At 41.7% G+C, this 144,179-nt stretch overlaps 4 protein-coding genes and 1 long non-coding RNA gene across 7 annotated transcripts; 3 read left to right on the forward strand and 2 right to left on the reverse strand.

Moving 5' to 3' along the window:
• The first annotated feature begins 1,822 nt into the window (after positions 1-1,822).
• Positions 1,823-3,437, forward strand: LOC111610349. The gene is made up of 3 exons (XR_002753618.1): positions 1,823-2,202; positions 2,742-2,901; positions 3,314-3,437. It is a non-coding gene; the product is annotated as an uncharacterized LOC111610349 (long non-coding RNA).
• A 6,207-nt stretch (positions 3,438-9,644) lies between these two features.
• LOC102238010 (leukocyte surface antigen CD53-like) lies at positions 9,645-18,388 on the reverse strand. 2 transcript variants are annotated; one of them, XM_023343103.1, is made up of 8 exons: positions 18,305-18,388; positions 17,847-17,923; positions 16,331-16,519; positions 16,155-16,229; positions 14,244-14,354; positions 13,092-13,199; positions 11,818-11,901; positions 9,645-11,189 (listed from the first exon to the last, which is right to left on the reverse strand). In XM_023343103.1, the coding sequence occupies exons 2-8, from the start codon at positions 17,907-17,909 to the stop codon at positions 11,121-11,123; spliced, it is 699 nt and encodes a 232-aa protein (XP_023198871.1). In that variant the 5' UTR covers positions 17,910-17,923; positions 18,305-18,388; the 3' UTR covers positions 9,645-11,120. The 2 variants fall into 2 exon arrangements, with proteins under 2 accessions (XP_023198871.1, XP_014330923.1); XM_014475437.2 differs by lacking the exon at positions 18,305-18,388 and having other exon boundaries at positions 17,847-17,994.
• Positions 18,389-20,556: 2,168 nt separating this feature from the next.
• On the reverse strand, positions 20,557-51,631 carry LOC102238270 (VIP36-like protein). Its single transcript, XM_023343641.1, has 8 exons — positions 51,403-51,631; positions 50,089-50,207; positions 49,764-49,881; positions 26,066-26,148; positions 24,911-25,072; positions 24,362-24,476; positions 23,591-23,707; positions 20,557-23,510 (listed from the first exon to the last, which is right to left on the reverse strand). Exons 1-8 carry the CDS (start codon positions 51,590-51,592, stop codon positions 23,368-23,370), a joined length of 1,047 nt encoding a protein of 348 aa, XP_023199409.1. The 5' UTR covers positions 51,593-51,631; the 3' UTR covers positions 20,557-23,367.
• Positions 51,632-61,209: 9,578 nt separating this feature from the next.
• On the forward strand, positions 61,210-67,215 carry LOC102221328 (T-box transcription factor TBX2-like). Of its 2 annotated transcripts, XM_005806611.2 has the most exons (8): positions 61,210-61,470; positions 61,589-61,924; positions 62,008-62,275; positions 62,847-62,993; positions 63,347-63,423; positions 64,100-64,188; positions 64,252-64,658; positions 66,253-67,215. In XM_005806611.2, exons 2-8 carry the CDS (start codon positions 61,653-61,655, stop codon positions 66,487-66,489), a joined length of 1,497 nt encoding a protein of 498 aa, XP_005806668.2. In that variant the 5' UTR covers positions 61,210-61,470; positions 61,589-61,652; the 3' UTR covers positions 66,490-67,215. The 2 variants fall into 2 exon arrangements, with proteins under 2 accessions (XP_005806668.2, XP_023198750.1); XM_023342982.1 differs by having other exon boundaries at positions 64,100-64,658.
• Positions 67,216-67,364: 149 nt separating this feature from the next.
• On the forward strand, positions 67,365-70,158 carry tm2d2 (TM2 domain containing 2). The gene is made up of 4 exons (XM_005806601.2): positions 67,365-67,731; positions 68,366-68,453; positions 68,526-68,641; positions 69,379-70,158. Exons 1-4 carry the CDS (start codon positions 67,466-67,468, stop codon positions 69,590-69,592), a joined length of 684 nt encoding a protein of 227 aa, XP_005806658.1. The 5' UTR covers positions 67,365-67,465; the 3' UTR covers positions 69,593-70,158.
• Positions 70,159-144,179: the final 74,021 nt, after the last annotated feature.

The raw sequence follows: 144,179 nt of genomic DNA on the forward strand, positions 1-144,179 counted from the left end.
TACCATTTCAATTATTTCTAATCACTTGAAATCAGTGAGAGATCACCTTCCTAGAAATGTTTCTAGAAAACCACGTTCACTGATGGAGTACAGTCAATGGAAGGCAACAGAATTCAGACAATTTCTGTTGTACACTGGCCCAGTGGTTCTTCAAGGACGACTATCAGCACAAATGTACAACAACTTTATGTTGCTCTCAATAGCAATGACAATTCTTCTCAGTCCTGTTTTGTGCTGTAAATACTGTGGCTATGCTGGAAAACTGTTGAAGTGTTATGTTACCAATTTTGCGAAGTTGTATGGAACAGAACACTTGGTCTACAACACCCACTGTCTCATACATTTAGCTGATGATGCCAGAAAATATGGTGCCTTGGATAATATTTCATGTTTTCCCTTTGAAAATTATCTTGGGACATTGAAGCGACTTGTACGAAGACCCCAAAACCGTCTCCAGCAAGTCGTCCGGCGTTTAGCTGAAAAACCCATTCTGGGAGAAGATGGAAGACAGAGTAAAGCTCAAATTCCACATTCATGTGGTCCAACTCTCCCAGACTTTCCTGCTCACATGCAGTTCAGGCAGTACAGACATGAGGGAACCGTCATATCATGTTGTGTAGGAGATAACTGTTTTGATGTTGAGGGCAGAGTTGCTGTAATAAGGAATATAATACAGTTGTTATCTGAAGCCATGTACACTGTGTGTCAATTTTATGAACAACAAAACTGTTTCTGCAGATACCCTATTGATTCATCTTGTCTAGGAATCAGAACTATGACAACTTTCTGACCATCTTTATGGTGTACCGGTGACAAGCCTGACAAAAAAACTGGTAGTCCTTCCTTTGCGGAACGGTCATGTTGTTTGTCCTCAGTTACATGACCACTAATTTACTTAATATGAACTTCCAGCATGTCCTTCAGCGTCGTGGAATTCATTGAAGAATCAACAGAGGGAACGAAGTTGGTGGATATTATCCCATCATGTTGGTTTACTGATGCAAACAAGGTTCAGTGCTTCTGGCCAGCAGGCCTTGGTATAAATGTCACTAAAGCAGTAAAGCAACAACTACAGCCAGATGCTTCATGGAAGATATGCTGTGTGTGTGTTCTTGGAAATGCAGGCGACAAACATTCACTTGTATGAAAAATTTGAAAACGTGAGCTTTAGATTTACAAATGTGTTAATCCTTTTTTTTTTATTTTATTCTTTTCTAAAGACAGCTATGGAGAAGCACGACGAAAGCTTGCAAGGGCAGAAGCAACATCAGATCTTCAAACGGATAATGATATCCCAGAAAAGCGACGTAGAAGGTAGTGTGGAACAGGGACTTATGTAACACACAACTCTAAATCTTCTGTCTTCCTAGTTGTCATTTGAGCCGCTCTCAATTCCTTTACCCGTTTGGTTCTCTTTGCTTTACTTTTTTTCTCATCCTTCAGGACTTAAAGGAACAACATATTTGTAAGAATGGAAAATTACACAGGAAAAAATGCTAATACTTGTGAGCTTTACTATAGATTTTGCCACATTCCTACTTTAAATGAACTAGATTACTGTTTTTTTTAACCATATTGGTTGTCATAGGTTCAACTGTAACGTTTTATCTTTTGGACCTTATTTCTGTATCTCTCACAGTTAACTTGAAATAAAATAGTTAAATTGCTCACTAGACTGTAGCCTTTTTGGGTTTTTTTTGTTTTTTTTTTTTACCAACTTTTACCACTTGTTAAATTCTGATTTATCATTTCAGATCCTCCCACAAATGGGGCACATTTTCTTCAAGTGAAGACGGTGTGGACTCCTCAGAGAATGAAGTTCCACCTTCTCCTCCCTTGGAACCTACCACAGTTGGATCTGCCTCAGAAGTGTGTAGTCTCGGTGTGTCCAGAAAGAGAAGCCCCAGCACAACTCCAAATCTGAGAAGCGCAACTGCAAGTCTTTCTATGAGTCCTGGGACTTCTTTGAGCAGGAGCAGCTCCAGCTTGGGAGAGGCTATGTTTACTAGGCTGGTTACACTTCTTGAGGAGGTTAGAGAAACACAAAAACTACACGGACAGTTGTTGAGTACCTTGCTGAGACAGAAATCTGCTTCACCACCGGTTGAACCACCTGAAGGAGCTGTTTTTCCAATGTGTACAATCAATGATGTACTGGGCATGAATGAGAAGCTGGGTGACTCAGACTTCATGTCTGGAGTTGTAAGTTAAAATTTTGTTCCTTGAAAATTAACATTAAATTAGCCCCATTGCAGTAAGCAATTAACTAATGGCGTGATAAATTAAAACAAATTCCCATAATTTATAATTTTTCTGTTTCTACTAAAAACTGCTTGACAAGTATTCAGTCTGGTGTTTAGGTCTCAACTTGCCATTTTTTGAAGTACACATTTGTTTACAAAGACTTCATAATTGGATATTTAAATTGTCTTCCAGTTGCAGTGCTCATTGTTCATTAGAATTCAAAGTTTATCAATCTTTGAGAATGTGTTCTTACTATTATATTATTTGAAAATGGTTGTAAAACGTTTAATCACAGTAACTTCTTGGAATTTATTGTCCAGAAAAATGTATTGTGACAGGCCTCCCTTAAATTGATGCATAAATTAATTGGCATTTTGTCCATGTGTAAAATTAAGCATATAAGCTATATATGTGTGAAACAATAACAAATCAATTAATAAAAACTAAATTGCATCCCGATTTTCAAATGTTGTCTTGCAATTGTCATTATATTTAAGGTTGCCATGGTTGCAGAAATTGGAGGAGCATCCTTGGATGACGCAATACGACGGGCTATGCGATTCCTGATGTCCCATGAATTAGCAGTCCAGTTCAACCTGTTTGGCCGACATGGGAAACACCAGTTCCGGAACCTGCGTCTCTTTGATGTTGTGTATGGTAAATATCAGTTTTTATGGTCAGAGTAACTTTTCTTTTCACTTTTTTTCCTTAAACATTTGTTAATTTATTTTGTTTGTCATATGCCTTTTGTTTATTTGTAGTAATCTTTTGGTTTTATTCACATAGTGTTCTTTCACTCAAGAACTTTTAAATGATATTTGTATTTCAAACAATACAAAATAACTATAGAACCCTTCTTATATCAGTATAAGAAAGATATAGATGGACATTTTCAATTTGAACTAAGAATCTAGTGTGTGTTCATAATAATAAAGACTCGAGTGCTTTTATTTTGGCAGATCTTTGCAAGCATTTTTGCCCCATGAGGGGGGAGAGGCAAATGTCATGAATGTTACATTGTACTAAAGTAAAACGCTAATACAGTTTCTACCTTTGCTTGTTATTTTAGGGGCACTTAAAAGAAATGGTTCCATCGTTGGACTCACACATAAAGATGTGGAAAAGGCACTCTTAAAGTGGTTCACTGGAGCCTGTGACAGGGGTGGGAATAGTAGAGTTGGAGCAAGTAGGGAGTAGGCCTGTCACGATAGCAAATTTTGCTGAGCGATTAATTGTCTCAAAAAATTCTTGCGATAAACGATAATATTGTCTGAAGACCTTTTTACACTGATTTAATGGAAATGACGTAATAATGCATGCGATTTCCTGCCTAAGATAGATGCACTTTATTTTCAAAAGAATATTTAACACTGGAACTGATAAACAAAACAACCAAAATCAAAAATAAAATGGATTCTCAGTCTCCATTAACAAAAAATGTACTTGAATAAAAACTAAACAACATAAAGCCAAAGTGGAAATAAATACTGCATTCAACCAAAAGAGTGCAGATTATGAAGTCTGTATATTATGTTGCCCTTCAGTAATAATTAGATTTAAATAGAGAAAATGGGCACATCCACTACCTGATACAATAGTTCACACTACATGATTTTTTGCTCCTATTTTTCCCCTTATGACAATCTTAAAACGTTGGTCTTTCTAAGATTGTGTGGTGTGTTACGGTAGATCGTCGTTGCCGCTCCGATCTAAATCAGGGGTTTTCCCGACTGGGAGCTTTAACTACACCTGTTGAATGTGACAGGTAGCCAATCAGAAAGCTCGGATTCTCCTCGTGCTTTCTGAGGGGAAATCACGGAGGGGAATCCCAAACAGCTGATACGGCAACCCAAGTCCAGCCGACGTGGAAACAACATTAATGTTTATTCAACATTTTGTTCAAAGAATATAGAAATGACAAGAGGAGGAGTTGGAGCGAAATTGCTACCGCAGTTGATAAACCCGGTAACTTTTCAGCTGTTCTTCGTTAACGTGACATAAATAGGTTCTAATGATTTTCATTCAGTCAGGACTTTACGCTGACACTAGCCACATGCATTGCAGGTAGACTGTAGTAAAGCATTGATTAATACCTGGTTTTAAAATTAGTTAACTGGACTTGTAGCCATTATTTTGTGCCCATTGTGGACACCACACGGCAGGAACGAACCCGACGAACCGTTATACCTAGGATTTCTGTCGGCTAATGTGTGGTCTGTCAGGTTTTGAAAATGGGCCGACAGCTCTAAGATCGTGTCGTCTGCGCTGGGCTTTACACTAAGGAAATGAGAAAGGAGGGTCAGTGGAGAGCACCGGAGTTGAGCCTTTTTTCATTCGGTGTCATTAACAGAAAGAGAAAAAGGCCGGAAGAGACGATAATGCTGATAATTGAAATGACGTCGATAGTTTTAATTTATCGTACGATTAATCGATTTATCGTTTATCGCGACAGGCCTAGTAGGGAGGCTGCCAATTCTCACTCTGGTGGGCAGGTCTTCCAAGAAGGACAGTTACAATAATATGCGAGCTTTCAAGTGTAAGCATGCATGTAGGTTATTCTAAAAGGTTTTGTGAAAGGTGTGTGTATGTACCAGTAAACAAGTTTGTTGTTCAAAAATGCCATGTGAACAATTTTGTAGATTTTTAATTTTTTTTGTTGTTGTTGTTGTTTAAGAGCGCCATTTGTGCTTGTGGCACCGTTTGCTTTGTTAATTAAGTTCTAATAATTGCTGAGGTATAAAATAACTTCTGATTACAAAATAAAAAGCCTTGACCAAAGGAAATTTCTTTTTTTCTCTAAACAAATTTTGTGATAAAGCGTTTTAGGACTTTGGTTTGTTTAAGACTGCATATCTATGAATGTTATTCATTTCAAGGTTAGGTGAGAACAACCCCATTGTTCCTATAAGGATTAAGGCATCTGGCTCCCACTGAAAACCCAGTCAGGGCGTGTGTGTGTGTGTATAGGATGACTTCCTTACATTTAAGAGGCATGTACAAATGAGCTCGGTATATTTGTCTGTTTATATTGCTTCCCTTTTTGTATCCTTTGTAATTGTACATGTCACGTTGTATGCTAAGAGAGAGCGCAAAATAAAGAGACGCGGGTGACAGCGGAGCACACAGTGAAGGTTGAGTCCTGCTCAGCCGCCTCAGCTCTCTACTCTGTCCCTGTATGTATTTCAATTTATTCATTTTGTTTTTATTTTATTCCTTTCTTAGCAAGAACTCTGTACATTTTAACATAAAATGGAAATAAATTATGTTGAGCCACTCACGTTTCTTTCCTGATGAAGGCGCTCGTCGCCTGGGAGGATTTTTAGGCTCGGTTCGTTCCACGTAAAGTGAACTCACAACGAGCTTTCTTATGTTTTAGGTCGGTTTGAATAACCAAAATGATTTCTTTTTGCTAAATACCTCTGCTGTGATGTCAGAGATGAATTCATTAATGTCTTCACAATCGGAAGTGTCCGTACAGATTGATTACCGTCTCTTTAAGCAATGAGGGGAAATCCCAGACGATGGTGATATGGCTTTGGAAACCTGATAAACGACACATTTGAGTTAATTGGAGGCACTCTAAATAAATAACTTTTCTTTGTTGAAAATTAGGCCAAGATATCAGAGAGTTGTGCAGCAGCACAAGCTTGATTCACCCTTTTGAGCAATTTACCAATGCTTGAAGGTGCCTTGCTCATCTTTTCAATTTTATGCCAGTACAGACATGACGTAAATGTCCAGTCATCGTACCGCTCTGGAAGGAGACGGATGTCCCAAAGATAAACGTGTTTTGGTCAGAATTTTGCAAATTGACCCCAGAACAAAAAAACCCCAAAGACCTTGTGAAGACGCCGGCTGAAGCTGGTAAGACCGAATCATTGTCCACAGTCAAATGTGTCCAGATTGCAGTTTGCCAGTGTACACGAGGACAAAGACCTTCACCAGTGGTCCAATGAAACCAAACTGTTAAAACCATCATTACATTTGGGAGGAAGAGGCAGAAAAACCATTCCTAAGTGAAGCATGGTGGTAGCGTCATCTTTGTGGGGCTGTTTTGCTGCAGGAGGAGCTGGTGCACTTTGTAAAATAGACGGCGTCATTCCTAATGATGTTATGAAGCAACATCTACAGACATAAGCCAGGAAGTCAAAGTCCAGGTGCAAGTGGCTTCCAGACAACAAAGTCAATTCTTGGTTTGTCCAACCAAGTCCCTGATCTCCGTCCTGTAGAGAATTTGTGGGTAGAATGTGTGGGCAGGGCAGATTACAAATCTGACTCTGATCCACTGGTTCTGTTAGGAGTAATGGACCAGAACTCCTGCAAGCTATTGTGACAAGGCTGTGGGCCCAAAACATTTGACCCAAGTCACACAGTTCAAATTCTGAGGAAATGCATGTAGACCTCTGCTTTTGGAACTGCAGCCAGAAAAGACCTAAATCCTTAACAAGTTTAAAATGAACTAACTACTAACTAAGTTTAAAAAGACCTAACTATTTACCACAAGTTTAAAAAGACCTAACTACTTAACACAAGTTTAAAATGAACTAACTACTTAACAAGTTTAAAAAGACCTAACTACTTACCACAAGTTTAAAAAGACCTAACTACTTAACACAAGTTTAAAATGAACTAACTACTAACTAAGTATAAAAAGACCTAAGTACTTAACACAAACAAGTTTAAAATGACCTAACTAGTAACCAAGTATGAAAAGACCTAACTATTACGTTTAAATTGAACTAACTACTAAAAAGAACTACCTTTACTAATTTTTCCTCGGTTTTTGGCTTTTCAAAAGGCTGCCATTCATTTAGATCCAAATATAAAGCCTGTGCTGGTTTTCTCTCAGGTTTTCTGTTGCTTCTTCAAAAGCCTCTTTAATCAAACTCAGCGAATTCCACCGAGTCTGAAGACGGTTTCTGATAGTCGAGAGGATATTTTTCTCAAATATCGGCGTCTGTGACTCCAGGAGGAGCAGGATGTTCTCTGCTTTGCTGCACTCCCTTATCAGGTCCTTGAAAATGGCCTTGCCCTGTCTTGCGATCCTTTCTGGGCTCATGCTGAGGACTTTGTCTTCAGTCTCAATCCAGAGTTTCTCAAACAGACAATCAACGATGGTATTACGTTTTTCTGGAGGGTAACCGCTCCGTCCCGATTTCTCGATAATCCTCTGGATCAGATCGCTCACTAAGCTTCTCATGGCCATTTTTCTGATGCTTACCTCCTCGGTCTCGCTTTGGTTTTCCTCCGGTTCGCTGATGGCCTCTGGTTCCAACTCCTGCACCTGAGAATCTTCAGTTATCTGGATCGGTGGGTCAAAGTTGTCCAGATCTGCGTTGTCTGACGGATCTTCAAGAGGAACAAAGGCCTCAACAGGCGACACTTCGTCAACCTGGACGCTCAGCGTCGGCTTACCTTCATCTGGAGAGGTTTCCGGTAGGTTCACTGGAGTAACCTTGGAAGAATATTTGGGAGCAAACTTGCTGAAAAACCTCTTCATCTTCCCTGTCAACAGATCTGGGCTCTGCGGCGAACAAGTGCAAAGTGACGGACAGAGAAAAAGAAGGAGCAAATAAAGACCCTGCCTATGACGTCCGTCCACACGTCATAGGCATCAAACAGTCTGATGTCAGTCTGACGTCCTCACGTTGCGTCAGCAGCCACTCTACTGCGCATGTCGCCTTCAGACTATCTATCCATTTCTATGTACAGTTGGGCTGCGGCGTCTGCAGCCATCAGGTTTCAGCTCAAACCTGCTGCTTGTTCATTTCTGACGGCTTATAGTTTGTCTACATGGATGCAGCTGCATCTTCATTTTTGCCCTGGTTGTGACCAAAACAGGAAGAATTTATTTTTATTTGTCCTTTGCACGCCAATAAACCGCAACTTCGAGTTGCGGTTTATTGATTTTCATGAAGACGGACATTTTAGGAAAATCCCGTTCCGGTGTCCTTCTTGTTCACCACGTCCGTCTCATTTAGAGAAACTCTGCTCATCTCACGGAGAGCTGATGATTTTACCGGGAATAAAATCGCCTTATTGTTGCTAGTTAGTAATATCGATGTTTCGGGGATTTTTCTCTCACCTGCATTTAATCCTTTCGGCTCATCAAGGCGGTGAGAGATGCGAGTTAGAATCACTTATTTTATCAGGCTGTAAACTGACTGACGTCATGCTAGCTAATGCTAAACTTGTTCGTTTTTTTTTGTTTTTTTTTTAACTTTATTTACAGATAAAGAATATACAATTACAGACAGCAGTATGCTCGAGGTGCTGGGGTAACAAATCCATAGGATTCCATGAGAAAAAAGGAAAAGAAAAAAATAAAATAACATTTTACAAATCAAATTCATCGCTTAAGGTTATAAGTTTCGTAGCTTTAGAGTTGGTGCACAATCTTAAAGAGTCCAATAAAACATCTTACATGAGCTCTAGAAACAGTGAGGTTGGGTTTGTTTTTATCAAATTTACAGGCACTGAGCCAACAGAATAAGAAAGTTCAGAATATATTCTTTCCCAGACATACTGTTATTGGGAATACCAAAGAAAACATGTTTAACATTCAAAGGAATAAGTATATTACATTTCTGACTGAAGAAAGTATTGAAGTCACACCAAAATGTTTTACTGAAAGAGCATTTCCTAAAAAGGTGGGTTAATGTTTCCTGTTTGATGTGACAAAAGGAACAAAGAGGATCAATATTTGGAATATATTTAGTCAGAGCTGAATTTACAGGGAAAAGCCTGTGTAGAATTTTAAGAGACGCCTCTCGTACTTTATTTGAGACAAAAGACTTTCTTGGCAATAACCACGTTTGTTCCCAATCAATATCTGTATAGAGATTGTTCCAAAAAAAGATTGAAGCAGGTTTGCTAATAGTATTCTTCTGGATTATTTCTCTAATATGTTTACTTCCAGTTTTAATACCACGGAAAGGATCTGAATTACCAATAAATAACTCTGGAAATCTGGGATATTGGACATGGGCTGCGCCTGAGGTTGATGTGAGAAATTTCAAACCTGCTGGACTAGCATCGGAAACAACAGCAAATTCTTTAGGGGTCACAGGGAATTTATATTTACAAAGAAATTCACCATAATTAAATAACCAATTGTTCGTTCAACAGTGTCCCCATTAATACAAACCTGTGTGTGAGTGTGTGTGATGGTCCATCCTGCTCCTCTCAGTGATCAATTTGAGGAAAAAAATAATAAAATTCAAATGTTACTAACAGAGTGATGAGTGTTGGTCCTCTGTGCACAAACACAAACAGAAACCCAACGTCCATGTTGGATTCAGTTGTGCTACAATAGCCACTTAGTGTGTGTGTGTGTGTGTTTTGACTTGGCAAGGCAACTTTATTTATGTAGCACCTTTCAGAAAAAGACAATTCAAAGTGCTTGTACAAGAAAATTAAAAACAGAAGAAAAAAAAATCAAGCAGATTAGAAATAAACAAAATAAACATTACAATTTTGAATATAAGAAATGAATAGAACAAAAAAATTAAACAAAATTTAAGAGTAGGCAATGTCTAATAAGAAGGTTTTTAACCTTGCTTTAAATAAACTCACGGTGGGGGCAGCCTTACAGAGAGCAGGAAGATTATTCCAGAGTGTTGGAGCATAAAAACTCAAAGCTGTTTAGTTCTGATTCTCGGAATAGTTAGTAGGTTTGATTCTGATGATCTTAAAGGTCTGAGTGGTATACAGGGTTGAAGAAGATCCGAAATGTAGTCTGGGTTTCTATTATGAAGTGCTTTGTAAACCATTAAGGAGATTTTAAGTTCTATTCTTTGAGCAACAGCCAGTGCAGGGATCTTAGAACTGGACTGATGTGCTGATCTCTTTTTGTTTTAGTTAGGACTCTTGCAGCAGCATTCTGGAGAAGCTGGAGCTCTCTTATTGCTTTTTTTTGATAATCCAGTAAAAATGCCATTGCAGTAATCGAGCCTACTAAAAACAAAGGCATGAACTAATTTTTCAGAATCTTGTGGGGACATGAGTCGTGTAATTTTAGCAATATTTTTTAGATGGTATTATGATGTTTTTATGATAAATTTGATGTGGTTATTAAAGTTCAGATCAGGATCCATGATCACCCCCAGATTCTTGGCTTTGTCAGAGCATTTTAATCCAACAGACTGAAGGTGGGTGATTATATTTAATCTATGCTCTGTTGGTCCAAACACTAATATTTCAGTTTTGTTTTTATTTAGTTGGAGAAAATTTTGGCCCATCCAGACATTAATCTGCTCAATACATTTAGTGAGTATTTGAACCTGACTGTAATCTCCCGGTGAAAGACTAATGTATAGCTGTGTGTCATCGGCATAATTGTGGTATTCTATCTTATTATTTCGTATAATTTGAATTAATGGAAGCATATAGATATTGAAAAGAAGCGGGCCCAGGATGGATCCTTGGGGAACTCCATAGGTAATTTTGTTCAGTTTGGATTTAATCATGTTGACTCTAATCAGGATTTGCCTATGGCCTCTGAAAAGCTTAATACCAAGTAAATGCTTAATATATAAAGCATATTAAGCATTTACTTGGTGAGAACTGATTAGAAAATTCCAGATTCAAAGTCGCCTTAGCAACGTCTCTGTTGCAGAGAGACGGCATATTCATGCATATTCATTTTGTGCTTCAGCATTAAGAGGTGCTACATGTCAGAGGAGCTTTTAAAATCAGCAAAGTGATGACATTTGGAATATGGACCATACTGGAAACTCAAAACCCATAATTAGAACTACTGTACACTACCATCCCTCCCGTGTGTTATTTTTCTGGGGGACAGGCAGCACTTTAATAGACTCCAGATGACCTTGTTGGCGTGAACGATGTCCTAAGTTGGTCCACGGAGTGTTTTCTCACTTGTAGCCCAGTCCTCTTCGCCTGAAGTGGCAGAACAGAGGGACGGTGACGCTCAGGCACACGAACTGGAAACAAAGACGACGAGGACGCTGATGAAGCTGCACCCAATCACGGCTCGCATCATTTCAAAGCATGAGGTGAAAACTAGACAGCAATTTCTAGAAATTCATTTAGCTAGACTGTACAATTAATACAAGGTGCACTTTCTTTCTAGCAACAGCAAAAGACGACAACCAAGGTCAGCGAACAGGATCTTCTAACTCAACACCTGGGTGTGTCTTTGTGATGTTCATCATAACTTTGGTGCCATAAACAAGGATTTCTCTGACCTCATGGTTACTTTAGACACCTGGTGACTGAAGTTAGCTAAGATCGAGTGGAGGCTGAGAAATAGAAAGTTGCATTTCCTCATAGATATGGTAAGGGCTGTTGTAGAGTTTCTGCACATTGCAGGTTGCATGTGGACAGTTGGGATTGATTGTTTGCTTTTCCTTTGATTAAACTGAGAAAAACACACCCTGTAGTTGCTACATTCAAGGCATCCGACAGGGATGCGTATATTTTGATTAGTCCATGTGGTTTTCACGGTTACAAACAGGACCAGTGACCTGGACACTGGCATCAATACGCTTCTATGTGCATTCATAAAGCCAACGCATGATTATGGAAACGGGGACGCTGAATGAACCGTACCTGAATCATGAACATGGCGACCACTCCTGACGCAGTGCTGAGGTAGTTTGTAGCAAACCAGTTCCTGAGTTTCACCAGGCAGCCCTGCAGGTCCAAGCACACAGGAGGCTTTATTCCTGCAGACCTGCAGCTTTACCAGTGAAACGGAGGGAGCTGCCTCTGAAAGCTACACAAAGTCACTAGATACACCAAACAAAGTTAGTTGTGTTTTTTTTCCCTATATGATCTTAGGATCGGGTTTTAAGCTCCTACAAGTTTCAAGGTTTCTCTTTTTTTTTTTTTTCCCCTCCAGTTTTGTCTGCAGGGATACTTTAGTGAACACAGTTCCTGATTCGAACACTGCAGCTCACTTTGCTTTTATTTACTTCTGCTGTGACTTTCGTCCCGCTACGTTCACATCCAAATACAGAACTGAAAGGTTGCAGACTTTTGTGTTTTTGATTTGAGTTAAAATGCTACAGAGGTTTAGATGATAAACACCTTTTTCACATCATAGATACAGAAAAAAAAAAAAAAAAAAAATTGGACCAAATACAAAAAGCAGCTTTAAACTAATTATTCATTCCCTCCTGCCTGGCAGCTCTTTATTGAGCACATTTGGACCAAAATACCCCAACCCTTCCTCTGTCAATCAGAACTACCCTGTTGTCTGCAATAAATCTGCTTAGTGACAACCTACGCTGCTTTACAAAAAGCATAAAGACCTCCTGAACTTTTCCCTTCGTCTCATTTCATCCACAAACGTCAGAGGAGTTTATTGTGGTCTGTGTGGAAAAACCAACACAGAGCAAAACCTGATGATGAAGCGGAAAAAAAAAAAAAAAGAGACGAAAATGTTTGGCAAATAAACATTTGAAAATGATTTTTGTGCATTTGTATTTTCTTCTTCTCTTTTTGCTCGTCACAGTGAATCATCTGTCTCTGTTTGTAAAAAAATAAAATAAAAAATTAAACAGTGTGTACACATTTTTAGCCGTTGTGCATTATGCATAATAGCAGTGCGGTTTCTTTTCTTTTTTGACTACTCTCATGTTTTTCCTACCCTGCTTGGTTTCTCCAATTGCTTTGTTAAATAACAATCTTTAAAATGTTTTTTTTTAAAAAAACCAAAAAGTGGTGAACTGGAGCTGGGCCTCGCTAGTATTGTCCTCGTCTCAAATGTATGTTCAGCAAAACTCTCTGCAGAATGTCTTCATGAGACGTAATGAAGACATTTCAGACTGATCTCCTGACCCACATCCCGCTCATGTTAGTGAGTTCGTGCCGTGAATCACCTCCTGCCAGTTGGGCTGGTCAGCAATGTTGCAGGGATCCTTGGTGCAGCAGGACAGCGGCGCTTTCCCCTTCCAGTCATCTGGGCCGTGAACTCCACAGCACTTAAACTGGAGAGAGGAGGAGTTAATGTCGCCACGGGAACCACAGTAGAAGCTGCTGCCTTTAAGCTGCAAAACACGACTGACATTCAGTCAAAGTTTTAAAAAAAAAAGAAAGAAAGAAAGAAAGGAAAAAGAAAGTTGGCCCCCCTCAATACCTCTGGGCTCTTTCTGGTTTTCATACATCAAGTGTTTCTCAGGTCTCTTCATTTTATAGCACACAGAAAGGTGAGCTGTTCAGGGACGTTGTTCTACGCAGTCATGAGAGAAGGTTGAAGACATTTTTAGAAGTCGGCGAAGGCCAGAAAACGTATCAATTAATCTCTAAAATTGACAGAAGGTGGATTTTCACCATGACTGCGGCCATGCAATTTCTTTGGTGATAAGTTTCAGAAAAGCGTTGCTAGAGTTGACCAGAATTTAACTTTAGCCGGAGACAGATTTCTGATTTCTCCTGTTTTCATATAAAGACGTAGAATATTTAAAAGAAAATTTCAATTGATCTAAAATATCTATACGATGAGTGAATTATTGGCGTTCATTCTATATTACGTACCAAAGCACCCGACGACTACATTACTGCTTTCACATTTTAGCATCACACAAAAATCACATTTATTTCATCATAACCCACCAAAGTCCATTTTCTGGATTGAATATTTTATTAACAATTTCATTAATAAACTGAACTTGACTGCATTGATTTCTCATTAGGATCAGGTTGGAATGGAGGAGAGTTCGACTGAATTGACTTTGGGGTTTTTTTTTGTAAAATGCCTTGAGGCAACCTGTTGTTAACTGGCTCTATATTAATAAGATTGAATTAAAGTGAACCGGGTGTTATTACAGTGATAAAGAAACCTTTTTAGTACAGCTTTTTAATCAATGTGCTAAAAAGGTGCACTCCATAAAATGGTTGTTAAGGGTCTATTACTGTCACTTAGTCAAAATTTGTGACAACCGATGCAGCGTCAAGAAACGCTGTTGCAGTCGGACCTTCCAGATATGTATTTTCATAAACAGAGACATTAAAATGAGTGGTTTATCATTTACCAGGTACTGGACGGCATCAAAATCCTTCTTAATGGTTTTGTTCCCCTCTGGGCCGGACTCCATGTAGACGTCCAAGCTGCGGGTCAGGTCCTTCTCAAAGTATGTGTCGATCTGTTCAAGACAAAGGCCAACATGGCAGTCAGGACAACATGCTGCATGTAGGAAAGGTGAAGGGAGCCTTCACTTGCGTCTGTGGTCACAGTGATGGACAACCATTTTTTCGGGGGGGGGGGGAATGTGCATGCAGTGGTGGTTTTGATATGGGCAGTTGCCCAGGGCACCTTCCGAAAGGGTTGAGGCACAAAGTCACAATTTCTTGAGTGATTTCCAAAAGTTTCTGCAATAATAAACAAAATGTGTCTCAAGTTCCCATCACTTTCCTTAGCAATTAAATTCAATGTATGCAGTAAGACTAGCCGGGTGTTACTAGTGCTGACCATTGTCTTTGTAGCGTGTAACCCTGACCGGTTCTGGTCGCTAGTCTTTGTAGAATTGTTGTAATTCAGCTGCACTGGAGGGCTTTCCAGCATCAACAGCCTTCTTTTAAGGTCATATCACTGCATTTAAATAGTATTCAGGTCAGGACTTTGACTAGGCCACTTCAAAGTCTTCATCTTGTTTTTCTTTAGGTGCACTTGCTACTGTGTTTTGGATCAAGGTCCTGCTGAAGAACCCAAGCTGGTCTCAGCTCCAGGTCAACCACAGATAGCCGGCTGCAATATTCTTCACCTTGGTTTCCTGCACATTTTGATGAGATTATGTTTTTTTTTTTGTTGTTTTGTTTTTAAATAAAAACATTGATTTTGAACAAATGCAAACCTCTTATTGCAACCAGTCTGCTAATGAGGTCGACAGAGATGGAGTGACATCAGCTGGAGTCTGTCACGCCGTCTGATCTTATGACTGAAGTCCGGTCAGTGCTGCTCGTTTTCAGGGAGCAGTACTTAAATTCCTTCCTATCTTGTCGGCCTCTTCACAGCCAGGTACGGAGCTGCTAGTGAGACTGGATCCAAATCAACCATTTATTGCATCGTCTCCATAGAACTTCATGGAGATCGGCTCAACTCCTCAGGTTGTTGCGTTGAGGGGTAAAAAAAAAAAAAGTTTTTATTCCTGTTGCTATGAATACGTATGTGGAAGATTCTACAGGTCAGGACAGGATGACTGGGTCAGCCTCTGATGTGGTAATCACTGTCTGAGCCGGCACCGATAACACACTCAGCTGGAGCGCAAACAACCCCTGGACACACACACACACACACACACACTAAATACACGGAGAGCAGAATTCTCTCCAGGCATTTCTCAGTCAATCTCAATGATAATGATAATGAAGTGTGTCAAAGGAGTAGCTATTACAGAAAACCTACTGAGGACTGACCCGCCGTTGTAATGTCACTGACACATTATTTGTCTTGTATGAAACCGAGTCTGATTGTTTTAGTTGTTTTTTTTAAGGAGGAAAACGGTGGATTTCTCAAACATGCATGAAAGAATCAGAGCAACACTCCCAAGTTTCTGACGAGGGAATAAAATAACGTCATGCGAAGCTCAAACAAGTCAATTTTACATGACATTAGAGCTGTAAAATTGGCAAAAACTATATTCCCATCAGTCTCAAAACTGTCCACAATGGCAATGGGTTTTTGGCAGTCAATGAATATTTTGATGCGACTCCAGCCTTTTCGTTGAATCCATGCACATCTGATCTGTGCACCAACCTAAAGGAGATGGGGATGATCATAAAAGCAAAAGTATTCAAGTTTAAAAAATCATAACATTTGTTTTAGATCACAAAAAATGTATAGTTTTGGTGGCGACAGTAATCTTAAGGCTGTTTCAGCACACTTGATCAGAAAAGACATCAGAGCAGATTCCCTACCAGACATATGAATACCAGAAGTCTCCCACCTCTCTGTTGTAGACGAAGAACACACAGGCCATGGCCAGCTCCACCAGCATCAGGACGAACAGTAGAACATAAAACTGGGACACAGAAAGTCAGGTCGTTTTTTGAAGCGTCTCATTTGGCCATTCAGTGAATTCAGCCCACTCAGACAGTAAACGCCACGTCTCCTCCCACTCACAGTGATGAGCATGCAGCGGTTCTCCCTCATGCCTCCCAGCACTCCCAGGTAACAAACGCAGGTGACGATGGCACCGGTCACCACGAGCGCGTTGGCCGGGTAGATGGGCCAGAAGGTGGTGACCAGAGAGGCGAACTTGGAGTGCGTCGTCTGGAATTCCCCGAACGCCACCACCAAGGCTCCACACAGCTCCAGGGGAGGCAAGAGAGACGAGGCAAAGCTCACATTATGAGAGTCGGACGTTCAGCTGTGTGAGACTGGGCCTCAATCTGTCTAACAACCTTTATGGACACCAGCAAAGACAACCTCTCCACTTAATAGAAGATGCACAAAACAAGCATGCAGAGTCCTGGACAGGCTACACAACACAGACCTGGATTTTCATCTCCAACCTTAATTCCAATGAAGTTGGGACGTTGGGGAAAAAAGAACATAAACAAACAGAGAATATAATGGTTTGCAAATCCCCGCTCAGTGGAATTCACTACAAAGAGAAGATGTTCAGTGTTCAAAGGGATGAGCTTCATATTATCCATTTAATGACGCCTGCAACACGTTGTAATGTCACTCCGGGTCGCCAGGTGGAGCTGCCGATGAAAATTCAGATTGGAACTGGGATACGTTCCAAAACTTGCACGTGTTCATACATTCATTTTTGTAGTAGATGATAAACTTTCCTTAATGTTTCATATGAACTATTTAAAAAAATATATAAATTATGTGGGTTAGCTGGAGATAGGCACCAGCACCTCCTGACCCCACTAGGGACAAGGGTGCAAGAAAATGGATGGATGGATAAATGATGTGGTTGAGAAGTAAACTGGTCCCTCTGGTGACATACTTATGAGATATTTTTATTCAATTAATTTCAGGCTTGTAGGCATTTATTTAATGAATAACTCAGAAGTTGGTGCCCAAGATAAGAAAAATAACTAAACTAATTAAGTATGCATAGAAAAAGAAAACTAGAAATCTGCATTATTAAACACCAAGAAACATGAGAAGAAAATACTTTAATACTGATTTGGAGTTCAGTGAGTTAGACTTTAATGGATTCATGACACAATGATGGAAAGTTTGCTACTTACATTTCAAAACGTGTATAAAATATATTAAAGCTGCACCCAGCCACAGTCTAGTTCACTTCCTTAGTTTGCCAGTTTGTATTTAATTTCTTTTTCCTTAATATTTTGTACATAACTATTTCCTAAAGCCGCTGATATCAGTTTATCGTTTCATGAATTACTTTAAGTCTGAAAAACACCAACATCTTATTTATATTTCATAGCACTTGTCTTTTTGACAACAGGATCACACAGCACAGCAACCCATGTTAGGACTACAAAGTCACGATCTTTGAAGCAAAAAAAAGACACGACAATCCTAATATAGTCAGAAATACAAATTTACGTGCGTGTGTATCTGTGTCACTCTGTGACAGAGAGGACGACCGGATCTAACCAGCCGGCGTGTGTGTGTGTGTGTGTGTGTGTGTGTGGTGCCCTCACCACCTTACCCAGCAGAGGAAGTGGAGAGACACCACCAGACTTTTCAGACAGCCGACGCAGGAGCTATTCATCCTTCTTCTTCTAGCTGTGAGGAGGAAAAAATACAACACACACACACTTGTCTTTAAGATCTGTATAGGTGGAGCTGTGGCCCCATTCAGCCGAGTGTTTACAGGACTCTGCTGTTTGATATGGCAACACTGAGCCATGAGCCACAATGGACCCCCTTGTTGGCCGTGTTAATCATTATTATCTGCTCTTATCGCCAGATGAACTTTTTGTCACAAGTTTCAGACTCGGTTAGCTGGAAGCAGCTTCAGCTTCCCGATTCTCAGCAGCCTGAAAATGTAATCAAGACTTTTCCCGCAGGGATTATTTGAAACGTGCCCGTCAGTTCTTCAGTTTTCATAATAACTGAAAATATAGTAAATCAGAAGTCATAGGAAAACTTATGTAAAAAGCTTACCTTAATTACAGGGAAATATCCAGTAATGTCCAAGCGACTGGGAAGTTAATTTGACGTTCCCAGCATTCCAAAGAATAACTGAGATCAGGCAGGAACGGCAGGAGTTAAAGCAGGAGGAGCGGAGGGGAGGGGGGGGGGGCATGGCTGAGTTTTATCAACTAATATTTACAGAAGCAACAATAAAGAGAAGGAGGTGGAAGGAGAGTGGGAGGGCAGCACATAGTTACACTGCTAACCTCCAGCAGGGCTGAATGAAGGCTTCTGTTGCTGTGTGTGTGTTGATGTGTTCAGAGATGCTGAGTTAAGCTAGGGGTCAGGGGTCACTGATCAGTCTGAAGTAAACAGAATGAATGATCTGCAACTAGACCAGATCATTGCTCTAGAATCTGATTCTAGAGCAACAAGAGTTTTTCCTGATCTGGACTCCTCCAGCTTCATCAGACACATGGTTCTCAGGAACAGCGTGGATATTTGGAGATACATGTACATGCATAACAACAACATGATAAACACTGGATTTAAAGGGACAGTAAAATCAACTTTTTTGAACTCTCCATCATGTTCCCTCATTCCTTCATCATAAACATTCCTAAAGGTTGTCTTGTATGTTGCATTCTCCCACTCCTCTCCCTTTTGCATTATCTGCTGTCATTTCGACTATTAACTGTTTTGTATTTTGGTTCACACACACCAAATAAAAACAGCGCAAGTTTCGCCAATATCCATACCGATACCAATACTTGTTATAATTCCGGTTTGATATATCAAACTTCTGACATTTAGACATGATGTTAATATTTTGTTAAAACCTAAGCAAGAAATTGAACAAAGTTGGTAGGTGTGTAGAAAATACGTTTACGCTCAGCACAATAGAAAATCAAAAATAAATGTGCGGACATTCTTCCTAAATAAATAAAGTAATACAAATTTTATTTCACATCAGATCAAGACATCTTATTTTAGTTAAAGTTGAGAAACTACAAAACCAAAATGAAATCTTAAACTAATGCATGGATCCGATGCTGACCTGGTATAGAAACTTTCAATATTTTTGGATCAATCTGCCCACATTTACTCTGTGGTGTGGAGTTGAGGCACAAATGGTCCTGGGGCCTCACTTTGGCCCCCCTGACCTAAGGAGTAAGGACAGTAGGTCTTCAGCCAATTCCAAAAAGCCAGTTAAAGCCCAGCACTCTACCGCTGATGTGCAGATGTACCGCAGTCATCCTGCTGCTTCCTCCCTGACGATGGAGGCTCATCAGGACCCGGAGGCTGCAGGTCGGTTTGCCCCCGGACCAATACGTCCCCTTCTTACTTCCTGCTCATCTCCGGTTTGGTTCAGTCTGATTCTCTTTGTGCTTAAGAGTGAGCTAATAATAAACGAACGATTTCAATGGAAACATGAAGCAAACAAAAATGGGGACCAGATTAAGGGAAGAGTAGAAACTTTAATGGAAAGATCAGCGTCAGCATTGATTTCTTCACTGACATTTAAAACTACAGAAATAATTGGTTCACACTGAAATGAATGATTGAGGTAAATGGCTCAAAGATGCAAAAAATTTGTATCTGCATTAAAAAAATGAAAACATGACGATCTGACGGACGGAGAGTCACTGGATCTCCAGGTCCTCCCAAGAAGGTTTCGTGGACAGAACTGTAGTCATGTTGGGTGATAAATGGCATTGCTTGGATCCTCACAGGAAAAAAACTGGTTTCAAAACGATACAGTAGAGAGGAAGGTCTCTGTCGAATCGCATAAACCAGGGGCGTCCAAACATTTTGCAACATAGGGCAAAAAAATAAAATAAAAATGGTTTTAAAAGTAAAATCAAGTTTGGAGATTTTTTTCAAGAATAAACTAAGCACTAAATATTTAAATTAAATAAGAGTCAGATTTGTTGTATGACACGAATGTGGTCGTCATTTAAAAGGGTTTCTCAAGTTTTCTTTGTTGAAGGAAACTGAAAGAAAGATTTAGCCAATTCTCAGCAATAAAAAACATGATAGAGGTCCCTGTTTATTTTTTAAAACGCTTGATAAATTTGGCCAAGTTTTAATAGTGTAATTAAAAGCAGCTTTTGGTGCACCAAACTCTGCTGTAGTGTACCAGTCAGTGGGTAGATGTGGTCCAGAAAGTTTGGTTAGGAAAAGATGAATACTTTGTGGGGTAATTTAATTTTTTAATTTGCGGGTCAATAAAAAAAATGAAAAAAAAAAATTAAAAAACTAATTGATTTTTTCATTTCAATTAGTTTTTTTTTTCCTAATTAAAAAAAAAAAAAAAAAGTCACATTTGTATCATTTAGAAACTGCAAATGGCCCCCAGGCCACAGTTTGGACGCCCCTGTGTCTAGAAACAACGGCTTAAAGCTGCAGACGGACAGGACCGTCTTTACTGGTCCTAATGAGGCACTTCAACGAGACTCCAGCAACAATCCACAGCTTGGCTGTTTGGTCATAGCAGCTACATTTCAGATTGAAGTGGAGGTCAAAGTTAAACGGGCGGCAGGTTGAAATGAAGACTGCTGGTTTGGTTGGATTAGCAAAACAAGGACTGGAGGACAGGAGAGTGGATAATCTCAAACAAACGGTTACCTGATGGGACCTGTTCCCGTCTGTGGATGTGTCTGCTTCAGTGCGTCACAGGGAACCAGTGAAAAATATGCTTTTTCTTTTTTTTTTTTATGGGTCTCATTACTTAGCAGCGATAAGGTCACTAGCTTGTACATCAACTTTTTCATAGGCAGCAGCTGGAAAGTCAGCCGGTTTCCTGAATATGATGCCAGTGTGGAAAAGAGTTGAGATCTGCAATGACAAAAAATATCTGAACTAAAGAGAAAACTACGGAACCCGCTAGGGGACATTTTGTTCTGTGCGTTAAGTCACAAAGATATTGCATTCCCTCGCAATAAATGAGCAAATACACCCTGGTCTCATTTGTATGCAGTCATAATTACCGTATTTTTCGGACTATAAGCCGCTACTTTCCCCCCACGTTTTGAACCATGCGGCTTGTAGCCCGGTGCGGCTTTTCTGTGAAAGGTTTTTCAACCGCCACAGGCTCTTTAGCAGGAAATGAGTCATTGGAAATAGAGGAAGAAAGAGCAAATTTTCATTTAGAACAAGCACATGCTAGCAGCAGGCACGATGGAGAAATTTCTTCAAACTCATACCCCCTCATCACGGAAACCACACAAAGGGAAAGATGCCTCTTTTAAGTTGAGGGCTATCGATCTGGCAGTACGGGAGGGAAACAGAGCGGCTGCACGTAAGCTCGACGTGAACGGATCTATGGTTCGCTGTTGGAGGCGCAGGGCTGCGTCCTTGTGAAAAACCGAGAGCGGCGGAGATACCAGCGGCTTATAGCCCGGTGAGGCTTATATGTGTACGCTTCCAGTGTGTCAAAAAATTTGTAGGTGTGGCGTATAGTAAGGCGCACTCTATAGTCTGGAAAATATGGTATAACAAATGTCAATTTAAAATTTTAACATGCAATATGCATGTTAAAAGAGCCTCAGTGAAAACCTGTTTCTACATCCTTAACTCATTGGTGCAGAAACTGGTTGTTTGTGTTTGAGATGGGACTGCACATGAAAACGGCCCTATATTAACCACACTGCCACCACCAACAAGACATAATGTAGGATGAATTCATTACCCCATGAAAATAACTCAAAAATAGTTCAAATACTTTGGATGTAGTTTTTCTTTCTTAAAGAAAGTTTCTGTTTTGAATGAAAGCCCATCTTCATTTGTATCTTAAAGAAAAAGGTTTAAAAGTTGAGATATCTCAGAAATGAGATATTAACATACATGGAAGAACCTTACAAAACCCTTATATTGTAGTAGAAAAACTTTCAGTATTCAAGATTCAACATGAACTGATTCGCGCATTATTGCGAGAGAACGCAAAAAATTTGTGAGGGAACCTAATACTTTTGCTAGGTATCGTTAAAAAAAAAAGAAAAGAAATCCCTTCATGTCCCTGGGGAGTTTCAGAGGAACTAAAACTCGAGTTTTAGTGAAACTCGAGAAAACTTTTTTTTTTTTTCCCCCCCAGGAATCACATTGTCTGGAACTCCTGCGCTCTGAATACTTCTGATGTTTTCACACCTCAAACTGATTGGACAGCCTGGACTTAATGCCAAACCTAGTTGTCCAATCAAAGGACAGCCATTGCTTACAGAATTATTTAGATCACTGAGGCAGAGTCAATCTGTCCACTGATTGGATAATTAGATTTGTGATGTCACCGATATAAAAATTGGAGCTAAATTTACACTCATAACAGAACAAAGGAACTTAAAGAGATAGTTCAGATTTTTTTTGTGACTTTGCTTCACCAATGATTTTCCTGTTGAAACTGGCAGTGAGAACAGAGGATGTAAAGACACTGTCTGATTAAAAACACAGGCAGTAAGTAAACATTTGTTGGCATGTCCATTTAGATAAACCCAGATGAGTTGTTCCAGGAGCCTGAAGATGGCGGTTGGAACCATCTCATTATTACAACCCTTTCACTTTCAGAGCTACTGACTGAGAAACCAATGGCTAGACAGGAAGTAGAGGTGGTGCGTCCCCAATAAATGTCCTGCTGAGAACGGAACTTGTTTAGGGTCAAACTTCCTGCCTGGTGTAACAGCAAAGCAGTGCTTATATTTACACCGCTTTACTTTCCTACCAGACATTTGTCCGTGTTTCCCACAGGGAGATGATTGGTGGTGCGCTGCCTTAAACTTCAGCATTAGCTCCCGTATCATGATGTCAGTGAAGTCCACACAGCAATTTGATTCTGGACACTTGATTCTTTTGTTGCCTCCTGTTGGTGAGGACAGAGTCTCACTCAGCAGATAACCTGCTGAGACCTTCACATCCTCCAGAGAACTTAAAGAAAAAAAAAAGATATTAAAACACTATCCACCTGACTTATCTGTCCATCCCGCTCGTGTTCTCTCCACGTTCGACCCAGAAGGTCGTCAGTCTCAGTTCCAGTCACAGCATGGCGGTCTCTAGTTGATCTAATGTGCACCGAGGACCTGTGTTCTGAGAAGCAGCGCCTCTCAGTAGAAGCGTTTGCGCTTGTTTTCCTTCCAGCGGCCGTAAAGCACCAGTCCCACCACGGCCAGCACGGCCAGGCCCAGGACGGAGAACAGCAGGGTGAAGAACAGCTGCAGCCCACTCATCCCCTCCTCCTCCACGTCCACTGGGAAGCCCAACATTAAACCACCATGAAGCCTCAGCTTTGAAGGATCACTTTCAGCCACTTGATAGAAATGTTTCTACCTTGAAACTGGTACATGTCGTCCACCCGCGGGATGGTGACCACCTCTTCCTCCTCTTCCTCTGGAGTCCTCTCTACCGTCAGCTGGTACACTTTCATTGAGATGATGTCGTGGTTATCTGTCGGACAAGCCGGTGGGCAACATTAGAACATGAGACTTAGCAAGATTTCTGTACTTCATCTACTTTGAACAAAAAAAAAAACACACAACATAATCTTATGTTTTATAACATAAGATTTATCTACCGTACTTGTCTGAAAAGGAGTGAGAAGTTTACAGTTTTTTAATCCCCACCTAATTATGCTATTCTTCAATATACACTTATGTTACATGTGACAGTATAGGACATAGCAATGTCTTCTATAGATTTTTAAATAAGATAAAAAATCTTAGAAGTTCTGTTCTCAGTGCGTGTTTCTACATCTCCATGTCTCGATATCAATAGTTATACTTTCCTCCAAGTGATAACATTTGGAAATATGTCATAATTGAACTAAAATAATCTGCCAGTAGAACTACTGCTTTTACATAATCAATATTAAAGATTTGTTGACCTAAAACAAGCTCCTATATCTTGCTGGAAAGTGACTTGCTTGCTAGATTTTTCTTCTTTCAAAGTATGCCAAGATATTTGCACTAGAAGCCAGATCAAAAATACTTAAGATTTTGTGTCAATAATTTTACATAAATTTGTATCATTCTTAAACTGCAGCTGGACGCCACACAAAATCACTTAGGACAACCTGCTATAGGCTGTTTGAATGCTGGATACCTGACAAGTCTCCAGTAACAGAGGAGGCACCCAGGTAGTATCCAGTGGGAAGCCTCAGCCCACTGACTTCAGCACAGTCTCTCCATTCCTGTTTCCCGTCCACATCCACCATGAGCTGCAGACACACACACCAGCAGTTTGATACACTCGGCGTTTATTAATGGATTTACAGCAGAGGAAAGTCAAAGTCATTTTGTTTCACATCGGTGGTGTCCAAACATTTTAAGTTAAAGTAAGTCACGGGCGACAAGACCCTTGGAACACTGAATTAATTTTATGCTTTACCTGCTCAACCATCGACTAAGTTTGAATTTTTTCAAGTTAGTTTCTCAGGAACTGCAGTGGAAGGAAACTTAAAATCATTTCAAGGGCCAAAAATGGCCCCTGAGCTGCACGCTGAACCCCCAGTATGTAAGATTTCATACGACTTAAAGTTAGTAGCTGAATCCCCCCGTCTACAGAACAGCTCTAAACATTTATCAATTCTTTCATGGTGTTCAGATGAGCAGTTTCACCCCCATCCCACTAGATAAAAAACCGTTGCCATACCGTTAACTTGTTCTTTGAGTATCTGACCAGCAGGAAGGTGTCATAAATGGAATTGCGCGTCATGGCCGTGCATCCTCCGAGCTCGGTGGTCCGCCCGTCATGGTCGTGGTCGTACGTCAGGGTTCCGTTTCCCAGCATTACCGAGACGTACGGAAAGGTCCTCTGCAACAGAGGAGCCAACCGGAGTTAAACTCTCCCTCAGAGTGGAGCTCGTCTCACCCACGGCCGGCCGCAGGACCCCGGAGCGAAGGCGGCCATGTTGTTGGGTCGTGTCTGAGCAGCAGGTACGTTTCCTGTCCTGCAGAGACGCCGACTCACTTCCGGTCCCTGCTGGAGCCGCCTCACTCACAGAGAGCGCGGCTGAGCCCCAGCAGAGACAGGGAGACGTTGCGCTGCGGCAGGTTAGCATGCTAAGCTCCGCCTACACCTGTCTGCATGTTCAGCAAAACACATCTGAAACAGAGCGTCTTAAAAAGAATGAGAAGCAGAGCGGAAATAAGACATGTGAGCTTTTATATTTTTTTAACAAATCTAAAAAAGTGTGGAGTGCTCTGGTATTCAGCTCCTTGAATCAAAACGCTGCAGAAACACCTTTAACTGTAGCTACAGTTGTTTCTTCAGGTGTTTTCATAGATTCTAAACTGGACTTTGACTAGGTCATTCTAACATGAGTGCGTTTTCCTGGTGGAAAGTGAAGTCAACACTTCAGCAGCTTCTGGTTTGCTGTCAGAGTTCTGTTGTATTACCTAGATCCATTTTCTGACCAAATGAGCAGATTTGTTGTCTTGTCTGAGAAAAAGCATCCCCACAGAATGATACTGACACCACTATGTTTTTCACTGAGTTGATGTGCAGCATTAGTTTTACAACACAGAAGCTACAGCAATACAAACAAAAAGGTTACATTTTGGTTTGTTAAAGAGGTTAAAGAAAAAAAAAAAATCTCGATGGCTGCTGTTGCCACTGTTACCAGCTGATACAACTGAAACTACGGTAATTAAGATGAGTAATAAACCATTAATAATCATTAACAAAACACTGAATCCCAGAACCACAAGAAATCATCAATAACAACAATTATTCTGACTTGATCATTTAAACTAAAAACTTCAGGCTGAGAACAGGATGGAGAGAGATGTCGGAGGTTTTACTCACATCGTGGGTTTTATCTGCGTTTGGGTAAGTGTCCACAAATAGTCCAAGTCCAACAAACTGGTTCATGTTGCCGAAAACGGGACCTGGAGACGTCGAGGCGGAGCAGAGCGTGGTGAGGGAGGGACACACAGGAATTCAATCAAGTTCAGTTTATCTCTATAGAGCCAATTCAGAATAAATATCCTCTTGAGGCGATTTGCAAAAAAATCATTTCAATTCAATCAGACATGCACTCTAAATGACCCCAGCTACAGCAGGCTCAGTTTATTAGTCAAAGTAGTTTCAAGCGTTTCTGACTAAGGCAGTGGTTCCCAAAGATTTTCTGGGCCCCCTATGAAATACAATTAAATTCCCCCCCCCAAAAAATATCAAATAGGCACACACATCGTTCAACCAGACAAAACCTAAACACATATTTTGTTTTCAAACTCCACTGAAGTTTTTTTTTTTTTTTTATACTCTTTATTTAACATTTTTCATTACAATAAAACATACAACACACACACACAGAACTAGGGGCACTGATACTTAGATAAGTAGAAAGACAGAAACAAAATAATACATTACAAGATGATACACCTTGTTATGCTTCCTTGCTCTTGTACGTCAGCCATTTAGACCAGCGTTTGTTGTAAGAATGTCCTTTCATACGTAAAAGATATGTCAGTTTTTCCATGGAGTGAATCTCCTCCACGACATCTCGCCAGTGGTTCAGCTGTGGTGGGAGTTTCTTTAGCCAAGACCGTGTAATTGCTTTTTTGCTTGCAATTGACAGAACTTTAAAAAGGTACTGATCTTCTTTTTGAAACACCTTTTCGGACATCAACCCCAGCAGAAAAATTCTAGGGTCCTTGGGGATGACATACCCCAAAATTATCCCAGTAGTCTGACAGATTTCATCCCAATAAGTTGCCAACTTTGGGCAGGACCAAAATACATGAGTGGTTGGCGTTCTGATGGCCACACTGTCTCCAACATTGCTGTTCTTCTCCTCTATGTCTACTAGTAATTTGAGGTGTAATAAAGTATCTGATTAAGCACTTCCATCCGAATTCCTTCCATCTTTTGGAGCTAGTAGATGTCTGTTGTGTCACACACATTGAAAGCCAATCATCCTCTGTAATTATTACTCCCAATTCTCTTTCCCATTTAGACTTAATGTTCAAGGTGTTATTTCCATTATGTTTCTGCAACCCTTTATATAGTTTGGAAACAATTTTACAAGGGAGGCGAGTATAAGCTTTCGTAAAAATGTTCACAACAGCATTACCTTCTGGAGGAACACCTTTTTTTATTTTTGTATTGTAAAAATGTCTTACCTGGAAATATTTAAATAAATCTCTGTTCTCAAGATTATAATCCCTTTTCAGTTGCTCAAACGTTTTAAAGGTGTTACCTTCTACAAACTGGCACAAAGCCACAAGTCCTCTATCTTTCCAGCCTAAAAAAGAAGAATCTAATTCTCCTGGCCGAAAGTCAGAGTTACAGGAGGGCCACATCAGGAGTCCAGTGACATCCGCCAATCTGTATCTATCAACCACTTCCTTCCAGATTAACAATGTGCCTTCAACTATACCATTCCCATTTTTGTCTGTGACTATTTTACCTCCCAGACGTGTTTGGGGTTGGGCCCCACCCTGCCTTAGTTCTATCTGTTTCCATCCGGTCTCCATTTCTGGTGAGCACCAGCAGACCATGAATCTCATCTGAGATGCATAATAGTATTCCCTCAAATTTGGAAGGCCCAGACCCCCCTGGTCCCTGTTAATTTGGAGTATTTTAAATTTTATTCTTGGTCTGGTCCCGGACCAAATAAATCTGGAGATCAACCTGTCCCAGGTATGGAACTGTGCGCTAGATATTCTAATAGGCAATGACATGAAAAGATATAAAAATCTAGGAAGCAGATTCATCCTGTCAAGAAAACTGGCATAGGGTGTGAGATCTTTCCGGGTGCATGCAGAAAAGGTGCATAGAGGCCTGAGAGAAAATAAGTAATCTTGTAGTTTGATTAAAAGCTAATTAAATTGAATATGAAGGAATAGTAAAATGAATACAAGTAATCACATAATAACCTTCTGAAATGTATTATCTGAAATGTGATCTGTAATGATTTCTGTAATGAATTAACTGTGGAAAGATTATGGTTGATGAATTATAATAAGTAAGAGATGTGATTGATTGTTAACTAAGGATCAAACTTGTGATGATGTGAAGTTGTAATCATTTGAAATTAATTCAAACAGGTTTAACAACAGATTTAATGTGTTTAATGAGCTATAATACATAATAGTGGGTTATAGAAAAAGAGAGGAATACAGCACAGTCCTGAAACAGGAAATGTCGCAAGCAATTCTGAACAGATGGTCAGAGCGCACAGGATGGTTGGAGTGTTGAGTTTGGCTGAAGCAACGGAGAAAGGGGAAGTACGGGACTTTCCACCATGGTCAGCAGAAATAGATTGGGCAATGTGAGGACTTTTTCATGAGATACAGCAGATGTGGAGAAAGTCACGTAGGCCAAACCTCCCCATACACACACATGGTGGAGAGATGCATAAAAAGGGGCTGAAAAGAGGAACCAGCCGTTCCCAGTCCGACGGCGCAGAAGGAGAGACAACTTGCTGAAGCAGATTGAGCCACGGACCGCACTTCAGAACCACGGGGGAGCTCGGACTTCACACCGCCAAGAAAGGACTGGGTTCCATCGCCCCATCCCTGGTTCTTCATTCGATCGTCGGTCTCGTCTCAGCCCAGCAATTACAAACTCTGCAACAAGACTTGAAGGAAGGACAAAGCTCCCTTAGGGATGAGGAACTGGGTTTTGCAAAAGGATTCGGACTCGTTCTGCTTTGTTTCCTTTCTAAAGAGGGTTTTTTCTACACAAGGCAAAGACCTCAACCAAGGATGCTAGAAATTCCTGTTGCCAAAGATCCACCATCGTCTGGGTATGAGTTGAGTCTGCTCATTGAAATTCCATTTCAGAACTTGCGACTTTAGTCAGGGAAAAGAGGACAGGGTAGTATGATTGTACATGTAAATTTTATTACACTGTTTTTGAATTATTTACGATTGATTATTGATTTGTATGTCGCATATCCCTGCTTAAGCTTGCTTAATAAATTTATACTATAAAATTCTAAAGAGGTTGGTGGACATTGGAATTAATAGAGTCATTTAATCTTCGTTCAGTTCTTTTAATTAAGGTAAAACTAATGTACATGATTCCAGTAAATAGGAGGCTTCATAATTTCCTTTGGTGAGATTAAATAATGACCCTGGGACTTACATCTAAGTCACTAAACATAATCTAGCCGGTTCCAAGTGCAAGTTATGATTTAGAAAGTGGGCTACCGTTAACAGAAGTGGTTATTGGAATTATGCAGCTGTGAGGGCTACTCAGCTGATTGTTTCTTAACTGTAAAGGGTCATAACTTCTGGATTGGAGGTAGTTAGAGCTAGACGAATCACTTTCGCCACCAGTTTAAATAGATCATCTCTTATAGAGTACTTTTAGGGTAATACCCAGGTCTCAGAGATTTTCCGGACCTGTTAGACAGAGAACTGGTCAGTAGGCAGCCCTGTGAAGTAGTGAGGAGTGGGCGGGGCTGACTATTGCAGGATAACCTTCATGGCGCCCAACGTGGGGCGGCGCACAACTGAGTAGGCGGGCCCCAAAGACACCAAGTCAGTGAAAACAGATGCGAGACTCTGAATAGCTCACTTGGGTTTCTAACTCTTAGGGAAGAGAGTTAGTGGTGACTGATAAGGCCATCAGTCACAACCCTCGCAGTAACTGTATAGCATACAGGTGAGGGAAAGCTTCTACTGAGGATAGAATGACCAGATCCAGACAGTGAAGCCAGTAGCCAACACAGCCTGGACCCATCCCTACTCGAAAGCGCAAAGAGAGGCTTTGGGGGATAGGCGACTCGAAAGACAAAGACAACTATGAGTGAAGAAGAAGAAAGAGGGGAACTGGAGCCCCTACAAAAGCCAGCAATGGAACAAGAGGCAAGCAACAACAGCCGGGATGGGAAGAATCATCAATCCCATCTTTCCAAATCTACATTATCGCAATTTCCTGTAATGTTGATATTACTTGGTGATGGATTGGAATCCTGGACTGAGATAAATAAAAAGATGTTCTTTGATTCTCACTTCACCATGAGCAGGGACGTGGCTCGGAGCCCAATGGAAATCATAGTGCAAAAACGGATATACTATTGCACCCAGCTTAGACACGGCCACCGACTGGGAGTCGTCAGATGCCCAGTGAAAGTGGCTAGGAAGTCGGAGGTTAGAGGATGGCTGGAATGGTTCGCTGACCTCCTTGAAGGATGGGTGGATGGTGAGCTACGAATTGTCCACAGCCCCTCCGAAAAGTATGACCGCGTAGTAAAAACAGCTACCTTGGCGGCGGGCATCGATGGAATCCTGGTGGACCCAAACGTCAAGGGGGTGAGCCAGTACAAAGACTACACCGAGGCCATGCAGAGACTTTCAACCTACAAAGAAGGCAAAGAAAAGGAACAAGCCCTCGAAGAGGCAAGGTCGGAGGTGGCTGAGCCTCCGTCCCGACTGCCCAGCAGAGCCCCGACACCGACTCGCCCGCAGAAGCAACCTCCGAGGGATCTGATAGACCTGACGGCCGGCAGCAACGACAACGATGGCGGTGACAGCGGCGACGACAGCAACAACGATGACGACGGAGGCATCCCTGCTCAACCGGGTCCATCGCGGAACGAGGACATCCCACCTGCACCGGCCAATGAGGAAGACCCCGAGGGACAGCTCGTCGGCAGTCTCACCGAGGAGCAGTGGGAGCAAGCGGTCAGGGATTGGTCCACTGAACGGGGTCGGGAGCTCGGGTTTCATCCCCGAGTCCACAGCACGGAGAAGAAGCATCCACTGCAACCTACGGAGACCCCAGCAGCCAGCAGTTCCGACGAGGACGAGGAGGAATCGGACGAGGAGCAGCGGGACCCCGGTCGCCCTAAGAAGAAGACTCAGAAATCGGACACCTGGAGGATGGCCCGAGAATTAGCCGAAATACCACCGGGGGCCAGCAACTTTAGACTGCAGACCGGCCTCCGGATTTATCAGGTTATTGGAAGAATATGGGATCTTGAGGGTGACGGACTGATTGTGTTCACCAATGACAGATACAAGATCCACAATCGAAAGTTCAGACGCAGCCTTGAGGACCAAGCAGGGCAATATTACCAAGCGGATTCAAAATTGCTAGAAGCCACCTGTAGCCCAAAGACAAGGGGAGAAGTAGTCTTGATGAACGGCTATAGTCTCCCTTATGGAGCTGTAATCCTAGTCCCGATTGACGTCTACCGAAAAGGAGAGAGTTTGGAGGAATATCGGAAGAAGATGTGGCATGGACTCGAGCGGGGCCTGACAGCAGCCAGCAACGAATGCATGAGAAGAGTGATAGTGAGTGTACAAGGACTGAGATCGCCAGATCTGCCAAGGGACACCGCCAGATCAATCGCGGAGAACGGAGTGGTGAATATAGCCAGGACCAACAGTCATTTCTTTGTGTTCAAAGAAGTGGTGGTGGTGATTGACCCCCGTCTGCATCGACTCCGCACTGAGCAAGGGGTGAAATTGGCAGCTGAGATGGAGGAGCAATGCCGCATTAGCCATCCATCGCAAGAAATCAAGAAATATCCCTTAAAAATTCCACAGAGTGAGGTTTCAAACACCACCCAGATCGGTAAAGCCAAAGCCGTGCAGCCACCCAGGATAAAGATAAAGGAGGCACCTGTTGAACCAGAGTTCTCCGCAGCAAGGTACGTTAAGGAGTTCTCGTTTGAAGAGAGCCGCAGTGAACTGAAAAAACCCAATGCGGGAAAAGTTAAGAATAAGCAGCCGACGGTCCCGAAAGAAGAAGGACCGATGAAACCAGCTAAGATTCGACCGCTGAACTCCCCCAGGAGAGAACCTCTTCGACAACAGCAGTATGAGGACATCAGCGACTCGGAGGACGAAGAGGAGCAACCGGAGATCGAACATCCTGGAGAAGAAGAAGAGGAGAGCGATCACGGCAGCGTCTTCTCCGACCCAAAGCAACTACCGGCCGAGCATAAGACACTCCGAACAGGACAGCATCGGGGTAAGAAGAAAGAAATAGAAACCTTTGACATCGAAGGATCTTCTGAGAGACTGGCAAGAGACGTGACCTGGGGTCCCGTGCAGGCTAAGGACGGACGGTGTACGTATGTACCAGAGGTCGGCCAAACCGAGTACCAGATCCCGGCAGAATGGGCCAGCAGATTGGGAGACCGGGTGCGGCTCGAGGTGGAAGCGACAATCGGAGAATGGGCTAACATCCTGATGACACCATCCTGCTCCACTCTGACAGCACACTATTCCCTGACTACCAACTTCAGGAATGCATACATTGGAATAATGTATGATGTGATGCTGCGACGACTGAAGAAAGCCGCCTTCAAATACTCCAGGGAGGCTCGACAGAAGCTGGACGAAGTGTCGGCTGATGAAGAGGAACCTCAGGCGACGTCTTCGGAGCCAGGACCACAGATCCCAGTGAGACCACCAGGGGCGTTGGCTCAGCTACCTGCCGCTAATACGGGACAGGACGCTTACGCCGAGCTGAAGAATCTAAGGCTGGTGATTAGGAGTAAAAACGCAGACGAAAACAATGAGGAGTATCTGAAAGATGTTTGGCCAACCGTGTTGTCTACCACCAACCACGAGGGAGCCAAAAAGTTGTGGCTGACCAGCGTGACCTCGGACCCGATGGTTGGAACAGATTCAGCACAGAGCAACTATGAAAGGCTGGTGTTGGAGGACATGGATGATGAAGAGTCCCAGGTGAAGAGAGCTAGAGGACGACTGGACAAGGGAAGCCGGTTGGAACCGCTGTGGCACACACTTAAACAGACCGTTTCCCCTGCGAGATATGTGAAAGTACTGCGTGAGGTGACAAAAGGACGCAGAGGGGAGATCGTGTTCGTGAAGTTGCCAGTGAGAAGCACGACGGTCGCTCAGATGGATGTAGCGGTGCAGGGATTCGACCTGGAACAACAGTACTACGAGGACAAAAGGAAGAAGGAGGCTAGCCAACCGGCAAAGCCACCTGGAAGGGTTAACATCAGACAACCAGCCAACTTCCAGGGTAGACCGTTCCAGCAAGGAGCACCGCCATCCAACTTCCAGAGCAGACCGTTTCAACAAGGAACACCGCCATCCAACTTCCGGAACCGGCCGTTCCAGCAGAAACCACCAGGACCGCAAGGGAAACCGACCAACCCTCCGGCTTCATCAAACCAGCCAGGAAAAGGTCAGTTCCTGACAGATGAGGAGTATAGGAAATTGAGCCAAGAAGAGAGGACGGCCCTCCGTGAGTCCCGTAAAGCCGGGGCCGGAGGGTCACCAAAGTAATGGCGTCCAGGTCGCGGGTCGTTTTAGAAAATGCCTACTGGGAAGGGGACGAAATCTACGCTAAAGTGGAAGGAGTGCCCTACCTAGTGGACACCGGAGCGGAGGTGTCGATGACCCGCAAAGACCTAAAAACAGCAGGACACCTGAAGGTTCAGTTTGCCAATGGAAAAATAGAAGAAATGCCATATGGAACCTGGAAAGGAGTAGTATGGGTGAAAGGTCCCTACAATCTCCTCACAGTAAAAGACTTAGACGAACTCAGTAAAAAGAAAGGCACACATCGCCGACTGGAGCGAAGGCTGACAAGTTTGAAAGCAAGATTGGTGAAAGTCGGCCCGACTCAAGCAGGGTCAGAAAAGCAAGACTGGTACAAACCGGTCGACATACCAACGGTGACAGAACAGAAACTTGAAGAGAGTGACTTCTCCCCGGCTGGGAAAGAGGAGCTACGTGAAATCATCGCTACAGCACAGGTAGCACGGTTCAAAAATGATTGTGGAGATTTGGGCCCAAAGTTTGTTCATCACATCGAAGGTGGGGTTCATCCACCTGTTCGGCAGTACCCGTTGAACCCAGGAGCAGTCGAGGAGATGGACAAGATCGTGAAGGAGCTGGGCGCCCTAGAGATCATCAGAGAGGAGCTCAACCCGATCACCAACAGCCCCATCCAGGCGGTGAAGAAACCTGAATCGGCTGGAGGGGGTTGGAGGCCAGTTATCAACTTCAAGGCCCTGAATCGGAGAACAATAGCAAACCGAGCCAGTTTGATCAATCCACAAGGAGCGTTGAAAACTCTTCGAGTCAAAAAGTTCAAGTCCTGCATCGATCTAGCCAATGGATTTTTCTCTCTACGCCTCGCTAGACAGTCGCAAGGTAAAACTGCATTCACTCACAAAGGCAAAAGCTATGTGTGGCAAAGGTTACCCCAGGGATACAAGAACTCCCCAAACGTGTTCCAGTCAGCAGTGATGGAAGTATTGGGGGACGTGGGTGCAACTGTGTACATTGATGATGTTTTTATTGCTGATGACACAGAAGAAGAACACCTAGAGAGGCTACGAAAAGTGGTTGAAAATCTCACCAAGGCAGGTTTGAAGCTAAACCTCAAGAAATGTCAATTTGGACAGTTCCAAGTGAACTATCTGGGTTTCCAAGTCACGTCGGACTTGGGACTCTCGGATGGGTACAGAGAAAAGCTGACGAACATTCAACCACCACAGTCAGAAAATGACTTGCAGAAAATATTGGGACTGTGCAACTATGTCAGAGACCATGTACCCAACTATCAGAAATATGCCAAACCTTTGTACCACTGCCTGAGGAAAAGTGAGGATGACGAGAAAGACGGAAAAAGACCCTGGGTTTGGACAGCAGCAAATCAACAGAACCTAGAGGAACTGAGAAGGGCCATTCAAGCAGCTGTGAGATTGGAACCAAGGAGTTTGTCAGAAAGACTGGTGGCAGAGATCAGCTGCGAGAATGACGATGCCATGATCAAAGTGAGTAACGAAAATGGAGGCTTGGTTACCCTGTGGAGTTACACCCTAACTTCTGTTGAAAAGAAATACCCGCAGGAAGAGAAAGAGCTAGCGGTGTTAGCCCGCTATTGGGGTGTGCTGAAAGATTTAGCACAAGGACAACCAGTCAAAGTCATCACACAAAGCCAAGTTCACAAGTACCTAAGAAAAGGAACTGTGGAAAGTACTAAAGCAACCAATACTCGGTGGGGAAGATGGGAGGACATCTTGCTGGACCCGGAGCTTGAAATTGGGCCAGCACAACCTACCAGTAAGAAAAAACCACAAGAAACACTTGAGAAGCCAGGACAACCGGAATGGACAATCTACACCGATGGATCCAGAAAGGGGTCCGACCAGTCGGCATACTGGGGATTTATTCTGAAGCAGGACGGCAAAGAGAAATGCCGCCGGAAAGGAAAGGCCCCCGGTAGTGCTCAAGCCGGAGAAGTGACGGCAGTACTGGAAGGATTGCTGGAGCTGGTGAAAAGGAAAATCAAAAGTGCCAGGTTAGTAACCGACAGTTACTACTGTGCTCAGGCCCTTAGAGAGGACTTGGCCATTTGGGAAGAGAATGGTTTCGAGACAGCAAAGGGCAAGCCAGTGGCACACAAAGACTTGTGGAAAAAGATTGCTGAGCTAAAACTGCAGTTGGAAATAGATGTCGAGCATCAAAGAGCACACACGCATGAGGGAGCTCATTGGCGTGGGAATGATGAAGTGGACTGTTATGTCCAACAAAGGAAGATCGTCTTTGTCGGTACCGAGAAGTGGGACAGAACTCCCAAAGGACGGGAGGTCCCAGAAGAATACGTGGTCGAGGTCGTGCGGAGCGTGCATGAGGCCCTTGGACATGCAGGCGTGCGACCTACCCGTAAGGAACTGGAGGAGCAAGACCTTTGGATCCCAGTGAAACAAGTCCAACGCGTGCTAAGGGACTGTGAAGTGTGTGGTCAATACAACGCAGGTCGCCGAGGGCAGCGGATGGATGGGTTGTCCATCAAAAGCACGGTCCCCTGGGGCTCAGTCTGCATGGATGTTGCAGGACCCATGGGGATAACAGGAAGGAGAGGTGAGAAGTACCTCTTAGTGCTGGTGGATTCTATGTCGGGGTTTGTAACTACAAAAGCAGCCAGGAAAGCAAACGGCAATAGCGTTGTCGGCATGCTGGAACAAGTATGCAGTGCCCTGGGAATCCCGAAAGAGCTGCGCACGGACAATGGGACTCATTTCCGTAATTCACAGGTTGACCAGTGGTGTCAGAAGTATGGAGTAATGCGAGTTTACTCGCCACCCTACACCCCACAAGCTAACGGAGTGGTGGAACGAGCCATAGGGTTAGTGAAAAGCTGGATAGCTAAAAATGCTAACACCAACAGTTGGAGCACCCAAGCGGTGGAAATAGGGCAGGCCCTGAACGACAGAAGCAGAGCCGAAAGACCCGCCCCTGCGATGGAACTCAACCAACGGCCGTTCACCACGAAGGAAGTGGGGCGGGGCTCCAGCGACAAAAAGGAGAAGCTGACGCCCAGAGTGCCATTCCGAGAGGGACAGCGCGTGTGGGTCAAAGCAAGAGAACAACCTGTACATGCAGCAGTAAAACCCAAGTTTGAGACAACTGACATCGTCAAGAGAGTACTGGATAGGAACACAGTATTGCTGGAAAGAAAAGGGATCCAAGGAGTCGAGCAGCTCAAGCCGGTTCCTGACTAAAGCGAAACAGAAGCCGGTGAAATGGCCAGTGAATCATGTACCATTCCACCCTATCTCGGACTGGCCACCGTGAAAGGGGTGGTTGTAATTAGAAGAACACCTTCAGGGATTTGGGCAGGACGAGCCCTGAAGAAATTGGATTGGGCCAAAAATGGAGTCCTGTCGGAAGACAGAGAGATGCTGGTTTGGAGGAAAGCTAAAAGCGGCTGCCCGGTTTGTTTAGCCGACCACCATCTTCCCATTATCTGGGAAGGACCGGGCCGTGAGAAGCCAAGACACCAGGAGGCTACCGCAGAGATGCTACAACACCTTCGCGTCTCCCCAGTCACGGTATTGAACAACACAGTCTGTGGGAACTGCCGAGTGGGTTACCTGCCCCGGCTTAAGTTGGAAACCCAATGGGGGTGGCTCCAGGAAAAACCAAGAACTTGTTATTGCACGTGGGACGGAGATGAGCTACACCACTGCCCTGTGTGCAAGGAACAGCTGAAGAGTGGAGAGGTAACACTGACAGGCGAAGCTGAAGGGTGGCAAGTGACAAGGTTTTACAGCTCGCTGCGATATTACAGAACCTATGGGCAAGTGCAGCCGAACTATGGGAGCTCCATACCGATAATATTACCAGGACCTTCCGCCCCTCCGAACACTCCAGAGGAACTGGACCCATGGGTGTGGAAGAGGGAAGAAGGGCCCCATGATGTCCTGTGGGATTCTGTTCAAGCCGCCTGGCCATATGACGCTGCTAGAGCATCCCTGTCATGTCCACCATTGAATGCCAACCACTCTCCGGTGGTCTTCCGGGTACATCGGCCTCACGCATACCAACCATCAGCTGAGGAGCTAAGTGCACTCCCAGATGATGCCCGAGAGCAAGCCGTTAACGGTGGGTGGACAGGCCCCTGGGAACTAACCACCTGGGCACATCTAATTTTGGAGGTCATCAATGACTGCACGATACCCATAGTGGATCTGCCGGATGTACCAAGAGAAGATGGGGTGCGCAGCTCGGATGTGTATTACTACACCACAGAGGTGGAAGGATGGGGCAGCAATGCGGTGAGACCAAAGGAGAAGTCTTGCCTGTACTGGGTCACAGCGGAATCCCAGTTTCGGGATGGAGTTTTGCAACACCCAGGAGGAGTGGCTCACAGGGCGAGTACGCCCTCTGATCCTAGCACCTCCTGTCGAGTCCAGCTGTCAGTGCGCATGATCACCGTTCCCTATAAAGGGATCTACTCAGTCGGAGCAGCCATCAAAGTGGTACCAAACGAGCAGACTTACGCCACCGTGTCCAGTACGGAGCCGGAGCCTCCCAAGAAGAAACCCAAAACTCACGCCTGGCAGAAGCTTGCCTCAGCATTTCCATGGAGAAAGACAAGCCAAGACTGATGGACGCACCGGAAGGAGGAAAACGAGTCGTCAAGTCTGAAGGTCAGCAAAAAACCAAAAAGCGAAAGGGGAGACAGTGTTTTGTGACTAGATTGTTCAAAGTGGGGGTTGGAGTCTCATCGGGACTATCAGACAGAGGCCCGTTTTTAAAACTCCCTACCACCTCCATTCTACTAGATATGCCAAGAGAAGATTTCACTGTTTCCAATCCGCTCACTGAGGCCTATTTTCTTAAGTATCTCATATATCTCCGACCCACCAATTTCCAAAACGTAAAAGAGGTGGGGGAAAGCGAAGAATACACGACGCCCCCTGCCATGAAGCCACATTTATTTATCCCTACCGCACCGCCCGCTTGGAAAGGAAGAGGATCCGACAACACGGTTAATGTTGCATCAATCTCCCCTATGTGCCCAAGATCTCTACCATGGACTTTTAATACAGTGTATTTCAGGTTACAGGGGATCGAGCTACGGATTAGGTGGGGTCCCCATTATCTTGAACCACTGCAAGGACTGTATTGTGAAATTTCACTTAATGACATGATGATTTGGACCACTTCACCAAGTATGGCGAAAACCATAGTAAGGAGGGAAATAAATCCTGAATGTTATATATTTAATAACACCAAGCTTCCATTAAAATTGGAAATAGATAGGGTCTACCCCAATCCACCACACCAGAGGATTTTTACTCCGTCAACCTGGGGGTACCGCACTAGACTAACTCTGCATGGACAATCATTGTACACCTACGTCTCAGTACCTGCCCCAATAGGGTACAAACACGAATCCTGGCAAGACCAGGCGCTGAAAAATGGAACCGCCCCAGGCCCATTCCCTAGGCCGGACTACTGGAGGGTGTTCCACTGGAAGTGGGTGTGGAGGGGGTTGGAGCCTGATTTACCCTACCCCTCTCCCATATATACAGCCCTACAGCAGAGAAGGGCCACCAGACGGGTTGGAAAGAACCCTGCCAACCAAGGCCACCTCAACTCTTTGAGAAAAATCTGTACAGCGCCTGATACAGCGGATCCCAGAGAAGCACTAATCTGGCCAGGATGGATGCTATCGGCATGAGGCGCCGACCTACAGACCCGGAGTTGCTGGATGTTACATCGGAATCAGACAGCTCTACTGACACCGACGACGACTCGGAAATCTCTAACGAACCCTTGCTACGGAAAACGACTACGATAACCAGAAAAACCCTATGCCTGAAAGGGCTGCTAACGCTTCTTGCCCTGCTGTTTGCTGCTGCTGTTCTTGCTACTATCTTCTACTTCATCGGAGTTGGACCGTGGTATCTTACGCATACAAGGGTCACCTATGGACATTCTAAGTACGCTAACTTCAATTGTTGGAATACAAGCACTACGGCTATTTTTGTACCATGGAACAACGACACATCTGTCCAGAACCGAACCGGGCTGTTCGCCAAAGACAACGGGAAAAAGTACGTGGAGCGCCGAGCCTTCGGATTGAACGACTCCACTCTGGACGACCTTCTGAATCGCACCTGGGAGATCTACAACTATGACTTCCTCGAAACTGGAGTGCTCTGCTGGATACGGGTTCTGCGAAACAAAGAACGACGGACCGTCAGATGCAACTGGATTCACCCGGACCGAGGTATGCCAGAATGGCATTGCAACATGGCTTGTCGATCGCTGCTATTGATGCCAAGTCAAGGGTACTGGGATACCGAAGTAGTATACCCAGCCCCACACAGGTCCTCAGGCTGTCGGGCCTGGCTTCCACGAGGGGAGTTTTGGGGAGATATCCACCTGAACTGCAGAAAGGATGACATCATCCCAACAGCACCGACGGGCAACTGGACCTATCGAAATGCCTCCCGAGGTAATCTTCCAGTCAATACAACGATGCTGCCTACATCAGCCAATTTGACCAACATGACGGCTTTCCTGATCAGACAAGGACCTAGACGGTTTATGTATGAGGAGGAGCAAAAGCACTGTTATAGACACCACTTTAGTTGGTTAAATCCTTGCCTCTGGAATAAGTTTGTGCAATGTGCAGGACGGAATTACATAGTTACAGCCATAGAAGAATACTGGGCTGATTTGTGGCACTCTACACGCACAATCCGTACAGAAGTTGAAACCTGGCTGAACAACTCATTCCCATGGACATACATAGCCAAAGACCAGACGTTCTTTATGGGAGACTTTCCGGAGGGAACGGTTCGCTCTCATACTGGGTTGGAGGAGCTACACATTGCCAATTTGCGTACACAACCCCTTCCAACTCCTGATGACCTTCTGAAAGTTCCTAGAAATGACTTTGCAAAAATTGACAAATGTGTCGCCAAAAGAATTTTTGAGAGCCTTAATGACACCTGTTGGAGGAAAACCCACTCATCGCCACGTTGTGACCTCTGGCAAACGGGGAACGCTCTTCACTCCACCTGGAGGTACAACTGCCCTGATCCTGAAAAAGCACCTACTGCCAAATGGGCTTTGCGAGCCTGGTACGAGGATTACACTCGAAATTGGGACTACGAGTGGTGGGGACTCCAACAAGATGAGTTTGAAGCTTGGGTAACACCATGCCTCACGGAATCAACAAACTACTGGGTCAAGTACCAGTACATCGCCACGGTTTATTCGAAAGACCGCATGATTTGGCCTGGAGTTTTTTGGAGACCTGACAGTTATGTCAACCCGAGACCTTGGCGCATGACCTGTAGAAACACAACAAGACGGGTCCTCGAATGCACAATCAGTTTGGCCAGAAGACCCTGCCAAACCGTCCGAGGTTGGGAAAGCTACTGCCAGGAACATTATGCAGATGAGTATGACACTCACTCTTCTGAGGTTACTTGGCGGAAAATCAATGGCACATGGCGGAGGGCCATAGTGAGCGGACGGACATGCACCGACGCAATCCTAGGATATCATCTCCAGAAGCGCAAGAGCATTCTTGGGCTACCCGTTCCGTTCATTCCAAATCCCCTTATAGCCATCGCCGAAGGACATGCTTTTCGGAAAAGTCTGTGTGAAGGGAACATAGACTCAGGGTTTGACTGGGTAGGACCCAACCTGTTGTATTCCAATCTCACCTGCTCCACCACTATGGAGCATTGGCAGCAATGTGGAGAAGGCTCTAATAGACATGACTGTTTCTGGTATGAGACTATGGGAGCAACTTTGGTGGCCGTCGCCACCGACGTTGTGGAAGAAATTGCTCATGTGGTAGAAGAAGGCCTCAACATTGTTGAACAGTGGCTGCTAGACGCTTTGAGCGTGCTATGGCCATATCTCTTAGGACTCCTGGGCGTCGCCGTAGCAATACTCATCGGCAAAATCGTCTTGGAGGCGTGGCTGAAAGCACTTTGTCGTTGCAAAAAGAGGAACTACCAGCCCCTCCCCCCTAAGGAGGAGCCTACTTCTGCATAAGAGAGAGCTGCCGTGTGCCTGCGAGCCATTCAACCTTCATCGCAGCTGCCGACAGGATCTGATCCAGAGCGACCATCATCTCACATCATGGAAAACAACTCTTCGACCAACTCATCAAATCCCAACTCACTTTTTGCACCGATTCAAGTGAGTACCATTGAGCACTTAGGGATTACCCTGGCCTGGGTAGTCTTCTGCCACACCGGTCCTTGGCCCAAGGGACATCCTATGAGGATCTTCGTCGCGCTACAAGGATATGCCAAGCTTATCCTCCGTCCAATCATTCTCCACAGATGGGGGTTGGCTTCGTCCCTCTTTGCCTGTTACTTGATGGGCCGTACTCGCATCAATTGGCGCAGGGGCGTTGTGGTCTGCCTGTGGCTCATCACCGATACCGCAGCCCTGATACTGGAATTGGTCCTGGGGGGCGCACAAGCTACACGAACCGCCCCATTTAAGATTCTCACAGCCATTCTAGAAGGGCTTTTCGCAGTATCTATCCTCATCTACTTAGCGCGCCAGGCCTTGGCTATCAAGGGTCGAGGACGGCGAATTTGGATGCAAAAGTGGGTAATTCTGGCTCTTTGGGCAACGGTTTGGGGGATCCTGGTGGTCCTCTACTGGCTTCATGAGACCTCGGACCTCGCCATTGTTGTCTGGCTGATGACCTACGCGGCAATATTCCATGATTCAGCTCATGTCTATGATCGAGGTGAACCAGCACCAGATCATGACATTTCGGCTCCTGTGATTAATTCACCTTGGCTCGCAAAACAAGCTGGCACACGGCCTTAAAACCAGCTTACTCTCTCAGCTTTCGCTTTAGCATTTTCGTCATTGTAAGTACATGTAGTTAATCGATAACCACTAATCATGAAGTTACCTGGGTTACTGTTTCTCCTCAGGCATCAACCTGCTGTGTGGGATGTGGGATCACCGCAGAATCCTATGGATTCATTTGGGTGGCATCGTCCGCCCGCTGGTGTCACAAATGCGTGAGCAGCCATTTTAATGATGTAACGGCAATTCTCTGCGCCACAGGGCTGGAGGATTTGCCCTACATAGCGGATTCCACATCTAGATCCCTGGAACGGGTGCACAAAATCGTGTGGACCTCTGCATTTGGCCTAGCCGACGACGACTTCCCAGCATCTCCATTGTATACGGGGCTACGGCTGCCCGTAATTCATAAGTTGTGGGAACACCAACTTACTCGGCAATGCCTCCCAACTTTACATCTGTTGGATGGCCGAATTGTGGCGGTGGGCGACTATCTTCCGCCTACACGTCCCGTGTCTCCGGATTTGTTTATCGACGTCGGATGCCAAGCCAGCAGTGCGACTAACGAGAGAGGTACCCAAACTGAGAACCTCAGTTCATCTCCCCAAGCATGCCAGACTGAGGACATCCTTTCCCCTTCATCTCCATCACCAAGTGATATGGATTTCCAGGATCTGCTGGCAGAGTTGGACGGCTACTGCAACAATCCATCAACGCTGCCAGACTTCGGCATGGACTTGCCTTCGCCTCTGCCGCCTCCGCTGGAACGTTCCACCCTTTCCGTCTCAGGTGACTCTACACTTGACACCGATTTGGGCGCAGAACGCTGGCTTTCTCCGCCATCCAATCTGTCGGAGTATGCGGTTGTGGATTCCTGGACACCTTCATTGTCTCCGGTTACCTGCTATGAGCGGGACATCCTCACTATCACTTGTGATGATGGACTTGATCTCTTTTGACTTTGGACTCTGTGTTTTCTGCGAAGCACCGTCCGATCTCATGGAGGGGGTGTCAAGAAAACTGGCATAGGGTGTGAGATCTTTCCGGGTGCATGCAGAAAAGGTGCATAGAGGCCTGAGAGAAAATAAGTAATCTTGTAGTTTGATTAAAAGCTAATTAAATTGAATATGAAGGAATAGTAAAATGAATACAAGTAATCACATAATAACCTTCTGAAATGTATTATCTGAAATGTGATCTGTAATGATTTCTGTAATGAATTAACTGTGGAAAGATTATGGTTGATGAATTATAATAAGTAAGAGATGTGATTGATTGTTAACTAAGGATCAAACTTGTGATGATGTGAAGTTGTAATCATTTGAAATTAATTCAAACAGGTCTAACAACAGATTTAAAGTGTTTAATGAGCTATAATACATAATAGTGGGTTATAGAAAAAGAGAGGAATACAGCACAGTCCTGAAACAGGAAATGTCGCAAGCAATTCTGAACAGATGGTCAGAGCGCACAGGATGGTTGGAGTGTTGAGTTTGGCTGAAGCAACGGAGAAAGGGGAAGTACGGGACTTTCCACCATGGTCAGCAGAAATAGATTGGGCAATGTGAGGACTTTTTCATGAGATACAGCAGATGTGGAGAAAGTCACGTAGGCCAAACCTCCCCATACACACACATGGTGGAGAGATGCATAAAAAGGGGCTGAAAAGAGGAACCAGCCGTTCCCAGTCCGACGGCGCAGAAGGAGAGACAACTTGCTGAAGCAGATTGAGCCACGGACCGCACTTCAGAACCACGGGGGAGCTCGGACTTCACACCGCCAAGAAAGGACTGGGTTCCATCGCCCCATCCCTGGTTCTTCATTCGATCGTCGGTCTCGTCTCAGCCCAGCAATTACAAACTCTGCAACAAGACTTGAAGGAAGGACAAAGCTCCCTTAGGGATGAGGAACTGGGTTTTGCAAAAGGATTCGGACTCGTTCTGCTTTGTTTCCTTTCTAAAGAGGGTTTTTTCTACACAAGGCAAAGACCTCAACCAAGGATGCTAGAAATTCCTGTTGCCAAAGATCCACCATCGTCTGGGTATGAGTTGAGTCTGCTCATTGAAATTCCATTTCAGAACTTGCGACTTTAGTCAGGGAAAAGAGGACAGGGTAGTATGATTGTACATGTAAATTTTATTACACTGTTTTTGAATTATTTACGATTGATTATTGATTTGTATGTCGCATATCCCTGCTTAAGCTTGCTTAATAAATTTATACTATAAAATTCTAAAGAGGTTGGTGGACATTGGAATTAATAGAGTCATTTAATCTTCGTTCAGTTCTTTTAATTAAGGTAAAACTAATGTACATGATTCCAGTAAATAGGAGGCTTCATAATTTCCTTTGGTGAGATTAAATAATGACCCTGGGACTTACATCTAAGTCACTAAACATAATCTAGCCGGTTCCAAGTGCAAGTTATGATTTAGAAAGTGGGCTACCGTTAACAGAAGTGGTTATTGGAATTATGCAGCTGTGAGGGCTACTCAGCTGATTGTTTCTTAACTGTAAAGGGTCATAACTTCTGGATTGGAGGTAGTTAGAGCTAGACGAATCACTTTCGCCACCAGTTTAAATAGATCATCTCTTATAGAGTACTTTTAGGGTAATACCCAGGTCTCAGAGATTTTCCGGACCTGTTAGACAGAGAACTGGTCAGTAGGCAGCCCTGTGAAGTAGTGAGGAGTGGGCGGGGCTGACTATTGCAGGATAACCTTCATGGCGCCCAACGTGGGGCGGCGCACAACTGAGTAGGCGGGCCCCAAAGACACCAAGTCAGTGAAAACAGATGCGAGACTCTGAATAGCTCACTTGGGTTTCTAACTCTTAGGGAAGAGAGTTAGTGGTGACTGATAAGGCCATCAGTCACAATAAATAAATCTGGAGATCAACCTGTCCCAGGTATGGAACTGTGCGCTAGATATTCTAATAGGCAATGACATGAAAAGATATAAAAATCTAGGAAGCAGATTCATCCTCACTATTTCCATTCTAGCTGTGAAGTCCAACAATAACCCTGACCAGGCTGACAAGTCTTTTTGTATGTTTTCAGTAAGGTTATCAAAGTTCAAACTAAGTAACTCATCCAAATCTTGAGAAATAAATACTCCCAGGTATTTTAGCTTTTTGGCATCCCACTTAAGTCCATAGTTCTTTCTTATGAATTTACTAGGGGAGTAGTTAATTGCCAGGACCTGTGTTTTTGTGATGTTTAGACTGTAGCCCGACAGTTGACCAAACTCCGTTAGAGCTGACATAACCTTAGGGAGCGTTATATCTGGGTTTTGGAGGTATGTGATTACATCATCTGCAAAAAGGGCAATTTTGTGTTCAGTATTTGCAAAACTAATTCCCTTTATTCCATTATCCTCTCTAATGGCCTGTGCCAAGGGTTCAATGAATATTGCAAAAAGCGATGGGCTTAGACAACAACCCTGACGGGTTCCTCTGTGTAGTTGGAAGCTGTTTGTTAGGTGCCCATTGATTTTAACCCTGGCCCGTGGTTCATCATAAAGTGACCGCAAGCACCTAATAAACTGGTTATTAAAGCCCAGGCGTTCTAGTACCTTATATAGAAAGGTCCAGTTGACCCGATCAAAGGCCTTTTCTGCGTCTAGACTAATTAATGCGGCGTTGAGACCCTGCTTTTTGGTTTGGTCTAAGATATGTAATGTTCGTCTTATGCTGTCATGAGTTTGTCTGCCTTTGATGAATCCCGTCTGGTCTTCGTGTATTAGGTCTAACAAGTAATACTCCATTCTCCGAGAAATTATTGATGTAAAAATTTTATAATCGACATTCAGGATAGAGATTGGGCGATATGATTCACAGTATTCAACATTTTTCCCCTCTTTAGGGAGGACAGATATTACAGCCTCTCTCCAAGATGGTGGGATCTCAGCTCTGCTCAATGTCCAGTTCAAAGATTCGAGCAGGACAGGAGAAAGCTCCTTCCTGAACGTCTTGTACCATTCATTTGGAAATCCATCGCTGCCTGGGCTCTTATTACTTTTCAATTGTCCAATAACTGTATCTAATTCTTTCTGCGTAATGGGAGCAGATAGAGTTTTGTTTTGGATTAGACCAAGTGAGGGTAGATCCAAAGCTGCCAAATAATCCTCAATAGCAGTTACGTTAACTGGTCCTGGAGCAGAATATAGTGTTTTAAAGTAATTTTCAAAGGTCTTGTGTATTTTATCCATGTCATAGGTTAAGTTACCAGTAGAGGATTCTCTAATTTTGGTAATCGAATGCTTCAAATGGTGTTTACGAAGTTGTCTAGCTAAGATCCGTGTAGCTTTTGGGCCTGATTCATAAAATGTTTGTTTGCAGAAACGTAATTTTTCCTCAAGTTCCTCAAGTATCATATCATTTATTTTGTTTTTAGTTTTTGTTATTTGTTCTGAAAATCCTCCATTATTAGTCATTTGCTGTTTTAATTCTAATTTCCTCAATGTTTTTTCCAATTCATCGTATTTTAACCTTTTTATTTTTTTCAGATAAGCAGTTCTAGAAATTAGTCTCCCTCTCATTACTGCCTTGACAGTGTCCCAAACTAAGGTGGGATTTACCTGCCCATTATTATTGTCCTTTACACACTCCGTTATTTCTTTTCTAATTTCCTTTGTTGTGGTTTCATTATTAAGAATGCCTATATTTAGGCGCCATAATGTTGTTTTAGGCCTATTATACAAACCGATGGTCAGATAAATAATGTTGTGGTCTGAAATATCCGATGTTCCAATTAAGCATTCCTTCACTTTAGATCTATCAATGGTGTTCATCAGAAACAGGTCAATCCTGGAGTGGACCTTGTGAGTAGAAGAGTAATGAGTAAATTCTCTTTCTTTAATATGAAGATCCCTCCAAACATCAAACAGGCCCATCTCCCTGATCAGGATATTTAGATCTTTTGACCGACCAGTTTTTTGTTTCTTATGGCTAGTTGTATCTAGGACATAATTAGGGATTGTGTTCCAGTCTCCAGCACAAATAAGAACTCCTTCACTAAATGAGATAATGGTATCAAAGAACATCTTCAAGAAAGCCCTGTCGCTCTCTGGCGGTACATATATATTAGCAATTGTGACCACAACATCATCAATTCTCCCCTTTATTATAACAAATCTGCCCTCTTTATCTCCCTTCTCAGATATCAATTCAAAGTTCAATGAATTAGAAATTAGGGTGACTACCCCCCTCTTTCTACTATTTCTACAGGAGCTATAAAACGTGTTCAGGTAACCAAATGACTTAAACTTGTCATGTTCTTGTTTAGACATGTGTGTCTCTTGTAAAAGAGCGATTTGTATCCCATCTTTCTTCAATTTAGCTAAGACCCTTTTTCTTTTCACTGGACTATTCAAACCGTTTACATTCAAGGAAGCAATTTTTAAATTATATGACAGTAATGTATAGAAATACCTTGATTGATTTGGCCCCTGAATCCAGAACACGAACAATAACAAAACAAAACAAAACAAAACAGTAACAAACTGACTTCCAAGGTGAGGAGAAGCTCCCTCTTCTCACTCATGACCCCGTTGGCAAGTCGAGGGTTAAACCTCTCGAACTGAGAGGGCCCAAAAAGGACAGTAGAAGCGCCTTTAGGAAAAAACACGTCCATCCTATTAGTCCAACGTTGAAAAAAAAAACAACCAGTGTCCTCTCCCACCAAATAGAAAATCAGAGCCCAGTCAAAATAATGCTGCGTTATGTTATGTTATTCTGCCTATTTTCACTCGGCTATGCTCCGCTGGAAATCCTGCAGTTTGTTCTTGGCTCTCAGCGCAACCGCAGCGCCGGTGCTATCCGCCGGCTGCCAGCCCAGCCGCTCCCGGAGACTCCACTCCGCTCTGGATCCACCGTCAGCTGTTACCGGTTCCTCCGACTGGATTCCTCGTCTCTTCAGCTCGTTGTAGGCTTCCCGAGCGCTGGAATATGTGCGGGTTCCTGATTCCCAGTGGATCCTCATGTTGGTAAACGGTGTTTGGAAGCGGATGCCTTTCGCTTTGAGCGCTTTCTTGATAACGTTATATTCTCTGCGCTTCTTCACTATCTCAGGTGCATAATCGTGGTCGAAGTGAATAGTAGAAGAGCCCACCTGAATCTTGCCCTTTTTCCACACTTCTCTTAAGATCTTTTCCTTTGTGGAAAATTCCAGAAAATTGACAATAATCGCCCTCGGTGGTGAGTCGGGTGGGGGTTTAGTTGCCAGAGTGCGATGTGCGCGCTGTATGTTCAAGTCCAGGTCCTCCGGTAGTTGTAGCTGGCTTCTCAGAAACGTCTCGATATACTGTGTAGTTGAGTTCCCCTCCTTTCCCTCTGGTACCCCAAATACACGGACGTTGTTTCTTCTGGAGCGAGACTCTAAATCAAGCACCTTAAGCTGTGTTTTCCTCTGTTGTTCGATGCAGAAGCACAGCGCCTCGGTTGCCTCCTTTGCCCAGGTCTCCACTTGATGAACGCGGGCCTCCGCCTCGTCAACCCGCTCTGCCAGGCCCTGGACCTCAGTAGCAATATTGTCCAGCTTACCGTTGATCTCATGTCCCAGATGGTCAATATTTTGTTGCAGCTTTGCGTTATCACCCTTTAGAGCAGTCTTCAAATCATCGATAGCCTTAATTATTCCCTCCGAGTCCATGTTCGTTCCGGGGCTCTCAGCTTCCGAACTAGCCACGTTAGCTTGCTTCAGACACGTGTTAGCCTGAGCTACTTGGGCACTTTTATCCTGAGCTTTGGGCATTTTTGTCAATTTTTTATGGCTCGACATGTTTCTCCTTCCGTTCACAAATTATTTTATCTAAATAGTGACCAGATTAACGAGTTTTGAACGGAGTATTTTGAAATTAAGGTGGGAGAGAGGCTCTGACGCACCCGTCTACTCCATTTGCCGACATACACTCCAAACTCCACTGAAGTTTATTTCACCACTTCAGGTTGCAACAAAACACACTACAAACCATCTTTACAGTGAAACACTTTTGTGTAATTGGTTTTATTTTTTTCATCTCCCCCCACCCCTTCCCTCCAACTGCAATGGCACGACGACCCCCTAGGGGACACGCCCCACATTTTGGGAACCACTGGTCTAAGGAAACCCATCAGATCGCATGAAGTTATTGACCTGCAGCATACACCGCTCCTGGACCAGCAGGGGGCGACAGTGGAGAGGAAAAAAACTCTCCTTTAACAGGAAGAAACATCCAGCAGAGGTGGACAGACGTAAGACAGATGTAGCATTCAGGAGGACTGATGAGCTCCTCTGCCTTCATCCATTTAATGTCCTTTAATTTAACTTTCTTTTGGGATCAATAAATAATTTTTGAATTAGAATTACATTTTCTTCATCCAGTCAGTTGTTTATGCCTTACAGCTTTGACTGTGTCTGCAAAGTACTGAGCATAGAAACAAAGGAGTGACTTCAGTACTTATCTGTGTCAATGTTGCCAACTTACCATTCTGCATGCGATCTCTGGTAAGCCAGATGGCAAGTCCATCTCCGTTTAGGTTTTTCTTTCCGATGCCATGGATTTTAAAGTGAACTCTAAGTTCCCAATCCCTCAAGACGAACGGCTGCACCACAAAAAAATGAAGAGCAACAGAGGAGAACATGACCCTACCATACACATCAAAACCAATACTGGGGAAGGTTTTCTGCAGTGAAACTACAGTACATGTGTAGCAGCATATTGTGGTGGCACGGTTTGTCAGCAGCTGTGACAGAATGACGCAGGAAGTGGTTGGCTAACGTGGAAGCATGTGATGCAGCTGCAGACTTACGATCCGGCTCCACACCGCTCCCTGTCTGCTCTGCTGGTCTGGGGTCAGCCTCACATGGTCAGGCGTCACCATGGCGGTTCCCATCAGATCCCACTGGGAGGAGCTGGAGAAGCCCAGTCCTGCAGAAACAGGAAAGGTCGCCTTTCAACTGGAGCTGCACCCTTAATACTCGCTCTTTTTTTTTTTTTTTTTTTTTAAAGCGTTATATCAAATATCTTTTAGAAGTTTGTACAGTAGGATATCTGAACGAGAACGGCAGTTCCAAGGTCATCGCCTTTCATCCCTAACAAATAGAACAAATATCTGATTTTTACTAAACCCACAGGAGTTCATCCTTCACTTTTCCCACAGTAAAATTCAAGCACTTTTGAAGGTTACTTTAGAGATAAAAAACTATTAAAATGAACTAAAAGAAACATTATGCAATATAATTCATTTCTGTTATTAATAGTGTGATAACATTCGATATTCTATGGCAGGAAAAATAGAACAAAATTGTGTGTTTTCAAAATGTCTCTCACACACACCTTATACACCTGACTGGTAAGGGAACAAAACACTAATTTGACAAAAATAAAATTACCCCAATTTCAATAACATGTCTAAAAAAAATAAAACATAAGTTAACCTTAATTTCAGTTACACAGGTCAATAAGAAACTGAGCCATTAGGAATAATTAATATTTGCTACATTTTAAAAAGCCAAACAAATCATGCTAACCTTCCTGTTGAAATTTGATGCTAAACACAAAAAATAACAATCTCTAAAAGAAAAAACATATTCAAGTTTTCTGTTGTTTACAAATAGAAATAATTTTTGGTCATCCTATCTGAGCTAAAACAACAGAAGTTGGTTCCGATTTCACTTCAAACAGAGCACATTGAATTGCACAATGTTCATTTCTTTTGGAGAACAGAAAAAAGTAAACTTCAGTATTTGACGATCAGAACCAATCAACGTGAAATGATCTGACTCCGACATGGATGTTAACACCCCCTTAGTGAAACATCCACAGCGCTGATCAGTGAGACCAAATCAACCTACATCCGCCTGTGGAACCTGCACTGACTTTACTGGTTTCCGCCTGCTGAGATTTAATACCAGCTCTGCCGTTTAGTTAGGAGAGCAAAGTTCCTCTTAGTTAATTATTATCCGCTGCAGCTAATATGGCGAGCCGACAGGTCAGTCAACAAAGGAGCTCAGCGCTGAGTTTTGTCGGGAGGACATGTTGCTATTGTTGGTTGATATTAATAAGTTTGAAGCGGCTCCAAGCTGTCAGCCGCCGTGTTCGCTAGCGCTGCCAGTAAACTCACCTCGATACGGTTTCACCAGAGAAAACTCCCGCTTCAGAAAGTCCTCGAGAAACTCCTGCTGCTCTGCCTGCGTCAGGACGCAGAAAGCCACCAGGACGCAGAGTGACTGACGGAGGAGGTCCAACCGGAGCACTGAAAACACCGAACTTCTTAGTCGAGCCATGTTTAATTCGCTGACATTGGCTGCCATCTTTACGCTCCCACTTTAAATGGGTCACGTGGTTCTATTCGCGCCTGCGCGCTGGTGGCTGGGACTCATTTTAAATGACGGGTCAATGCCGCCGCCATGTTGGTCAGGGTCTTTTAAAACATAACTCTGTTTCGCAAATATTATCATGCCCATGGGTTATGGATGTATCCCAGACGTGTGTTTATAAAGTATTTTTTTGTATTAAGTCCTGCAGAAGATGTATTATTCTGAAATACAGAAAACAGATAGTTTAGTGCCAGTGGCGCCCCCAAGAGGGGAAAAAATCCTGATTATCCAGAGTCACTCTTTAATAAAAAAGTTTTTTTTTCATTATATGGTGGCCAGGATGAAGTCTACAAACACAAGTCTCCAGATGTGTGTGCATCGTCAGCGCCTCTCACTGATCAATATGCAAGCTGAAGGGTTTTTTTTTCATTATGAACTTTATGTAACAATGGTGTCCTGATCATCAGTGGATTAATTTGGAGTCAGCTCCTTCCTGAATGGGGTTCGTGGCCCAGGCTATCCTGAAGGGTCTTGTAAAGTAGTTGGTTCAATTAATGGACCAGTCCTGCTATCGACATATGATAGGAAGTGCCACATTTCTGTCAGGATCATTACAGTAATGGAGCACAGGGAAGTACCATAGTAGCTCCTTGGAGACATACAAAAAGACAAAAGCTGGAATAAGAGAACAAACATGAGGTGTTTATGATCAATCTGGGGCCTGGGGTCCTTAGCGCTTCCTGTCCATCTGTGTCTCCAGGGAATATATGACTCTCTTGCACCAGGAATGCTGGAGAATTCCAGCTGAACCATGAAACCCGAAACATCACTGTCTATCACTTCTCCGGACACCCACACACCACCATTTGTGTGGGGTATAATCCGCGGCAGAGACGGACACATGCCGCTCTGGGTTGAGTGGGGGGCAGAAACTGTGGCCCGGCTTACTGGGCAGATAGACGTGCAGGGCATTCTGGGCACAGTCGCCTCCTGCTGTGACAGACATCAACTGTAATCCATGTTTGCAAGGTCAAAAGATATTTTGATATCTGTTGGTCACCATGAGGTTTAGCATTCATCTTTATTAAAACTGTCTACACCTGTTACAATGTAAACAATTGGGCGCGAATGTTTCTCAGGGGAATGGGGGGCGGGTATCATTTCTTACCACCATGCACACACTCCATGGTGTCAGCAGGGCAGCCATGTGTCCCAAACAGGAAGGCAGTTTTAAAGGGGGCCTATAATGTATTTTCCAGGCACAAAGTGCCATTTTTTAGCACAGTCAGGTAACTATGTTACCTTCAGTTGACATAATAATGCTTTTTATTTCAAAGATGACTTACAATAAATGTGACTTTGCAGTTTGACTTTGTGAAATTGGGCCTCTGTCTCTTTAAGAAGCTTCTGTTTTTTTTTCTGACACTTTGGCCTCAGCAAGTCATCACAACAACGTTATTCTGTTATGCCGTTTACCACCCTTCATAGGAGCTGTGGACTGAGGTGTAGGTACTATGAAGAGCTTGTTTTCTAATTGCTGGAGCTGAGTGGGGAAGGAATAAAAAGCTGATTTAAAGGCCGCAGCTGCGAGGAGAAGCTTTGTGGAGCGAGAAAGAGCAAGCGTTAACGAATGGATTGCACGGGAGATTCAAGGATTACTTAAACATACATGAAAGAATCAAAACAACCAGGTTTTTGTTGAGGGAACTATATCATGAAATAAAGCTATGTCATGTTAGCTTCACCCCCATTTACAAATCTTATCAGGGTAAATGTTCCATATGATATTGTGATTTTTATCTTACCTGGATTTGAATAAATGCCCTGCATTGTGACCTGTCCAGGGTGACCCTGCCTCTCACCTGTTGACCCTAGGACAGTGGTGTCCAAAGTCGGTCCTGGAGGGCCGGCATCCTGCACGTTTTAGTTCTCTCCCTGGTGGTACCAACAACCTTTAGGTCTTCTAACGAGCCATCATTTGAGGCAGGTGCGTTAAACCAGGGAGAGAACTAAAACATGCAGGCTGCCGGCCCTCCAGGACCGACTTTGGACACCCCTGCCCTAGGAGATAGGCACCAGCAGCCCTCACAACCCCACCTTGGATAAGGGTCTAAGATAACGGATGGATGGATTTTAATAAATGTAAACTTTTGAATGTGAATGTAATTTAAACAATTCTCTCATTACTTTGACATTTTCAAATAGAAACACAGTTGATCCAGGTGTTCGCTGTGTTCTCTGGTCCTGGGGATACAGCCAGTCAGCACAAAGGAAAATGAATGGTACTCCTGGATTGGACGCTTAGCAGCCAATAGCGTGTCAAGTAGCAACGCACTTTGGTATTTCAGCTTCCCCAGCTGCATTTTCTTTGAAATATTTTACATATGGTCTACAAAAAAAACAAAAAAAACCCCCAACTGTGAATAGGCAAATTTTTTGCTAACAATGAGGAATTGCGTTCTTCAGAAAATTTCAGAAATAGGTGGGGGTCCACTCCGTGCTAACACCCCTAAATCAGTTAAGGTTAACCTTATTTTAATGACATGAGGTGATTAGAAAAAGGTTTCCTTTCCGCATAGCATGTGGAAATATCTGACTTATACTTCTTAAAATGCTCTCTAAGCTAATTCATTTGTATGAAATGCTGAGGATATCCAATGTCAAACTTTTAGTTTTGTTTTATGTTGTGTTCAGCTTTTCAAAACGTGAGCCGACAGCTTTAAATCATCTGAAAAGTGGAGGCTGTCAGAAGCAGCCATATCACCGTTTATGAGGTAAACCTGACACAGTGTGGAATGACGAGCTAAATCCAACATGGCGCTGACTGCCCCTACCCTCCATCACCACACACACACACACACACACACACACACACACACACACACACACACACACACACACACACACACACACACACACACACACACACACACACACACACACACACACACACACACACACACACCCCTGCTGGGTGAGACAGTGAAAGATTAAATAATGAGGAGACCTTAATGCTTCCTCTGGCAGGATCGGCTGCTGTTAATGAACAACCACTTCTAGCCGACGATAAGTGTCTCCTTAAGCAGTGCGGACATTAGCAGCAGGAAAACACCTTTGGACATAAATATTCACACTATTCAAATCAACTGACCTGAGGGAATATCGTCACATCAGTCAGTGGAGCTGAAATACAGTCGCAGCTCGTTTCAGACGCACTTAGGGTCTCTTTATCCCCCCACCTCCTTACAGTTTGTGCTGACATAAAAGAAAACAGATCCTCCCTAGTGAAACTCTTCTTCTTGCTTGGTGTTAACTGGACACATTTCCTGATAATATACCCACCAATATGAGTGGCTGGCTGGCTGGATTTAGGAGGTGATATTTCTGGGACATACTTTGTGAAAAATACAACAAAAAACTCCTAATTTTTATATGCAGTCAGTTAGTGTCTTGTTTGTGGCAGTTTCAGGTTTTTTTTTTTTTTGCTAAACTTCCTGTTTCTGAAAAGTTTATCAGAGAGGATGGGTCATTCCTGGATGTTTTCCTCAGACATGCCGGCATCATGTCACAGATGCAGAGCGCTGCAACCTGAATGAGCGCTGAGCAAAACTTGCAAATGCAGAGTTTGCTTCTCCTTAAAAAAAAAATCGACTTTGTTGCTACTCCAGAAAATTAGCAACAGTATGCCAACATCTTTTAATTATCTTGAAAGTGTTGAGTTTACAACGTTGAGCCTCTGAACGCTCGAACAAAAGACAGGTGGATGAGTTGTTAGGAGGGCTAAGAGCTCTCCATCACTTCAAGCATCTTCTTTTAAAGGCATTCAGTAAAATCTGCTGAAACATGGAGTAGATTGTCTGCAGAAACATCTCCCACCCCATCTTTAACTGTTATTTTTATTAGCTGAGCAAACAGGCTGTTAGTCCAACATGGTACGTATTTCATCCCTCCGCAGGTTAAATAGTAAGCAAAATAACCTTTTACTGCAAAACTTTCAGAAGTAGCAAGAGATATCCAGATATCGTATCACCGATTGATTATTTCTCCAGGAAGAGAGATCCAAGAATGTGTGAGCTTACGTTGCAGTAATCTAAAAATCCTAACAAGCATAATGGAAATAAAAATGCAAATACTTGCAACGGCATAGAATCCAAACACAACCTGTCACGTTCCAATAGGATTTAATAAAAGGGCGTCCATTTGCCATTTGCGGTACCAGATTTAGTGCGGCCCCTGAAAGAGACAAATTTCTCTCGCCAATTCAATTTGGACAAAACTCTTGAAAAGGTTTTCAAATAAAGAGCGACCAAAGTCATGATTTTATTGCTCAGAGAACAATTGTCAGTTTCAGTCAAGCCCAAAACCATTTAGTGGTGGTTGCCTTTCTTTCAGTATAGAAATGTTTTTGAAGTTTTGAATGATTCACATATTCCTTTCCTACAAAAAATATAAGACTATTTTCCTTGTGGAATTAAAATAGTTCATGCTTAGTTGTTGTTGTTGTTGTTGTTGTTGAGCAGAGAAAAAAAATCTCAGTAAAACATTTGGTGTTTTAGTTAAGACAAAACAACAACATTGGGCATCCTTGAGTTGTTGCTGAGTTTTGCCCATGTAACAAAAAGTTTGGACTCCGCTGCTTTAACAGATCATTCTGCATGACTACTTGATTGAGTTTATTCACTAGTGGTGGTGCAAGGGATTAGACCGACTGAATTCAGTCACTTTCAACGTACAGACCCACTTAATAAATTAGAATATTGTTTTGGTAAATATAATCTGACAAAAAAATCAGAACTAATGTACCAATAGATTAACTATTGGTTGGCTAGACTGGGTAATGGTAGGCAGCAATTTCAAACTTACAAACATCTTCTTATGACTCTTATGGTGAAAACTTATGTTTTTTGCACTGTCTTGTTAGATTTCTTTTTCACATTATTGGACAAAAATGTACAAAGCCAACAGCATTAACAAACAGCACATCAAAAGCCATGAGAAAATATATTTAGATAGTCTGTTGTGAAAAAAAATCGCAAGATAAATTTAAGCAAGATAAGTAGAAATGCATATTTTTTAGGAAAAATACTAAATAAATGATTCTAGGGAAAAAAATCAAAGAAGGAAAAAAACATAAACACCATAAATGACTAAATAAAAACAAAAAAATAATAATTTAAAAAGATCTACCCAATGGTTTCAGAAAAAATATTTGCTGTAATTAGAAAGAAACATGTTGCTCTTTTTTATTATTAATCAGTTGATCAATTCAACATAGATGTTAGTTTTGATAGAATAATATTAGGTATCAAGTTTGCAAACTTTCATTTGTGAATCAAAAATTTTGCATATTTAATGACAAAATGAAGCATGGGTTCAAAATGACAGTTTTCAGAGTCACTGCAATAGCAGATAACATTCCTGAGTCTTAACATCCATACAATATCAATAAAATGGAAAAAGTGATATTCAAGGTCATTCCTAAATATTCTGTTTTTTGGACACAAACAGCTGCTTTGCGGCACTGCTGGTAATTAATGTAAATGACCATTTTACATGAATGTGTCTTTACCATTGTTTTAGTTATTATATTATTGGCCTTGTTATCACGAGACAAGATTATCCCATTTCATGAGGCATTTTAAGTTAAAAGAAAAAGGTTTCCAAGATGGCTGCGCAGATCTCTTTCAGCAGCAACGACTTGCAGAGAGCCAAATGTTTGGAACGCATAAAGCAACAGTGACTCTCCTGTGGGAGCATCACTTTTACAGTTTAACAACCGGCCTTCAATCTGTCTCTCCTCTCAATAAGCTAATAGGTCTAATGTGTCTAAATTGATTTCTGGGAGCCGTCAGCCTCGTCTTTCCTCCTGTCTCTTCCTCTTTCTTTGCTACAGATTAGGGCTGTAAATCTAATCTGATTTACAGCCCAGATTAGACGTTTTTCACCCAAGCTTTGGGTTAGCGTTAGGCTTGCTGTGCAGGCAGACCTCACCCAGACACCTGATCTAAATAAAAAAAATTAAAAAAAGTGTAGCTTGGCGTTTTACAGGCATATAAAGTAGCAATCTTTATTTATTTATTGGGAATGTGGAAAAGCATCTGCAAGCTCCTGATGTGATAGACTCCACTCTTTAATTAAGGTTTGTGTCGTCACCAAGCCAGACCTCTGCGACCATCAGGGTTATTGTGGAGAAAAGATAAAGACGAGGAGTAAATTAATAAATATCAGAAATTTCTAGATTTCTTCTACATATTTAGGAAGAAAAAAAAAGATGTTTAAAAGTCATAAATTTGCACACACACAATAAAAAGAAATCCACGATTAAAGGCAGAAAATTACTATTTAGAAAATAAGATATTTTCTGGCATTAAAAAGTTGCAAACTTGTAAAACAAAACAGTTTTTGAGAATATTATTATAAAGTCAAAGTAAAGTTTCATTTTCATGTTAAAACCAAATAAAGAGCTGATATTTAATATTAGGAAAAACATGAACCCGGCCATGTGCTGTGAGCCATTTTTTAATTGTGATGTCATGAATATTTTTACTCATGTATTTTCTTATACCCAGGGTCGTTCTGTCAAATCACTATGTAAACACACTGGCCAGTTTATTAGGTACTCTTTGCTGTCATGACATCAAGTTGCCTTCAGCTGAACTGCCTACAGTCATATCACCTCAAAACCATACAAATATGTACAGAAGAACATCCTAGATGCTTTCAGACACAAAGCTGTATGGACAGAAATGTCTCAGATATAAAAATGCAAAAAATTTACTTTTAAATAAAATAAACATTTTCAGTTCGCTTTGTTTCAAGTAGTTCTTTCTTTGACCTTTCAACTCACTGTTCCCTTTGCAGTTTGATTGACTGGTTATGAAGCACGCAGCATCGATTATCACCCACTTCTGAATTAATTCATACACATAGTCATATAGAACCCTGCTTGTTCTCAGTTTACTGATGAGATGACTTGTGACCACTCTGTTTGTCCATCACATAAAGTAAAAAAAAAAAACCCAATAAAATATCAAAGTTTGTGGATGTAATCTGACAAGATTGTAACCTTCCTAAAATAATAGCCACCAGATGGCTAAAAAGACTTAGTCATTATTATAAGGAAGTGACAACATGAGAGTTTGAGTGTCTAATGGGCAGCACAAATGTCGTAACCTGGCCATTGCTGCTTGATTCTCGTCTCTCTTCACAGCACAGCACATGTATTTCTCCTATTGACTTGGATTCCTCTAGTATAATTTCTACCAGAACAGGATAAGTTGCAAACGATGAGACTGATTTTCCTCGCTGTAGTTTTAGCGATGGCAGCAGAGCAAGTGAACGAAGCTGTTCTGTCTGTGTTGGTCGCGCTTCCAAATACTGAATCGAAACTAACAGGCATCTGGTTTGGGTCAGCACTGCTCTGTTCACAGTGCCGGATGGTTGCTTACACCACAGACAATTTCTGTTAAGCTTCATAGGGTCCAGCTGATACATTACATACCTTGTGGACAAAGTTTCAGACCTCGGAGGCCACGCCTCCAGGAAGCAATCATTTCTCAGAGGGTTCAGACCCTCTGGATGAAGTAAAGCATAGAACAGAGGGGTTTGTTTTTACCACACTGCAAAAACTGTATCGATAATAGTTAATATTGGTTAACTATCATCAAAAATTTAGAATTAAAATAGAAGTCTTTGAATCAGAGGATTTTTTACCAATAATCTGCCTGGGCTTTTAAACCATTGCTGCCTGGTAGAAGTTTTCACCCAGCTCAGGCGCCACCGTTCTGTGAAAGGAATTTCCCTTCCCACCACACCGGCGTCCCTCTGAACGCCCCGCCGTATCAGCCCAGCCGTGTGGAGCTTTGACCGGGGAGTGTGTTACTGGGCGCCGACCCAGAGGAGATGTGCAGGTTGATCCTCGGGGACAGCCTGTGGGCCAAGCCCACAAATAACAGCAAGGCGTCCTGTTTACCAGGACTCTCCAGCCTGCCTCAGATTACCGCCTGGCACTTTGAAGATGGCTGACGGTCAGGCAGGGATTTCCCCTCCGCTTCCCCGCCAGAAAAAGACTGAGTCATCACCCGCTTTACCACCCGCTGCATATCTTTAATGACATTTGAAAAAAAATAAAAAAATAGGTATGCTGATTTAGAAACCAGATAAAAGAGGCCTCAAAGATCTGTGACAAAAGTTTCACAGTGAGGCGATTCCTAATTTCACAGTGATGTCAGCAGAGTAACACAAGTTTTAGCTGACTTTAGAAAAAGGGCAGTTCCTCTCCAAGTCTTTGCTTCATCAAAGGCAGGAGGCTCAGTTCTGGGGTTTTGTTACAGCACAGTTAATAAGATGAACAAAACTGATTATTATGTCTAATACCAATGCTTTACAGCCAAGGGGGCAAAAGGAGGACACTTGTAGATGTTGATATAGGAGCTGGTACTGGACTGAAGTATAAAGATTCAAGGCGTCCAAGCTATTTAAAACATGGACTCTGAACCGTCTCAGAGCCAAATTCATCCAGCATCTCCTGCTCTGTGTTGCCGTACCAGGAGACCAGTATAACCAAGTCCGAGTCCATTAGCATAACTTCATTTTCCAGACTTTTTTCTCAGGTTTAAATCAAGTTAGTGAACCAGGGCTGCACAGTAGGTAGCACAGCTGCCTAGCAACAAGAAGGACCTGGATAGGTAGATAGGTAGGCAGGTTGGTTTTATTAGTCCAACTCCTCGCATCAAAGAACAATCAATATTAATAAAAAAAATTAAGAGTATATAAAAAACATAAAAGGACTCCTAACCTTTTTAATTATTAATCCTAATTCTTCCCAGTCGGACATTTTGAACTCTGACATCCTCATCAGAGGTCACTGAAGTTCCTCCACTGAGTGGAATAAACAGTGAGATGATAAAAAATGATGCTGTATGAAAATACATGAGGTTCTCTTAATGACTTTTGTTCATGATTCAGAACCACTTTCCTCTTCTGATAACATTGACCTTTCACCTGTAAGGTAGATAGCACATTGACCCTTTGGTTCAATAATGTTCATAAAGTCAACAAAGAGATTATATTTCATAAAGTCTTAAAGTCTGAGTTTTGCTCCTGAGATTTAATTGATTTTCATTAAAAGCGTTGCTTAATATTGCAAAGTTAGTTTGTTTCTCATAAACCCAATTATCTTAATTCATTGATAAATTACAAATAAAAATCTATCACAGCTGTATGAATTTGCGATTAGAACCGCCGCCTCGTACCAAATAGGTCCTGGGTTTAAATCCTAGCTACAACATTTCTTTGTGGATCCAAAATATCAATAATATTGATACAAAACTGCAGTCAGTATTGGCTCAATACTAACGTGATAAGAAATTTGAGAGCAAAGTACAGTAACCCTCATTTTGTAGAGTATATTTCAGGAAACACCTCCTCTTCACAGAACATCATCCAAACAGTTTGTTTTTTTAATCAAATGAAATATTGACTATTTTAAGCTGACTTCTTGCTGCGCGCCATTTCCTCATGGTGACCCCTCCCTACCCACCAAGACCCTGTAGCTTTTATTAAGGGCGGCTGGCCTGGTAGTGACGCGCATCACGGAAAGTTCCCGGAACATTCTTGCGCTGCCGCGGACCACTGAGCATTAAAAGCCTGTAACCAAACCCAGAGTCTATCCTGTCGGGACAACCGCTGGCAGAGGGCATTCCCTCTGCGCCGAGCCGAGAAACTTTCTAACGCAGCACGTTGTGCGGGAGGAAATACCACGAAGCAATTTTCTTTTAATCTGCATTAAGAAGAAACCACACCCACTGCTGGGATTCACTCTGAGGCTGGACACGGGAGGGAGGACAGCATCGCGGCGCACAGACTGATCTGTGAGTAGGAGCGACTGACCAAAGTAGACATTATCAAGTTTTATCTAGTATTATTAGTTTAGGACTTTCTACATTAACTTTAAAAAAAAAATCAATAAATAAACATTTTTCCGTTTAGGATTCCATGCTGCGTAAAAGTTCCAACCAATCAGAGTCGTGCGTAAAAGTTGCTTTTGGAGAACATGCGCAGCTTTTGCGTCCCAGAGGCCGCTCAAAGTTTTCCATCGGGAGTTGGGACTCTCCTGTCAGAACCGGCTCTGTTGCTCGCTCCCACTCCGACCTCCAGAAGGCTGACCCATCCCGAGCCGCGGCGGGGTTTGGCGTGCTGCGGGCCTGAACTCCTGGACAGCGCTGACACAGCTGAGGAGGAGCCCAGGGTGTCTCTGGAAGCTGCTGACCTTTGGAAGCATTTCCACACACACGGCACGGAGATGGTCATCACTAAATCAGGGAGGTAAATAAATAGTCCAGGCTTACGCATGCGGGCCGGAGCGCGGTGTAATGTCTCGTGGTGAATCTCCTCTTCTGCCCTCGCAGGCGCATGTTCCCGCCGCTCAGAGCCAGGTGTACGGGCATGAACAGGAAGGCCAAGTACATCCTGCTGATGGACATCGTGGCCGCGGATGATTGCAGGTATAAGTTCCACAACTCGCGCTGGACGGTGGCCGGGAAGGCGGACCCGGAGATGCCCAGGCGCATGTACATCCACCCGGACAGTCCTGCCACAGGAGAACAGTGGATGTCCAAAGCGGTGAACTTCCACAAGCTGAAACTGACCAACAACATCTCCGACAACCATGGATTTGTAAGTTTTACTTTCAGCGCTTTTAACAAAAAGTTACAGCAGTCGATATTCCCTTCAGGTTTAGAAGTTCCCGATTTGTAACGTATGCTTATCATACACACACCTGTGGAGAGGGTGTGTGTATACGCCAGCGAGCTCTCGAACGCCACCTAGAAGGAAACCAGAGGAACTGCCGAAGCCGCAGATCCTGACAGTAATTGATTACGCTTCAAGTACAAGTCAAAACCGGTGGGTTTTCAGCTGAGATTTAAAGGAAGTCAGCTGTTTTACAGTTTTCTGGAAGTCTGTTCCAGATTTGTGGTGCATAGAAGCTGAATGCTGCTTCTCCTCGACTAGACATAAGAATCCTATTAAGACTAGAGTGACTAAGAAAGGACTAGACACAAGAAATAAACATAACTAGAATCATTGAGAAGGAACTGGAGTAAAAGTGGATAAAGGCGGAACTAATAGAAATAAGAAACCGAGGAACGCAAATAATAACAAAACAAACTGACAAAACCAAAGATCCGGACAAAAGGCCCCCAAAAAACTGAACTGATTTGATTTGTTCTTCATCCGTCTTGCACAGACAATTCTGAACTCGATGCACAAATACCAGCCGCGGTTCCACATAGTGAAGGCCAATGACATCCTCAGGCTTCCGTGCAGCACCTTCAGGACCTACGTTTTCGCTGAGACGCAGTTCATCGCCGTGACGGCGTACCAGAACGACAAGGTGAGAGTCTGAACCGTCAGCCGGTTCATTCTGCTGAAATCGGTTCAATTTTTTAGGTGACAGGAGCTGGTCCTGTATTCGGTGGGTTGCCAGTTTGAATCTGAGTTGTTGTTGTTGCAAGACACTTCCCCCAGCTGGCCTGTTGGTGAAGGTCAGAGGCAACGCGTTGCAGGCATCAATTTCCAAATAAGTGAACATTAAATATCTCGTCTTTGTAGTGAATTCAACTGAATAATATTCTGTTTTTTATTCATTTTTTTTACACCCCACCTTCATTGGAATTTTGGTTGTACAAGTTAATCACCATAATTACATAATTTCTAAAGACGTGTCTGCATTTCACATATGATCAGATCACACAGCTGAAAATTGACAACAACCCTTTTGCGAAAGGATTCCGGGACACGGGGAACGGACGGAGAGAGAAGAGGTGAGATGGAGATGCAGCGTTAGATATTTACACGCAGACTGGAGTTGACCTACGAACCTGGAAGGGTTCCTCAGTCCTTCCTTAGTTCCTCAGTCTGAAGACAGATGGACAGAAAAATATTTCTATATTTGCCTAAAATAAGGAAGTGAGGTCTTGCTTATATTAAAATTCAGCTTTAGTCTCTGCAGCACTATTTCATTTTAATGGAATAATGTAAATAATGAATTTCCAATACTTAATTGAACACAGTAGATAATAATTTACAGTAAGAAGCAGTCAGCATAGCTTACAAAGCTAATGATAATAAACAGCAGATAGAAAAAAATAGAAATGGAAAAAATACTTTTAGGAGTAGTTTTACTTCATAATACTTTGCACTTTTACTTGACTAATATTACAAAGCACTGTTACTCTTTTAAAAGATGTATACATTTTTTCATTCATGGAAATAAAAATGTTCCTTCATGGAAATAAAATATTTTCTTCTTTTGTTTGCTTAATTTAGTTCTTTTTTTTCTGCAAATAAATCCCTCTGGAATTATGTGAACTGAATTACTTAAAGTGCAGATAGTGCTTAGGTAGTAAGTTCCATGTTTAACCTCTGACCAATAGCAGATTTTAAAATACTTTAACTTTTTATATCACGGAAAATATTGTGGGTTTTTTTCTTCATCAGGAAGGTCCAGCAGTCTGGACAAAGGTGCAGAGAGGCGGCGGATGGGCAGCGTGCTCCGGTAGCTCACTGCGGTGACGTCAGGTCTTCAGGTGCGGAAATCTTTCAGTCAGTTTGTGAGACTTTCCCTAACCGGCGCCTTTTGTTCCCACCAGATGCTTACACGAGTGACAGCGACAAAAGCTTTAACAGTGAGGAGTGCCCCGAACCGAAGCTGTTTAGAAGTTACCATGGAGACCAGCCGGGGATTTCCTTCACAGCAGAGACTCTGCAGGCCTCCCACCCAACAGAAAACTCAGTCAGAAGCGACGTAACGCACGGCACGCAGGACTCAGGCAGGGAGCGCTCACTCTGCAGCAGCTTTGCACCCAGCTGTGTTTACTCCCCGGACTTTAACCGACACCTGTTGGATGTGAACGCCTTGGGCCATCTCCTCCATTTGACACAAGTAAACAGCTGGTACAGATGTGCCGCTGATGGAGGCGTGCGGTGTGGTTTCAGACCGGCAGCGCCTGCTGGGACTCCGCTGTCGGTCGCCCTCAAGCAGCACACAGGGCTCCAGGTACGAGGCGGCCAACCAAAGGCTTTCACTGGGGGAGGCAGGAATCTAGCTAAAACACTATCTGACAGAGCACTGTTGCTAGAGCAAGAAGGTCCTGGGTTCAAATCCCAGCCTGGGGTCTGTCTGCGTAGAATTTGCATGTTCTCCCTGTGCATACATTGGTTCTCTCCGGGTACTCCGGCTTCCTGAAACAAGACTGTTAGGTGAACTGGGTTTGTGTCTCTGTGTGTCTGGTGACCGGCTCAGGAGGGTCAGTCACCTTTATTGGATCCTTTAGAAATGAAAATGTGATGTAAACATTCAGGCGCCTGGTCAGCAAACACCACACACCTCAGTCAGGTCAGGGAGAATGTTTGTCTCGCAAAGTAAATTCAGACAGAGAATACTACTTTTTTTTATCACACTAGTATCCTGATTACTTTTTTGTACTCTTACTAATAAAAAAATAAATCAAGGCCATTTGTAAAAAAATTCTATGGCATGTTTTACAAAACCGTAATTTAAATGGGCAGTATTATGTATTTTTCAGACACATTGTGCTATAAATGTGTCTGAAAAATACACAGACACATATATTATCAAGCAACTATGTTTACTTCAATTGTTATAAAAATTATACACGTACCAAACAAGACTTAAAAGAAATTTTACTTTGCCTTGAAATTGGGCCTCTGCTTCTTTAAGAAGCTCCTCCTCTTTCCGACACGCCGCCTTCAGAATGTCATCACAACAGTGCTCCTCCATTATGTCCATCACAACTGTTCTTGGACTGAGTAGTAGTTCGTGTGACGAGCTCAACAGATGCGCAGCTCCACCAGGTGTTCGCTAATTGCTGCCGCTAGTCTGGAGGAGCTGAGTGGAAAAGTGGCAGGGTTGGGGGTAGGAAGGCGGGGCTTTGTGAGATCAAACGTTTAGGCGCCCATGAATGGTTGCCATGGGAGATTAAAGGATTTCTCAAATATGCAAGAAAGAATCAAAGCAACACTCCAGGTATGTTTTTGATGAGGGATTAACATTATAATGATGTAAAGCTAAAAAAAAAATAGACTTTACATAATGCTCCCCCCTTAAAGCGTTAGAGTTAAATAGTTTTAAGGTTTATTTTTCCTGGGTTCTGAGGAACTAAATAGAAAGGTAACATAAATCTATTTTTGATTCTTGAACCGAAACAATAATTGGTTTATTATCGAGTTATAAAAGCTTAATAACCTTTTGAAATCTGCTCACTGGAGGTGACTGAATCCTTTTCTTTGGTCAGCAGCCCAGTCTGTTCAGCCTCTGGGTGGCAGAGCTCAGCGGGCATCTCTAACTTCATTATTAGCGCTGGGGCTAAAATTGGATACAAACAAAAATGATAATGATTAAAAACTGCAGATAATTTATAGTCATTTTTAAGTAAGATTAGCAGCCTAAATCAAGTTAGAATTTATTCATTTGCAAATGAAATGTGTACTTTTTAAAGCTGATGTTTAATTCCCTCCACATTTGCCTTATCCAGTGTTTTAATCTGATCTAACTGTAAATTGTGGATTAAAAGCCTTTAAGTCACGTGGCAAACACTTCACAATGTTTTTTTTTTACTTCTACCATGCAGGATGTGATGAGCTTCCCACCATACGGAGGCTTTCTCTTCTACCCGTACTCCCCCATGAGTTTGTCAGTCCGGCACCAGATCCCGGTCACGCAGTCCAGACTGGATCCCAGTTCCTCTCCCAGAGGTTCTGCACAGAGTCTATTCTCCTCTCCGGTTTTATCCTCATCTGTTCCCCCATCAAAGGAAAGCAGTGTCACCTCCTACAAGCCAGAGTTACCAGCAGGGGGAGAACTCTGACTCAGATTCCGACCGATCTGCTGGGACTAAACGTGATTTGATGTCCCAGTCCTCCGCGCCACCTGCAGCGTAGACTCAGAGGATGAACGAAAGGCGTTCTCTTAGACGCTGCATGAGCTGAATGACAGTAATCTCCTTCATGTTCAAAATTGTTGTTTCCATTGATTGATTTTCAAATGATCTCCGATGCAATAAAAAGAAAAACTAAAGAAGAAACAAAAAAAGTTTGAAATAAAATATCTGGGTTGCTTGCAAACAAAAGCACCACCTACAAAATGCATCAGTGGACATGTTAGCTCTGATCCCCACAAATGGTAACTGTTCAAGAGGGTCCCCTGTTTTTTTAGTAGCATCTGGGTAAATGCAATCTAAGATGACTAACAATACCTCACATGTTATATATAGTGTCATAATTTATTAATTATTTAAATCAACTATGCAAAATGTGGGAACAGCGTCTGAACATCTAATTTCACTCTGGTTGAAAACAGTAACAACAACTTCATTTCATTGGCTCTGCTGTATTACTATGGAAACAACTCTTGATACCATAAACCTGAACTCAATGTGGTAGAAAATGATACGCTGAATATAATTGCCAGCTATGTATGTAGGATGTTTATTTGGAAAACAATTTTAAATTCCTTTCTAATATTTTAATACTTCGTATTGGGCAACCAAATAAAATTGCAGTAAGTAACATTGAATTTTGTAATGTGTGTTATGAAACCAAATGTGAAAACTTTCAAAGGGTATTTAGCTTCTCAGGGCTTTATATGTCCTCTTACCAATCCTCTTCAGTGGTTACTTCACACTCCAGTCCAGTGGGTGGCGGTAACGCGTCCAAAAGGCAATACTCTCAAAACAGGAAGAAGAAGAATCTCTGAAAAACAATCAAGAAGGAGCAGCTATTTGGTACCACTGTGATGATGCGGAGCCAATTTCTGTGGATTCCCGCTGCTGTCTGAGGGGAGCCATGATTTCAGTCAGCTACATCCTGCTCTGCGGACAGTTCCTGCTGCTGTTTGCTGCGATTTTGTTGCAATGCCTGGAAGGAATTCATTCCCAGAACTCGAGCACCGCAGCTTCCACCGCTGCTCCGGCTGCTTCTCCCACACAGGGAGCCTCCTCGCTGCCCTCCAGCGAGCTGCCCGAGACGACAAAGTATGAAACCCCGGCGGAGAACAACACGGAGCCGTACGAGTACAGGCCCCCGTCCCCGGTCGTCCTCTGCAGCCATCTGTGAGTAACCCAGAAGCTAACGTAGTTAGCTCTTGCTAGCTACGTTCAGAGCAGAGGGGAAATCTGTCACATTGGGACTATTTCCATGGTAACCAAGCGCCTAAACCAGTTCACGTATTTGTAAAATAATTATAGTCTTTTTTTAAAATGGAAATGTAGAGAAAATGGCTACGTTCCTTGTTCAAGGTTTTAGCATTTGTTGTCTCTGTGACGTACTTCCTGCTGCCGCTTACCTGATTTGCCAAACTTAAAAGATCAAAGTAACCCACTGAAAAATCTGTTAGAATGACTGCAGCATGTTGGAGCAGCTGTGTCATGTTAGCTCTGATTGGTTCTTTTACAAATTTTTCTTTTTTTTTTTTTGATTGAATCATTGCATGTTTGGACCACTAGTCCCTGGTTCTGGAAGGATTTTGCTTTTCTGAAATCCTTTTGGACAGTGTAACTGTGGCAATAAGGGTGATTCTACAACCAGAAGCAGCCGATCAGCATCTCAAAATCTCAAGTAGCGAATGAGACGATGGTGAACGCTCTCAAACTGCATCGTCTTGCTAAAAGAATCACTGCCTCTCCATGTTGTGTAATCTTTCCTCTTTCTTGGTTTTTCTTTAACTGTGTGCTGCCTGTGCTGAAGGCCTGAGGAGTTCATCTACTGCCAGGATCCGGTGGACCATGCAGGAAACTACAGCGCCTACCAGGAGATGGGCCACGGCTGCGTTGGGGTCAGTACCGTCCTCTGAGACGGTCTCGGTCGTTAAACCCTCAGCTCATCTCCACGTTGTGCTCTTGTTCAGTGGGGGGGGCAGACGAAGAAGGAAGTGAACCACACTCAGGTCATCTGCACCGCCCTGGACGACATCGAATGTGCCGGCCCCCGGGAGTTCCTCCGAGGCGACGTGCCTTGCATCAAGTAAGAGGCGACCCAGATGGCTCAGCGCTGGTGTTTCGGTTCACTTCCACCCAGACAGGGAAGCTCCTGCTTTGTTGGGGAGTTTGGTGTGAAGTGTTGTTATGGAGAAAAATGTATCCAAGCATTGTTGCAATGGTTTGTTGATATCGTTGACAATGTTAACGCCAATAAAACACACGTAGTCGTACGCACAAGGTTGCAACAGAGGTTCGTCTAGTTAACCCCAACTCTGGCTTCCTGCATTATAAAAATGAGATTTGCTGGAATTGCTTAGAAAAAGCCTAATACCAGCAATCTGGTAGAGAAGCCAGTCAGGCCTTGAAGCCCCTGGTTCACCTGGATTCTGACAACTAGACCACGCCCTGTTCTGTCCGCTGGAGTCCTTCAGGCCTGTCAGTATTTATCCATGGAGTTGAGGCTGACTCTCACCTGGATAAACACATGAAGTCAGCGATGTGTTGGAGGATTCAGAGCTGGTCTTGTCTCTTTTCCTTTGCTTATGTCCTGATTTGTTCTTGCGGTTACCGTGGCGATCATGGCTCAGTTAGGAGGCGAAGTGCAACAAACTGCTGCTGTTGATGGAACGCAGGCTGAACACACTTTTTATACGTCCCCACTAGAGGGCACTGTTTACTCACTTTTGGAACTACCATAGGTTGTTGCACTGCCACAGCATGTTAACCTGTGAAACAGACATCATTTCACTGCTGTTAAATCATCTTCTGCTTCCTCCACAGATACACAGGACACTACTTCATCACCACGCTGCTGTACTCCTTCTTCCTGGGCTGCTTTGGCGTCGACCGCTTCTGCCTGGGCCACACGGGCACGGCCGTGGGGAAGCTGCTCACCCTGGGAGGCCTGGGAATCTGGTGGTTCGTGGACCTGATCTTGCTCATCACCGGCGGTCTGATGCCCAGCGACTACAGCAACTGGTGCACCTACTACTGAGGCGGGCGGCGTCAGCCTGCAGGGGGAGAGGAGTGTGTGGGCTCTTTTTGAGGCCTCTGGGGGATTCTAGTGACCGAGTCCGCAAGATGAGAGACCATATGTTCTCTTGGAGTTGCAGAGGAGCAGCAGTTGCTGTTTTCATGACTATTGGTTAATTATACCCTCGATGAGCCAAAAAAAAAAAAAAAAGATGGTCTGGTCTATTTTCTTTGTATTTAAGCTAATTTATTTACAACAAATATGGACAGAAATGACTCTTATTCTACTTCATAAATGTTCTGTTTGTAAATTTCAACCTGAATTCAGGATGTAGTTTAGAGCCATGTGTCCTGAAGTCTGATGCCTGTAACCAGTTGTAAAAAAAGAAAAAATCTTTTACCACAAACATGTTGCTTTTTATATATATTGTTTTGTTTGTTTTTACTCCCCAGAGCTGTATCATTTGAACAGAAAAGCAACAAATATTCCTACTGTTGCCATGACATTGCTTTTACTCATTTGACCCTTTTTTATGTCTTGGACTTAAAATGAGTAAATAAAAAGTAGCAGAAGCACCTGTTAATCAATATAAGATGTATTTTATTGATCCCAGAATTGGGAAACTCCTGGGCAGCAGATCATACAGAAAACGCACAATAAGCTCAACATAAGTAAGAATGAAATGTAGAATAGAATGTAAATTTCTACACAACAATATACGGCTATCTGAAAATGTATGGTAAAGCTACGTAGACGCTTGGTTGCTTTCACCTTTCACTTAAACTTTACCAGTGAAACAATCAAACAACTCTTAAACACCTTTGTAGAGTGTTTAGCTCTGCAGGCAGCATAAATGTACCTTTACCTTGAATTTAGCAAATAATGATGCCTGGTGCTTGTGTCGCCTCCTCTAATTGCTGCTGTCCGTAAACACGTTTTGCACGTATGACACCGTTATTCCGCAAAGGTGCCATCTGTCTTCTCAGCCGAAGTATTCCCACATTAATTCCTTCAGACGGGGCGACTGGGAGTCCGGAGTAATCGGCCGTCATAGAACGTTCATAGCTAGTGGCTAAACAGAGGAATCTCTGATCAGAAAAAAAAAAATAAATACCACAGGAATGGTGGGTGGGCTTGAAACGGTGAATTTCTCATGTCGTGGTATACCCGGTAGACTAGAACCTCAACCTCTCTTGGTTTCCAAGGTTACTACAGAAAGTTTGACTTTGTCAAAATGGATCGGGCTGCGGTTCTGCCTGCTCTGACCCAGCCAGTGACCTCATGTTCACCGCATCTGCTTTGTTTGGATTAAGTAAACGTGGACTGTTTCTTTCATGGCGTCACGTCGCATAAATGAAGGTTTCGATGCCAAATCATGGCTTGTTTGTCATCCTTCCTCCACCGACGTGCACACGCAGGTTAAAGGTTCACCGTCAAACAAGCGGAGACGTTTGGTCTGTGCTTGGAATGGGTTTCCGTTTATTTTCACCTGCTCTCATTCGCCAAACCCTGACAAATCAGCTCGTTTTCTCTCTGTCACAAACCGCCACCGACGTGTTGCTGAACATGTCTGCTTTAGAAACTCCTACTATCCCCCCGATGATGTGTTTTCACTCAGCGGCGATTTTCCAGAAACATTCAGCTGCTTCTCCAGGTCACAGCCTGCATAATTCACATGTTGGTTTTAACAGGCTCATCTCAGCAGTTTGGTATTTTAATGCTTTGTGTTTTGACTGATTACAACCGCTGTCCCCTCACACAAGAAAAAAATGAAAGTGCAAACCCCAAGACACAGTGATGTTTGGGTGTTTTTTAACATACATAGAGGAATATCAGGATTTTCAGAGCAGTGTTGCTGTGTCCAGCTGCTGAGCTCCATCCCATTAAAGACCTAATCTCAAACAAACCTCCATCTTCCCTGACTTCCTACAGTGAGGCTTAGGTGTCAGGGGAGACCATTATTAAATATTTAAAACTTCTTCTTCTCCTGTTTATTCTCTAAATGTTTTCTAAGTCGACCAATCGTTAGCCACAGATCTGAGCAATCTTTCAGTTAGAAATGCGTCAATCCCCCTTTCTGGTTTTCTTTTATGTTTGACCAGTTGACTTATTTATTCTCCCCTGAGACTAAAACACATGAAAGGTCAGAGGTCACACTTTAAATATAATAACATCTGCATATCCATTGACAATATAATTGCTCAATTTGACAGTTTAAAAATAAATTTGCTTAACGGAAACACGTCAGTTTCGAAAAAAAAACTTATTTTTTGATAAAAACGTCTTGGTGCAAGGATGAGGTGGTTTGTTCCACAACGAAAAGACCTTTTTTGCATCACATGATCAGCAGCTACTGGTGTGGCATGTTTTTTTTTTAATGACTCAAAGCGTGAACAAACTTATTCACGTGAGTTGTTAACTGCATGTTTCATTTAGTGGAAACACCTCAATTGAGAAATTGTGGGTTTTTTTTGACATTTACGGAACACTGAGAGAGTTCCGCGTACATCTGTAATGGAAACGCAGCTAGTGAGCTACAGGATTCTTATTGTACGTCAAAACATGTTCTGCAGGTTTTCTCAGTCCAGCCTGAAACCATGCAGAGCTGACCACCATAACCAGAGAAACTCACGCTTCACTGCGGCTGGGTTTCGTACTCTCGGCTCAATCCATGCCGCGTGTTTATGGATTCGCCCTGTCTGTTTCATGTGTTGATCACTGTTGAGAAAATATACCTACTGTTTTCTTGTCTTGAAAGAAAAGTCTTTCGTCTTCTTCACAAAAGTCCCATGTGAGCCCCCCGGAAAGTCCAGTTGATCTGGTAGCGGTTGAGTGGAACCCAAAGTGTCTCATGTTGTTAATCACAGCTCCCGCTCCGCAGGAATCAATGAAAACCTTCTTGTTCTGGGTGTTCTCTGAATTCTCTTGATCTGATTTAATGAGCAGAGGGGTTGATGAAAGAGACTGTCTCTACCCATTACTTGCAACAATATTGACCTGGGTAAGGTTACAAGATTAGGATTGATTAAGCTAATTGTGTTCCTTCATCGATGCAGCGGTCGGTGTGCACAGCGTGGAAAACAAAACCTAATAGAGTTTATTAAAGAGAGAAACATTGTTGTCACGCTGGAGAGCGGAGATGAAGCTGGTCTAGCTTCGTCTAGTCCAGATGAAGCTAGTCATCTGGACTAGATGAACTAGATATTCTTTTTTTTTTTAATCTAGAAACATTAGGAGAGTGGAATAAAGGCAACAAATTAGATCTAACCTCTGGTAATTCTTAAATGTCATGCAACTGCCTTCATCATTAAGCACAAATTTATTTTATGTTGCTTAAAATGAATATATTTCTGCCACAAAGTGGGCCCAAAGATATCCGCACCACCGTCTTTCATTTCTGCATAATAAGTGCCTACTGGACTGAAAGATGATGCACTCTAGCATTCAAGCCAAAAATGTTGCTTAGCTGGCAGGTTTTCCTGTGCATATTGTGAATGAACCATATGTTCAGCCTCATATTCTTTTTACAACCGCACATTTTCTGGAATCTCTCCACAGCGCTTCCTCATAACTGTTTAAAATGATGCATAAGACCCTTTTTAACCTTTAATAAACATGTGGTAGTGTTTCTAACAAAACCTTTCACACAAGTAAGAGAAATGAGAGCAAGATAGTATATATATATATATATATATATATATATATATATACACTGCTCAAAAAATATAAAGGGAACACTCAAATAACACATCCTAGATCTGAATGAAAGAAATATTCTCATTGAATACTTTGTTCTGTACAAAGTTCCATTTGCACAATAGCAGGTGAAATTGATTGTCAATCAGTGTTGCTTCCTAAGTGGACAGTTTGATTTCACAGAAGTTTGATTTACTTGGATTTATATTGTGTTGTTTAAGTGTTCCCTTTATTTTTTTTGAGCAATATATATACAGTATATATATATATCCATCTATCCATTTTCTGTTCACCCTTTGTGCCAAATGGGGTACTGACCAAAAGTTTGGACACACCTTTTAATTCAATGAGTTTCCTTTATTTTCATGACTATTGACATTGTAGATTCACACTGAAGGCATCAAAACTATGAATAACACATGTGGAAATATGCACTAAACAAAAAAGTGTAAAACAACTGAAAATAGCCCTTATATTCTAGTTTCTTCAAAGTAACAACCTTTTGCTGTGATTACTGCTTTGCACACACTCTGCATTTTCTTGATGAGCTTCAAGAGGTCGTCACCTGAAATGGTTTTCACTTCATAGGTCAACCTGCCCTGTCAGGTTAATAAGTGGGATTTCTTGCCTTATAAATAGTCATGAAAATAAAGAAAACCCATTGAATTATAAGGTGTCTCCAAACCTTTGGTCTGTACTGTATATACAGCATACATGTAACTCCATTAACATATACACACATCAAAATAACTATTTTGATTAAATACTGTGTTCAAAATGTATTTCCAAAGTTAACTTGAAAAGAATCTAAAACATTTTTAGATTTATGTAGCCAGCATGGCAGCTGGCTACATGTAGGAGACACAGTAATGAAGGGGAGGAACGCGCTCCAATCAGAAGAGGACACTGAATTTTTTGGCCTCTCAGCAAAACACTACCGATGATGATAAGAGCATCTTGCATAACACATTATGTCCACAGTGAAACATAGCGATGGCATCCTCATGATGAAGTAACTTCAGGATGACGGCGGAGGAAAACCTCCTTGAGGCAGCAGAAGACTTGAGCCCAGGGTGGAGGTTCACCTGCTATGAGGACAACGTCCTAAAAATGCAACCGGTTCTTCTCTGGAATGGTTTAGATCAAATGAAGGCTCTCCAAGAGTCCAGGACGAATCCCACTTGAAAAAAAAAATTGAAGACTGGACAGAATCCACTCCCTGTTCATGATAACTGTATCATTTCTTTTCCCACTTCACCCGTATGCACCCCTTGTGTAAGTCTTTTACATGACACCTCAATAATGTACATTTAAGTTTTGTGGTTGTTATGTAGTCAAATGTGAAAAAGGTTCTGCAGGGTACTCTACACTGATTGTTTGTCTATTACATTTGCTAAATAAATGGCAGAATAGACAGTCCTTGGCTTGTTGTTCATAAGCAGCACCAACAAATTCTCCCTCATTTATTGAAACAACTGCAGCAGAAGAGTTCCAGTTCCCCACTTTAGATAGTTTTGCTAAATTAGATTTAGAACACATTTCAGAGGTTTATGAAAGAAATAGAAAAATGGCCAGTTGGGTAATTATGGTGAGGGAATCTAAAGAAAACCAGCTTTTAAGGTACTTCCGAGAAATGGCAGTGGATTATCAAGAGTAATCGTCACGTATATGTGGAAGTACGGGCTGGTAGAGGAACATTCATCCACCTGTAAGCAGCACAAAGAGAATTACAGTCATAAGTGTTGCATTGTGACTACAGTAATACTATAGTAAGTACATCAGAGAACTTTTTTTTTTTTTTTTGGTTGTACCGCCAGTACCAGCAGGTGTGGAATTGGTTGGAAAGAGATTGCTGGAAACCATCACAATGTGGTAAATTGAAATATATAACAACGACTTTCTTCTGTCAGTTTCAACTAAACCTGCATAAAAAGTAAGGAAATGTGTGTTTTATTCTTATTAAATGGTATCACATTTGAAAGCAAAATGCATTTTGTAAGTTAAGCAACTGATTTCTTGCCAAATCTTGTCTTCCAAGGCCAAACAGACAGTTCAGCTCTTAGCTCTTGTTTTGAGCAGTCAGTTATCTGACCCAGCTGACCCTGCTACAGCAGACTGTCGGTGTGTGTCCCCGGCATGTCCAGTCTTGTATCATCTTGACATTGAAGGACAAGTACAGCGGACCCTCGCCTGTTACCGGTTCAGTATTCAAGGATTTTTTTTTTTTGTGGAAAGTATTTCCAAGTTATTTGTGGAAAATTCAAACAAGATTAACAGATTTTTTTTTTTCCCGTAGAGTACATCTAAAATACTTGAGAAATAAATTTCAGCTTTGGAAGCTGAAATACCTTGACATAAAGCTACTTGACATCCTACTGGCATACGAGGCAGCCAATCCCAGAGCTCCATTCGTTTCCCTTGCTGATGACAAATTTGCGCATACCCACGATAAATGCAAAAAAGCCAGCTGGCTAGCAAGGGAATGCTAGCAGTGTCTGCGTGTGACTCAAAACTTTTACCTGACAAAAATAAAAATACAGACTACACAAAATTAAATAGTTCTGCCAAGACAATATATAACACCTATGATTAAGATATTTAAGGACAGCTTATTTTTGTAAAATATATTCTAATCATTTTAAGATCTTAAGTTTAGAATTTACTTTGACTACTCCTGTTTGTTACTGTCATCCTTCTAAAAGTGTCGCTGCACAGCCCTGACCTTGAATGCAGCATGCCAGTGATGGTTTGGCATGCTGCATTCATGTGTGATCAGACCAGGCTTGTTGCCTCAGAGGCTGTTCAGCCCTCAAGCCAACATTCATCCTGGGTGTTGCGGCTGCCATTAGCGTGGGTTACACACATTTTTCCTGAGTGAACCCTTGCGACTGGATTTAGTCTGCATCTGCACCACACAATCAGACCTGAATACATTTCACATTTGGAGTTTTTATTTACAGCAATTTACAAACACACCTTGAGTTCAGATGTTCAACAGATGCAACATGGCATGGGTTTAGTAGAAGAGCAGCACAATATATCAAGTTACAAGAGCTTTAAACTGCATGAATGTAATCTTTGTAACATTTAAGCATTTCCAGCATTTCATAATAATTATTATTTTATTATAACATATTTGTACATGGAGTGGCGACCTGTCCAGGGTGTTCCCGGCCTCTCGCCCGTTGACAGCTGGAGAAAGACACCAGCCCCCCTCCTGACCCCAGTGGGTTAGGGGTGTAAGAAAATGGATGGATATTTGTACATGTGGATGAACTATATACAGTACAGACCAAAAGTTTGGACACAACTGTGTGTCCAACCTTTTGGTCTGTACTCACTACAGACCAAAAGGTTGGACACACTTTCTCATTGAATTTAATGAGAAAGTGTGTCCAAACTTTTGGTCTGTATTGTATATCAAGCTAGCTACTATTAACATTTTATACTTTCAAATATTCCAGCAACATTTTCCCTGAAGGAGGCATTATAGTCCTGTGTGTGTATGAAAAAAACTTGGCAAGATACAAGCAGAAATGCAGAGTGCAACAGTTTTTACTCTGATCATCAATCAAAAGCAAATATACATCAAATATATTGATCAATGTTCCAGTTATTGGGAACCAAAGGCAACTATAAACAGGTTGGCCTTTAGCCTTGAATGAAAGGAACTCAGTGTTTCAGTTGTTTTGCAGTTTTCTGAATGTTTGTTTCAGATTAGCGGCGCATATACAATACAACTTAAAGGTGACTGGGGAATATTTACAGAGTCAGTTTTAAATATGAACATATTGCACAGGTGGGATGGTAATCTACACCTGTTGCCATGTAAGTGACTGGAAATCTCCAATTTAATGATCCAGAAGGACGAACAAATGATTTGGTAATATAGTATAAATGTGGTTCCAGTAACTGAAAACCAAAATGCTTATCAGTCTACTGCACGATTTTTTTTTCTAATATACAATGGAACAAACTCAATTATAACAAATACTGAGTTTGAATTATTCCCACTGTCAATCTGAAGCAGTAGATTGAACAATCATAATACTAAAGGTGCTACCAGAATTAAAACCTTTAAATATTTTTAGTTTATGAGGCGTCATTAAAAACATTTCTTGTGTGTGTTAAATCCAGTTTAGATAGAAGGAAGCTGGTTTTGACTGCTTGGTTTGTGGAAAAAAACCAAAAAACCAAAAACTTACTTTGCAGCTATTTAAAGACTCTGAGACATGCGGTTACATATACTGCATATATTTACAACTCTGATGAAGATGTTTCCACAATTTGCAGCACAGCTGTCAATTCTCATTTCTTTGCAGGAAATTAAAATGAATATGGAGACAACAGCGGTAGAAATACATGTGGCACCAGGGAAACTGCAACTTTCAACCTATTTTAAACCTACAGTATTTTTAACACATTTTTTCTTTTTGTTTATCCCGTTTTATAAAAAATTAGAAACAGTTCAATTAGAATAGAGTAGAGTATACTTTATTGACCCCCAAGGGGTAATTGCCTATTTGCTGACAAGCTGCTGCATTCAAGATGTAAATGTTATGTAAATACTAATGTTGATAAACCTGAGTCCTAGAAAAGGAAAGGATATTCTATTCTGGGAGATACGCCAGAATTAGCCTCTTGGCCGATGGTGCATTTACAGAACTGTCAATTAATGTGCATCGTCCCTACTAAATAAATGATATTAAAGTTCCTTGGATTGAAACCCAGTGAACTGCAGTGTGTGGATCAGTCCTTCTCCTCAGGAACGACAGTCAGCAGAAAGTCCCCGTCGTTCCTTCTCACCACCACAGAGAGCGCGGCGCCACCCTGGACGGCCTCACTGACTTCCTGTCTGGTGTAGACCGGCTTCCCATGGATGCTGATGATGACACCATGATCCACCATCCCAGCACTGCATTAAAAATATGATCAATTGCAGATTAGTCATTATCAGAAAATAACTACAAATGAAGACTTTTCCTGTCTTCGTTTGTCTTCACAACATGTGAACAGGTTGTGTTGTGCTTAAACAACACAACCTGATTTGAGAGCAGCGTAGAGCCGTAAATCACTACCGTACATTTATCTGATGCAGCTTGTCTCATTGAGATCCAAGACCTAATTTAGAAGTTACACCATCGTCATGGATTATAGGAATCCACTGGATAAAATGACATGGAGAGTTAAAATAGGCAAAAACTGGAGTCAGCGGGTCAAAACTTTACAGGTACTAGAGATATGAAATTGGCCCCAAAAATCGATTGATGAATATCTACTTTTCACCCATCTGTCGCATGTTCTTGATTAAAAATGTTGCACTTACTGTGAAATCGGAAAAAGAATTGCAAAAATGTTTTTTATGTTCATACGAAATTCTTAGGAATTCCAAACATTGATTTCAAAAGAAAGAGCTGCTTTGTTTCGCTGTCGTCTAAATTGTTTTTACAAATTGATCTGTCTGTGCAACCAGGGCAGCCTCCACCTGTCTTCTGTTTGTGAAACGTGGAGACAGTCAGCGCCCTGTTTCTGCGCAGTCGACTTCTGCATGCAGACGAAATGCAGACGATCTGTCAGCGGGGGAACGAGGCTGTGCGGCGCAGTACGGCGGGACACTCAGCGTTGGCATAGTAGATCAGCAGACTCTACAGCAGGGGTCTCAAACTCCAGTCCTCCAGGGCCACAGTCCTGCAGTTTTTAGATGTGCCACAGGTACAAAAGACTGGAATGAAATGACTTAATGATCTCCTCCTTGTGTAGATCAGTTTTCCAGAGCCTTAATGACCTAGTTATTCTGTTCAGGTGGTGCAGCAGAGGCTCATCTAAAAGTTGCAGGACTGCGGCCCTCGAGGACTGGAGATTGAGACCCCTGTAAAAAAAGTCACTGCAGAATTTACAGTAACTTACTGGCAGCAGGTTTGCCATCTATAAGCACTGTGTCTCACTCGGACCTTTTGAGACTTACAAAAAAAACATAACATGAAATATTTCCAAAGAAATTGAAAGCTGATAACGTTGCCAGTCTGAGTGTGAATCATTTATGATGTGGCAAAGTGTCTTAGAATACACAGTGACTTTAATATGTTGAACAAATAAGAATACAGTATATATTCCAGTATTAAATGGCTATTAAGAATTACTGGCAGCAGGTTTGCCAGTAAGTTACTGTAATTTTTTGTTTTTACAGTAGCCTTACTGTAATTCTATTACAGTTTTACTGTAATTGTTCTTACTTTCTTACTGTAATTTGATTAGTGTTACTGTAATTTCTTTAAACTAGCACAGTAATTATATAACATGGTTACTATGATTTCATCACATTTTCTAATACAACTACAATAGTCCTGTAGTACAATTACAAAAAGTTGTCACTTTACAGCAGTTCATGAAACTGCACACTTTGCTTTTAAACGTTTAAATGCGAACTTGAAACTTAATTAAACAAACTCTCAAAAAATGTTTTATTTTTCTATTTAAAAAAAGAACAAAGTTTAATGTTCTGTTTATCTCATGCATTAAAACATGGTTTTCTTTCTTTATCTCCCAGCAACACTTTGATGATTTCTGGAGAAGTTCAGGACTGAGACCAACTCAGAACCCATCCATGTTGGTTTTGTTTGGCTGTTCACTAAAAAGCTGTATTTTCAAAGCCCAGCCTCCTTACTGTGTTTTCACGCTGTAGTTTCTACAGCCATTTGTTACAGTGTACTGTACAGCTCACGCTGCCGCTGCTTGTGCTTCAAAGCTTCAGGCTTCAATGTGACAGAAAGCAGCAGCGGACTATTAAGAATATAGAGCAGAAAGCAGGGCAGCTAGAGACCACATCTTACCAGGAGAAAGATGTCAGCGCTCAGCCTTTGGGAAGAACAAGTTTAATGAGAACAGCGGACCGCGGCTCAGTCTGGAGCCCCAACAACTGCAGAGTTGCTCTTATTCTTTTTTTTTCTTGGAAAATACCCAGAGGCCTCCAGATGCCAGGTTCACGGCTCTGTTGTTGCCTTCAGTAAAGTCAACACAAGCTGTGACTCTGCACTTCACTTATTATATCTAGACAGCGCTTCCTGATAAGAAGCATATTTAAAAACAAGCATATTCCAACTTCTGTCAGCGTAGCCTCTTGGGCTGAACCAATGAAACAGACTTGCAGTCGACATGTGAACAAGTGAAGTTTCTTCAGCGCATGTTCGGGTGTTCTGCTTAATCTGACAAGTCTCAGCGTTGAAAAATTGTGGGGGGTAAAAGCTTCTCACTTCTTCTCTTGCTCAGCAGTAGAAAACCAGCCTCCTGCCTTCAGTGTGCTAATAAGTAACTGCATATTTTCACCGTGAATTCATAATTTTATTTTAAAATCAACTGCTGAAGCTTGATTACTGTGCCAAATATGAGCTGTTTGACTTTACTTTGTCACTGAACGCACCGATCTGGAATGTGTACATACGTCTGATGAGACTTTAAAAAAAAATCGAACCGAAACAAATCATTAATGAACTTTTACACATTTACTTTGGCAGATGTTCCATAAAATTTTGTTCATATAAAAGTATATTTGAGATCACTGGGATGCTAAAAAGAGAAATTCCTAACCGCCTGATGTACTGAAGTCTTTGTAATTTCATTAAGCTTAAAGCCGCAGTATGTAACTTTTATAGAAAGTTACATACTGAAAGCTCTGTGAAGCAGCAGCTCTGAGGATTGGCTGCGTCTCGAAGGCGGGGCTAGGTCCCCCCAGGCGTTTTGCACTGCTGAATGGTTGCCAAGGAGACTGGAAGATTTCTCAAACATGCATGAAAGAATCAAGGTAACACTCCATGTTTTCTATGTGTCTAAAATAGTCAATTTCATATTCATAAGATGTACCTAAAATGAAAATGACATTTTTGAGTTTGGAGTTCTTTTAAGATGGCAGAGGCCTGTTTTTGTTTTGGCAACTTCGCTGTTACCGTTATCCTCTTACTAAATATTTTAAAAGAGCAGCTGGGGTTTTTTGGAAACAGTTTTTTTCTGCTGGAACTAGCTTCAAAAAGTGGTTCCAGTTTTTGCCAACAACACTTCAAGAAAAATTTCGGCTAATTTTTGAAAATGGTCTTCAGTTAGTGATCTTACCTACCTGCTCCTGTCCCTCTCAATCAGCTTCTTTGCTATTACATCATCCAGTTTCTGATTGTTTTCACAGTTTACTGCTCGCCTTAACTACTGATTACATTTTAATTGAACTGCCTGTCTGTTTAGTCGGTGGATGAACCTTCTTTTTCTCACAATGTTCCTTCCTGAAAGTCAAACTTTTATCAGCAGGACTCAGAAACGACACAGCACAAGCAGTCCAGAGCGACATGAAGATTGGCACATTCATTTTTGCTTACATTTCAGAAAGTATCTTTTCCGGCGCTCACTTATGAGGCATGGTTTTTCCACATTACTGCTCAGATGAGACGGCTGGCAATTTCACTGGGATCAGTGGCTAACATTAACAAATAAAAGCCTCACTACACACTGACACTTACCATAACCGCTGATGGAGAAGATGATGGAACATAAAATGAGTCAGAGATTTAAATAGCTCCTAAAGACCATTGAGCCTGCAGAGGTTTGATTTCTATGTAACATGTTTTGGACTCCTGTATAGCCGTCACTGGAGGACAGGGAAACGTTTTCCTCAGCACTATGTTCAAAGTTCCTCTTTTTTTTGCAGTCTAAGCAGTCATCACTGTCCTTAAGGCAACAGAATGATGATGTGTTTACAAAGATGGTCAAAGCAACATGCTTCTGCAGAAGCATCCTTACATGCAAATGATTCCGAGTGCATTGCCGGGAGCTTTTTTTTTTTGTGGGAAAAACACCAACTACTTTTTCAACAGCTTGCTCTGCTGGCAGAATAAACTTTTGCTTTTCCTGTCATCTGCTGCTGCTACGACATGCCAAGAAGAAAACAGAGCATCAGACGAACCGAACGACGCCTGCTCTGGACGTGTAATCCAATCTGACATCAAGTCTTCAAATAGTAAAATGTGAGAATCCACTAATGGGACAGTATCACACACTGGATTCATTTAACATTTCCCCTCAGATCAACTCAGATCAGATTTTAGTCTGGTGGGAAAGGGCTGCATAATACCAACACTGGTATTATGACGACAGACGTGTTAATCATTCATTTTCATCCCGTCGTAATGTTTGTTTTCTCGTTGTTTCTCAGAACTGGAACCTTGGTCCTTTAGAGGTTTTTATCTGAGGTTTTGTTGGCTCTAGTAGCCTTTATTTGAAAGTAGTTGAATAGGAAAGAGGGTTATGAGAGAGGGGAAGACATGTGGCAAATGTCGCCAGGCCGGGAATCAAACCTGCAACTACTGGCACGAGGACTAAGGCCTCAATACATGGGTCGTGCTTTGCCGCTGCGCCACCACAGCTGCCCTGGTTCTTTAGAGTGGTGAGGAAAACATGCCTGTGCTCTGAAAGGCACTTCATGAGTGCAATGTCAAAGTTTCAAATTCAAAATGCAATAAAAAAAATTCTTTATTGACCCCAAAGAGAAATTGAATGAATTGATTTTGATTGACAAAAATTACACAGGAAATATTTTAACATCATTTACAGCTTCGGTTGTATGAGGTTGGTTTGGGTTAGACCAATTTCTACACATAATCTGAATAGTATTGTATGCTTTTTTTCCCCAGAGCGTTGTCTCTGATCCGTCTAAATAAAACATAAAAACTTCTGCTGTTTGTCTTGAAGGTTTTAAACAGCCTTGTCCGCCTTATTTTACAGAACCTCTCCACCTCTACACTCCCTCTCGGACACTCAGACTCCTTCACTGTCCTTTTTAAAACTGGTTTATAAACTTATTTTTACTCATTGGCTTTCAATCCAATTTTACTTCATTTTTATTGATTTAATTTTTTTAACTGAGCCATTTTATTGTATTTTAAATTGAGTTTTTAATTCGCTGTGCTTAGCTTTTTCACTGTATTTTTATGATTTCTTTTCGCACGACTGATGTTCAGCACTTTACTTTAGCGGTGGCTGGTGTTGAAACACTATGGCGACGATGATGATGATGAACTGAGTCAGGTTTGTTGGCCACTTTGCTCTCACACACTTTTAAATTCAACCCACCACTTCTCCACAGGACTGAGATCAGGGCTTTGTGATGGCCGCATGTAAACGCTGACTTTGTCGTCTGTCGGCCATTTTGTTTCCACTCTGACTGCATGCTAAGGATTGTCTTCGATCTGAAGACAAATCTACGCTCATGCTTCAGCTTCCTGGCTGATGTCTGCATTGCTTTGCTTCAATATTTCTACATAATGTTTTTTCCCCCTCATGATCTGCTTTATGAAATGCACCACTTCCTTCTGGAGCAAAACAGCCCCACAACATGATGCTGCCACCCCCATGCTGCACAGTTAGAATGCTACAAGCATCCCAGTTTCTCCCCCAAATGTAACGATAGACATAAAGGTCAAACAGTTCCATTTTAGTTTCATCAGACTACAGGACATGTCTCCAAAATATGAAGCTCTATATCTCTGTAGACATTTGCCAACTGTAATCTGGCTTTTATGTTTTTCTTTTTCTTTTTTTGTTTTTGCAATGATGGCTTTATTCTTGCAAAGTGGCCTTCCAGCCCGTATCAGTGCAGGAGACGTTTCACAGTGCATAATGACACTGTGGTACCAGCTTCAGGAGCATCTACACGAGGTCTTTGGCTTCTGTTCTGGAGTCAATCTGTACATTTTGAACCAAAAGACATTCATCTCTGGGACACAGAACTTATCTCCTTCTTTAGCATTATGATGGTTGGACATTCCAAATCTCTTTCTGATACCGTGGCTGATTTGTTTTGACCTTCCCATTGTGTCAAACATGAAAGCAGTGAGTTCCAGGTGTGACCTTAAAATACGTCCACCGGTGTGCCTCCCACGAAGCCTCCAAAGTCATCATCTGGGCTTTCCCGCATTGCTTAAAGAGATAGGAAATGTTCTGGATAAAAACTTCTATTTTTGAAGACATTGATGAATACATCTTTGACATATTTTTTCTCCCCTTCTTTAGGCATTTAGCAAGCACAAATAAGTTTGGTAATTCTAACTGTCCAAAAGAAAGAAAAGTTTGCTCTAATCTGGAGATAGGCTTCAGCCCTTCTTGACCCTTCGAGTATAAGTGTGTTATGATAATGGATGGTTTCACCCAGCCAGAATGTAAAAGCACAGTTTAGCTATTGAATGTCTTTGAGTAAAAACCGTTTTGAAAACAGGACATTTTCTGAAGGACAATGATTGACTTGAGGCTGCTTTTTACACAGAATGTCCTGTCACATTACGACAAGGACAAGCACCAGCAGAGTTGAAATATTTGTTTTCACTGCTTTCACCCAAATTAAATAGTCAGTGCGAACATCGCCGACTTTCACATTCGGTGAACGACCCTCTGAAAGGAACACAAATCCATTATTAAGGACACATAAAACATTTAGAAGGACATGTGGTGAGTTTTTCAAGGTTCAGATGGACTTTTTACAACCACAGAAAATACCATTACTCACACACAGGCAAGTTTGTGCTTTTAGCCATATTATCGCTATGTATTGACTTCCATTCGTTTTAGTTCCTGCATTTATGCCTGACCCTGACCTAAACTTAATTCACACCTTAGTCCAATCACTAACCCACAAACAGGACGTCTTCTTATGAGGTGCAAGCTTTGTGTCCTATGAGGAGTCCTCTGTCCCCATTCAACGCCCACCCATACCCAGGTGAGCTATAGTCTGGAGGATGCGTTTTGCTCGAAATGCAAACGCTTTTGGGCACGAAGAGGCAAGGGTTGGTATCTATCCTTGTGGCAATGGTATCCATGGAGTATGTTTCTTAGTTCTGTTACTCAGGGATCTCTGCCCTGCAGGTTCTAGGTGCTTCTGTTCTGCCACACAAGGTGATTAACAAGTCTTCTGTAGCACTTTGATGGCTGCAGAGGAGCCATCAAATTTGCCTAACAGAGACACATGCAAAATATGGAGTGGAATTAAGAAACACCACCATAGAGGATCCGCTTTGAGCCCATTGAAGAAGAAACCTGCTCACTTCTCTGGGTTTGCTCCTTGGTCGCTCAGAGCCAGAGTCCATTACACGGTCTTCTACTGTGTTCAACAATGCAGAGTCGCAAACGTGGGTGAAAAGATGAGTGAGGAGAGTCAGACGCAACGACAAATTTCAATACGGTGCAGGAAAGCTACTCCCAAAAGTAACAGTTTTACAAAAGTCTACTAAACTATATGCAACTGAGTAAAAGTGACGACTCACACTGTGGGGTCATTTGAAAGTACGTGCTTTCACAGTAAATTATCAAAATTTAGAGAACATTGTTGATATTTAGGCTATGAATACACTGCTACAGTCCACTTATTCTTTCTAAAATCTTGAAACCTAATTTGTTTCCTGGTAGCAGACCTGAAGACCCTTATAAACCAGACAAAAGCTGATTGCAGTTAAAGTTTGTGCTGGTACTTTGTTACCTTTCCTGTCAGACTGTATTTCCTGTTTCTGTGCTGTTTGCCTAACAGAGAAGTTATTGGCGACCTTATAAATGAGTCTGCAGCAGTGTTTCCACTGTGTGCCCCATGGACAAATGGGATAAATCTAATTAGCTGAGAATGCGTAACTCTCCAGTACGCCCAATGATTTGTGGCTCTAACATCCTGGCGAGCCGAAAAGCGGACGGCACCCTGTCAGTGATGAAAGCATTTTGCACAGTGCAAGGCAGCAATCAGTCGTCTGAACCAGGATCTATTTACACTTTATTGCAGCATTCCTTTTCCATTCAGCATGGCTCGGCGTGTGCCGGGGCATTTTGCATAAACCTGCTTGTACTGGAGAGCAGTGGAAAATCAACTGTGCGATGAATTCCCTCGTCTTCGCAGCTGTGGCTGTGATAAGGAAGAACGCATTATCAAAATGGACAGGCCAGGATGGGAAAATAAATAGGACGTATTTACACAGCGAGGCCCTGAGATTCCCTCCGGGAGACTTAAACGCCATCAGCGGAGAATTTGTGACTGGAGAACATAAATGTGCAGAACACCAGAGGAACAGTACATAAATCAGAAACCTTCCACTTGGTTCACCGATCAGCCACGCCGACTGTTGTCAGCCGTGCTGAATAACGCTGATCATCTTGTTACATTGTTGGGCTCCGTTGGGAAAACCTCAAAGCTAATATGCAACGTGCGAAAACATGCAAACATCCTGCACTCCACAGATTCTTTAAGTATTCTCAAAGAACAGCCCCACAACCGGCTGAGTTCATAAGGTTGTACATGCCAGCTGGCAGCACATCTATCTGATATATTTACCCAAGCCGAGACTAGAGCGATGATGGAAATGTTTCTGCTACCTTATGGCTCCATAAGAGTCATGAAAACATGTAGTCACTTTGGGAAAAGGCTGCAATAATAGCAGCAGCAGCAGATCTGGGGATTCAAAAAAGAATCTGTTCAGCTGAAGTAAGGAAGCATAGTAGCAAAAGCATTTCCTGCAAAAACACAAACTCTAACCAGGTAATTCTGGTCTAGTTGGCTAAATACCATACAACACTTTAAATAAGGGAAGCTAACTTACATGTAACTTTTTGGCTTGTTTATGAGCTTGTTTTCAATCAATAATTTCTTAATGGAGATGAAAAAAGTACTAGTTCCATTGGCTGATTATTTCATTTATAACAAGACATTTTTTTCCCATGTTACAACGAAGAAAGGAAGAAATAAATGAAATAAATTCTTCCTCACCTATCTCACACGGGCCCCTGTGGATCAGAAGGACAACAGGGTCGGCTCTCCGGTTCTCGGCCCCCAGACAGCAGATTCTGGGGTAGGTCCTGCCGTCGCTGCCGCACACCGTTCCCAGGGAAACACACACACAGGAACGGCGGACCCTGCCGGGGCACCCCGGCACCCAGTCACACCTCAGTCCGTCCCCGCAGGACAGGAACACGTCGCTGCTCTCCCCGCATACCTCCCCTTCTGCGGCCCCTCACAGCACGCAGCAGCCGCAGGGCGTCCTTCACTAGACCGTAGTAGCAGGCGTGTGGTGGGATGGGACACTGGGACTGGTCGCAGATCTGGGGGCAGCTGGTGTGTCTTTTTCTCACCAGACCTTCTTGGACCACAGAGGTCAGGAGGGCGAGGAAGTTCTATGAACTTCGTCATAACCCTGGTTCTCTCTTTCTCTGGTTTTGGGACAACTCAGCCCGGGTATCTGGACCCTTACCAAAGAACATCTTCATGCTTCCGCTGTAGTAGCCTGGCGAATGGGTTCAGGCCAGCAATTAGATATCCGTCCAGTAGCAGCATGTTCCTCCTGGTTTCTCCTCCATGTTGCTGTATGCTTTGTTCTCCTGTGCACTAGCCGAATGCAGCACTTACAGGTTTATGGTATATCGCAGGATAATGAGGATAGAACCTGGAGGCAGTTCAGTCCAGCCAAGATGAATCATGTCAGTTCATTTATGCGAACTAATCTTCAAAGGGGAAGATTTTGCAGAGAACTGCTCGACGTCTGAGACCACAGCAAACATTGTGGGAAACAAACAAAATTCAACAAATTAAGCCTGAACGTCATGAATTCAGAAATTTAAAAGGGTCCAGTCAAAGTCTTTGCATCAAACCAGGGGTTCTGATGCTGTAAATTAGCAACAATGCTAAGGCTAGCTAAAATGTTGTCAGTATCATTGGTGTAACACTAGCATTTTGACTAACATGGACTTACTCCATTCAGTTTGCTATGGTGGTGTCCCTGTAACCATAGTTACCATAATCTAGAATATGGAGGACTGTCATTTTCATCAGGGTGTTTCTTTGTGGCAAAGGTTAAAGGATGATTTGTTACAATACAGGAAACTCAGTCATGTTGTGTTGAATATTTTTTCTTCCATTTCTCACAAGAGTTTTTTTTAAAGAGATAGAGGCCCAATTTCAAGATGTTTAATTATAAAGTCAAATTTCTTTTAAGTCATATTTGATACGTCATTTTCATAACAAAGATAACAGAATTACTTGATGGTGTTAGAGTTATTTATGTGTGCCTGGATATTACATAATACTACCCTTTAAGTCTGAGTACCAAATTTAAGTTTAATTAGTATAAACTTTAAGTTCGTCTTTCTCACATTTACTGTTAATCATTTCTGCTTAAAGAGACAGAGGCCCAATTTAAAGGAGTTTAATTTACTGTTAGGCATTAATGTGAGGTACATGTGAGGCTTGTTGTTGAATCTAACCTACTGAACATGACTGTGTCTGTTTATCCTACCGATCACTTCCAATCAGAAGACTGTCCTGAAGTTCCAGTTTCAATCGAACAACACTTCTTTAGAAGCTTTTTGTTCCTTGCGAAAGCACAGAAATGAAAAAAAACCCCACATCTTTAGATCAACTTTTCAGCTCTTTCGTAGCACTCTCTTTGTTATTTGCACACAGTCAGCTTTCTTTAAACAGACACAGGTTTCAGTGTAATGTTCTCAGTTCTTAATCTTCTGTGTTTGGTCTTGTAGACACCATAATGAACTGTCTGCTCTCGTTATGACCAAGAGAATAGGTGTGTATTGATCAGAGGCCTTTAGTTTCCCCTCTCCCATGTTGGTCCTTGTGGGCGTCAGGGCTGTTGTTTGAATCAGAGTTAAAGAAAAGTCAATGCTGCTGATGAAAAGATGATTTATACTCAGTGGGTCCAGAACATTTCATATTTAGGATGTCACCGTAAAAGACTCTATGGACCATTTGATAAGAACTTCTTTTTTTTTTTTTTTTTTTTTGCCAATAAAGGTTCTTGAAACTGGACTCCATGAGAGCAGCGTTGGACAGCCAGAAAGCAGGGTCCAATATGGTCGTTTTTTGGTCCACATGCAGATCAGTGATTGTTATGCACTTGGTTCTGTTTGCAGGGAACTGGAACCAGAGGGCCTAAGTGGTTCATTACCAGTCAGATGACTGTTTAGAGCCAGGTGCAAAATCCTCCAGTCAATGAAGTGAAAGAAGGTCACAGGAAAGAAAATGTCTCAGCAACCTGCCGTAGGTGGGTCAAACTCCTACCATTGCCTCCACCAACCTGCCGTAAATCACAAAGATCTTAATCATTTCCATCTGCATGATTTATCATTTTTTCTCTTTTCTCTCTTTCTCCCAAAAACTGGATGTGAAAAGTCTTCAGTCTGGTGCTTTGGCCTCAACTAGCCCTTATGTTGAAGGACTATTTTGTTTACAGAGACTTCATAATTCATTTTATTTGTTGTTTTGCATATTTATTTGGGATATTTAAAATATCTTCCAGTTCCAGTGTTAAATGTTCATTAGAATTTAAAGTTTATGGATCTTTTTGAATGTGTTCTTGCATTTTGATGCCATTACCATTATATTGCCTTAAAATATTCTCAAAACAACATTATTGTTTATCACAATAACTTCTGGGACAATTTATCATCCAACAAAATCAGATAGGCCTGGTCACACTGTTGCCATGGTGAACCCAGTAGTGACCTTAGAGCGGGGATGTTCAAACATTTTGTCATTCGGAAAAAAATATATATATATTATCATGAACATATTTGTGAGCCAAAACTTATTTTTTCAAAAACAAAAAGCTTAGAAATATATGTTGTAATTTTTCATTTCCCTGCTCAACAACACATTAGGCAAGCAATATTTTAAATAAACAAATCAAGTAGTCTGACTATTTGTAGCAAAGGGACAAAAAATCTTAGCATTTAGTCTATTTTCAGCAATAAGAAATGGACTTGGATAAAGCGCTCTGTTAAAAAAAAACCCTCAATATAGTCATCCAAGGCTAATGGCTTAATTAAAAACAGATTTGAGAGCCATAAAATCAGCTTTTTAGTCATTGCATGTTTTGTTAACCAAGTCCTGGGCTTTCCTCAGTGTATAGATTTTAAAGGACTCTTCTTATTTAGTGTTGATGGAGACAGATTGTCCATCTGTGTATTTCTCTTGTCCACACTATAGTCAGTGACCCTGTCATTCTGTCTACTACAGAGACGTGATAAATGCTCAATAGTCTCTGATCAGCAGCCACACTGCAAGCAGCTGCACCAAGCTCTCCATACCACACACACACAACACACACACACACCGTAAAACACTGTAGTTAGCCGGTGGCTGGTGGATATCACTCCCTCCTGCCGAGGTGGGAAATTGGAAATGATGTGCAGTCAGTTCATTTTACTGCCATGTTTAATTTATTTAATTTCCCTTTGGAATCAACAAAGTAATTTTGAGTCTAAACTTGAATCGAACATGGCTCGACATGGACGTCAGACCGTTTGAATGAACATCTTCTCCAGCAACAGCACCGAAGTTTCTGTTTAAAGCATCTGCTTGAAGCCCCGATGACAGCAGCCCAGTAGGTTAAAACACGAATAATAAATGCCTCACCTGTCGACTGGTTTTAAGTTAAACAATCTTATAATGATGACCTCGTGACCATATGGTGAAGGACAGGGGATTAAGTAAGACATAACATCTGCCAGGTTTCATTTGGCCTGTTTGTTGTGGTCTCGAAGACACTCAAATCTAATCACATTTTCTCAATTACATGTAGAAATACCTAATGCATTCTATGCTGTTCAGCTCTGCCTGAAGCTGAACCCTGCAGCCTGTGTTGTCTGAGCCAATCGACAGGAGCACGCTCTGCCATGCGTTCCTCCTCCAGCCGATCCCATAATCACCAAAGTGAGACGCAGTGAAGGCGGACCGGGTGGAATTCAATTTAGCTGATTATTGTGGTATGATTATAATTGCAGTATGACCACAAGATAAATGGATCACATTGAACACGAAAAAGCAGCCACCCGACATTTCCGTAACGACAGACTGTTGCCAAGCAAATCTTTATTTTTTTTTCCATTTGTAGTAGCTGTCCTTCTGCCTGCTTCTTAAGCATACAAATCCAGTTATTTCCTCTGGAAAACTCATAATTGTTAAGCGTGTTACAGAGGGTGTGGAATAAAGCTGGCTGTGTGTCCTCTATGGAACTTCCTGATCAGAAATGGCCTAGTTTCCACCTTCTGGAGGTCGTTCCACTGACTTTGACACGATGTGCATCGTCCTCCTGCAACAGAAAGTCCAGATCACACAAACTTCCTGCTCCCCTGGTCTGTAGTGAGCTCTGCTCAGCCAAGACTCTTCACAGCGTTGAAGTGAGCCATGCCTCTGCCTCTCTGCTTTTTTTGGGGTTGATGTCAGTGAAGCTGCTGCAGCTGGCATGCCCACTACCAGCCAGTAGGGGGCAGAAGCAATCTATATTTGATTCTCAGTGTGGTCTGGCCCCCCTATCTAATTTGGGGCAAGACGTATAACGGAGGGGTTTTTTTTTTTTTTTTTAGCTCCACTGCCTCTGTAGACCCGTATGCAGCAGGGAAGAACTGCTGCTTCCAAGGTCAGCAATCTGAGGACCAAGCACCAATCGCAGCCCGGCTCCACTTCCACTCTCCACCGCTGGACTAATTGGCTATGAGTCGCCTCTGTGACACAGGAGATGAAACTGAAGAGAAATGAGAGCCCCCTCCTTTCCCATCTCCCCACAGACTCTGTGTGATGCCGCCTCTTTAAAGGTCCCATATGGTGATTGTCAGAGCCAAGCCTGTTTGCTGGAAACTCTACATATCCTGTTTCATTAGCCTCATCTGCTGTTGTGGATGTAATGGCAAAGTGCAGCTCAACGTCCTCCTGTCTGAGGCGAGCTGTCAGATCAGCATCAGGGCAAGTAGGCTTAGTCACGGACATAAAGTCGAGTCCCTCACTGCCTCTGTTTACTCGCTGATGGTCGCTGGTTTGAGTGGGTGGCCAGACGTCCTTCTGATTGGACGCGTCACAGGACTGTCACAGATCTTTGTGTCCAAATTGAAGATATTTCTCTTGGTCACAGCATGCAGGATGGTCTCATGCCCCAGTCTGTACTTCACTTATCAACAGGAGAATTCTGACATAAAACGTATTGAAGCAGGAACCAAAGTATTCAATATTGAGAGAGGGGTTTGTATTTGTTCTAATTGGTATTCTCAGAAGGTGAAGCATTAAACTGAAGGCCATTGTGAGGAAATAGGTCAACACAGACATTAATATCAAAGAGAACGGCACACCTGGGGTGTCAGAGGTTTAAATCAAATAATGCTTACGGAACTTAAGCCCCGATCCTGCTGTCCCTGGCTAAATATATGAAGTCTTGTCTTCAGATTATAATGAAGCTAGAAGAAAAAAAAATCCACACAAGACAAATTTTCACAGCTCAACATTCAGGTTTTGTGGAACAAAAGGAGTTTGTGTTTAATCTGTCGCGCAGAGAGACTTGTCATATATGATTTTAAGTTGCTGTTTTTAGTTGCTGTGCTTTCCTGTTTTCTTTTTTTGGTAGTCTGATTCCTTTTGTGCACAGTGTTCTGTTTACTTCCTGTTCCATTTACGTGCCGCTGAGTTTCGTTGTCACCTTTTGGTTCGATATTTTGTATTTGTTTGAGTTTGTACAGTTTTCTAGTTTCTGTTCTCTCTTGGTTGCCTCAGTCACTAGGTTTCTCTCCCTGCTGTTCAATAGTCCCATCTGTGTCCCAGCAATCAGTCTCACAAACTTACAGACTGCTCCGTCCACTCAGATAAGAAAGAGCTAGGTTTTCCTGTTGAATCGTCCAAGCTTCTCCCTACGTGTGACAAAAGATTAAAACTGTGGCCACTGATGGCTGATAACCACACAAAGCGTGTTTTGAAGCCTACAGGTAATTGTTACCAATCCTTTGTTGTCAAACAGGAACTGACAAAAACTCCTATCTGGAAGGACAAATGTTTAAGACTTGCGGTTTCCCATACTAGCTAGTGGATCCCAGCAGGGATGGTGTGATGACTTAATGATGGTGTTGAGGAGGCGGTGCTGGAAGTCCAGCGGTCAGGACATGGCCAGAGAATCGGTGAACTGTGAGAGCCGGCCGAGGTTGAGAGTGTTTGCAACTTTAATGTTTAGATTTCTGTTTTTGCAGGGATTTATTTAACGGGAAGTATTCTGTAAGACTGACTTTTTTTGAGAGTTACATGATGTTATAATGTTATTCCCTCATCAAAAAATATACCTGGAATGTTGCCTTGATTCTCTCGTGCATGTTTGAGAAATCCTTTAGTCTCCTATGGCAACCATTCAACTATGCAAAATGCCTGGGTGAACCTAGCCCAGCCTTCCAGATGCAGCTCCTCCTCAGCTCCTTCAGACTAGCCAGCAGCAATTAGCAAACACCTGGTAGAGCAGTGCATTTGCTGAGCTCATTATATCAGTGCAACACTGGTAAAACATTGTTAAAGGGTTAATAGAGGAGCCATGTTGTGATGACTTCCTGAAGAGTGAGTTTCAGAAAGAACTGGAGTTTTTAAAGTGACAGAGTCCCAATTACAAAGTCATATTTGATATTGACAATATTTAAAAACAATTGGAGGGAATACAGTTGATTGTGCTAAAAAAATGACACTATGTAATACTGCCCCTTTAAATCAACATCTATTGCCAAACTCCGAAGATTGAATTTTGTTTGTCAGTTTGTATAGATCCTCCATTCAACACAACTTTACTGGTTGTAAGAAGGAACTATAAACTACTTGTGTCAAAAGAAAAATAATAGTAACTTGCATTTTCCAAAATATAAAAAAACCCTACGCAAGTTAATTATGCAGATGAGTCCACAGTTTGAAGGCTTCATTCAGAGCCAGCTGAATGAAACTAAGTTACCGATCTTCATGAGATCTTTTTATTTAGCACAACATAAATCAAATGTGTTGCATGTTCATATTTTGATTTCACATGATGTATATGTGGTACATTTTTTATATCGAAGGCAGCAGTGGTCTGTGAGCTTATATATATTACTGGCCAAGACGCCATCAATAAAATAAAGGCTGTTTAACCTCCAGCTCACTTCCAGAAATTGGAAAGAAATACTGTGAGGTTCTTTCCAGTGAATTTATTTCCCAAATCCTTTCCAACAGACAGGTCTGAGAGAAGATTCATCTTAGTGGTCTGGCTTCTTATTGGATTTCACTTAGTTTCATATGAGATGGTTTTGAACTGTTGGCTTCTAGGACTTTGGTGGCCATCTGATAAGAGAGCACAATAATGATTTGGCTTTACAATTTCCCCTCTGAAGCAGGGCAGCAGTCACAGCTCTGAGAGGACAACAGTGTTTGTTTCAGAGCAGAAATATGTTAGAAAGATGTGGAGGGAAGTGGAAATGAGCTTACTGCTGTTCATGCTTGATGAAAAATTCTACGCAAACTTTACAACAGTTCATGTGGCCAAAGTTTGATTTTCATTGCTGCTATTGTATTTATTTTATTTCTTTTTTTGCCAAATGGGATGAGATCTTTAAATGCTAGAAGAATATAAATTGCAGGATTATGTTTATCTACTAAAACAAAAGAAATATTGAGTTTGGCTTGCTAAACATACTATTGATGATCAAGGTAACGTGGCAGATTGCCGCATCATTTATTCTGCCCTAAGTTTAGTTTCAGCCAACAGTCAAAATACAATAAGTAAGTAATAAAAGATCAGCAACAACTAATAAAATCAAATTTTAACACTAATTATTTCCAATTGTTGAGTGAGATATAATTAATTCACCTTTATTTACCAGAAAGAACTATATCACATCCTTACACACAATCGGTTTTTCCACACGAAAGAATCTCAAATTCACAGCATAGTTCAGCATCACCTTTTTTATAAAAACACATTTGAATAACTAGCAGAGTCATACACTCAAATGTAGTGGACAACAGAATCCCCCCCAAAATATTGCCATGTTCCAGCCATTTTTACTACATTATTTGATTTGACCGTTTTTAGAGTGCACAATCTCTGCACAATCAGTATGATTGCTGCCATCTTCCATCAATTGCCACTGCGTGCTTGAATCAGCCCCACAAATCTGAGGAAGTGCTTGCATCACACTCCGAAACACCCTGAATGACACCCATTTAAACCTCACTTTGGTGCTCCCCATCCATCCATTTTCAACTCCTAATCAAATAGTGGGCTGTGGCGGAAACAGCCCGAGCAGAGAGCCGCACGCCGCTGCCGTGGCGCCGCTGAGGCAAGGCAGCCGTGGAAACGACGCTATCTTTTCCAGGGAGTCCTGGATGCCCAAGTCATCGCAGCTCTTCTCAAATTTGATATGGGGAAGCAGCAGTAATCTCTGAACTTTATAGATTGTATATTCCTGTATATAAATTGAATTTGTTTGCTTAGTACAGTGAACAAGGATTCCCACTTTCAATGCATTTTAATGTCCAGTCGCTCACTTTGCTCCCTAACTGATGGCATCTCGAAGATCTCTTGCGTTGCTATTGGATTATGCAGAGATGAGGCTGTAAGGGGAGCAGAAGGCTAAGAAATAATCCATCATACTTGGAACATATTTTAAAATATATAATTAAGATTGAATCGTTCATTTACTGAAGCTGGAATCTCTAAGAAACCATAGAGTTTTTGCAGCAGTTCCTTTTCTTTTTTATGTCTCTGCTCCCTCTTAAAGCGTCTTAGAACACCGAGCCCAGTTCTACTGGAGGTTCCTTTCTGAATGGGTAGGAGGATGGATTTCACGTAAGGTTTGACTCTCCATTGTTAATCTGCGGTGGAGGGACAGGCAACAAGATGTTAGCTGGTTGGAAGCTAACCAAACTCTACTACAAGTGTGCCTTGCCACGCCACTTCCTGATGAAGGTGTAGTTTGGTGGTGATGAAAATGCAGTCTTACATAACTAAAAACAAAACAAAACACAGGCTTGGAATCGACTTAATGCACAAACTTAGTCATGTAAAAAAATAAAAATCAACTCACCTCTCAGAAGAAGAGCTCCAGCTGCAATTGGATCAATTTAATTCAGACTTAGCAAAGGATTCATTTCTGAGATTTAGACCCAACTGGCTAGAGAAAGGTGAAAAGAAGATGAGAAAAAAGAAATGTTAAAAAAGAAAATTAGATCTCAGTTGTTTAAATCCTAACTGGTTTGTTTTTAATGCAGAAAAAAAAATTCACCAGGTATTCTGTAGTTTTGCATTCATTTTCAGAACATATACAAAACCCGTTATTGCGTTATTGTATTTGTATAAAGAATGCATCAGTCATGAACAGATGTCTACTACAATGAAGGACATGGCATCAGATCTCTTGTCTGCTAGCCCCATAAAGACGCCTTACTGTGTCCTATGAATCCTATAACTCTCAATTGATTAGAAGATTCTGACCTTAACCTACACTAGCAGACTAAAGAAAAGTCTACATGCTATAATTGCTGAACCCAAAATGTTATTTAAAAAAATCACAATATTAAAAATAACATTCAAATAACTTTGGACTTTCTTGTTTCTAGACTTCTATAAGACCTTTGACACCATTGAGCAGAATGTGCAAAAAGCCCAATGAGACGTGCCGTGTGTAATCATGTCTTTCTCAGCAAAGCTAAGGCTCCACGTAAAAGATTTTGCTGTGGATATGGCTTCATGAATATTTCATTAGTCAACTATTTACGTTTTACAGTTCTCTGCTGGCGAGCCTGCTGGTTATCTTCCACCTGCAGCGAGCAGACACACGAGGGAAAGTTTATTTTTATAGCGACATCAGAGGGACGATCCAGTCCGCCTCAGCATTACAGTAACACGCCGAAAACCGCCATGGCAGCTAAGGAGGTGAATCCAGCAAGCTTACGCAGTTTTTCAGCAAATGTAAGGGAAGCAGACAAAAGCAAACGGAGGAGAGATTCTTGTGTGGCTCAGTGTGTACATTCGCCTTCCGTCGCATGTGCTGGTGTTATGAACACTTGGCTGGATGAAAGCGGATGAGCACTAGTTGATCTTCTGACAAAGTTTGTCTTCAACATGTTTTCTTACTAACTGACTACTTTAAATCACTGTTATGAGTGAGATTGTGTCCAAGATGGTTTATCTCATGTGTCTCTGTGTTGCCTTGAGGATGACAACAAACGATCAGCGAACACTAAAAGACTTCAGTTTCTGCTAGATGGGGAATTATGGAAATCTGCATTATTTCTGAAATCTGGTGACTGATTGGCTCCTAATGTCATCTAATTTATCGGGGCCAATCTGTGCACAGGGCGCTAACCTTCTGACGCAGACAGCATGTAGATCCCATGTGTCAAATTCATAACATACTGTAGGTAGTCATGCTCTGGCTTGTTTGTGTAATTTCTCAGCTGTTCCACAAATTTTGATTCTCCAATATAAAAGCGTGAAGAAGTCAGACTTTCCTAAACTTTAAACTTTTCTTGTAAATCAATCAAATCAGGACTTCTCTCTGGTGGTCAGCAATCTCTTCTATCTTGTTGCTTTTGGTCTATCCACTGCTTCCAAAGATGAGAGAGCATCAAAATCTTTCAAGCGTATTTTGCTTGCCTCTAGTTCAAGAAAAAAAGACCCCATTGACCAAAATGTCTTCCTAGGTGAAACTAACTGTTTCTGTTTACTTTGTCCCTTAGAACAAACTTGGAACACATTTCCTGGAGGTTACCTCCTTAAGGACAAAAGTGTTCTGAACAATGTTTGTTCAAAACTGACCGGTTGGAGACACAACCTGCATAAGGAAAGAACCATTTTTGACTTGCGCTAGATGAGAACCAGATCCTCCAGACTCTGACAGGAAGGCAAGTAACTGAGCATAAATGTAGTACTAAGTAGATAACCAATTATGACTGCAAGCTATTAGGTTACTGACCTTCTGTACTCATTGGAGATTGTAGTTCATTAGTGCCAGAGCACTACTTTAGGACACAAACAATCCATTTTGATGGACTTCACCATGAATTTTCTACATTTCCTGCTTTGTTCCAAGACCTTATTTACTTCCTTTGTGTCACTTTGAAATGTTCATTCATGCTTTTATCACAGTTTGTTTAGATTACTGTAATGTTCTTTATGTTGGCCTCAGTCACAGGTTGCCTCCTGGACCCCAGTTGGTTTGAATGCTGCTGCTCGGCTTTTAACCGGCATTAGGAGGTGAGAACACGTCACTCCTGTTTGAGCATCTCTTCACGGGCTTTCAGTACATTTTAAGATCAATTTTCAAGTTTTTCTCTTTGTTTTCAAATGTCTGCATGGCCTCGCCCCACAGTATCTGTCTGACCTGCTGCAGCCGCATGTTCCCTCACTCAGTCTCAGGTCAGCAAATCAGTCATCCTGAAATGAAGAGGAAGCTGAGACATGACCGCTCATTCTCAGTGGCTGCCCCCAAGACTGGAAGGATTTACCATCACATGTTAGACTTAGAAAAGACCTTTGACCTTTCTAAGTCAAACAGAAAAGTAATAGTAAAAAGAATATTTTGTTCTTGTTTAGGTATACACGTGTTTTCTCTGTCCAACTGATTGCTTTTTTTTCTTGTTTTTAAAAAGCTGATATATTATATAAATCAAATTAAAAAGCATTCGCTGAAAGCTTAATTTTGTTGGTTTTTACAGTTCCTATTATTGTGTTGTGTGTTTTATTTGTATTTGTTTCCTGGCTATGGTGTGCATAGACAGGAAACAGGACCAAACAAGGCTGTTGGTCAACAGCCTTGTTTTGTAGCCTGCTTAATAAGTAAACCTGGACTGCAATGGAAATAATTGAAAATAATTGGGGATTGTGACTGAAACCATGAGCAAAACGGCTGATGTTCAACAGTAGCAGACCTTCGTGTTTTCTGTGTTCCAAAGCGAGGCTGACTGAGCGGGACGCTGATATTTCCCACATTTTGCTCAGCCTCTGAACGTAGCAGTGAGCGACTCTGACATCCTTCTCCAGCTGTACGTCCTGTAGTATGTCCACCTCATTAACATTTAACTAGTGATGGTGAGGGAGGCCGTCATTATGAGAGTGCTAGTGAGAGTAACAGATTGTGATTGATGTCTACTGAGATGGGGGTGGAAGAACCATTAATGTGCCACACAGCGCGCCAGCAGATGGCCAGTGGTATAAAGCAGCAGCCTTGTTCCAGATAGGTTAATTAGTCTGATGAGTAAAAAAACGTGTTGAAATTGGCACCTTGTCTGTACCTGGTTGATATGTTCTCTCACATTACTTATCTATCAATATTCAGGAGCCAGCAGCTGAGCCTGCCCATTTACTCTGCTGAGCACCAACCGCACACATAGGCGCGTTTTTAATCACAGACGTTTTTGAGGAAAAAGAAAGAAAGAAGGCGATAGTTCACATGTCTCAATAAACAGTGACACTCTGTCCTCTCACATTTTAAAGAGATTATGTGTTTGCTAGCCATAGTGGCATTTTACAGCACAATCAAATAACTACATGACCTTCAGTTGTTATAAAAATACTACATATATCAAATATGTCTTGGAAAAAATTTTACTTTGAAATTGAATCTCCGTGTCTTTAAAAACTCCTGCTTTATCTAAAACTCTGCCTTCAGGAAGTCATCACAACGTGGCTCTATTAACCTTTTGACCACATTTTTGCCAGGGTTTTGGTGAGAAGTAGCTTGTATAATGACTCAACTGATACCCAGGTCCATGACATGTTTACTAATTGCTACTGGCTAGTCTGAAGGAGCTGAGTGGGGGAGATGGAGTGGAGGGCCTTGTGAGCAGAAGTTTGGAAAATGCAGTTCTGAGAAATATATTCATGTGAATGCATAATAAACCCTGCATATTGTCACTGGTGTAGTTGATCTTTTTCTAATATAGATATATGTCAAAACTTTTAAATTGAAAGAAATTAATTTGGATAATTTTTTCCTGTCTGGATCGGCTTGTTGTAATTATGATGTTTAATTGTATTTTTTTCCTCCACTTAACTTTGCTCTGTCAGGGCCCGATCCAAACCAACTAACTACCATCCGAGCCCAAAAGTGAACCCAACATACGGTAATTAAGATTTTACAGAATTTGTTTTTAGGTCATAATTTGCGAAAGCAGTGTAACTTCTCCTCTTTTTAGCTGTTGACCACTTTGTTGCTTATTGTAACTGCAGGGCGAGTCAGGTGCAAATCTTCTGGGGTGTGTGATTGACAGGAGCGGGACAGAGCAGCGCGCTGTGCTTGTTATGGTCTAATGAATGTCTGCGCATTTCTTCCCTTCCTCAAGAGCTTAAATTTGACCCTCTTTCATTTAGACTACGATAAAAAGATTAACACAACTTTGTATCACACATTCTCATTTGGCATCCTCTGTGCTGAATCTGTTTCTAGGCTTACTAAACGTGCCACAGACACAAACCGACCGTCAGGAAAGTAGATTTTGGTCTGGGTCAGGCTTGGGTGGGTCCAGAAAGAGGAGTGAGGCGAGAACGTTCATTCACAGCAAACAAAGGAGTGATTGTAGCCAGGTGTGGAGACTGCAAGAAGACCAAGCCTTCCAGCAGAGATCTTTTGTTCTGGGAAGAGCTCTCACATTCACACAACCACGCCTACTGAAGCAAACATCCCATTGATATAAGAAGCAGTTTTTTAGAGAAACCATTTCTCCACACAGGTTTTTCCTCCATTCTTCTGTGTGCTGGGTGAAATCCCCCTGCAGCTACACTGGAATCCAACACATGGAAAGCCAGTTTAATTGAGCCACGGAGTTGGCTCATAAACAGAAATTCCTGTTGCAGCTCTCAAACTATTTTTCTTCCAACAAGTCACTTTCTGGAAGCTCCCAGTAAGCTAAGGAGCTATTTGAAAGATGAGGGAATAAACAGCAGAGGGATGTTGTCACTCGCCGGGTTTTATTTTGAGCTCTGTTAGCGTTCGGAGCGCTGTCGGTGCAACATCTCCTCACTCTGAGCAAGATGAAAGAGCTATAACTTCCCATAACAACTGCAGGTTGTCGTTTTTATGCGGAGCTCAAAGCATGCAGATCCTGACGGTGTTGAGGAAATGCTGCGTATTTCATCCTTCAGGGCGATCTGATACACAGGAAAGGCTTCCGAATGCTTCCAATGTTAGAAATGATTGGAGACATCAAGAAAGCTCCAGCTCAGTTCTCGCCTTCCTGTCGTGTTAGTCTGACTCCCCTGTTCTGTTCCGCAAAACTGGTTGTCATTATAAACTGTGTGCAGTAATTGCTCAGTGAGCTACCTGAGGTTATTGGTGTGGTAATTATCACAGAGGTACCTTTCACTTCATTTTACTTTGATTCAAAATTACCTTAAAACCCCAAAAGGAAATGAAATCTTGTCGTACCTCATATTATCCAGGTTTCCTTCAAGGAGTTGCTGTAGATGTTGATGGCTGTAGTCTTTATTTCGGTCCTCTGTTGTTGTATGACAGTCTGATGAAGAAGATGCTCAGGGTTGTCCTTGTGCTTTTTTTTTTTTTTTTTTACATTATCATCTCCAGAGGTTCTACAGTAGTCCTCAGAACAGAACCAGCCTTCTTTATCGGGTTGCTTACTTTTCTTAACTCCCTGGTTCTGACGCTGCAGAAGAGACGACGCTCTCTCATTAAAGATCTGCAGCATTTTGAAGCAAACCTTGCAGGATCAAAGCTTCTTTAAGAAGTAAACGCTGCTCTCTTCTTTCTCATAGACGTCCGTACTGTTGTGTCTCCAGTCTGTCATCCAGATGAACACAGATGCATTCATGCTCCTCGTCCACCTCCACTTCTTCTCCCTTGATGGAAATATGATTGAACACGGCTCACGATTTACCTGAAAGTTAAGGAGGCAGATGTGTAAAGCTGCTGCATTGCAGGATTTATCCTCAATAAGACTTTAAACAACTTTGTCTAGTCATTAGTTTCACAATATCTGTTTATAGATACCTGACTGAACAAATCTCTGTGAGATTTTCAAAGTTTGGAATATTGTTTCATAAACTAACTCTTCTTTGAACTTCTTCACATTTTTCTCCCCGACCTGTCATGTTCCTGAAACTCCATGAAGCTGGTTTCTCTAGCCTGATAAAAACCCTCCTGCACTACGCATAGCTTCATACAGAGGGTCTGGACTCTCGGCTATTGCGAAACAATTGCCTCAAAGACTTTGTTGAAGTTTGAAATTTTACTCGGTCGCTAACGTTTGTCCGTGACGTATTTAATGGACCAGTTTAACGCTAAGTAGCTTACTGGAGATTGCCTGCCATCCTCCACTCCGAAGAGAGGAACGCTGATCTGAACGAGGCAAATGTTAATGTTGATTCAGTATTTGGAAGTGTGGTCACTATGGACTGAACGGCTTTTTACACTTCCTCCGCTGACATTTCTTAAACTACAAGCAGGCTACAATTCTAAAACAGGGCAGAAAATATACGTCCTCATTCACAACGTTTCCTTTTTTTAGCTGATTGGCCCAGCTGAAATTCTACAGGAATCCAAGTGACTAGGAGGAAGCCCAGACAGACTGTGCTGCAAGCGAGATGTGAATCGGGAAGAGAGGCCGGTTGCTCTCTAATGTTCTCTGAGGCCTTCAAAGAACAGCTGAATTTACACTGAGACAGAATTACTCACCCATCCAATAGTAATAAATGTCATTCATTTTATGTCCTTCATGTTCTCAGAACTTAATTTTCTGTTGTTTCATTTAGGTTCTTGACATAATGGATATTGAAAATACAGAAAGCTGTTCCCATTGCAGCTGAAATGGCAGCTGACGTTGCCGGCAACCTACAGTTACGAGATCCACCCATCAAAGTCGTTCTCCCCGCGATGCTGCTGAGCCCGGTGTCGTCTAACTGTCGCCTGATGGAGGAAAAGATATTCCTGGGCACAGGCCTGCTTCGCAGATCAATACCAACACCCGGTGAGTCCTTTCCAATGATTCATCATGTGCAGCAGGAACTCGGTGAGATGGATCACTTTGCTCAGCTGGGCACCTGTTGATAAACAGGATGAGCAAGCTGCAGATGTATTTCTGGATCGTCAGCTTCCTGCAGGCAGAGAGGCCTGATGAGGCTGCAGGGTTTGATGCCACCAGTTTGATGCCATGTGTTTGTGCGGGTATCAATAGGTGATTTGTCAAGCAGTTGGTGAGTGGAGCGGGTTTGTATCCCGGTGGGAACATTCGCGGTGCCACAGAGGGCAGGCAGTGAGCCTGTCACAGTGTCAGCTCAGCTTTTGGAGGCGGTGAGGTTCGTCACAGAGGCCGGGGAGTTCTCTGCAAGGCGGAAAACAGAGGTTTGAAGCTGAACCTGGAGTTCCCCAGAGCTGATGCTGGCCCAGGTTTCAGGGAATACTTTTCTAAGTGAACAAACTGAAGACTCGAACCATGAGTTCAGCAGGGTTGATGCGGGTAGTTAATCAGTTTCATCTCCAGGAGGATTCATCGTTTTAGAGCGACGTCTAAAGCAGGGGTGTCAAACTCAGTTTCATTTTAGGCCATGTCAAAAATCTGAACGATCTTAAAGGACCGGTTGTGCCAGAATGTGTTGATAAAACCCATTAAACTGTTAAAATATTAATAAATAGCTATGATTGGATTTTGTGATTTGTGCTTTTTTATTGTAATCAAAATCACAGATCCTGTGGTGCTGATTTAGAAACATTTGTAAGAAACCTTTATGATATTTGCACTAATGTTTGATGTTAAATGCAACTTTTTATTACTTGACGTATTGATCGCGGACTGCGACAGTCAATTAAACTCACTGTTTTTGACCAACTTTGAGAAAAATTTGTAATAAATCAGAAAAATGTGGGGATCTCTTGATTTTGTGCGAATTTTACGGATTTGTGAAAAAAAAAAAACCGAGGGACTTATTGATGTAATTTGGAGTCTAGAGGGCCACACAAAAAGCTACGGCGGGCCAGATTTGGCTCCCGGGCAAGACACCCGAGAAGGACAAGACACCCAACAGAACCTGAAACAAAAAGCACTGAGAAAGTGAGCAGCGTCTGACCCTTAGATTCTCACCTTCCTGTCGCTTTGTAAAGCTGCTTTCTTCCTCTGTTGGGACAACCTCATGAAGTCTTTCCTGAGACTCCAGTCAATGGGTTTAGAGCTAATGCTACCCATCTGTAAACTTTAGTAGTGAGGAATTTATACCATAACTCCAATCTCAATAGAATTAAATAAATGGATTGTATTTAAATATTGTCATGTTTCAGGGAAAGAATGATTTCAGCTGCTTCTAAAAGCTGTTGAGTCATTACCTAAGTATAGTTCCTTGCTAAGAGCTTACATAGAGACCACATAACACATAGGAGCGACTATAATGTCTTACATCTGAGCTCCAAACTGAGCTTGGATGTATTTCACAATGAGTAGAAGTTGGGAGTTTGGACCAGAAACAAGCAGAACATTCTGCTGACAGCCTGAATCTGATCTGAACTCTGGACTGGACATATTAAATGGTGATGCAATCAGTGTTTATTTATTTATTTATTTATTTTTAAAGAGGGGGATTGGTACGGAGCTTTAGCTTCCACAAAAAAAAAATTGGTAACAATCAGGAAAGTCAGTCCTACACTTTTATGAAATTGGAAGAAAATACCAAAAACTAGTAATAAAATGAAATCTGTCTTGGTTTGAACTGCAGCCTCGCCTAGAAATCACTTTCATACATTATTAATAATCCAGCAACTTTTTGAGCATGAACATTTGAACCTATCCAAATGAAATACATTTCCCATGTAAACTGGGACATTAAACCCCAGCAATTTATTTAAATAATCACTGCTAATTATTTTTCTTAAGTCGGTAGAAAGAGTAGAAGAATCTTATGATTAAAAATGTCTTATATTAGAATTCTGAATTACAACATTCGGTTGTTTACGATTTAACCCTGAATGACTACAAATAGTAATTTTAGATACAAAACTTTTTTGTTTTGTTGGTAAAGAAAAAAAAGAGAGAAGCTTGGGCTTTCCGACTTTCTTTGTTTTCCAGGAAAACAGCCAAACTATACAACACTAAAAATGACAAATGCTGACCATAAAAAGCAATAATTCAGCAGTGAGGATAATTCAGAGTGGTTGGTGTGGTTTTCTGTTCAGAGCTTGCCTGTGAAAAGAGGCTATATCTAAGCAAAAAAAAAAAAAAAGAAAAAAAGAAGCAAACCCAAACTCCATTTAGTTTGATTTAGTTGTGGTGCTGTGTCTACTCTTACACAGTTACTGCTGGAAGGTGTAAGGAGGATTATTGTGTGGACTTGCTCAACTGAGACCAAAAGAGACCAATTTATGGACTCTGTATTGTGGCACTTTGAAGTCTTCACCAGGTCTGCTTAGCATTTCGACTTGAAGCTTAGGAAAAGTAAGAAAGTTCCATCTTATCCGGCTTCGTCTTTGTCCAATCAGAATAATCTACTCGTCTTTGTTGAGCAGGCATTGAGACACAGGAGGGCTTCGGTATTAAGAGAATAGAAAACATTCCCAATCCATATCCATCACTGTGGAGCCTGAAACCTTTTCTCACAGACCTCTCGCAGCGGGAGTAAAACTGTTCTTGAATTTCACAGAGTCAGGTTCCCATTGATCTTCCCGGGCTTATGAGCTGGATATAGTGCAGAAATCAGGATGTTGTGACCGCCGGGGCAGCTTGGAGAACGAACACCGTGATGCATTTCTTTTGCCCCAGCTTGCTTTAACTGTTGGAACAATTCAAGAAAATGTAAGCGCAGGACAACAACATTAGTGTCTATGTAACAATTGAAATCTAAATCAGTCCCGAAGCACAGACCTTCTTAAAGGGCCAGCGTAGTCAGATGTTGATGCCAGAAAACCAAATCAAATCTTGGTATTCCTCGTCTAAATGATTCACAGTTGGCATTTCCATCGTTTCTTTCGGGAGTTAACTAATGCTGAAGCCTGTTTTTACTGCAGTGTCTGTAGAATCTGCACCGACACAGATTGATGATGTGTCATATGGAACAGCAGAGCACGGCGGGCCATTGTTAGGAAGAGAAACTGATTGTTCTGTTGAGAACAAAAAGAGCTTTCTCAGTGGTGGTGCAGCGAATAACTGGCTAAAAGCTAAAATGAGAGCTACCACTTTCCTCAAGGCTCAGCCCACACAAGAAAAGTGGTTTAGATAGATAATGGTGAATATCTGAAGAGGGCAGATTACTGCGGTCAACAGCCAGACCTTCAAGGCTGCGAGGGTCCGATTAAGTTTCTTAGATAAGAAAACATGTTTTATTTTGGTGTTCTTAAACACTTCGGGGTCCGTTTTGGGCTTTGGATAATTAAAAACAACAATCACATTTCTCCTATGTTAGCTTTCCGTCATCCTGTTAAATCCAGAATAGAATGTGACTTTCTCCTTCCCACATTTGAAAGCCCTTAATAATCAGCTCTGTCATACATCAGAGATCTGATTGTCCCAGATGTTGCTAACAGAACACTTTGCTGTCAGGCTGCAGGTCTACAGCTCATCAGTTTAGCCGTGTCTCTCTCACGGACAAACAACCAAAGGAGCTACTTCTGCAATTAATGCTCTACTTCAACATAGAAAGTACTCATAGCTCAGACCTTAATATATAACATGCTGAACTTGACTGTGCTGTTTTATAACTAGGATTAATTGGAATAATTGTGTTGGAATCTAGGGGACATGGGGACAAATCTTTCTTTTGCGTTCCCTCGCAATAAGCCCACTGCGATATTTGCTGGTTTATTTTGTATACAGTCACACATGTCTGTTTCAGATATATATGTGACAGCTTCCTATACCCGTCCCGTCATGCACACGCGGAGGCCAGTTGGTTGGACTTTATGCCATTTACTGAAATGCGTGGTCAACAAAACACAAACAGAGCAGTGAGTTTCCCTACTGGTCCACTAGTCACTCTTTGTGCTGTAACAAAACTCCACGTTAGCCTTTGAACATAACCTCCAACAACACTACTCAGAAGAGAACCGGATTTGATGGTTTACCACAGCAGAGCGCTGAACAGACTGTGTGGAAGTTTCGGTTTCCCTTCGCATTGTAGGGGGCGCCAAACACCACCCATCACAGGACAATTATGAAACATATTTTAACAAGAATTTCATTTGTATATCTAATACCCGTTACGTATGCACATTTAAAGACCAGTGAAAACATGTTTATATATTCTTAACTCTTTGGTGCAAAAAACTGATTGAAAAGCAATTTATTCACTGCATGCTTATGTCTGTCTTTGTAAGTTTGAGGTGGAACAAAAACGCCCCTTTATTAACCATTCAGAATATCCACACAAAAGAGACACAATCAAAACTGTCAGATATGATTTTAGTACCTCGTGGAAATAACTCAGAAATAGTCCAAGCAGTCTGAAAGTAGGTTTTTATTCTTTCCTTCTTACGGAAACGTTGTTTACATGGAAAGCCCATGTTTGACCTGTTTCACTTTTGCATTTTTGCACATAGGTTTGTGATGCTTTTCTGTCCTAAAGAAAAAGATAATAACACTTCAGATATCTCACAAACAAGATACTAACATACATGGAAAAACCTTACGAAAACCTTATACTACAGCAGAAAATACGGTTCCCACCATAAAAAAGATTTTCAGTATTCATTTATGCCACATAGACTGATCAGTACATTATTGCGAGAAAATGCAAAACCTAGATACCTAGGTAACGCAAAAGTTTTGTGAGGTAAATCAAAAGAAAAATAAATTCCCATGTCGCCTTGGGGGCCCCATAAAAATCTCTGTGATTGAGCTAACTTTTTTATTGTAGAGTATCCTGAGATGTGTGATGTGAAATAGCACTACATTATACTTGAAGTAATACGGGCCTGATAATGTTTAATATAACCCAATAGGTTCCCCTTGGAACAAAAAGAGATCTGCTCTTTCTGCCAAAACTGCACGAATGTATGTGAAACATTTTAGCTCCTTCCATCCTTCGTTTTATTGCTTTAAGGAAGAATATGCAGATGCTGTGCAGCTTGGCAATCCAGAATTTCTGTTTGTTGTTGAAAATGTTGAAATCCTTCAGACAAGAGTACACAGATGGTGGGGTGTTATGTTGAGATAATTCTAGCAGACCCAGGAACACATTTTCATCTGTGAGAAATGTCAGCTGCAATCTTCATGTTTCAAACGGTGTCAGGGAGCAGCTTTCACCAGGGCTGGGCTCTTGAATGAGGTGTTGACAGTTACCCAAACTGACCGCATGGAAATAATTTAACACACTGTGCGTGTGCATGCAGTATATTTACATATTCACTTTCTGATTGAAAAGAAACTGATCCTCTCTTTTAGAAAAACAAAAAAAAGAGATCACCTACTGAAGGAGCAGTCCCTGCACAATGTGAATGGTACTAGAAGTTTTTTGAAGATGTTTGATAATCTACATTAACCTGCCAACATAACACTTGTTCTAATTTTGTTTGTACTGATGTCTCATGTAACAGAGTTCCACATGGGCACATTAAAATTTGTTGTTTAAACATATGAAAAAAACCAAACTTTGAGCGTTGAGACAGGTGTGGCACATCGGCCATGTTAACATAGTTTATGTAAAATTATATTTTTTTGTGTTTTCTGTGTTCTTTACCAGTTGTGTTTTTGGAGTTAGAGGACAAAGATTAATTAATTTTAGCTAAAAAAATATATATATATATAGTGTGTTGTTATTCATCATCAATCACTGCTTGGCAACGATGTCAATAATTTGCCAGCAGGGGTCAGTATTGCTCCAACAATGACAAAGACATCGAGGGAGAAACGGAGTTCTCAGGGAAATATCGCGTTATCGGACAGATGGAGAGATGACCTTTTGTTTGTTGTTCTAAATTTGTGTAAAATATTTATTTAGCGTCCACACACCATCCCAGTAGATGGCAGTAATGAGCATCTAAACGTTGCTTGCCAGTTGCCACAAAAAAAGAAGAAGAAGCGAGACCATTTCTAAGACAGAAGGTCTTTAATTAAATGTTACGGCATCAACAACCCAATCTCTTTAATAACACAGGCACAACCTAGAGAGAGAAGGTAAGACACACTCTCAGGACACAACACAGTGGATATGACATCTTCTTTTGTTACTAATAAGCCAACAAAGGGCTGAAAGTCTGGAATACTTGGTGTTTAAACAACATTGTTCACAGCCGTAAATACTCTACATTTTCTCAGTGGTTTTAGTACACGTCTGTTGACTTTTGTTAAAAATTTTCTAACCTACAAATGAGCATATTCAATTCAATTAACATGTAGTTTAGCCTAGCCAAACCTATTTTACAGGGAGGGTGACACAAAATGCGTTACCATTTGTTTTCTATATCATGTATTTCTAGACGACAAGTTAATGGCAGAGAAATCCGAAGAAACTAATGGCAATCAGAGAAAAACTAACTTTTGGTCCATTAAATACTAAATAATTTATTTGATAACTTGTATAAAGGTGTTTCAAACACATTTGTGTGGTGTTGACTCCAGTTCACTTTAGATAAGAAGCTGTTGCTAAAGGAGGCAGGTATTCTAACCTGAATCAGGATAAGAAGAGAGGCTGATAGGACAGAGGAAATAAGCTGCTTGGTTTTGGGATTGATTTCTCAGCTCCTGAAACACGGCTCCTTTCCTGCCTCTTCACTCGCTCTTCAAAAGTCAAGTCACTGTTAAAAAAAATCACCCTGAGCTTTCTGCTCACTGACTGTGCACTGGAACGCACCCGGCTGCTAAGATGATTTAAAATGCAAAACCTGCCACGGTGCTGTTATCTCCTCTCTGCTGGTGAGGAGGCTGCACCAGATCAGACATGAACTCCGTTCCATGACTACATCTCATCTGAGGCGTTGGGCGCCATGAGACGAGGTCGCCTACGGTTGCCGCTCCCGTCCTGTTTTGTATATTGTGTCTTAGAAACTGTTATCCATCTTGGTCAACCAGGTCCATCTCCTCCACCTCACACTGGACAGGCAGCGAAGCGCCTCGTCCAACAGATACAGAAAATCTTCCTTGCCACATCGTCACCTATACAATACTTGACTCTGATTGTTGCTGGTTACTGTCCTGCATTATTTCTCTGAACACTTTTCTGTTGTTTCTAGAAATTAACTTCATGGACCTGATGTAAGACCATTTTCTTCTTCTTCTTTGCCTTACTAGGGTAGTATGATGGTTTTCTGGTCAGATAGTGCCATTTTGTAGCACAGTGAAATAATAATTGTTGTCAGAAATGTTAATATAAATGTTATATCAAATATGACTTTAAAATAGTTTTACCTTGACTCCAAATTAAGCCGGAGTGTCTTTAAAAACACCTGGTCGCTATACAAGTGGTTTTTCAAAATTAGTGTTTTTCACAAAAGTGCAATGGCAACAGGTTTTCTTATCACAAGAGTCATGTGACCAACAACTGGATGTTAATACTGGCGGAAAAGACGACAGGAAGTCTCACGGCATGTTTTTTTTTTAATGACCTATTGTATAAACAAACTTATTCACATGTGATTTTAATTATTTAATGGAATTATTTAACCGCAATTGTGAAATTGTGTTTTTTTTTTCTACACTGCTGACAAAATGTTGTGCATATTTGTAGTGTAAATGCTGCTAATGTGAGAGTCATGTCAATTCCAGGTTATCCAAAAGTGTTACGTTGTCCTCTTCCCTTTTAAACCTTTCCATAATCATTGTTATGACAGTTAAACTAGTAGTGTCAGAGTATGTTCCTTGTATTAATCCACTAACTCATTACTAATGCACAACTACCCCTCAGGCAGAACCAGGTGTCTTCCATTAGCTGTTTAATTTATACTCACGTAACCATCAGCCCCTTCCGTTTAGATGCTCCCTCATTATTGTTGCATTGATTGTTGCTGTAGCAACTAAAACACAGACTCCACGCTGCCTTACTTTTTGTTCAACAAAGTATTTCTCCTGCGACACCATTCACATTTAATTAACCTTCTCAACCCGGACATAAATCGATATGGAGATCAGGAAATCCATCAGTAAGCAACATTAGATAAACAGATGGCTATGCAAATCAGGCTGGTTCAGAGTCAAACGGAAACCCTTGCTAGAATGAAACCTCACCCCACGTTTGACATACATGGTTATTGCTTTAAGCTGAAGCCTTCAAAAAGTGTTTGTCATGGTTGGATTGTAATGATTGAGGAAAAAAGAGTTGGCACCTTTCTGTCGTACAGACCTTTTATCAATCGCCAGAAGTTGTTCTTCTAAGACTTACAGGAATGAAGACGGTTACTGACATGGGATATAAGCTCAAAAGTGACCCATAAACGTGAAGGAGAGCGACTGCTTGACAGTTGCATTTTTTAAGGGTTTTGTTGACTGTATAGTGTCAGACAGTCATAGTTGTCAGATAGGAAAGTGGGTTATGAGAGAGGGGGAAGACATGCGCAAAGGTCGTTGGACCGGGGCTCGAACGGCTGCGTCCAGGACTAAGGCCTCCGTACATGGGTCGTGTTTTCCCCCTGTGCCACTGCAGCTCTCCAACACACAGTTGGTTTCTGTCATTAATCTGTACATGCTGACTTCTTGTGAGTTCAGAAATAATTGGCCACAATCAGCAACAACACTGATGAGAAGTCATGCTCAATTGGTTCCAAAGAGTCCAAGAAAATATCACACCATTATACTACCATCATTATACTACCAGCAGCAGCAGCCTGAGCTGTTGATATGAAGCTTGAAGAATCCATGAATTGATGTCGTTGAAGACAGACTCTGACCCTACTGTGAAACCCACCAAGGATCGTATTCCCAGCGTGACAACAACAACTATGTCCAAATCTTTCTTCTTTGCGTCCATCCACCCAATAAACATTGTTCCAGAATTCTTGTGTAATTTTGCAACAGAAATATGGTCTGTACTGCATATTGGGAGGATCAAGAAAGTTTTACTGTGAACTTAAGGCCATGATTGTTCTGTCTCTATGGCAGTTTGTCCTGCTTTCCATTGCTCTGTGTCTTTTGCACGATGGCAACAGCTGGCCAAGGCAATGTCTAGGACGTGACGAGTCCTGTGACATATCTACTGCTGTTTTCTACCATTGGGAGGTGTACATTTGTTCCATGCCAATTATATTTTCTGCCGACCTGACAACCCCGTGGAGCCAGTTCCTTTCTGAAGAAGTGCAGCTGCTGTACCACACCCTGGTGAAAAATTAATTTACTAAGTTTGTTAAATTTTAACAAACTTAAAATTAGTATTTTAACATACTTGAGCATACTTTTAGTCAGACTAATCATGAGTATACTTCAAGTTCACTTAGGATTAGTTAACTTAAAGGGTGACATTTAAAAAAAAACTAATTTTGTGCTTACTGTACTTCAATAGTATTTAAATTGTATTAAAGCACAATTTAAAGTGTACCAAGTGTACTTCAACGTACTTTTTATGGACAACTTAAGTTACACTTAGTATACTTTCAGTATAATGCTTTTTACGTAAAATAAACGTGCTTGATTAATATATTTTGAGTGCACTATTTTTGTGATTGAATTACATTTAAAATATACTTGGAATGTATTTTAAGCATATTGGCATTACATATTTTATATATCAGTAGTGTGATTACTGTATGCTACAGTTACACTTTTGGTTTATTATAATTGCTAAGGATGTACACGTTTTAGTTACTTAATGTCTTTTATTATTCTGCTTTGCCACTTTGTACATTACATGCTTCATACACACTACAGTATTGCAAACACATCAGGCCACCAGAACACAGAAGGATCAATCACAACACACTTTCCAGGTGAAACAAATTACATTGTGCTTTCAGTATATGACCATTTTGTTAACACTTTATTTGATGGGGTCTTCATAAGACTGACATGACACTGTCATGAACATGACATTACACCTCTCATCCAACTTTTAAAGCGACTTCTTATTAAAAGTGTCATTATTTACTCAATGACACTTCATGACACCTGTTGGTATGTTCCTAGCAGGTGTTATATCATGTTTATGACAGTATCATGTCAGTCTTATGCACACCCCGTCAAATGAAGTGTTGCCTACATTTTTCAAAAGTACATTGCCAATATACTATCCTATCTACAACGGCCCTAATAAGCCGTCATAGTTTGAGGCTCAATAGAAAAGTTTCTGAAAAAGTGATCAAAAAACTTTTCCTGAGATACATCAGCACTCTGCTGACGTATCTCAGTGGTAAAATAAGAACTAGGAGGCAGAACTCCATGTTGCAACATGTTGCAAAGCAATGGAGATGTACTGAGGAGTTCTGAAATATTAAGCATCATTACAAAGAGATATATTTAGACATTAATAAGTGGATAAGTCTTTAACATCTCCAGTTCATCGGTGAGCTTTGAACACAAGTTTAACTTCTCACCACTGAGCTCGCCAAATCCTAGAATAAGACTTTTTATTTATTGACGCCTTCCTCCTTTTAGTACAACTACAGCCACATTTTCTTGATGTGGAGATAGTTGATACTAAGTGAAAGAAAATGTCCGCTGTGCTCAAATCTTAGTTTTGAAGGCCAAGTTTGTTTTTAAATAAAGTTTGAAATGGTCTTGTTTATGTAAGGCATCACTGAAAGGCCATCGATTGATGATGTACTGTATTTATTCAGCACTGTTAGTGAGTGTTGGGTATATTGAATGTGATAGAAAGAAAAGTCGTCATGGTTTCAGAACACTTTCTGATCCACATGCAGAACCAAGGGCTGACATAATCTTAAAATGTAGCAGGTTTATTTACAAAGATTATTTAACTTATAATAACCAATTTTTCCCATGTTTTAGGTGAAATAATGTGCCAATGGAAGTCATACTTTTTCAGAAATATTAAGAAATTATTGCCCTGAAAAGTTACTTCCAAGTTAGTTTTGTCTTATTTCAAGTGTACTAAGATGTTTGCACTAGAAACTTGGTAGGATCATGTGTTTAAGAAGAACTGCAGTAATAAGGAATTATAATTTAGTGAAAGTTTACGTTACCCTGGTGTGATTAACTGATATTCATTATATAACTCATTTGATATTTTTCTCTTCCTATTCCTTGTCTGTCAGCCATGCAGCAATGTGGAACTTTAACCATCAACACACTGAACTCTCTCCCTCTATTATTTCTACTCTTTTTATGTTCAGCTCTGCAAATCAAACAGTTACAGAATAATAACTACAGCAGACATTGTAATTGTAGCATGGGCAATTAAATAGTGCAAAAGCTGCACAGAGCGGAATCCTATTAAATGTGAAATAGTTAAAATTACATCGGTGGCCTGCGGAAATATCTCATTCTGTCTATTAACACGTTGGGCTTCTCGTGGAAAATTGCTTTAATGAATATGGCTATGTGCAAGTCAAAGATTGAGGTTTAGAGGGAAGTGGAGAAAAAAAAGGCAATAATTGCAACATTAACAGCATTGGACATGTCTGCAGATGCTCAGCTTCACTGTGTGTATTTAAAGAAACAGTAACTGGTTCGTCTTTTCAGTCTTCATACAGCCAAAAAGAATAAGAAACAAGTTATGTGGCTCTTATTATTAATGATGTAAAGTAATATGCATAAGAAAGCAACATGGATATCCTTAATGGGCTGTCTGGCTATTTTCAGAGATTTGACTCTTTGGACTTCCGAATGATTCTTCAGCTAGAATCATCTCATTTACAATGGCTTGGGTTGGAAAGCTATATTTTGTTCAGTTTTAGTTTTTCATTTTCATTTTTAAAATATTTTTACTAACAAAACCTTTTTATTGCTTTTACTGTTGTTGAATAGTTTCATCAAAACATTCATTGAACAACTGAAATTGTACAGAAATGAACCACAACAAACAAATCAATTCAATAAAATAGATGTTTTAAATATTCTATTCTATTCTATTCTATTCTATTCTATTCTATTCTATTCTATTCTATTCTATTCTAAAGCAGTGGGACACATTTGCATTTAAATCTGTCCACTGGTTTTGTTTGGTATATCTTTACTTAAACACATGCAAGCAGCAAGAAGTGAACATCTGTGCACCCACCAGACATTCCTCTTTGCTGTTCACATTGGATACATTAGATTAGTATAACAAATCATCTATGCCTGTTCCTTTCCACCTGGTGATTATTTCTCACAATCCATGAGCAAGGGTTGAGGTTTTGGAACCTGTCCAGGATCTCCATCACATGGTCAACACAGACTTACACTACAAACAGACCTGCACTCACTTTAAGGGTCGATATAAAACGATGCCTTGATGCCACATCTGCCACCAACATTGGAATCATTGACAAATGAATAACGATATCAACGAACTACAGTTGGACGAGGAAACATATGTCTGAATGCATTTAAAGCTGCAGTTTATTTAAAAGAAAATGTTCTTACTTATTTGTTCAAATAATGATTATGTCATTATTTTCATTAAGCCACAGCTGGTTCACCACAATATAACCTGTCACAAATGCTAAGGCTAGTTAGTGTAGCCACTTTCTGTAATGATGGGTTGTTTTTCCACCATGAGCACATTGAGCAGCACACAGGAGGATGATTGACAGCGTTAAGACCCTTGATTTTTTTCACAGATTATGTGTCTCATAGCATATTGTCACAACATGAAGGCGTTTGTAATAAATATAATTTTTTTTTTTTTGGTAAAAGTTACATACTTCAGGCTTCAAGTGCAGTCAGGCATAATATTATTTTCTCATCCAAATGCAGTAAGTTGATATCTCTCTTAATTATTCTGATATTCGTATGGATGCCAACAAATTCATTTTTCTATTAAGAGCTCAACATAATTAGAAAAGTACAAAACTAATGACGCAGAGAGGCTGATTTTGTGACAGTATAAATGTAATGAGTAACGCTGCATCAAAGAGCAGACTGAAAGCATAATTGAATGTTTTCAACTTGCTGGATTTTTTTTCTGTCCTCAATCTAAGCTCAAGGGTTTGTAGCAGGTTATAATCGCTCTCATATTCCGATGGTCCCTTATTATGATAAAAGATGATTTTATGCCGTTTCTGGGGTAGGTTGGATGGATAATGTTTGCCGACGAGCCTCGTTAAAAAAATAAATAAATGGGGGAGACGATTCGATTGCAAAAGGAGAAAAAACAAGTTAACGAGGTTTTTTAAAGAAAAATTAACTAGGATCATTCGAACATGGGAAGAGAATAAACTGAATATTTTTCAATGCCAGGTTAAGATGGAATGAAAAAATTCAAGGAAGCTGCTCTCAAAATGTCTCGTGTATCTGCTTTTTTTTTTGAGCTGACATGAGCAAGTAAAATCCTGCTCCGTTTTTCATGCAAACAGCTCATGATAAGCTACAGGCCAAATCTCAATTGACACTCCAGAGACTGACATCCCACCAAAGTACTCCTAGCCTGCTGGGAAGACCGTTCTGCACGGAGCAGCATGAAAGTACGCAGAGAAAAACCCTGCAGTGCTGCTGCTGCTGCTGCTAGCATCCGACTCAACGAGTTCCTCTATTATTTGGTTAGTGAAAAAAGATGTGAGAGCTTTGGATTATCAAAATCATATCCAACATTTGTCCTGGCTTACAGTGCGCGGCAGACATGTTTGTTTGAACACAGCAGCAGTCGGCTGGTAAAACAAACATCACGGTGTTGATTTTTGTCTGGCATGCAGTCTTATGAAAGAAAGGTGGATTCTGTCTTCACTCTGGTCCAGACATTCAGGGCTCAACCAGAGAACTGACCACAGTGAGAAACACTACAGACATTATGAGAAACCTCAGATAATTATATATCTATGTTGGCATTTACTCCAATTGGAAAGAATTGCAATTATTTTGCAGCAAAATCTTAATTTACAAAATATATACACATATATCGTAGTTTTTTGGAAATTGATAACCTCTTTTAAAAGATTGATCTTTTTTCATTAATATTTTATTTATTTATTTACTGGTCATAAGGTTGAGTTTCTTGTTTCAAACTAACAGCAGCAATTAGCATTCAGAGCTCCTAAGAACAGCGGTAAACTGTATAAAAGAGAAGCATTTTTCTGATAATGTGCTGAAGGTGGAGTTTTGGGGAGAGCAGCAGCCGCTTCTTAAAGAGACAGAGACTCAAATTCAAGTAAATTTTCTTTTGATAGAAGAGCTGAAGATGACATATTAATTGATTGTGCTATAAAATGGCACTTGTCATACTCCCCATTAGCGTCCTTCCACCACAATGCTCCACCGTTGGATCATGTCCATCCATAAAGTTCCACCTCATGATGGGGAGGCAACACACAGTTCTGAGCAATACAGCACTCCTTAAAGACGTTGGACCCAAATGTAAATCTGCTGTACGTCCTGTGAAACAGCAAGCTGGGGGCTGAATAAGCCTGTGCACTCTGTTCAGAACGTCAGAGTGTAGAAACAGGATGGGAAATTAAGCCCATCGGTCTTTCCATGAAAAAAATCATATGCAGAGATTCATCACCTCGAGTCTGGCAATTTGTCAGATGATTGAGCTCTTTTCGTCATTTGCAAGTGGGGATAATATTAGAATTGGAGATGACTTGTCTGCAACTCAGCACAGTTTGGTGGTTCGGCGCTGCTGAGATGGAGCGCATGAAAATGTCGGAAATGACAGGTGACTCAGACGCAGCAGCTTTCAAACTCATACTGAACTAATTGAAAGCACCAATCACTGCAGGATACTTTTACTCATCTACATCAATGGTAGTAAACTGACTCGTGCATTTAGTATGCACGTTGTCTTTCTTCAAACCTTTCCAAACCAATCCACTTGTATAACTCTCGACTGGATGTGTTCTTATATAAAGTGAGAAAAATGAGCAGCCCTCTGCATAAAGGCTGCTGAAGGCGTCCATTTTTCCTGCACCTCGGCGGCTGCCAGGTAAACGAGCCCTTGGGGGAACTTCGCATTTTGTCATGTTCATTCTTTGCTCCGTCATATTTCCCTGTTTGCAAGTCAATGCCAGCAATGTTGTCCTCTGACAAGATAACGAGAGCTGCAGCTTAAAGGTGAAAAATGAGCCTGTTTTTTTTTTTTCATTTACTTCATATAATTACTGTTGATAAAACCTCAGAATCATCTCTCCTCATGAAATTGCTGCATGTGTAATTTAATCAACTATAAATGTAGAGAAAATGATTAAGGCTCTTTAGAGGGAAGTAATATTTTACTCATCTTCTAATTATGTAAGCAGTAATCTTGTCTGTGTGCACCGTTGCCCGGTTTTCTATATCTACTGCTTATGTGTAATGTGAGACGTCTGTTTATTAACTCTCTGGATTTAGCTTTCAATATTGGATATACAACATAGGCACGTTTACATGGACATAAACGATTATACTTCATAGTCTGCTACATTTTTTCAACCATCAGACGTCTGTGCTTAACAATCTAACCCACCATGTATGGCGATATCTTTATTCAGCTCCATCCCTCTGATTCAAACGACGACCTACTGAACAATCCACCTTCCACTTTTCCTCCTGCATTGATGAGACAAGATTCTCGTCATAATCATCTGTGTTTCTGATCTTTGATATCCGTCATGCACCGTTATGCCTTCAGTTCAGCCTCAAGCAATAGCTAGGTTTTCATTAACCATAGATTTGCGTAAATTGAAATTACGAAGATGAATTTGCTTAATGGAAACACGGCAATTTTTCAAAAACCCGTTTATCGCTAAAACGTTTTTGCGTAAGGATGAGGGGTTTTTTTTCTCTAGCTGTATGTGTTTTGCAAAACTGCAATGGGAACACTTCATTCAAATCACACGAGTCACATGATCCTCAGCCGGATGTTACTACTGGCAAAAACAACGAAGAAGGCCACAGGAAGCGGTAGAAGGATAATGATTTATTTTTGTTTTGTTTTTTTTCTAACAATGTGCAGCTGTCTCCACCAGAGCTTTCACAGAATCACACAGTTCATTAAAAATTGTGTGTCACTCCAACATGTCACGTAGCCCTGCATCTCAAGTAGGCGTGGCTTGTTGCTCCAATGCCTGAATAAGATGCTGATGTCTCCTTGGGCTGATAGATGGCGAGTGCTAGCGCTTTGGCTGAGCTATAAATATATCTCATTTAACTGTTTACATCTGTCATTGGAATGATTTTTATTGGCTTGTCATGTGAACAAGTCAATAAAATAAAATCACACGTGAAATTAAATTCACATCTGATTTCAATTTAATTTCTTATTTAATGGAAACACCACAATTGCAAAATTGTCATATCGTTAGTAGAATAGCAACAAATATTTGCCCATCCCACTTGGATGAGTCATACCCAGCTTGGTGCCAATTGACCTTTTTGTGTGAAAGTTATAGCGTTTCGTTGGCGAGTACGCCAGGTTCGCTGCTTGGCCACGCCCCCTTAACATTCTCGATGACTCACAATTTTGATAACTTTTAATGACGCACAGGATCCGTGAAAGAGCCTCTGGTTTGTCAGCCCTGGTTTAGTTAATTTGGTAAACTCTCATTACAGTTTCAGTTAATTTTTCCTTTGTTAGAAATGTTCATTTTTACTTTTATTTCAGCTAATGAAAATGCTATTTTACCACTGGTTTTGTTATGTTAGTTTTTGTTAATGGTAGAAAGATTGGTGTAAACAGCTATATTTTACATCCAACAAACTAAAGGTGGGGTGTTTAGGCAGTAGAATAACAGACACAGTCCCATTCCATCAGTCCCTGTCTTTTTAACTTCTTACTGGTAAGAACCAGAATTATCAGTGGTAATTAATAAAAAAAAAGAAGCAAAAGCTGATTTAAATACAATGTCAGTTTAGTGTTTTCTCCCCTGGAGGCTCTGTGTTATTGGTGGTAGGAGCAGCGAGACGTGCAATGACTACCTCTCAACAAATTTCCTTGACACGTTGGGTCGATGGAAGATGTCGGCGAGTGAGGATAAATATTCTATGACCCCTGTCATGTATCAAACATGAGGTGAATGTAAACACAAGAGGAGTCGATACAGGGAAGAAATTCCTCCTGTCTTGCAGACGTAGTCTTCGACCCATGAAAAGATGGGGGACATTTGTGCTGCAGCACTTCTGACATGGCACTTGTTTCATCCCACTCTTGTCTTTTTTATGGTAGAATTGAAACATCTGTCTGCTAAAATGCACACAGGACACATCTGCTCCGACATAGATTAGTTTTTGTCTTATTATTTTTAAATAGTCTCCCTCTGGGTAAGTGTGTGTTTTGGTGTCGGGTTCAAATCCTGACATGTCAAATCCTGACAAATCCTGAAACCCAGTCAGAAAAGTCTTTCACTCTGAACAAATTGGACTATGTCAGAAATACGCCTTTGAAAAAATGTGCAGTATTTGTGCAGTATATGTCTTCTCCTTTTACAACACACACAACAGACCTTGTTGCCTTCACCTGTGTTGGTTAGGCACAGTTTGATTCTTGGATGTGAGTTTGGATGTTGTTCTTGGCCCTACCTGCTTCATATTGCCACACTGCAATACTGGCTTCCAATTTTAGGAGTGCGACAAAGTAGTTGAAGTTGGAAATATTCTATGCTCCCATAGATAGTCCGCGGCCTTTCTGTTCCATCTGGGATGGAACCCCTCAGGAAGTGTGGCAGGTTTTGGTCCTCCAGTCCATCATTAGCTGAGTTCCATTAACCATGGATTTGTACAAATTGAAATGACAAAAATTAATTTACTTAATGGAAACATGTCAGTTTAGAAAAAAAACTAAAAGAAAGAGATGGATTTTTTTTTCTCATCACACGAGTCACACGATCAACAGCCGGATGTTAGTACTGGCAAAAACAATGAAGAAGACAACAAGAAGGATGGTGGCTTCTTTTTTGTTTTTTCTTTTTTTTTTGTAGCATCACGCAGTTCATAAAACGTTTTGTGTAATTCCAACGTGTTGTAACGTGTTCTGTCAAATCACCTACTGCAATTTACCCAAAGCGCCGCATTTGTAGCCTCTCACCAGTATAATGCCTCAATAAGATGCTGACGTTTCCTCTGACAGCTGAGCCATGGCTGAATTATAAACATGCAATTTGCAATTGCAAAAATAATAATTTTTTAAGGGCCCAACATAGGAATCTTCAGACTCAATCAGAAAAGGACCTTCTACGACACAGGTGTCAAACTCCAGTCCTGGAGGCCCACTGTCCTGCAACTTTTAGATGAGCCTCTGCTGCACCACCTGAATAGAATAATTAGGTCATTAAGACTCTGGAGAACTGATCTACACAAGGAGGAGGTAATGAAACCATTTCATTCCAGTGTTTTCTACCTGTGGCACATCTAAAAACTGCAGGACAGCGACCGATGAGGACTGGAGTTTGACACCCCTGTTCTTTTGTTGGTCCTCCAACATATTTCTGAAGGAAGACTTTTTTCTGCAGTAAGAATATTCATTCTCCCGATTAATGTATGAAAAGACAGTTTCCAATGATTCTATTTTAATGGATCCTCACTAAAGATTGTAGGCTCGGTAAAGGAGAGCCTATCAGCTGATATTGTTTCAGCCAGTGCTTTCACTGGATCCCTTGTGCCACCTTAGGTCACTTCTTTTGGATCTGCAACTATTTCTGGTCGTGTTGACTGACATGGATGATAAACCTGATCAGGTGTTTGATTAACTGAAGGCAAACAGCTTTGCAAACCAGAAATTGGAAGGAACACCAAGGGCACTTCAGATTGGTGTGGTTTACATTCCCAGACTGGATGAATCTCGACTTCATCATGTTGAGCTTCATCAATGCAGCTCAATGCTTGCTTTGGCTGCATTGAGCCTTTTCAGCTCAGCCATATGCTGAATCTCTCATTCCAAGTCCTCAACAGAACTCCTTCTTGCTGCATTACCTTCTTATTGTTTCCTTAGAAGAGCTGCCTCTTGACATTCACTAGATCCTATCTAATAATTGATTTTTTTCAGTGACTTTAGCTGGAGCCTTCCAGCGTTCATAAAGACTGTTGAAGCGAAGCAATTATCTATTCATGCTTTTTTCTCCTTATACATTCTTTCCCCTTTTCTGTGGACTCTTGTGGCTGCTCAGACTGGCCTGATGCTGTGCCTGGCTAGATTCGATGTCCACTACTATCTCTGCAGGAATCACACACTGTTTTTACTTGTTTGTGATATTCAGATTTATTTGAAGATTACCCGCATGCAGCTTTTCCCTACTCATTTATTCAAGAAAACCTTTAAGGCATCTATTAACTGACATAACAGAGGCCAATTACAATAGCAGCACTTTTCAGTATCACTTATCGCTGCAGTTGCACGTACTAAACCCCTTTTAATGCCTGATGGAGTAGTGAATAAATTACTTTACCAGTAAAACAGTTCTTAAGTAAAACAATAAATGGGCCAAAGAACCAGGATACCAATAAATCTGTTAACTTCTTGCCATATATGTGTGTGACAAGAGACACATTTAAAAGTTGCAGGACTCTGGTGGCCCTTGGGGACCGCAGTTGAGACCACTGCTATAGACACACAGCACCACGACACAAACAAGCATAGACGCATTTATTGCTAAGATCTATATTTGTGTGTGTGTTTTTTTTAATACTTGTAAGTAAGTTGGCGTATATGATGACGACTCCCATGTAAAACAGACAAAAGGGGAAAACAAAAAAAACGTAGGTCCTTCCTCCTTTGAGGTCAGAACAACTTCGTTGAGTTATTTTTAATTAACCATATTTACCATGTCATACACTATACTTCACTTAGAATCTTTTCGTAAAAGTTTGATTTGAATGTCAAAATCTCTGTGTATGATGAAACGTAGCCTTTTTGCAGGATTATTACATTTCTTTTTTTAAATCCTTCCTGCTGCCAGAGAAGAGCTCCCGGCCCCTGGACTGTCACGTTGGCAGTGAGGAATTGCTGGAGTGGAACAGCCGTAGATCTGTGAGGGTTTTAGTGCCTCGGCTCTCTTGTGCCTTGAGACCAGCTATTCAGATGTTAGCATTACTCAAAGGAAATTGTGCTATTTGCATTGATGGAGTCTGTTAGAAATGGAAGACATTATTCTAAAGAGGAATTTGGCTTTCTGAGGGAGGAGGAGAAAGAGAAGGGGGGGGCGGTATATAAACCCGTTTATAGAGCCACTGGTGTGATGATGCATGTCTGTGTGGTATTAGTGTTTTTGAGGAGTGAACTGCATGGCAAGAAAAAGAGGCACTGTTCTGAGATTAACATTTTTATTTGCAGACAGTAGAGATGTATTTGCCATGAGCCTCAGCGTGCATCCTTGGAACAAATGCATGAACCATTCAAACAGTTTATCTGTCTGTTGACGGCCAAGGGGTAATGTCTACATTCAAAACATCACAGTTTCAAAATTCAGCCCTCTCAACTTGCGCCGCTCAGGTCAACCCAAAGCATGGAATAAAACCTCAGACGGTGATTCGCAAAGTGAGACGGGTCAAGGAGCAGAGGTTCCATTTCACTGGTTCAGGAAGGAAGGATCAGGTGCCGTATTGTGTGTGTGTGTGTGCGTGTGTGTGTGTGTGTGTGTGTGAGTGCGTGTTTTCAAAGGGCGTATGCAGGAGCACACACTGTACATGTGTCCTTTGCAAAGGCTCATAAATGCAATCCAGTTTTCTTTTAGATCCCCAGAGTACTTCACTGGGAATGCGATCCAGCTCATAGCAGAGCGTGCGACACAAAACAAAGATGCAGAGGTCAGGGCTGCGGAGAAACAACAGCATCTATGAATGTGAATAGCCTCTCTGCCACAGAGCTGTCACGCTAAGCCTGCCCACACCATGCTAACAATACTGCTCATCACCACTCCTCTCCCTCTGCTTGAAGGTTCATCTCTACAGAGAATAGAGGGTTGTTGTTTTTTTACACAAATTTGGGATCCTTTGCAGATATTTAAAACTGCAGTATGTAATTTTTGTAAAACAAACAACAACTATGTTTTTGATATAATTATTATAGCTGTCACCATGTCGTGGCAGTATGTTATGAGGCAATCTGTGAACAGATCGATCTCATCCACCTCTTCCCTGAGCTACCATTGGCGTCTGAAAGAATGCAAAACAACCAATCAGAGGGGCCAGGAGGAGGGGCTTAGCGCTGTCAGTCACATTCGTGTACCTGCTGCTATATGTGCTCATGGTGGAGAAGCAACTTACCGTTACAGGAAAACTGTTTATCTGCCATCATCGGTGGCTATGCTAACTAGCCTGAGCATTCATGGCAGGTTATGCCACTGGAGTCCAAAGTTGGTCCTCGAGGGCCGACGACCTGCATGTTTTAGTTCTCTTTCTGGATTAACACATCTGGATCAAATGATGGCTCATTAGAAGAACATTGAAATGCATCGGAGGTTTTCACTACCACCAGGGAGAGAGAACTGAAACATGCAGGATGACGGCCCTCGACGACCGACTTTGGACACCACTGGGTTATGCTGTTGGGAAGACAATGTAGCACAGCAGAGAGGTAGATGGGAGAATGACTGAGCAAGACCCGCCTCCTGGCTCTGATTGGTTGTTTCTAGTTAGCACTGGGAGATGACGGAGGAGCTTGGTTTTTCTCACAGATTATCTGTCTCATATCATACCGTCACGGCGTAGTGGCCATCTCAGCAAATATGGATTTGTAATCCCTTTGAGTTTTTAGTTTATGTTTATTACAAATAAGTGATTATTTCCCTTAATGCCATTTAGTAAACAAATGATTTCATTATACTTAGATAACTACTTGCCTAAGTATCATGAAATATCTGGAAAATATGCTTGATGCAATTGCTTGGAACACTTTAATTTGCAGTTATGAGATTATGACAAAGAACACAGAGCTGTATTGTTATCGTCTTCTCGGGTCCAGGTGAACATTGCTGTACTTCTGCTGGTTGGTGGACAACATTGCTGGTAGAACACCATGCTCTCTGCTATCAGTTTAATCCATTTACACTGCAACCTTATCAAGAGGATCCCTCCCTCCCCCTCTCTGCTACATAACATCATAAATATTTGTCATGAGGGGCTGTGACCGGTGAGGCTTGCCTTCACCACTAATCCCCTGGATTTGACAGCTGAGCTGTTGTGGAGGAAGAGCAGATGCTGCCCATCAGCTGGAAGCAGGACGGCTGGATCTCCAACGCTGTCAGTTCACAAACAACTTCATTCTATTTTCTGTCCTCTTCACATCACAGAAACAACTGTGGTCAAGATTATGTATGATTTTCATCCTTTTATAAGTGCACTCTAGGTTGTATTTTTAGGAAACTAAATATTATTTTGTACGGAGCACCGTATCTTACCGACGTAAACGGCTTGTGTGGGGGGGAAAAAATACTATCAAATTGAAAGTCCAATAAATACATTCATTAACCCGAAAACAAAGAATATTATACATATAATTTTAGTGTGTTTTAGTTACTTTTATAAATGTGCAGTAAAGTTCCAGTTAGTTATAGTCTTTCCCAATTAATTACACTTTTTATTTATTTCAGTTGACAAAAGTGTTTTCCCAATGTCAGTTTTTGTCATTTCATTAGTTTTAATTGACTTTGATAACCCTGATGAGAAATGGGAATCACAAAGATAAAAAATCATTTATTAGCTGACTGCAACGGAGATCTGCTGAACCTGTTTATTTTTATTCTTTATTATTACATGTTAATAAATGGCAGTAGACTATCATTGATGCATTTCAATATTTAAAAGTCAATCGAGAGACTCATATTGGTACATTGCACACTGTGTTACATTTTGAATGTGTATGTGAACTGAAACAGTATTTTAATACACAGTACAGCATATCCATTCAGCTGTAGGAAGGAAATTGCTGCATCAAAGCGGCTCCAGCCTGTGGGAAGCTCAGGTTGGTTTCATAGCATCCTGCTGCCTGCCTGCATTGTTGGCTCCAGTGTCTCTCATGACAATACTCCATAGATTCTCTGTGGGGTTAGGTAGGCCAGGTCAGTCTGCTGGCCAGTCAAGCACAGTGATGCCATGGCTATTAAAGCAAGGATTGGTTATTTTTAGAAGTGCAGGGAGCAACAAAGTTCAGCATCTCCATAAAACTTATCACCAGGAAGAATAAAGTGCGCTGAAAGTTTCTGTTTCTGTATATTTACATACTTCCGTTTGGGCCTCTACTGCTGTTAGACACAGGCCAAGCGGCAAAAAGAATAAAAACCATCCAGCTGTTTTTTGGCAATAAGTTCATATTTTTGGTGTCTGGAAAACGTGCTGTTTCAAAAACCTCCCAATTATTATGACACAAGGTGCTGGCCCGTTATCTGGCAACCCCATCAGAGCCCAGCCCCTCGCCCAGCGGAGCTCTGCTCGTTTCGTTTTTCCAAGACGAGCATGTTTGGTCAGCTGATTTTATCGCTTTGTGCGCTGTACAGTGGCTGCTGGAAAACACAAGCGTTTTCTTGTGCAATGAGCATCGCATATCCATGCATTCTCCCAGTCATAAAAAACAGAGATATGTGGCCTTAATTTTATTTTTAAACCATGTTTCTACGAATGATTTTTGCCTGATCGTGACACCCCGAAACAGCTCATTCTTAAAGGAGCTCAAAATAGTTAGAACTGAGCAGGTGAAATCTATTTGTCTGCAAATCATGAACATGTTGTGTATAACACGTAGAACTTTAAAATTCGGTTCAAAGAAGCATAATAGGTCCAATTTAATTCATTTTGATTTGAAACGTTTTCACTGTTGCCTCTGGCCTGTGTCAGGGCCAGATGATGTGGGATTAGGATGGGAGCAGAATGACAGGTTTATGTATTTTTGGTGATTTTCGAAAGATCAGCGATCATCAATCTGATTGTGTCTACCCTTGCAGTGTACCTAGTGGGCCAAATGCCCTAAAATCTAGTGACTGATCAGTAATGAGATGACGATAAAATATGACGATAATATATAATATGACGATATATATATATACATATTTTTCGGTTATTTTTGGCACGGCTGAGTCCACTTTACCTACTTTTAAATAAATAAATAAATAAAGTGCTGCCTCTCCATCAGTAGGTTCAGCTAATTACACGCTACGTTCGTGATGGCTGAAAATCCGGGCCTTCACGTTTCACAACAGGACTTCACCAGACACATTTTGCAGCGCTTACTGCTGGGACATTAGCGCTGCAGTGAAATGATTATGCTTATTATATTCTAATGGAATGATAATTGCCGCCTCTTGCCAGTTTGTTGAATGCTCTGCAAAGTGTTAGCCAGCAGACAGAACGGTGAGGCGGACGACTCAAAGCCACATGCGTCCTTTCCCTCAGGGAACTAAAACGGCTTTATTAGCTTTATTTATTTAAGTGTTCTCTTATCATGTTAAGTGCAGTGAAGACCCTCGCAGTATGTTATTATTCACAATTTTTCCCCAGAGGTCTGAGAATCTAAATGTTCCCTTTCATTTGAAACACTGAAATTGGTTCGAATCTCAGACAAAATGTTGTCTGAGGGATTTTCTTTCACCTCTTCATGCTGAATCCCTTAAAGTGCATTTTTAAAATTACATTTGAAACCTGACTCTAATATGAAAATATTTTCGGAACATAAAAATCCTTAGTGTTTGGTAGAATTACCTTTTTGCCGCTTCCGGTCATTTTGACCCGTTTCTCCAGACAGAACTGATGGGAGTCGGATCCAAACCGAGATAAATAAACGTCTTGCATTCTGTCGCTTTTTAAACTGATAGAATGCGATTTAAAAAAGTGAACTAAATAAACTTTTCAGTGATATTCCAACAAAGAAACTGAGCCACCGCTCCTTTGGGTTCCTCCTTGGCTCAAAAGTTTACCTTCATTTATCTCCATGTCAGTCATCCATTGTAACTCTGAGAAATCATCTGACAGACAAAGCCGCTAAGTGCCTGCTTCTGCATTGTTTCTGTGATGCAAACACACACACACAATATGAATACATTACCTGTCAGAAATCCTCTACAATATGTAAATAATAACAGGAAACAGGCATTGGTTGATTTCTAACAAAAAACAAAAACGAACTCCCAGACAGCGTAAAAAGCTGTCTGCTTTATAAGCATCCTCTGAATGAAATAGTCATTATTGGTACTGTGCTACAATAATAAGGGCTCCATTAGTATTGTATATGGAAACGTTAATGCTTCTCAGCTGTTGACTGGCATAGGTTGAGAATGGGAGAGCTTCGCTGTGAATCACTGTTAAGAGAGCAGAGTGGATGCATTTTATTTAACATTAGTATCTCCAGGGGAGTCGCATAAATTGTTCTGGTTGGTCAACAAGACAAAAAAAAAAAAGAAAAACCAAGGTATACTGAGTCTACTCACTCTGCAGAAATACATTGTACCTTTGGACTATCTTGGGAAAAGGAGTTACTGGATTTCTTGCAAATTTTTGTCAATTGAAAAAATTTATAAAATTTACAATTGAAAAAGGACCTAAATAAACAAAGGCCATTAAGAAATATGTTTTTTAGCCTGAATGTATTAATCCACATTGTCAGCTGAGTTAGCAGAAAAGGTGATGGTGATGATAGGGAGAATTTAACCACTTGGGTCATTTTTACACATTTATGAGGCCTGGAAAGTATCAGAACATCACATCTTCAATGATGCTGCACAACCGACACTACATCCAAAGGTTTGCTCCACTCTTGAGGGAGCTGAGTTTGACTGATAAGACGGATCTATCTGATGGATTGACATGACTGGGAAACTCGACCAGCATAATGGCACAAACACTGCTCACCTGGACAACACAGCAAAAAATGCAGCAATGGTGTCTCCTCATCTCTGCTCTGGGTGCAGCCAATCAGAACCATTCTCCTACCAAATGAATGGTGCTCCTGGATCGGCTGCTTTGCAAACGTCAGCCTATAGCGTTTAAAGTAGCACAGAGCCTTGCTTTGCCACCTTTCCAGGCTGCATTTTCTTTCAAACCTATCAGAGATGAAAACAATCGGGATTTTACCCAAATCATTTGCCAACATGGGGCTGCACAGTGGCGCAGTTGGTAGTCTTGCAGCAAGAAGGTCCTGGGTTCACGTCTTGGCCCGGGGTTTTTCTGCACGGAGTTTGCATGTTCTCCCTGTGCATGCTTGGGTTCTCTCCAGGTACTCCAGCTTCCTCCCACAGTCCAAAAACATGACTGTCAGGTTAAATGGTCTCTCTAATTTCTCCCTAGGTGTGAGTGTGTAATTTTCCAATTAACTAAAAAAATAATAACTATTTGTGACATGCAAAAACTCTGAATTACTTCAAAAATGTTTAATCTTTTGTTGTATTTTTCACCCGTGGAGGTCTCCATTTTTTTCACCAGCGCAATGCATGCTGGGTAGATGATGCAGTTTGGTCCATTCTGTACTTGAACGTGCAGCGTCAATGTTAGCCAAGTTGTGTAAATTTAGACAATGCCACACTGCGCCACCTGGTGTTGTAGGCAGCTGAATGGTGGCCACTGGAGATTCAAGGATTTGTCAAAGATGCATGACAGAATCAAGGCAACACTCTTGGTAAGTTTTGATGAGGGGGTACCATCAAAACATGATGTAAAGCTCAATTTTACCTAATACTTCCCCTTTAAGACCCATTTCTCACCTGCACACCTTTGGAGTTGCATTTGTTCCAAATGATCCACACCAGAAACAGGCCTTTCTCTGTGAAGTTAGAAATGATTAAAGTCATCTTTGAAGCTGTTGCATTCAGATCGGTGTTATAGCAAGAGGACGGCGATGGATGTTGACAGAGGAAACACAGATGACACATCGGCAGGGAGCCCCGCTCTGTGGGAGCAGGCGGGTTATGAACTTCAAAAGTGGCCAGCGGAGGGGAAGAGAAACACGGCGAGTCGGAAACGGGAAACAAAAAAAAAAACCCGTGCACCTCTGTTCCTCCGTGAGACTGACAGTTGCTGCGGTGAAATACTGGGCTGGAGGCGCTGCCAGGAGGAATAAAGCCTCCCCCGATTCCCATCCAATTTGTGGCAGCCAGGCTACAGACTCGTGCATTTACTGAAAAAGACAAGAGGTTTGGAATTGGCATTCTGCAGGATGCTCATGAGGGTTCAGTGTTGCATTTGGGAGATTGATCGTGTTTTCTGGCATGGCGCAGCGTTCAAAACACACACTCATCAGCAAGCAGCTCTCGAGTTGTTCCCCGACCTGCGCTGAAGATGAAACCCACCATGCTAACCCAGAGAGCCGCCCTCCCACTGAAGCCCACTCACTCACTCACTCACTCACTCACTCACTCACTCACTCACTCACTCACTCACTCACTCACTCACTCACTCACTCACTCACTCACTCACTCACTCACTCACTCACTCACTCACTCACTCACTCACTCACTCACTCACTCACTCACTCACTCACTCACTCACTCACTCACTCACTCACTCACTCACGTGTTGCTGCCACCTCATGCTCCGGCAGTAATTGGGCTGGAACGAGACCTCTGGATGGCTGGTGGTTTGTGCTTTTTTTTTTTGTTTTTTTTACTTTGAAGGGTAGAAGGAATGATGCAATTCTGGTCCAATTCCTCAATTGTTTTAATCCATGCGATTCCGCCAGCGTCCCAACGCTCTCTATTTTTGTTTTTACAGCAATGATGTAACTTACACACAAGAGTGGCTGAACAATGTGACATGCAGGTCACCAATTAGACATATTTTCCTTTTAGTTTATGACCAATTTTCAATCTTTTAAAGTTCTGATGTTTTTGTTTTGCCCAGTTCCTGCCAGATTTTTCTTTGGCAGCCAGGAAGAAGAACCACATTTCTGCTTCTCGTCATACATAAATTCAACATTTTTAGTCTTTAAAATTCTCAAATACAAATTAGTTTTGCAGAGTTGTCTCTCTATGCCTCTCTGAAAATGTGCAATTTTTTAAAAATTAAATTAAACCTTATAAATAAAACCTAGCACAATAAAAACTACACGATGTCTCAGTTATAGTCCCTATAAATTAGATCTCACTAACATTTTGGGAATAATTTTTATACACACTAATGTGGAACTGTATCATATTCAAATAAATTCCATTGCATTTTGCTGTGCAACTATACATCTTGCCAGAGTTTCTGCAGGACAACCTCAACATGCTGCATCATCACAGAGTTAACTTTGTGAATTTGCCATAATAATTCCTAAAAATGAGCCACATAAAGCATGCTTTGTTTTTCATTTCATTTGAAACATATTTCTGCATACAGCTACTTTCTTCAGTGAAATTGTTCCTGCTGGGATATTTCTATGTTGGGCATATTTTGCTAAGTTGTCAGGTAAACATTAGCATGTGCACTCTGTCTGGTATAACTCATTGGTATTTTTGTGTGGTTTCAGTATATTGCCCAGAATCAAGCTGGAAGAAAAAAGTTGTCTTGCTCTGAACGTCGAAAACGTTATATTTATTTTATTCGTGTTGTAGCTGCTTCCTGCACATCTCTCCCTGGTCAGTTAGCTTTATGACGGGACTTTTCCACAGTCAACATCTTTCCAAATGGAGGTAAAAGCAGAGAGTTTGACTAGAATTCTGAGCTGAACGACATATCCTGCTTCTCCTTCAAAGTTTCCCAGAGCCTCTTTATCCCTTTGAGTCCTAAGTTTCAAATCTCCGCCTGGACATTTTTGCTTATTTTAATTGTACGAAGTTCTTTGAATGTCCTGTGAGTAAATAAATATTGCCCGTTTATTCAAAACAACTGGAACTTTCAATATCTAGCAAGATACAGAATCAATGTTCTGTACTTTTCGCAACTGCCCACTGCTTTCTGTTGGTCTGTCACATCAAATCCCAATAAACGAGATTGACATTTAAAGTGGAAAGCTTTGAGAGGTAACATGACCTCTTCAAGCGTCTCTATTTCTTAAGCATCACATTCATTTGCACAAGAGATTGTGAACACATCTGAGCTTCAGCAGTGACGTACATACACGTCATGACTACTTGTCAGATAAATTGCGCTCGGCGCAGCCGTGGAATAATATTGTTGTTCCCCAGAGATCGTGGTCTTGTCAGCGCCGAGGACTGTGGAGGAACTTGAGTTTCTCAGTCTGGAGGTGACACAGGACGGCCATCTGATCTGTAGCCGCTGTCTCCTTTCCCAGGCCTAAACCTGACTGATGGACGCTATCATCGGCTAAACTCAACCTTTTTCCGTTGCTGCTGTATGTTCAGGTTAGACTGCATGCAAACATGGTGTTGAATTATCGTTTAGCAGTTGTTCCCTCAGAAAGTGCTGCTAAAGGAGACCTATCACGCTACATAAAATATTTATAATGCATTTTTTGATCAAAATAATTGGCATGTTATGAGATTTTAATCTAACATTTTGTCTAATATTCCCGACATGTATGGAATGTTAGGCCTCTTGTCACTTTAAATCCAAATAAGCTGCTGCTGGCCAGACCACGCCCCTCCTCCTCAACATTTACACTCACATGTGAAAATGGCAGTAAACATATGCGCAGTTATACAACTGTACATCTTTGAAAAGCATAAAGGGAAGCTCCTGCACAACCAACAAGAGTGCAGAATGTGGTTTTTGGATGGTAGGTCAACAACAAAACACTTGTGTTTTCCTGTGGCGGGAAAACCGGCTGACCAAACATGGCGGAGCTCCACTTGGGTTGCTAGGTGACGGTGGACGCACCGCTGGGGGTGCTAGGTGAGGAGCAGTGCCTGCTGATTGGTGATATTAACTTATTGCTAAAAACCGACTGGATGGTTTCCTTGAGCTCTAGGGCTGTTTTTCAGAAGCAGTCGAAACACAGATAGAAGTACAAAAAGGTGTAAATTGTGTTTTCCATAATACGTCCCCTTTAAATCTGCAGCATGTAAAAGTAGAAACTTTTACTTGCTTCCTAAAACGGTCACAGACTTTCTGTGAAAAAGATTGATCTCCTCCACCTCCTGCCTGTAGTCCTACAGCCATCTGCAGAGATGCACCGCTCCCGGTCAGAAACAGCCGTTCAGAGGCAGGAGGAGGGACTTCATGCTGTCAATCATGCACGTGCAAAACGGAACCGAAAAACATGATTACTCGTACTTAATTCATGGTTTTTTTTACCCCTCCAGGGGGTCTTTTTGTGGGCTCTAGTGTCCCTTATATGATATTAGACTGACAGGAAACGGGGAAGGAGAGGGGGGAAGACATGCGGCAAGTGTCGTCAGGTCCGGGAGTCGAACCCGCGATGGCCGCATCAAGGACTGAAGGCCTCCAAATACGGGTTGCGCTAATCACTACGCCACCACGGCACGCCCCAATTCATGATTTTTTTATCAGGTGGGTAATTTCACAGGATGGTTTGAATTGCATGTTCCCCCTTAATAAATGCAATATTCATTTGAAAACTGGTTTTTGTATTTAGACTGGAGAATACTATCTGGTAATAATATGATTTATTTCATCTGAACCATGCGAGTAGGACATGTATGGGATGTGAGGTGGACTTTATTCTCTGTGTCATCAAGCAGAATTATTTTCCTTGCAAACGTCATCAGTTATCAGTTAAATCATGACTTTCTGGTGTGTTTTGCTTACATTAGTCCCATTAACAGGCTGGCCCTGCGACAGACTGGCGACCTGTCCAGGGTGACCCCGCCTCTCGCCCGGAACGTTCACTGGAGATCGGCACCAGCACCTCTCCCGACCCCACTAGGGACAAGAGTGTACAGAAAATGGATGGATGGATGTATAGTCCCATTAACAGTCACAGCAGTAAATATTAAATTACAGAGTCTTGGGTTTGAGTAGAATGGGCCTGGGCGTTCCTCTGGGTGAGGCCATTTGCTTCCATGTGCTCCTTGTTTGCAATGAGTTATCTGGTTGAGGCCGGAGCTGCTGTCTCCAGATGTGTGCTGCTGCAGCTGACAAACGCAGAGGTTCTGATTGCTGCTTACCGTTTTATGAAGCAGCTCATCCTGCCGGTTGAATGCAGCAGGAGTTGCTCTTGGCAACCAGCGTACTTGGCAACAGGTGTACTCTTTATATTTTACTGAATGCATATCCCTTCATGTTATCACCATCATGCAGACCTGTGTGCTGTGAGCATAGTAGTTTGCTCTTGTTTTTGTCCTGTGTGAGGCATCTGGGGATCTTCTTGGCCCTGATCATGAAGAGAGCAGCAACAGTATGAGCGAATCCTCTGGACTTACAGAAGCCGATCAGTTTCTCAGACGGGGAGCATGTTCCAGCTTTATGCAGATCAAATATTATCGATGGTAAACCAAGTCTCTGTTTTAGCAGGCATGTTTCACATCAGCATGTAACTTGTGAACCTGAAGTCGATCCGGCTCACACCTCTAATCGGCTTCTATTGATCAACAAACTTAACAAACTCCCGGCTCCGTTTGGTCTCGGTTGGTGTCGGCTCTTTTCAGCACAAGCCAGCGCTCCATGTTTGAGTCGTCTGATGAGAAGAGATCAAAACGGCTCAGACATTTGAGTTTCACTGCTGTCAGGAGAGACTCCACCCACTTCCTTAAGAAGCATGTCATCTACAGAACCCGGCCGACGTCAGCAGGTAGAATTGAAAACGCAGTTTTGTTTAAGCTAATGAGCTCGTTATCCTGACATTCTTTCTGAACTTCAGTCTCGGCCATTAAAATATATATACTGGCATGTAGAATTTGCATTTTATGCAACACTTGAAATATTTCTGATCAAATATTTTGCCACTGTGATGATGCACACATTAATATTACAAAGACAATTGCGAAAAGTGTCATTGAACACTGTGTTTGGTGTGTAAAAATAACATGCAATTGATTTCACAATCTGACTGTATGATGTTTGTATGTCATCATGATGTAAAGCACTTTGAACTGAAATGTGCTGTAAAAATGATCGACTTGATTGTTTTGTGAACCTATTATTAATGGAGAAATCAGACGCAGGTGCAGCAGGTGAATATTTTTGGTTCCTAAAGAATATTGGCAGAAATATCCACTAGCTATTGGGAAAACGCCTGTAAAAACCAAAACTAGCCACACAGAAGCTCTGACAAACTCGAAAAGTGAAATTAATGTGCAAAATATAGTTTCTAAGCTTCACTTAATTTCTTTAATTTAAGCCACTTTAGAAGATGCAGCTGGTTTCTTCACTATGTGTGGGAACGTAGAAGAATTTCCATCAAATTACTGGGAGCAGAAGCACGTAGACGCCTGGAGCAAATGTTCCCTCATTTTAAAAACTGGAGGAGAAATATTAAGATAGTCTATTTTGTGACTACAATTGGTTACATTTTGTGAGCTTATAACTTAAAAATACGCATAAACATTTGATCAATTTCACCTCTGGGATGGTTTATTCAGTCCTTGAGCCGCCGCCTGGCTTACAAAATGAAATCCGTTTCATCTCGACGAAACAAGTAGAGGAATTTTTTATGCATCTTTCTCTCATTTAAACGCAGCAGGAAACTTTGCACATATTTACACTGGACTAGAAAAAAGAACGAAGCTTCAACTAAAAAAAAAAAACATTAGCTCATTTGTTATGTAATTGAATTAAGTTTGTCAAACTTGTTTTATTCACTATTGTTTAACTTGACAACTGAATAAACTTCTTATATTTACTTGAATAAACTTAACTTGATTACTTGTAACAAATTAACTCATTTTTTAAAAGATGGATCAGCTTCTTTTTTCTTTTTCAGTGTGTTCAGGTGGATGGTGCTCTGACACACACACGCGCCCACGCAGTGTGTGTGTGTGTGTTACACTGAAGATTTCGTTCATGGAAACAGTTTTCCAGGGAATATTTTGTAACAATACCTGATTATCTTTTTAAATGCACTCATTAAATCATCAAGCAGAAATAGTAATAACAAGAATCATTAGTTTTGTCCAAACCTCTGAAGAATCTAAAAGTCTCATCTTTTTCACACTTTGTGTTATAGGTGATTTTTACACCTTGGGAGGACATTCTGGTCAAATGCACAATTATTTTATGTTTTATTTATTCATCAGTCTGTAAGTGCAGGTAGTTCTATGTCTTTTCTGCTTTTATTACATAATCTGGCACCCATGGGTGCATAAGTGACAGAGAAACATAGTACCTCACAGTAAACTCTGTGTCCTCACAATATGACGTTTGTCACTGTGCGGGTAAAAATCACATTTGGGATGGCTCTTATGATTCAATAAGACGTGTGTGCGGAAGGTTTGTAAAAATAAATGTCAGAATTTCTCATCATTTTAACTGGTTCAGTCATTGTGAAAAAATGTAGCAAAACATCACATTCTACAAATATTACACGGAATACATGCGATCATGTAGTGGACTAGGGGGGGAAAAAAAGAAGAAAAAAAAAGTTATTTGTTGCAGGTTCATTTTAAGACAAAGAAATACACAATATGGTTGATATGTGGTTGAGGAGAAAATCTTCAACCACTAACCAGAAACAGATGAAAACTGTTTCTGTGGTTTATAGCAGTTTTGCTTGTGCAAAAGTTAAAATTACAATGGTGACAGAAGAACATAATATGTGACTGGGCAAGTTCCCCTGTTGTTTACAGATTCAGAACGGATGGATTTTAAGCTTTCTCATTATGTCAAATACAGAAATATATATAAAAAAATCAAAAATCAATGAAGAAGAAAGATACGGGCATTTCAATGTTGGCAGTCCAGGAACAAGATCAGTGAGAAAACTGTCCTGAAAGTTTCAGGACCGGGTAACTGATCAGGTTTGTACCCAAACCCAAACTTGATCAGCTATCTGGTGGTTTTAAAGAGGCAGTATTATGTAAGATTGACCTTTTTATTTATTTTTTATTTTTTAGCTTTACGCCATGTTATCAAAAACATATCTGGAGTGTTGCTTTTGATGCTCTCATTTAATTTCAGGAATAATGTTATCTCCAGTGGCAACCATCCAGCTGTGCAAAACAAGTGGTGAAATCGAACGCAGCTTTTTCCATGCAGCTCCTCCACGGCGCCGCGCAGAGAACTCCCTCACTCAGCTCCTCCAGACTAGCGGCAGCAGCAATTGTCAAACACCCGGTGGGAACGCGTGTCTGCTGACCTCATTACGTAAACTACTTCTCAGTGTAATGCTCCTATGAATGGCTGCAAACGGCTGAAAGGAGAAGCATTGTGGTGATGATGTGCTGAAGGTGGAGGGTTGGACAGAGCAGGACCTTCTTAAAGAGACAGAGACCCAATTTCAAGGCATTAACCGTAGAACCTGCAGACACACTGATTCAGAGACGCATCATCGAGGGAATGAGGAATTTTATGCAGCACTAAACTTGAGGTCACTACACCTCCTGCTGGTGAATTATAAAACACTTCTCACTTCATATATCATAGAATCACCTCCTCTCGCTCTGTGAGTTGTGTCATTATTGCACCGGATGAAATGTGTCTCGCTCTGGATTCCAGCTCATGCAGTATGTTATTGCATACCTGCATTATTCATGGAGAAAACCATTAATTGCTCGACTGTGAGTGCCTTAACCGACTACAAGTCGTCCTTGCAGGAGGAGACTTCGGATGGCTTGTTGAACATGTGCGGCTGTGATGTTTGAAAGCATATGCTGTGTGTTTGTTCAGGTCTCACCTCTTGTTTGCTTTCGGATCATCGCCTGAAGCGCCGAAATGTCATTACAGCACAGTAAAGAACGACGACTGACAAACAACAAATACAGATATTGACGCTGTTATTGGTCATCAAATCTATCAGCCTCGGAAGAAATGAGATTTAATTAAGCTGTCCGATTTAAACCTGGATTTTAATTAACCGGACCTGCCTAATCGAAACGGAACGCAAGCATCTTAATTAAAGTTGTTTTATCAGTAGAGTTGAAATGACCACTTATTATATTACATTGTTTTTCCCAGCTCTGTGAAACGGCTGGAAGCACAAAGAAAAGAGGCCAAAGATGGAGAGAACCGTCTGGTTGACTGGTAATGAGGACGGCGCGGCTGACGGGAGGCGCTGAATGCAATATGCTATGGATTAGTGTCAAGATGGCTTTTCGGGGTCTGTTAACATTCACGTTGCATTTTCAGGGGATATGATGTCTTCATGCTTACACTCCTGCTCGCAGCTTTTAGGCCGCCCCGCTCGCAGCGCCGGGAATCTAATTTATAACCGTGGGCGTTCCAGCCCATATATTGCTCTGTCCAAGTTTGCTTTGGTTTATGTCTGGGGCGACAAAAACCATGGCGATAAATCCAGCGGATGTAAATAATATGTAAATACACGTGGCGGCAAAGATATACTGCGTGATCATCGCTCCAAAAATAGACGCTCTGTTGTTTTTTTCAGAAACAAAACACATTTATGAGAGAGAATTTATTGGATTTCCACACACACACACACACACACACACACACACACACACACACACACACACACACGCACACACACACACACACACACACGCACACACACACACACACACACACACACACACACACACACACACACACACACACACACACACGCACACACGCACACACTCACACCCCCACACACACACCCACACACACACACACACACCCACACCCACACACACACACACCCATAGAGCTCTGTGGCGTTAAGATAAATGAGGTTGAGTTTTGGTTTAATACTGATGGAAATTGGGTCGCAGCACACAGCACTTTGTTAAGGCTGAGATCAACACAAACAGTCCAGTCCTGGTGTTTCCCTGTTCGTGGAGAAAAGCCACACAGTGTCATAATACTGGATTTGGTTAACCCTTGTTAGAGGGATGTGAGACTGCAAATTTTGTTTTGGATCTCATACCAAATAATTGCCAATACTGATACCGGTACATTTTTTATTGACGTTTGTTTTATTATCAGACTTCTGACCTTTTTGTGTTTTTGTGGTTTTTCATTTGAAATACTTTGTTAAAGCCTAGAACAAAATTTGGATAATGTTCATAGGTGCCTACAAAATAGTTCAATAACGTTAAAATAACAAACAGAAACTAGGAATGCACAATATAGGATTTTTGGTCGATATACGAAATAATTTAGGTAGTTCTGAATAAGCTGAAACAAGAAAAGTTGGATCTGATTTAACTTCAAGCAGTGATTAAAATGTGTTTGCTTCTTTTTATTCAGTTTAAGTAAAAACTGGTTTCAACTGTAAAAGCGGTGGAATCATCTGAGCGAATTGAACATTGTTCAGATGTGCTCTATGCAGTCTGCCGGGACCTTCGCTGTCTTTGAAAACATCGACTAAATGTGAAGAGCATTTCAATACAAATGCTCTTCACATTTAAAAAGACTTATTTGAATACCAGGATCGTTTTCCTCCGGTTGCACAATTATGAGCTACTCTGCGTTGGTCCATCACATAAAGTCCCTATGAAGAAAATTTGACATTTATGCACATAACAAATGAAAATGTGAAGGAAAATATTCAAAGAGAGTTAATTTCACTGTAATGTGTGGATGCACAAATCACATGTTTTATATGGCATCATAAAAAGCATCTTGTTTCTTTACAAACTAAACTCTAACATGGAGTTTGCTCCAGCGTTCTGGAGCATCACAGCTATTTCACCTGCTGTTGCTACTGCAACAGGGTTTCTGTTTTTTGTTTGTTTTCTTTTCTCAAAATTGGGCTCCCAAAAACGGGTTTTTCCTTGGATTCCGATTTGTACAATATTTACTGAGCTGTGCCATTCTCAGAACATACCATCCGGTTCTGTCACTTATGAATGCTGGATTATCTCCTTCCCCGTCAGCAGCAGCAGCCTCGCGCCCGTCCTCATCCGCAGAGCTGTTGTAATCAAATCTCTCCGTTATCAAGGAAAATGCTGAACTAAACTTGAAACCGGATGCTGCGTCATCTGGCTATTGGCACACAAACAAACATCTAGGTTGTGATGTCTAGACGCACAATAATGGCCAAAAATGAACATTAACCATGAGCTTGATTTTGCATACCGTTATTGGGGGGGGGAAAAACGGATGACGCATGTTGGGAAACAGACAAAAGACGGCCATGATGCGAGGTATATGTCGGATAACAGATGAGCTCTCAGCAGTAATCTCAATCTCAATCTCATGGTTGGCTGTCCTGCAGATGGATGTGGTGCTGGATGACGGGAAACATATTTACATTTATTACTGGATTTAGTTTTTCTCCCTCTTACATGTTTCAGATGATAAATCAATATCAGGCGAAGGTAACTGTAAAAGCAGTTTTTATTTAGGATTATATATCAAGGAGGAAAATCTATCTAAGCCAACCTTTATACTTTTTCTCTTTAATTACATGAAACTGATTTTAACAGAAAAGTATGTTTGTCGTATTTGTTAAAACTGTCACCATGTCGTGACAGTTTAATATAAGACAGATAATCTGTGAAGAGATCAAACTCCTCCCTGCTGGCGCCATATGAAGAAATGAAACGCTCCCGCTAAAAGACCAACCAATCAGAGCCAGGAGGAGGATCTTAGCGCCGTCAAATATCCTCATGTACTTTCTGCTAAATGTGCCAATGGTAGAGAAACAAATTGCCGTTAGATGAAAACTGTTTATTCACCGTCATCGATGGCTATGCTAACTAACATGACCATTCTGTTGTCGGGAATGGGTGTGAGCAGCGCATAACATAAGCTTGATTGACAGCACAAAGACCCTCCTCATGACTTTGACTGGTTGCTCCTGACCGAGTGGTGTAGTCTTGCAGTTAGTACTGGGAGAAGGCAGAGGGACCTGATTATTTTCACTGATTATTTGGTTAAACTGTCACAACATACTGACAGTTTTAACAAATGTGAAACAACAACAACAACAAAAATATATATTTATATATAAATAAAAGTTACACACTGTAAGCTTTAAGTGCCTTGTTTACCACAGAGGAGAAACTGGCTAAGCTGAAATCTGTGGAAGCCACAGGAAACCATTTTTGCTCTCCAATATTTCTTTAGGTCTCATAATGTCACAGAGAAGTGACAGTCAGGTTGTGATTTGTACAGCTGTTAGCGATCCCCGTGGATGTTCTACATCTGTCATCTTATCACGCTGTTGATACGATAGCAGCTTCTTTACCTCATATTATTCACTCAGAGCATCATGCCATCCTTGCTTTTGGCTCTTTCCCTCTTTTTGAAAAACAGACCCCGCCGCCCCCACCACATGGTGAGTTCACAGTTAGCTCACAGTAACACATCATCCTGCCGCCTTTGCTAACAGTGGCTCAGCTCTGAGAAACACTGAATATATTTACATAGTGATTTCAATGCACACTTTCCAGATATTATTCTTCGCTCTGGACTCTGGAGGCATAAGCTGCAGCATAACATGTGACCTTTGAAGAAATTAGAGCTTTACCACAGTGAGGTGTTTTTGTATATGCCAGCTGAAATTGAGAGTTACATGTAATGTAAATTCCAACATCTATTTGTTTATTCCATTCTGCATTCTCCCTGTTTATGCTTAAGCCAACATATATGGTGGACTCTCCAGGAGTCTATTTAACAAAAACAACCAAAAGAAAATACGTTTAACATTTCATTTGTTTTCCTCAAAATAAATCATGGTTTTGAACCATGGCATGATGTGTGCATTCCAGAAAACCAAATATTAATGCAAAAGTCTGAAAGGCTAAACCCAGATACCAGATGAGATTCCATTTTAATTTGTTGTTGTAAGTATATGTAGTTAAAAAAACCCACCCTTACATATTTCTTCTGTTTTTATGTCTTCTTGTCACACTCAAATGTGTCAAATCATTAAACAAATGTTGACATACAACAATGATGCTGAAAATGGAAACATTCTTTGCTGAAATCATTAAAAACAGCAATAATCATGCCTCGTGTGCCACAGCTGACAGACAGACGAAGCCACCTGAACTCCACTCTGAACACGGCCTGCAATGAACTTGAAAAATAGAGGGTTAATCTGCACATCGCAATGATGGGACGAGGGTGGTGACTATGGTAGGAGTTCACCCTCCCAATTGGCCTGCCTCTGTCGTTGTGTCCTTGGGCAAGACACTTCACCTGCCTCGCCTGCCAGTGGTGCCTGTGCATGGCACCTTCGCTTCGGTCAGATTGCCCCAGGGCAGCTGTGGCTACTATACAGTAGCATGTGGGCGTGTGTGAATGGGTGAATGACTAACTGTAGTGTGTAGCGCGTTGGGGTCCTCTGATATAGCACTGTACAAGTAGAAGCCATTTACCATCAACATCAAATCCAATACCAATACTATGTCAGATCATTATAAAGGTACAGAAAATTACACAATTGCACCAACTGAACTATAAAAACTTAGAAGAAATTCTACATTTATTAAGCTCCTCTTCCTGCTGTCTTGATATCTTACAGAACAGAACTTTCCTGAAGAAAGTTTTGCCTGTCATTGCATCTGATCAGATTCAAATAGTAAACTCATCGCTCTCATCAGGCTTTAAAAACAAACTCCTAATAAAAGACAATCTGGGCAAATCACTTCTGCAGAACTACAGGCCAATCTCAAAACTGAGATCTGTTGCCTGAAAGGTGCTACTACTTTAGCAGGAGGAATAAAACTTGCTTTTGTTACTCAGAGCTCAGCGACACCACGCAGTCAATCAAACTAGGAATTCCTAAAACCAAGGCCAGGTGTCGCTGGAGTGCGCAGTGTGTTAACACCAGACAGAAAAAGATACAATACAACCATTAGAGTAAAAGAATAAAAGGTGTCACAAAATGTCCGGTTACTAAAACCAGCAGGCGGAGCAGGATAAAAGACTACAGTACTAAATGGGTACCATGGCAATGAAAGTCTCCAAAATGAAGCAGTCTTTTAGCATAAAATAATTATGATTTTGACACGTTTTGATGCCCTTCCTGGGTGTCGGCCACCAGCCTCTCTCTGTCCACTTCCTGTCACCAGCCTGAACGGATCCACACCGACCACCCAACATGCACAGCACCGTTGAGTCCTGGTCTGTGGCTCAGGTGCTCCTTCCTGTAGCTCCGCCATGGCTTCACTGTTCGCTGTTAGCAGAGTCACCTCTTTCCTTTGTCTCTGGCAGGCTTGTTCCCCACCTCATCTGCTCATGATTGCTGTTCCTTTCAGCAGTTCCTGCTGCTTTTCTTTGTCTTCCCTCCTTTGTTCCGGCCACTGGACCTGGTCTACTGTCTCTGCCCGTCTGTCTGTCTCTGTCAACCATTTTTTGCCACGGATGTCTGCCATCTTGCCCCCGGCAGTTCTGCCTGCCCCTCGCTGCTCAGTGCTCGCTCTCTCTCTTGCTGGCTTGTCGATCTGTCTTTTTTTATTTCTGGTTTTCCTGCATGCCACCATTGCTGATTGAACAGTCCCGTGCCATTGGTGTGACTGAGCATTTCTGTTTCGGGTAGCATAATGGGAAATGGCCTAAACTTCAGCATGCATAGAAACAGGTTTGGGCAGATCTTTTCTCTTTAGGTCATTTTGTATGTAGGTTCTGTTTCTGCATGACTCCAGTGCCACATGGCCCCAATGTCCCACATGTTTGTGGAATGGAAACAGCAATGCCAGAGCAACATGCAAAACTTCCACTCTCATCATCACTCTGGTGCTTATCAAGAAGTTTTAATTGTAAGCATCAACAATCCGTCAGCGGTCCCTTTAAAGCGCCTCTCTCAGGTTACAGACAACGTCAAAGTGGGAATTGGTGTAAGCCCAAAACAAGTAGCTTGGCTGCTGGCAGGGAAGTGGAGCGGCGTTGTGTTTAAGGTTACCACTTCATGTGGGGAAACCAGGCTCCCATGTGGACACATGATACATGAAATAGAAGGAGAGGGCACTGTCTGCTCAACACGCAAAGATTAATGACCAATGCACCACATAAACCTAAATACTTTATCTCAAGCATAGCAACGGGAAGCTTAAACGCGGCTGCTGTTATTCTTTCCAGGACGCAGCAGGCATGATGTCTGCGTTGTCTGTTACATATTCAGAAAGGAGCGGCGCTTTAAACATTCTCCTTCTGAACTGCTCACTATTTGTCCAATCATTTAGAAACTGGAGTGCCAACCGTTTTCACATTTTTGTTTGTTATTTTTTATTTTTTATTTGAAAACTTGCCAGATATACAATAAGAGCAGAGCCGTGTTTTTGTGCTCAGCGCTTTCAAGGCTGCGCAGGCGAAGGAAAGGGCAGGATGACATCAATTTCACTC

The sequence above is a fragment of the Xiphophorus maculatus genome, chromosome 12, assembly GCF_002775205.1.
Source record: "Xiphophorus maculatus strain JP 163 A chromosome 12, X_maculatus-5.0-male, whole genome shotgun sequence".
Classification (NCBI taxonomy): domain Eukaryota; kingdom Metazoa; phylum Chordata; class Actinopteri; order Cyprinodontiformes; family Poeciliidae; genus Xiphophorus; species Xiphophorus maculatus.

Bases quoted from the DNA above. Each gene is read 5' to 3' on its own strand.
- LOC102238010 (XM_023343103.1), bottom strand. From the start codon at position 17,909: ATGAATAGCTCCTGCGTCGGCTGTCTGAAAAGTCTGGTGGTGTCTCTC. The intron at 14,355-16,154 runs GTGGGAGACTTC...TGTCTTGAACAG, and splicing joins TCTTCGTCTACAACAGAGAG to ATCGACACATACTTTGAGAA. The intron at 11,190-11,817 runs GTACGGTTCATT...CTTTGTTTCCAG, and splicing joins TCGCCATGTTCATGATTCAG to TTCGTGTGCCTGAGCGTCAC.
- LOC102238270 (XM_023343641.1), bottom strand. From the start codon at position 51,592: ATGGCAGCCAATGTCAGCGAATTAAACATGGCTCGACTAAGAAGTTCG. The intron at 25,073-26,065 runs GTGAGTAAAACC...CCTCTGTTGCAG, and splicing joins ACGCAGATAAAACCCACGAT to AGGACCTTTCCGTACGTCTC. The intron at 23,708-24,361 runs GTATCCAGCATT...CTTGTCCGACAG, and splicing joins TGTTACTGGAGACTTGTCAG to ATAACCACGACATCATCTCA.
- LOC102221328 (XM_023342982.1), top strand. From the start codon at position 61,653: ATGCGCAGCTTTTGCGTCCCAGAGGCCGCTCAAAGTTTTCCATCGGGA. The intron at 62,994-63,346 runs GTGAGAGTCTGA...ACATATGATCAG, and splicing joins CGGCGTACCAGAACGACAAG to ATCACACAGCTGAAAATTGA. The intron at 63,424-64,099 runs GTGAGATGGAGA...TTTCTTCATCAG, and splicing joins AACGGACGGAGAGAGAAGAG to GAAGGTCCAGCAGTCTGGAC.
- tm2d2 (XM_005806601.2), top strand. From the start codon at position 67,466: ATGATTTCAGTCAGCTACATCCTGCTCTGCGGACAGTTCCTGCTGCTG. The intron at 67,732-68,365 runs GTGAGTAACCCA...CCTGTGCTGAAG, and splicing joins GTCGTCCTCTGCAGCCATCT to GCCTGAGGAGTTCATCTACT. The intron at 68,642-69,378 runs GTAAGAGGCGAC...CTTCCTCCACAG, and splicing joins GGCGACGTGCCTTGCATCAA to ATACACAGGACACTACTTCA.